The sequence below is a fragment of the Triplophysa rosa genome, linkage group LG4 (genome assembly GCF_024868665.1).
Source record: "Triplophysa rosa linkage group LG4, Trosa_1v2, whole genome shotgun sequence".
Taxonomy (NCBI): domain Eukaryota; kingdom Metazoa; phylum Chordata; class Actinopteri; order Cypriniformes; family Nemacheilidae; genus Triplophysa; species Triplophysa rosa.
In genome coordinates this window covers 7,558,308-7,696,032 of record NC_079893.1, presented here as the reverse complement: position 1 = coordinate 7,696,032, position 137,725 = coordinate 7,558,308, and the positions used below count along the sequence as shown (strand labels likewise).

General features: G+C 38.5%; 6 protein-coding genes across 22 annotated transcripts in view; 3 read left to right on the top strand and 3 right to left on the bottom strand.

Annotated features, from left to right (window-relative positions):
* camk2d2 (calcium/calmodulin-dependent protein kinase (CaM kinase) II delta 2) overlaps positions 1-6,496 on the top strand; it is a 28,187-nt gene extending 21,691 nt beyond the window's left edge. For all 3 annotated transcript variants that reach the window (XM_057331108.1, XM_057331107.1, XM_057331106.1), the window contains 4 exons: positions 2,865-2,879; positions 3,544-3,653; positions 3,944-4,038; positions 6,264-6,496. In XM_057331108.1, the coding sequence (XP_057187091.1) occupies positions 2,865-2,879; positions 3,544-3,653; positions 3,944-4,038; positions 6,264-6,496 (453 nt within the window). The remainder of the gene's footprint in view (positions 1-2,864; positions 2,880-3,543; positions 3,654-3,943; positions 4,039-6,263) is intronic.
* A 10,574-nt stretch (positions 6,497-17,070) lies between these two features.
* ank2a (ankyrin 2a, neuronal) lies at positions 17,071-81,747 on the bottom strand. Of its 12 annotated transcripts, XM_057332767.1 has the most exons (49): positions 80,924-81,742; positions 63,214-63,315; positions 59,964-60,062; positions 58,980-59,078; positions 58,803-58,901; positions 58,434-58,619; positions 57,472-57,495; positions 57,021-57,029; positions 56,402-56,500; positions 55,148-55,246; positions 54,551-54,649; positions 54,224-54,421; positions 54,036-54,134; positions 53,720-53,818; positions 53,405-53,503; positions 52,425-52,622; positions 52,196-52,294; positions 52,006-52,104; positions 51,729-51,926; positions 51,533-51,631; positions 50,700-50,798; positions 50,423-50,521; positions 49,757-49,855; positions 49,588-49,660; positions 49,056-49,179; positions 48,844-48,928; positions 48,637-48,737; positions 48,395-48,430; positions 46,681-46,905; positions 46,345-46,443; positions 45,374-45,528; positions 45,008-45,219; positions 41,301-41,493; positions 41,119-41,215; positions 40,767-40,995; positions 40,514-40,639; positions 40,173-40,295; positions 40,043-40,075; positions 39,676-39,697; positions 31,583-38,398; positions 30,820-30,897; positions 28,612-28,743; positions 28,337-28,477; positions 28,020-28,221; positions 27,762-27,828; positions 22,987-23,070; positions 21,070-21,234; positions 20,437-20,610; positions 17,072-19,309 (listed from the first exon to the last, which is right to left on the bottom strand). In XM_057332767.1, exons 1-49 carry the CDS (start codon positions 81,041-81,043, stop codon positions 19,289-19,291), a joined length of 12,333 nt encoding a protein of 4,110 aa, XP_057188750.1. In that variant the 5' UTR covers positions 81,044-81,742; the 3' UTR covers positions 17,072-19,288. The 12 variants fall into 12 exon arrangements, with proteins under 12 accessions (XP_057188748.1, XP_057188754.1, XP_057188756.1 ...); XM_057332768.1 differs by lacking the exon at positions 57,021-57,029 and having other exon boundaries at positions 80,924-81,741; XM_057332774.1 differs by lacking the exons at positions 46,345-46,443; positions 57,021-57,029 and having other exon boundaries at positions 80,924-81,743.
* Positions 81,748-82,113: 366 nt separating this feature from the next.
* LOC130553670 (histone PARylation factor 1) lies at positions 82,114-86,062 on the bottom strand. The gene is made up of 8 exons (XM_057332778.1): positions 85,971-86,062; positions 85,204-85,372; positions 84,765-84,951; positions 84,325-84,423; positions 84,040-84,190; positions 83,861-83,948; positions 83,518-83,690; positions 82,114-82,979 (listed from the first exon to the last, which is right to left on the bottom strand). Exons 1-8 carry the CDS (start codon positions 86,010-86,012, stop codon positions 82,845-82,847), a joined length of 1,044 nt encoding a protein of 347 aa, XP_057188761.1. The 5' UTR covers positions 86,013-86,062; the 3' UTR covers positions 82,114-82,844.
* Positions 86,063-86,504: 442 nt separating this feature from the next.
* mgarpb (mitochondria localized glutamic acid rich protein b) lies at positions 86,505-93,780 on the top strand. Of its 3 annotated transcripts, XR_008962889.1 has the most exons (6): positions 86,505-86,675; positions 88,073-88,173; positions 88,447-88,519; positions 90,507-90,770; positions 92,504-93,160; positions 93,315-93,777. XR_008962889.1 is itself a non-coding variant. In XM_057332864.1 (5 exons), exons 1-5 carry the CDS (start codon positions 86,600-86,602, stop codon positions 92,809-92,811), a joined length of 807 nt encoding a protein of 268 aa, XP_057188847.1. In that variant the 5' UTR covers positions 86,505-86,599; the 3' UTR covers positions 92,812-93,780. The 3 variants fall into 3 exon arrangements, 2 of the variants coding, with proteins under 2 accessions (XP_057188847.1, XP_057188846.1); XM_057332864.1 differs by having other exon boundaries at positions 92,519-93,780; XM_057332863.1 differs by having other exon boundaries at positions 92,504-93,779.
* A 493-nt stretch (positions 93,781-94,273) lies between these two features.
* On the top strand, positions 94,274-112,072 carry elf2b (E74-like factor 2b (ets domain transcription factor)). Its single transcript, XM_057332449.1, has 9 exons — positions 94,274-94,591; positions 101,234-101,353; positions 102,527-102,731; positions 107,354-107,467; positions 107,558-107,734; positions 107,922-108,002; positions 109,378-109,567; positions 109,701-110,063; positions 110,152-112,072. The coding sequence occupies exons 2-9, from the start codon at positions 101,279-101,281 to the stop codon at positions 110,906-110,908; spliced, it is 1,962 nt and encodes a 653-aa protein (XP_057188432.1). The 5' UTR covers positions 94,274-94,591; positions 101,234-101,278; the 3' UTR covers positions 110,909-112,072.
* Positions 112,073-112,791: 719 nt separating this feature from the next.
* On the bottom strand, positions 112,792-131,629 carry noctb (nocturnin b). Of its 2 annotated transcripts, XM_057332743.1 has the most exons (4): positions 131,411-131,629; positions 129,352-129,562; positions 114,612-114,887; positions 112,792-114,124 (listed from the first exon to the last, which is right to left on the bottom strand). In XM_057332743.1, exons 3-4 carry the CDS (start codon positions 114,877-114,879, stop codon positions 113,268-113,270), a joined length of 1,125 nt encoding a protein of 374 aa, XP_057188726.1. In that variant the 5' UTR covers positions 114,880-114,887; positions 129,352-129,562; positions 131,411-131,629; the 3' UTR covers positions 112,792-113,267. The 2 variants fall into 2 exon arrangements, with proteins under 2 accessions (XP_057188726.1, XP_057188725.1); XM_057332742.1 differs by lacking the exons at positions 129,352-129,562; positions 131,411-131,629 and adding an exon at positions 119,879-120,010.
* Positions 131,630-137,725: the final 6,096 nt, after the last annotated feature.

Below are 137,725 nucleotides of genomic sequence, written 5' to 3'. Positions count from 1 at the left end.
GCATAGTTTCGCCAGGGGAAATGGCGGGAGTGACCAAGGGACAAGCTGTGGTGTTGTGTGATACGGAGCGGCACACCGCGCAAGATATATTTTGTACGCCCAAAAACACCCTGTTGTGGAGCTCAGTGTCCAGAGCTCCCCAGTAGGGGCACTGGTTCCACTGAGCCACCCTTATGGCGCATTTTGCTGAAAACAGCTTGTGATACGTGTAAAAATGTGCCCCCCCGTAGGAAAGCGCGAGCTCCGCAACTATGGCGAGATAGTCGCCGAGCTCACGTCTCCTGTGAGGGAACACCGTGCATACCACGTCAGTGAAGCGGGAAAAAGCCATTGTGAATTCTGGGAAGGACAGAGTGCGGGAGTGACTGTGGGATGCGTTCTTGAAAGTAAACGAAAAGTCGCCGTAAGAAATCTGCCGATCTGCTAACGGGGGTGAAAGTGGTGATAGAAGTTGAAATAAATCTATGTCCGCACCTGCCAAAATCTGCGTCCTGATGCTTGTGGAGACAGGGGGTGGTTCCAAGACCGGGGCGTTGCATGGCACCGGCATGGATGTTGCTGTAGCCAGTGAGAAACTTGGGCGTGCCTGTGGTAGAGAGAGGAGGGAGGGAATAGCAGCCGATGGAGCGTCTAACGGAGGCAGTCTCACGTTAGCAGCGGCATCCATGGCAAGGGCCTGAGGGAAGTAGGACGGGCCGTACCCTTGGGTGAGGGGGGGGAAACCTAAAACCTGGGCCTGGGACGCTAACGGAGGCAGCCTCGCATTAGGTGTTATCTGCGGAGCCGCTGGCCAGGAGCTTGGACTGATGTGGGGGGAGGGGTTGATAAATTGTCGAACCGCCCTTGACGGCCGGCTCGCGTTGTCCTGGTAGCTGTAGAATTTTGGAACCGGAAACGATTCCTCCAAATCACTGAGCTGGAAGGCGGCTGGCGGCAAAAGCTGCTCCTCTGGGGCGCGGCCCAGACTTGCAGACGGCCTGCTGCGGCGGCATGGTGGTTGGGAGTGTTGCCTCGCTGTCGAAGAGGAAGGGCCTGGCTGCGCTCGAGATGATCCGGGATCCTGGTTCGTCTCCTCTGAGGTCGAAGGCGGGGCCTCTGTCTGCAAAGAGGAGTATAAGCTGTACAACTCCGCTTTGCTGTGCCGCTTGCTGGGGATGACGTCCCGCTTGGCCAAAGCTTGACGCAAGCCTGCGACGGTCCACTTCCCGATGGCTGGGATGGCCGTAAGTGCTGAAGCGTATGACGACGCTGGCGAGAGAAGTTGTTGTTCGGTTGAGCGCGGCGAGGCAGAGCATCGGCGCTTTGAAGCGCGTTGTGCGGACCGACGAAGCTGGCGGCCTCGTGGTGTAGCCTCAGGCTCCTTAGATGCATCCGCGCTGGGACAGGAACGCTGAAGAGCGCTCGAAAGCGCAGGAGAATCCTGAGCGGTAAGGCTGTCGTTTGCGACTGAAGTCGGTGTCTCTGACATGTTGCAATGTTGCATTACTGTAGAGAAGGAGCATGTAAGAATTCTGGTCTTATTTATGCGGAGGCTCGCTTGAGCTGATAGGGTGAAAATCGTGATTGCTGGTAGCGAACCAGCCGGGTTTGATTATGAGCTCCGGCTTCACCTGAATTTTGTTAACGAAACTCGTTTGGATAGATGACGTGGTTGCCAATGGTGAACCGGCCGAGGTTGATTATATGCTCCGGCTTCTCCCGAACTTAGTTAATAAAACATCATTTAACCTATTTAGGCGCAATTTGAAATGGTTGTATTGACACGTCCAGTATAGATTGACAGCTTCTGGCTGTGGAACACGGCTCGACGCAACGCGACAGCGGTCCCATCTGGTGTACACATTGCCTTAAGGCTGCTTCAGAATCAGATAGCGCACCAGTATTAACTTCTCTTTCATGCTTGAATGAACAAAAACACACAGGATTATGCCAGAAAGCACATTTTGTCTAGTATTTTCGCAAGCACAGTCTTCAACGAGTTAAATAAAGTCTTAAATGAATGCAAAGAGTAGTGAAAATAGGAAGCGCATTTTAGACCAGCTTAGAGCAGCAGCTCCTAAAGGGGCCGCGTTCTTAAACGTTCTGCTGTGACTCCTGTCACTAATGTTAATCAAAGAACAAAATAAAAGAAGAAATCAATGTGATTTTGAAGCTTCTATGAGAATTCTTCTATATTTCATGCATTTAGCAGTAAAGACAATAAAGTGTTTGAGAACTTTATTTATTTTCTGTATATTTCCTGCCTGTTAGACAGGTAGGAAGGGCACACTTATTATAATGGGTTTGATTAGTAGAAAAAAATAATATATTAAATAAAGACAAATATTAGATCTACATTAATTTGGAGATAAAATGTTAAATTATTAGAGCTGTGTGTGATTAGTTAGTTAATTTTTTCAATCGATTGACAGTACTAAAATAAACATGTTAAACAAAATAAATAGTGTATGTTTAATTTCACTAAACGTGTGCGATTAATCGCAGTTAATCACACAAAAAAGGTGCGATTAATCACAATTAAAATTTTGAATCTATTGACAGCCCTAATAAATACACAAACATACATGTATATATTTGCAAAATATGTGTAACATATTTATATTTAAACATTAGATATTTACTGTATATATATATATATATATATATATGTGTGTGTATGTTACGGTTATTTTACGTGAAACAATTTACACTCAAAAAAAAACGGGTACATTTTAAAGCTGTGAAATCAATGAAATATAGGGGTGGTTTCCCGTACAGGGTTTAAGACTAGTCCTAGACTAAAATAAATGTTAGAGCTGTCTAAACTGAAAGCTGCTTGCACTGACACAACTTAAAAAACAGCAGTGCCATTGTCTCAAGATGAGGAGTCTCAAGAAGATGTCCCAATTTAGCTAAAACCTAGTCCTGGTTTAAACTAATCCCTGTGCGGGAAACCACCCCATACTGTTTAGATTGTGTAAATGTAAGTTAAAAAACAAGTAAATCTGACTAACTCAAACCAAAAATATTAAGTGTATATAAAAAGAATGTCTAAATGTATTAGAAAAATTAACAGTTTTAACAATTTTTCTTTCAGAAATCAATATTTCTGAATGTCCCACTGAAAAAGTTAAAACATTTAAAACATTTTATAAAATTAATATAACTACACACATAAATAAACACAACACACACATATACTGTATTACATAAAAATAAAATTTTGGTAACCGACTATTTGATTTGACAGTCCTAGTTGTTTTATACATTATATATACAGTACATTTTTTACTTCATAGATTTTATTTTGTTTGTTTGTTTGTTACTTTATTGAGTTTTGAACTGACTACAATGAACTTCTTACACATTTTGAGCTGCAATAGGTCACTGCAAAAATATCATAGCTCATATATCGCCCAGCCCTAAAGTCAATTAATAACATTAAAGGCAGAACTGTAAACTTTACATTTGGTCTTGTGCTTCTAAACAGAGGTTTTAAATTTAGACACCTAAAATGTTGGTTTCTGATGATGAATAATTTGGATTCTCATGCTGCAAGGACAGCCCACTCACACCCTAGACTCTCTATGTGTTTCAGCTCGAAAGCAGGACATCATAAAGGTGACCGAGCAGTTGATCGAGTCCATCAACAACGGCGACTTTGAGGCTTACGCGTGAGTGAACGCACCGACCCGTCTCCATGACGACCACAGCCTCTTAGGAACAATGACGCATTGCTTTATTTTTCCTTTGATTACTGAGATTATACCTAATGGTCACCTGTCCTTTTCACAACAGGTGCTCCATCTATAATTAGAAGCAAGGCTCACTTAATTACAGCTTTTGATTGACAGATAGAGGACCAGAGGAAAATTCACACATAGTCTTATGACCATATTACAACCACACATGTCCACACAATGCAGCGCTAGTTTTCTAAAATCTCTTTGTCTTTTTTCCACAGAAAGATTTGTGATCCTGGTTTAACTTCCTTTGAGCCAGAGGCGCTGGGAAATTTGGTGGAGGGACATGATTTCCACAGGTTCTACTTTGATAATGGTATGTAGATCAATACTGTTTTATAGATTTTTAGTGTTAAAAACTAGCCATTGTTCCACAGTCATGGAAAAACTGGTAGTAAATTTCAAGGAAATATATGGCAGTTTTTAATATATGGGAATTTTAAGGAAATATGTGGCAATTTTTTAAATATATGGGGATTTAAATATATGGCAGTGTTTTTTTATTTATGGCAATAAATGTCAGTTTTTTTAAATATATGCCAATTTAATAAAAATAGGCCTATATGTCATTTTTTTATATATGGGAATTTCACAGAAATATATGACAGTTTTTAAATATATGGGAATTTTATGGAAATAAATGGTAGTTTTTTAATTATGGTAATTTCATGAAAATATATGCCAGTTTTTTATATATGGAAATTTTATGGAAATATATAGCCCTATTCGCACGTGATTAGTATTACCTGGGGACCTCGTGTGATTTAGAAATTACCTCGCCACATCTGTATTTCATGTGGGGCATTTGCACGGGATAAGTGAAGCCTGTGATTTTACTCAAATTTACAGAATTATTTCCTGGACATGAAGGCAAGGCTTTGCGTATAGTTTGTATATACACTGAACAAAAATAACTTGTAGAAATTACTTAATAAAATCCTTGTAACAATTTGCACGAATATTTTTTAAGTAAAATGTGCTGCTATAATTCAAGTACAATTTACTAACCAGAATAAAGTCAATTCTACTTATGAAATACATTTAGTATTTGTTAAAATATTAAGTAAATATTTCTTAAAGTAAACAAACAAAAAACAATTACGTTGAACAAAAACAGGTGTCTAACTCAAACTTCACGGTACTTTAATATTAAAATATACTATTTTTTATGACATAGATGGTCAAGTGAGAAGAGACTGGTGGTCTCTGTACTGGCATTGGCAAAGTTACTGCTCAATAAGTGAAATAACACACTTCATGACCAATATTGTGCCTCCCTCACCTCCCTGACCCTAGGTCAAAGCACTTCTCTTCTGAACAACGGTGACCACTTAAAAAACCCAAACATAAAAATAATACCAAAACTCTCCTAAATCTCAAATGTAAATCGACACAAAACACGAACAAGTCTTTCTTTTTACTGAAAAACACTTAAAATTATAGTTAATCTGGAAAATGAATCTCCTAATGCAGTCAGATGCAAAGCATGCTGGGAACTACAGATGAACTGCCAAGGAATTTTATATCTACAAAAATTATTTATGTAGTCTCAATACAAAATAAATAGGTAAACTTAATTTAACTAATTTAAATGGGTTTAACATCAAAAATCAATTTGTTCAATTAAAATTACTCAAACAAAATAATTAAAATCTTAACAACCAAAATTAGTCGATTTTATTCCCAAGATTTTTACGTTATTTTAACAAATATTTTTTTGTTAAAAACAGGAACATAATTCTATGAAGTATATTTTAATAATTTATTTTCATTAAATTTACTAAGGCACATAATAATTTTTTTCAGTGTATAGTTGTGTATAACGATATGACCATACCTGTCAGCATATGAGACCTGCGATCGCATTCCGGGATCTCCCTCTGTACGGGAGTTTCATGGGAGAAATAACAAAACGGGAGACTCCCGGCCAAACGGCAGTGTTGGCAGCTATGGATATGACCCAGCACACGAAATAATATCAAAACACTTTAATACAGCCTCCATTATTCACGAACGGTAGATAAAACCTTGAAAAAGGATATACGAGCCCGCCAAATCAGAGATGCCCATTCGCACGGGACTAATATTATCACAGGACCTCGTGTTCGTCAAAATATGGTAGGTAATTTGTTGGGGAATTTGTACTTTACAAATTACAGACATGGCTGATTCACGTGGGATTAAGATCACAGACAACCTCCACAATTATTACAAATGAATAGAGGTCCCCAGGTAATACTAATCCTTTGCGAATAGGGCTTATTAATGTTTTTCAAATATACTGTATGCCAATATCAGAATATATGGGAGTTTTTTTAATATATGAGAATTTAATGAAAATATACAGCTATTTTTTTATATTTTTAAATATTATATATATTTTTTTAATTTAAATTTTATTATTTTAAAAATAAAAAAATTAAAGGCACAATATACACTGTACAATTTTTGCATTAAAATAAAAAATACTAGAACAATTCTATATTTTGGTGACTTGTGATCTTGACACCCACTAATCATGCATTCTTTATATCCCCTTAGCATTGTCTAAAGGTAATAAACCTGTACACACTATCCTACTGAACCCCCACGTGCACCTGATCGGCGAGGACGCGGCATGCATTGCCTACATCCGTCTGACTCAGTACATGGACGCGAGCGGGATGCCGCGCACCATGCAGTCAGAGGAGACCCGTGTGTGGCACCGCCGAGATGGAAAGTGGCTGAACATTCACTTCCATCGCTCCGGAGCCCCCAGCGTGCCCATCAAGTAAGACTCGTTGCAGTACTGAGATGCAGAGATGAATGATAATTGAATGACATTCCTATTTTAGAGTTGATGTGTGTTTTTCTGTGTGTAGTTAATGGAATATTAAGCTTCATTTCCCCCTGTCGAGGAGTAACTATCACCCAACTGTCTGTCAATCAAGCTGGAGGCGTGTCTCCTAAGCCCACTTACTTCCCTACCACCACGCCATTCTCCCTTTCTCGTCGAGGCGCACATGGACCAGAGTGTTGAAACATTTTGTCAGAGGTCATCACCTACACCGAAACCCGTGGGCCATTCGCATATATGGACATTAATAAAAGGAGTGTATTTTTAACATTTTATTTTCGGTTTCTTTTTTTAAGCCGTTTTGGTATGCATTTTAAATGTATAGATATGTAAAGAGAATCACCTTTCCCCAAGTCTGTACTGTATTTTTATGTCTGTGTGCAATATATCAAATTTTGAAAGATAAGAATGTTGATATTAAGCTTGCTATCGTTCTGGTGATGTACATATGTTGTGATCGTTCAGATAAAAAAACGCTAAAATAAAAAAAATCTTTTAAAAATACGTACTTTAAATTCTGGCTTACAGCAAAATGAAAACATTTTAGTAAACGCTGTAGAAGAGCTTTGTTTATATTCGCTAGCTTAAAATGTTTGGCTCCTTAATGATTCCAATTTATTTGATTTATGAGAATTGCAAAATACTAATATGGACTGTATGTTTACCTTTATGTCATAGAATATGAGAAAAAACAGATATCAAAGAGAATGTAGCATATATGATACATCAAACTGACAAGCATTGGGTAATGCATGGAGGACTATTTTTTTTTAATGATCATGATTTTGTTTTTCTCTTACGTTGTGTAATGGTTTCCTTATCGAATTGTTTGTTTTATTTTTATCAGATCTGTTACGGTAATGATGATAGAGGCTATTATCATTATGACCCGACATATCTAAAACTATCACCCTACCTTCAGATCTACGTAGCTTAATTTTCCTATAATGAGTGGCTGTGAAACTATTATCCTTTGACTTTATATCATGGCTGTATGAGAAAAGAAATATACAATAAGTAGCTTATGAGAAACTACGTGTATCATTTTTCAGGCATATTTGTGCTTTTTATTGATCCTGACGTTTGTTTTGCTAATGGCAAGAAATGCGAAAGCAGGCCAAGGCTGATTTTCAAGCATGTACACTGCCCTCAGTGGTGACATCGTGTCTGTGCGCCACTAAATTGGAAGATGATGTCATAGAGGGTGATGTCAGAACGGTCTTCCTTGAGGAAAAACCTCACCATTACTGGACTATGCCAATGCCATATACTTTCTGTTTTTTTTTTTCTCATTTCATTTCTGTTTTAAAGACATTTCCTCAGAAACCTCAAAGCCAATATGAGGGTGCGAATTACATCATTTGTTGCCATGGTGGCGCTAGCAAATCAACATATTTAATGAAAATTACAATAAAGGTGTCATATGTACTGAATATATGATGTTGTTATCCTATTTTGTGTATTATCGCTGTTTCGCACACGGCTAGGTAATGCTTCTTTAAAGGAATAGTTCATAGAAAAATAAAAAATCTCATCATTTGTCATATGGTTTAAAACCTGTATACGACTCGGTGACTTCGGTGGAACACAAAAGAAAATATTTTTAAAATGTCTGTGTGGTTTTGTGTCTATACAATGGAAGTCAATGGGGGCCCATGTTGTTTGGTTATACTACGTTCTTCAAAATATCTTCTTTTGTGTTATGCAGAAGTAAGCAAGCCATACAGGTTTGCCATGACATATTTGGTTGAACTATCCCACAACATTGTAGTTAACATTGCAACATACAGTATACACCCGAATTCTATTAACTACTATAAGGAAAAATGCATGGGCATCTGAGCTGGCCAGAGACAAGCACCAAAGGACAACCTCTTCTAACGCAGCTGCATTCAGATAAACTACTCAAAACAATGATCACATACAGTAGTAAACTCATTTTCAGCAGTTTCAAATGAAGCCAACTTGTGATTCGCTAAGTCATAAAGTGCATGTGAATAGTAAATGCACAGAATCAATCCTTCTTCGATCATTCGTTTTCACACATTTTGGCCATTTTGGCCAGTCGTGGACAGTACAAAAGCATTGGACATAAGACAAGTGTTGACCAAATACTTAATGTCTCAATAACAACAATCAATACAATCCAACAATCAATGAGGTGGTATTCAAATAAGATGCTCATGCTAGGTGTAGCTACAGAAAGTTTTAAAACTGAACATTTTGACCAAAATTACCACGGTTATCAGTATCATCATGGATAAGTGACCAGTCACTATAGGTGCAGGTCATCTGCTTTTAAAAAAGGAAACCACAGTATCGTGTCAGAAGAGATCTGCTGAAAGATCACATCAAACCGGTGAGAATCTGACAACACTGAATCTGAAACTGATTAGTTAACCAACTCTCATTTACCAGAGTAAATGTGGTCTTGAGAAGTTAATGATACATTCTCAAGCATATGTAACCACACGCACAGCAGGCTGCTTGTCATTTTCAATGTGTTCAATGTCACACAGTTTTATGTCATGGTTCTGCCCCACCTTGTCTTGCTTTTCTTGACCTAGTGGCAGAACCATGATAGAACCTCTTGTTTTATGTGGAGAGAGTCATTTTGACCCTGTCGGCCTTAGATACTCTCTCCGGTCCTTGTCTGTGTTCCCGCCCTTTTGTATCCCTCGTTTTAACTGTTCATTAGATCATGCCCCACACCTGTTCCGCTTTGATTTAGTCCCCTTTATATAGTCCTCTTGTTTCATTGTCCTGTGCTGAATCATTGTACTGTCGTGTGTGTGTCATATGTGGTGAGTTCCTGTCTTGTCAGTGTAGTTTAGTTATTTTGTATTTAATTCGAGTGTTGTCTTAGTCTGGTTAGGTGTAGTTAGTCCTTGTCCTTGGTGTCATGTTTTATACCCTTGTGTTTTGTTACGTTACCCCCCCGTGGGTGTTTGTTTTGTACTTATATTTTATCAAATGTCTTGTTAACTCCTTACCTGCTGTCTGCACCTGGGTCCTCTGTCCTTGTCCTCACCACCCACGTTCGTGACAGTTTTATTAATATGTAATCATGTGACATTTAAGTTACAGACATAAAAGTTGAGTAAAGTGGTCATTTGTGCTTTATAAGTGATTTTATTTGTGTGTGTTTACAATGGGTATATTTATTGGCTTTACAAATACCGTTTTTTTGGTAACCAAGGGTGCTTACAAAAGAGTTTAAAATACGTGTAAAGTGAAATAATTTTGAGTGAATAATTGGAATCCAGTCCAGTGTGTTTCCAGTTAACGCAGCATATTTACAGTAAATGCTGTAGGTATTGCAAAACCTGTCCTGTCCGGTTTCTCCAGTTTAAATGTCTATTTTGAAAAAAATTCCGTAGATTGTTTTCAACATAAAAACCAGTGTGTGTCATAAATCCTAAAACTCTAAAACTCCAGTTACACAGTATTCTTAAAACTGGCAATAAATACTTATGCGTTGTGTAAATAAATGAACGACAGGATTATCATAAACTCATGTTTAAAAAAATATCAAACGCATTGTTTTATGCTGAGTGTGCTCCGTCGCCATTAACTCCTGAAGTGACATTACCTGATTTAACGGTCACCGATTACCCAAACAACACTGTGGTGTTCCATAGGATCTATCAAATTCTGAATCTAGATTCTACCAATACCTGTGGTTCGGAATGATGTCCAACACTTTTATACGCCTTGGATCATAAACACAATCCTCCTCTAGGCCACTGGGTACCATCCCACAATTGGGAGGAACCCATGCTGTGTCATATCAATGCATATGCCAGGTCATTTGCAAAGGATGACCCTGATAAGTAATCTTCTTCACCTTGCCTACTCTTACACAAAGTTTGAGGACAGCTAGCGGCTGACCATATGACTCTGTAGGGTAATGGGATGCTTTCTCAAAGCTTCTGGTAACATAGACTCCAGGTCCCAGCATGCCACCGGTTGAACGCCTGAAACCTTCATTCATGATCCTCATTGCGTTTGTCCATGTGGTGCCATGATACATTATGTAGGAATTTTGGCCTTGATAGCATATTGGTTGAAGGCCAACAAAGTAATATTGAGGGTACATAAAACAAGGATCAAATGGAGCCCCAAACCAGAATGCCATTCTTCTTCTGTACTCAATGTTGGATAAATACACCTTTGGATAAATGTTGAAATATATTTGTTAGTTTTGTCCATGCCTTTAATATGGTGATCTTTTTGTTTTTCCAATAAATAATAAATAAACATATAAATAATTTCATAAATAAATGCGTCTTTTGATTGAAGTATAAAACCTGTATGTGTGTATATGAATCTTTTCAGCATTCAATCAGAAGTTAAATAGACGACTAAAGGCAACTTTCTAAAGTGAAACTAAAAAAAAGAAAATCACATTTGACCTGTTTATTTCAACCAATAGTACTCTTTCTGAAAATAGGGCGAAGCTATTCTTCTCTTTCTTATTCATTCTACAACAGTTGCAATGACAGCTAGACAAATTGTCAGTAATTACAGTTACAATACTGTAACAATACCAAGACACAAGACAACCAACCTACCTCCACAGCAGTGTGGCATCAATTAAACACTGGGTGTTTTAGCAATGGGTTTTAAGTTAGTTCAGGCATAGTTTCACTTTTGTTGTACAACGTCAAGGAGGGGAGGAGGAAGCAGAAAATGAAAATATATTTTATCAACGTTTATTAATTCCTGTTAGTCGAAGTGCGAAGTTCAGAGGGGCTTTCAGAAGTTGGATATTATGGAGGAATTTATAGTGTTAATGCACTAAAAGAGTAACTATAAAAAAGTTTTTGTAACCCCATTTCGTTTTGGGTAGTGTTTTACAGTTTAAAATTCAGACAATCCTGTTACAAAATATGATAATATAAGCACTACACTACAGCAATGTTCAATCTCACATGGTAAGGGTGAAAAAACATTAATACTGATTTTATTGCCATTTGTGCAGTGCAGCACATAAACAGTAAACTCAGTTATGGCTCTGGCACCATTGTGCTTGTTGCTAGCTGTAAATACGCTATGGATCTGTCCAACCATATTATTGGCTTCAATATACATGACAGAGAATTAAACACGACTGCCCTCTATGGGTCATATGTTTTCTGCGCAAAAGAATCACACATAGTTACGCGTGATGTCGTGACGTGCATTGCTGGCCACATCTGTATCCCTGAGATTTTTCCATTTTCCTTTTACCTCATCCACTGCCAAATATATATATAAAACAATTATTATAAATATTAAAGGTTGACAGACTACACCAAACCTAATATACTATATAAAGATATCAAACTCACCATTAATGCCCATTTTCTCTGTGATTCTTTGCCACAAAAGTTCTTCTTTTGTCCTGGTTCTTGTAGTCGCTGTGAATTTTGTCAAAGTTATATGTTCAGATACCAAACAACATGACGTCCATTCTCAGTGACTGCATCTTAATTCAAGGGCTGTGTCCTCAAAAAGTCTCTCACTAAATCCTTGGTGTTTCGAGTCTGATGACATCACATGGCTGTGTTTTTGGCGAGGTCAAGGTAGTTTAGATGGTCAGTGTAGAGTAAAGGTTTCGTAAGACTCGAAACACCAAGGATTTAGTCAGATCCAACAAGCTAAGCCCACGGGTCAGACTCAAAACGCCAAGGATTTAGTGAGAGCCTCCTCCGAAAGGCTGCATTTGAATACCTTATTAGGTATCAAAAAGCTGTAAAGGATGCTAAAGCAACTTATTTCTCAAATATCATATCGTAGCACACACACTCACCAAAAAGTTTGTTTAATACCATAAACAAGTTTTTAAATCCTATGATGTCTTCTATACCAGCATCATCTGAGTATTGTGTGAAGTTTTAAGTGCCTTCTCCGATAAAACTAAAAATATTAGGTTGGGGTTTGGTGAATCTGATGGAAATCAAGTGATCGACTTAGACAGTGTTAACAATGTTGACACCTTTGGTGCTTTCGATCCTTTTGATTTAATCGATCATAAAATTCTTATGGAACGTTTAGAGCATGTTGTGGGTTTGAGAGGAACTGTTTTGAAATGGTTTTCCTCCTATTTGAAGAGTAGGTCCTTTTCAGTGTAGATTGGAGCTGTCTCTTATAGCGTCTATGGAATGTGGGGTTCCTCAAGGCTCCATTTTGGGGCCTGTTTTGTTCTTTTTATTTTTGCTGCCTTTAGGCAAAAGTTTTAAGAAATACAATATGTCATATCACATTTATGCTGATGATATTCAGATTTATCTTCCGATTCAATCAGGAGGACCTTCTCCTCAGTCATCTTTGTTATTTTGTCTTGAGGAGGTGAAATGCTGGCTAAAGCAAAATCGTCTTCAGCTTAATATGACTAAATCTGAGGTAATTTTATTTGGGCCTAATCAGGTTGACATACTAGATAAAAATGCTCTTTTAGGATCTTGGTCAACAAATGTGCGGTCACAGTTAAGGAACTTGGGAGTCATTTTAAACCCAGCTCTTACCTTTAAAAATCAGGTTAATTGTGTGGTTAAGAGTTGCTTTTACCAGTTGAGGACCATTGCTAAAATTAAATCTTTCTTATCACCTACTGATCTAGAGATAGTGATTCATGCTTTTATCTCCTCCCGTCTGGACTACTGTAATGCGCTGTATATGGGAGTATAAATTGCAAGTGGTTCAGAATGCAGCGGCGACGCTTCTCACTAGCACAAAGAAAAGGGAGCATATTACCCCTGTGTTAGAAAAGCTGCATTGGCTCCCGATAAAGTATCGGATTCAGTATAAGGTGTTGCTATTTGTTTTTAAAGCTGTTCATGGTATGACCCCAGAATATATTTCGGAACTGATTCACATGAATTCTTGTAGACCTCAAAGGTTTTTAAATTCTTTATTACTCTCAGTCTCGAGAACTCGCTTAAAAACTAAAGGAGATCATGCATTTTCTGTAGCTGGCCCAAGGTTGTGGAATATGCTTCCGCCTGATATTAGATATGCCCCCTGTATTGGTGTTTTTAAAGCTCGTTTAAAACGTATTTATTCTCTATGGCTTTTACTGACTGACTTGATGTTTTGGTAAGTGTGTTGTTTTGCTTTTTGGTTTTTATGTTTCTTTATTTGGTTGTTTCCTATTTCTATTTTATTATATTATGTGTATTTACTGTGTACAGCCCTTTGGTCTACTGTGTAGTGGAAAGGGCTTTATAAATAAAGTAGACTTGAGACTTTGAAGGCCAATTACATCACTGCACCACGACAGAGCCTGGCCCAATTCCAAGGCTGCTTCGAATGCGGCCTCCATTTCCTGAGAAAAGAAGAATCCATCAGATCCTTCACGGCCTTGGCTATCCCAAGATAAATGCACGCCGTTTACGGCTGACTGTTGCTAGGCAACAGGATCGGTTGGTGGAAACACCAGTGACGCAATCCACTGAAGGCTAGACTGCCCCATTTAGGAATTCAGTTCATCTTCTTCCTGATCTCTAACAAGGATTGACATTACACATGCACACTTTCACACACTAGCAGGCCTCCGTCACGTTTGAAAAGAAGGCTTCAGATTAATTTGTGTGTTGAACTAAAGAAGTCAAACTGAAGCCATTCTTACTGTTTATTGCTAAGAGCTAAAGCTAAACGTATGGGAAGCAGTGAAATCTCCACTGAAGATCTGAGCGCTTGACCAATCACAACAGATTGGGTCAGCTTGATCAATCAGAGCATGTTGGAAGGAGGGACTTCTTTCCTGATTGAAAAAATCAGGTCGTTTTGTGTCGTCACAAAAACACAATAAAGATCTCGAAGTAACATTAAATTTGACACCTTTAAATAATTTAAAGTTTTTTTACACAGTTTTTAAAGTACATTTTACTTTTTTGTGTCAAGTTTTTGCCGCAAGTTTATCCGGCAGATGACGCAGGCGTGTTGTAAGTTCCGGTGTTGAACGCTGCATTTTTCATTTTGTTGTAATAGCGTCTACTCTGGGGGAGCTTTCGTCACCGTCATTTGCCGGAAAAACAAGCCTCTCGTTCATACGCATTCGAGAGATGACGGAAGCTAGACATCAACATTGTTAGCTCTGTCAATATGGATATTTCTCTTAAACAAACGCATCGATTCACTTCAAAAGACCTTTATTAAGACCACAGAGCCGTGTAGAGCAGTTCTTTGATCGATAGATGCACTTTTTGGAGATTCAAAAGGTCAACTCCCATTCTACCACTTGGAAGCAAAATGATGCGTGGTATTATAACTCCGACTGCATTTTTCTTCAAGAAGAAAACCATATTCAATTAGGATGCCTTGAGGGTGAGTAAAACATGGGGAAATTTTGATTTAGAAAATTTTGAACTATTTTTAAATGAATGAGATACAAGGGGAGTAGCTTCACTGTCAGATATACTGTATATGTCACTTTGCTCAGAGCTGATTGGTCCATTTTTGGTTTGCAATCTCTAACCCAGAATAAAACCTGCTCCAGAGCAGGTTAGCGTAGCGTAAATTACGGTGGTGACGAAACCTGCTCCAAACCATTCCACCTTCTTGAGCCCGAAAACTCAACAGTATGCTCAAACTAAATGCGAACGTACCTGGGTAAAAACCGGCTTTGTGCAATAGGCCTCTGAGCAGCCTCAAAGTGGCTACAACCACACTCTGTAAGTTCTGTGTTCGGGTCGGAACAAACAACCCCTCCCATCCCCTGTATGCGGAAGAGTGCAGCACGGTTTCCAAACAACATTGGTTCCATCAGCTTAGTAAACAAATGTATGTGGGAAGCTTATACAGCAACACAGCCGTGAGCAAAAGTTCTAAAGTGTTGCTTTAACATTGACATACATTTTTAACATTGATTCAGTGGTTGCTTTGCTATCTTACTGCATTCACATCATTTCAATTTTTTAAAACAGTCTCAATTTATTTTAATGTGAAAACTGAAATTAGTCTGAAAAGCACCACATTTGAACCAGTCTTTGTACAAAGGTTCCCTGAACATCAATACCAGACGGTCTGAAGATGTCATAAAATACGTAAAAAAAACTTTTCACTTTTGGCCCCTCAAGGGACGTCTTTTCAACATCAACAAAAGCATAGAAAAGATGTCTTTTGGACATACCTTTGCTCAGGGGGTTAAAGCTCAGGGCTTGCAACTCGACTTGGACTCGCCTCTCTTGACTCTTTGCTGTCTTGACTTGAGACTTACTTGTGACTTGAAAACAATGACTTGGTCCCACCTCTGGTGTGTGTTGTCAGTTTATCTGTATTCTGTATATGTTGTTGGAAAACTCAGGGTTTCCCATAGGGATGCACTGATACCATTTTTTAAAGACAGCTACAAGTACCGATATTTTTTCTGGTACTCGCTGATACCGATACCTATAACCGATGCCTGTATAATATACAATTATGTTAATAAACCAGTATCTTACTGGTACATTTTCTTTTTTTCTTTTGTTTTTAGGTCTACTTAAATTTAAGTACTATTTTTTAATTAAGTTCTATTTTTATATGATAAGTAGCACAATTTTACTAGCACATTTACTTCAGTTTACTAAAGTAAACAATATACTCTGTGGTCGAATTATAAAAAATTCAAGGGGGGTGGTGTGGTAAAATGTGAGTGAACAGCATTATCACTTGTTAAAGGAGTCATATTGCACGGCTAAAACTAATATTATTGTTCGTTTTAGATGTAACGCAATGTGTATACACCATTTAAAGTTTAAAAAACTTTGTATTTCCACATACCGTGCATGTTTGTATGTCCTCTTTGCCCCGCCTCTCTGAAACGCGCTGATTTTTTACAAAGCGCATAGCTCTGAAAAGCGAGGTGTGCTATGATTGGCCAGTTCACCAGTGAGTAGTGATTGGTCAAATACTGCAAGCATTTCACGGAAATGTAACGCCTCTTACCATATTTGGAACATCAGGTTCCAAAGCAATTGTACTGACAGACGATACAATGAGATTTACAATTACGCCCACCTTAACTACGTGTAGATTTGGGCGGTCTTAGTCAAATCATGTTACGAAGTTACGTAGATTCGCCGAGGTGTGGTTACACGAGGCGTTTCAGACAAGTCTGGTTGAGCATTCGCTTTTAGATAGAATGCATCTTTTGTTCCCACACTTTCATTTGTGCAATTTTACGTGTCTAATACATGGATGGGAAACTTATAACACACCAAAGACACAGAAAAACACGTACTTCCGCCATATGACCCCTTTAAAGTCAACCTGACTTTTATTTTGACGAGACGCCGCAGAGAGTTTGTTTAAATTAAACAGACTTTTATTTTGACGGATCGCCGGAAATGGTGTTTGTTTATGTTTCCATATTTCAGGAAACGGGAAAAGCCATATGCTTTTTTATTTCTCTTTTAAAAGACATTTCGATACTTACAGAAACCTCAGAGCCAAGGGTGAAATAACACACTTTGTTGCCATGTTGGTGCTAGCAAATCAACATATTTAATGAAAAATATAATAAAGGTGTGATATGTACTGAATGATGTTGCTATTCTATTCTGTGCGTTATCACCCTATCACACGGCTAGGTGATGCTTCTTTAAAGGGATAGTTAGCTCATAGTTAAAAATTCTGTCATCATTTATTCACCCTCATGTCATTTAAAACACGTATATGACACTTTGGTGGAACACAAAAGAAAAGATTTTAAGAAATGTCTCTGTGCTTTTGTGTCCATCCAATGGAAGTCAATGTTGCCTGGTACCAACATTCTTCAAAATATCTTCTTTTGTGTTCTGCAGATGTTTGCAATGACATTTTGGGGTGAACTATCCCACAACATTGCAGTCAAAATTGCACCAAAGCAAACAAGGAAAAACAACCATTACATAAAGGTTATGACACTTATACACTTTTATTCTCGTTCAGCCGTATACACACACTGTAGCCATTGTATAGTGTTTAAATGTCTTTTTTAAAGTTATATAGTAAACTAATACATGCCTTTACGGATAGATAGATGATAGATAGATAGATAGATAGATAGATAGATAGATAGATAGATAGATAGATAGATAGATAGATAGATAGATAGATAGATAGATAGATAGATGTACTATATGCATATTCTTATCTCCACAGACACAGAATGCAGATTCAGTAAATCAAACGTGGGCCAGTCACAGTGAAAGTAGTAGCAGTGTTCAACCTAGTTGGAGGATGACTTTCAATGCTGTTCCAGGGCCAGTTTCCCAAACCCGAATTTTATTAACTATGATAAGGGAAAATGCATGGACATGCATGTGAGCTGGCCTGAGATCAGCACCAAATGACAACCTCTTCTAACACAGCTGCATTCAGAAAAACTAAAAACGATATCACAAACTCATTTTTAGCAGTTTCAAATGAAGCCAACTCGTGATTCGGTGCAGGGCATGTGAATAGTAAATGCACAGATTCAATCTTTCATTCTTTCATTCCGTTTCACACATTTTGCATAACTGTACCAGTCTTTTTAAAAACTCACTTCCAAAACCAACCCAATATGAAAACATTCGCCATCACAAATACCTCAGAGCAAGTTTCCTTAAAACTGACATTGAGCAATATATACACAACAGTGAAACTAATATAAATTTCAAAACAAATCATATCTCAAATTTACCCTTTTCACATTCACACACACACGCAGATAAAGAACAAATAAAATCACAATTTCAGTAAACTCCAAAACCATTCCAAACCAACGTCCTAAATCCCCCTCAAAACTGCCACATTGCCTGAATTTACAACCATAAGCATCTGCTCATGTGACCTACTGTATTATAACAAAAAAGCTGTTGAAATGTCTCCAGTGATGATGATAATGGTGAGGGTTGCTACAGATCACAGACGCAGTGAAGTGAGAGAAAAGATAAAGAGAGAAAATCGACAGTTGTCTAACAATAGAAAGACATTAGTAAGTGAATGCTGCTAGCTAAGCATGCCTGCTAATATCCTTACAGGTGGCTAATGTGCTCTACTGTCATTTTAAAAATGCATATTATATATACTCCCAATGGACAGATTACACAGACGCACGATATCCCAACAGCTGATAAAGAAGGCAAAGAGCTCAACCGTTGAGATCAACAGAGTAAGTCTTGATGTGGCGATATAATGCAATGATATTGAAGTTCAAGAGCTGTGGTAGGCAGTGCAGTAGTTTTTTTTTCAAGATTAAATGTTTTGAGTATGAACAACCAAGATTTCTGAGAGAACTGTTGGATTAAAACCTTTTGTGATTGTTTTTTTTATTTTTGCATTCACTATAGCTACTTATTTTTCAAGAGAAATTAGGGATTTCAAAACTACTACGAAAGGAAAGAACACCCTTTGGTCACAGAGTACAAGGCAGGGAATTGTTGGAAATAAAAAGAGAATACTGTCCATTTACTGAAATAGGGCAAACGTCCGGTGTGACCGGACAGGAAGACTGTAAGTGGTAGGAGCGAAGTGCATTCTGGGATTGCATGAGCATGGTGCATAGGAGAGGTTAGAGGGATAGAATATTGAGAGAGGAAAATGAAGGGGAGGAATCGATCACGTCATCTCTTCTGCGTCCTCCCATTCTTCCTCTCTGTCGTTTTGGGCACAATAGTGGTGAATGAACTGATGGAGGTGATGCTGTAGGTTGTCATGGTGCTCGGAACGATCGCCTATCTGCTCCGCGCACACTTGCTTCTGTCCCCCAGCATCTCTCACTGTTGACCTCCTCCTGGTCCTAGACTTCTTCATCCTCGTCCTGTAGAAAAAAAACAGATTGGAACAGAAATCAAGATCATGTTTTAATGCCCTCACAATATTGAAATTTACCATGGTAATTCTTAATCATATTTACTTTGACTATCATATTTATTTACAATGCTTTTACATGACACTCCAAGGCACTTGGAATACCATGATATTACCACGGTACCAAAAATTACGGTTCTTTTTGGTTAGAAGTTAGAAGACTGAAAGAAGACACACTCCATTGAAATGTACAGTAGGGGCAACGTGAGTCAATTAGAGAGAAATAAAGTGTAAACACATGCTTTGTTAGTACAATGCTAATACAATAGCTATGGAAATTTGCATAAACATGAATTTTCAGGCACTATAAGTAATTTTCACCGCTAGATGTTGTAAAACAACAACAATGGTGTATGTTGTGAATGAGTGTTGAACAGCAATTGATAAAATTAATCGTACACTATTTTTTAAATAAATAGTTATACAGTACATTTAAAAACGTTACATTTAATATAAACATTTAAAGCATTAATTCCTGTTTTTTTCCTACTTGCGCACACAAACAACTATGCACACATGACTTTGCAGACACACACCCACACACGGCATGCCTGTCTCCCAAACCTCCTGATAACAGATCCATCAGGTTGCTGTATTTCCTGCTCTATCACATGGGGGATTGAAACCTTCCTAAAGCCCTCAAAGTAGCCTAGAGCCTGAGGGAATGAGGCAAAGACTGTAACACTGAATGAATCCTACTGGCATGTGTTAGACTGTTTTAGGACAGGGTATCATGGGAAAAGGTCAATTCTGTGTTTATTAACTTAAATTGCAAGGTCATTGGGGAACCGAAGCTAGAAAAAAAGCTTTCCAAAAAAACTAAATCTTTATTATACATGACATGTATCATTATAAAGTGGAAGAATTACATTTTACAGGCGAAGTATGCAATCAACAAATGACTCGAGTTTGGGGGCGTAGCTATCTGTTTTTATCCGAGCATTAGTAAAGGTGTTTAAGAAATTTCAATGTTTGTATGATGGAAATGCAGGGATTTTCTTATCATAATAACAATAATCTTCGCCATTATAATGTTGTAAGGATGTAAAGTGCTGTCTGCTGTGATTGGCTGCCCACCTGGGTGAAGTCATCCCGAGCAGAGGGTAGGTCTGCGGCAAAAACGGAATCACCCTCGTGCTTCTCCAGACGTTCCCCGTGTACCACTTTTGTCTGGACCACCTGTTTGACCTCCGGACCTCCAGCCGATTCCTCCTTTAAAGATGACATGCCAGCCCTCTCGTGGAAAGTCACCTGAAATGATTTAGTAAAAAAAGAAATGATTAAAAAAAAAAAAGAAGTGTTCAAAACTACACCCACATTTTCATTGCGTTCATTTAATTTAAGTCATTAAATTTAGATTAGGTTGATTTAGTGTAATTGACTCTGATTAAATGATAAACTAATTATCTTGTTCATCGTAAGCAGCAGCATTTTACATGGCAACCATAATTTACATTATGGTTCATTTCCATATTATACAGGATACAGGTTTAAACAGTCAACAAGTTCAAACACTAGTCAGCACGTTGGCTCTGCTTCATGAATGACAAAACTGAACAACAGCTTTTAGTTTTTCTAAAACTAAGCAACAGAATTTCATTATTCATCCTTGTTAATGCATCATTTAAACAGCAAAGACTAGACACAGAGACAAACTAAAGAAATCTGTTCTTTTTTTACATAAAGATGTAGATGAACTCAATCACACACCTCTGTCTGATGCCCTTCACTCTTAAGTACTGTCCTCTTCATCACTCTGGAGTATCCGTCCCCCTGTTCCACAATGACAGGCTGTTGTTCAGATCCCTCCACCCTCACCTGCTCTTTCTCAACCCCGTCAGATGAGACACAACGGCGAATCACCTTCCTGGTCACCTGAACAGGTTACAGAGAGGGGAAAACACGTTGTATTGTTTATTTATGTACAGTAGTATCATATGATTCATTGTGTATAGATCTGGTAGTATGTTTCATAATTAGAAAAGCAATATGTAGCGAGGAAGGCAGGACGAGAGCCGTGGGGCAGGAAGGCAGGGCCGGTGGCGTGAGTGATAATGAGTATCAGCTGTACACGCACCGGTCCCGCATGCCTCACGGGGGAGCTCGGGAGCATAAGAGGACGAGCGACGGGACTGCCGACGAGAGAGGACCTGGCCCGGAAATGTTAAGTTTTGTTTATGTTCGTGTGGCCTGTTTTTCTTGCTCTTTATTGTTTATTTATTTTTGATTAAAGTGTTTGATTGTTCGCCGGTTCCCGCCTCCTTCCTACCATTTTATTGAGCTTTGCTACAGTGGTGCAGAAACCCGGGAGGAAGGAGGGACATGCTGTCGAAGAGCCCTCGCCCCGAGGGGTCTCGCGGTTGCTGCGGAGTCGGGCAGCGCGGACGAGGGATGTCCGCCAACGGCTGCCCGAGGTGGTGGTGCTGGAGCGTGTTCCCGGATGGGACAAAGAGCTCGCTGCCGTGTGCCTGGGTCGAGGTGGGGTGGCTGCCATCCGAAAGGGAGCGGAGAGGTTAGCCCCGCTTGCCGTGGGCCGGAGCCTGCTGCCGTCCACCAGAAAGGGGAGGAGCAGGAAGCGGGGGACCTGCTACTGTCTGCCTGCAGTTGGAGGAGCCACCGCCGGCCACCAGGACACTAGGGCCTCGCTGCCGCGCTCCTGGGTCGAGGTGGGATGGTCCGGGAGGGAGCGGAGGAGTCAGCCCCGCTTGCCGTGGGCCGGAGCCTGCTGCCATCCGCCGGAAAGGGGAGGAGCAGGAAGCGGGGGACTCGCTACTGGCTGCCCTCAGCCAGAAGAGCCATCGCCGGCCACCAGGGGGCGGAGGAGGCGCAAGCTGTCCACCGAGCGTCCAGTACCACCGCATTGCACTGCGAGGAAGAGCCTCTCAGCTGGCTGAGGACCGAGCGACAGCGTGTCGGGGAACCGGACCAATTTTTTTTCTGTTTCCTCTCTCCCCTCTCTCGCCCCTGTCGTTCCTGGTGCTTCCATCTCCGTTCTCTCGTCTCGTCTGTCCATACCCCCAGGTGCTGGGGCCGTTGAGACTGGCCCCCGGGGGGAGTAAGCACAGTCTCGTGGGTGCCCCCCGGCCTGTGAGGGGCGATGGGGGTATGTGACGAGGGAGGCGTGACGAGAGCTGTGGGAGGAAGAAGCGAGGCCGGGACGCGATTGATAATGAGTGTCAGCTGGGCGTCATTCCGGCCTCGTATCTCTCACAGAGGAGAGTGGAAGCATAAAAGGACGAACGGCAGGAGAATACGGCGAGAGAGGACCGGGCCCGGACATTAGTTAAGTTTTGTTTAAGTTTGTTTATGTTCGTGTTGCCGGCAGTGGTCCGCGAGGGGCCGCCGGCTTGTTACTTTTGTGTTTATGTTTGTGTGACCGGCAGTCGACCGTGAGGTGGCTGCCAGCCTTTTCTACTGCTGGATTATTGTTTATTTATTTTGATTAAAGTCTTTTGATTGTTCGCCGGTTCCTGCCATCTTCCTTCCGGTATTATTGAACCTAGTTACACAATAAAATTTATAAAATTTATTTTTCAAATGCAAGTGAGATTTTTCCAGAGGAAAGTTAAAAATGTAATTCATGCTCTGTCAGTAGGTATACAATTGGTAAAAGATGGATATATTTACCTTCTTCACTACCAGGTTTCCCTGTGCATCTGTATATTGCTCTTCTGTTACAGATCGTGGAGGAATATCTGGAACATCATCACCCTGTTAGAGAAATTAAATAAACAATCAATCAAAAATGTCAGCTGCTAAAGCAACATTCTCCATATGACAGCTTCCCCTGGACTTGGGTAAAGGTACGGGTTAGCAAAAGAGGAATAAGTAGAAATAATTGTTGAAAAGATTATTACAATAATATGTAGAAATTGTCCATTTTATGACACTCTGCGGTTAAATGTGTCATTAAAACTATAATTGTAATAGCAGATCATATTCTCAGCTCGCTTGTAGTAACTGCTTTGTATTAGTAAAAATGGACAAATTCTACCAACAATTGAAGAGCAGGGAGCTTAAGCCATAGCTGAAAAAATGCAGGATGTTTAAGTTTCAGTGTCAAAAAACTCCAAAAGCCAACTCCGAAAGGGTATGGAACACCTAAATACAGTCATCCAGATGGTCTCTAATTGATCTGTAATACAAAGATTTTTTATAATTTGTTATTTAAAGTAACCTCACCACACATACAAAATGCACATTGTTGCACTCTTAAAAATGCTGGGTTGGTTCAACCCATGGTTGGGTCAAATATTATATGGCCATTTTCTTAATTTAACCCAACGGCTGGGTTTGTCCCTTTTTTGACCCAAGCATGAGTGTGTATAACTAATAAAGAAACTAAAAGAACACTAATGACCATTTGAAGGTACTCCAGATCAACGAGAGACCATCGTGCAAGAGTCTGCGTAAGTAAACAGGCTTTGGGAGCCAAAATTATTGTCATGTGTACTACATATGTTAGAAAAACCCACATTGAACCTCCAACATGGAGCAACCAACGTCTAGACACAATTCTGACATCCCAATTATAAATGTCTGTACCTGAATAATGACTCTCCTTCGCACCACTCTGGTGGTCAGCATATCTTCGTCAGAGCTATTTGACAGCACACCTAATGCCTCATCAATCTCCTAACCAAGCAGTATGTGTGAAAAGTTATGTTTTATATCAGCTGTATAAAACTGAAAACATACAGGGTCTAAGATAAAATATTAACTCATACATTATCAGAACTTGCCAATGAGAGCAGAGAAGGGGCAACAAAACTTTGTAAACTTGAAATCGTGCACTACTTTTCATTTGTATTAAAACTATCTTTATTATGTACATTATGATGCAGTTATTTTTTATCTTCCTCCCTAATTTTGTGCAATTTCAATAAATGATAAACATGCAGCAGCACCCACAAGCCCTTCCAACACACCACGTGAACCAATAACATTGGGGTTAAGCTGTAAATGTGACACGGCCATCTTTTTTATTTTTTGCTTTATTATAGATGAGTTTTCAATGTTAGTTGACAGGAATCCATCTAAATAGTTCAATCAAACACCATTCCTATACTGTAGAGCAAACTCAATCAGCCGGAAATAAAACAGGGTGGCTTAGTGAAGGATGGGGGGAGGGGAGGTCATGCTTACTCTTACCCTCCTCAGACTCTTACCCTCCTCAGACCAATGTCATCATCATCATTATACTCAGCCCCTCCGTGAAGAGGAAGCTCCTGAGGAGTTTGCAAAGAAGAGTCCAGATTTACCCCCTGACTTTTGAAGTAAACATCTTTTTCATGGGCATCATCGTTGGGTTCATGGATGATGGGAGTATCCTCAAAATCTTCACCATCTGAAGACTTGACAGACCAGCGAGGGCTCTTATCAGATGGTACATACGCTGAGGGACTTCTATCATCTAGTTGTTTTAGTTCAAAGACATTAGACTTCATGACTTTGTTACTGAGGGCTATTGTATGTTTCCAAGGCTCGTCTTCCTCTTGTTCAGAATAGTCCGAGACGGTCTGCTTACAGTCGAAGAATGTCTCAAGATCAGAGTCGTCATGTTGATCAACACTTTGTAAGTCTTTGGGTTTTGGTGTTAAATCTTTGCAAGGCTTTGGTATGTCAGTGGTGGAATGTATCTCTGTGCCCACCTCTAGTTCCTTGATGTCAGTCAACTCAAGTTGAAATATAGTATCTTCTGGTGATTCTTTTGATGGGGTTTCAATGACTGATTGTTGTTCCCCTTGAGATACATCAAGATGATGTTTTTCACTTTCAACTCCAAAAACTGGTAAAAGATCCACATTTGAGATATCTGGTTGATCAGATAATGGATTCTCTGCTTGAGCTGTTTCCTGAAGTTCCTCAAACACTAGATTGTTAGGACTGGTGAGACTGGGAACCATGGGTTCAGAAGATTCAGACAGACAACGGCCAGAATGTTTCTCTTCTGATTGTTTGGAGGTTGATGACACAGATGATTCAGACAGTGGTCGATTTGAACTTTTGGATATTGTAACCTTACTGTTGTCAACTTGAGAGAGCGGTGACTCCACTACTACCTCCTGGGAAGGTTCCTTAAGAACTGGTTTCTTGTTTAAAGAGTCTTCCAAGTGTTCAGAGGACCAAGAAAGACAACCAAAATGTTTTTCTTCTAAATGTTGGGGTGACTTGCCAACGTCATCACGAGAAACTGGTTCCTCGAGCACTGAATTTATATTAAGACTGAGTTCCAAGGGTTCTGAAGACTCAGAAAGACTTTGGTCAAAATGTTGTTCATCTGAAAATATTGTCTCCTGAGAAACAGGTTCCTCAAATGCTGGATTCATGTTTACCAAGGGTTGCGATGACTCAGACAGACTACGACAAAAATGCTTCTCTAACTGCTGGAAGGTTGCACAAGACATAAATGACTCTGACTGTGGCCGTTTTGAACTTTGGGAGTCTTCTGAATCTGCTTTTTCAATATTTGCTGATCTGAGTTCAGAAGACTGCTCCCCAAAGTCAAAATGTTGACAAGTTATGACTGTCTCTGGTGTTTGTGGACTGATGTCAGAGCTTAAGAGAGGAGATGTTTCACTCAGCTGTGCATTCTCTGATTGAATCCATGTGTCCAAGTCAGCCTCGGATTGGGACAACAGTTCATTTCTAAAAACTTGAGTGTCTTCTTTAAGAGGTTCATGCGTTAACTCTAATTCTTCATGTTTCTGCTCAGGACAATATTTATCTTCCTGGTCATTACAATATTCGCCTAAGCTTTTTATTTGCTGTCCTGGACAATCCAATAGTTGCAAGTATGAGACCTCAAATTCATGGGACTCAATTTGTTGCTCTATCATAAAATCAACTTCGGTCAAAATGGTCTCTGAGGGTTGCTGTGAAAAGCTGATGGTTTCAGATTGATCTTCATTTAAAGTTGTAATCTCATCATGGGGAGATGACTGCAGTGATCCAGAGTCAATTGTAGGGGAGGTTTCAGCAACATCTTGGTGTTCTACCTCATAGCTTTGCAATGATGCTGCTGTGTCCAAATCACTGAACTTTTCTATGGTGAAAAACACCTGAACAGATTCTGGAGAGGACTTTATTAGGTCTGGAGTCACTCTTGAAACTTCTTGAGTCGTTTCAGTCCTGTGTAAGAAAGTGTCACCAGCCTCCTTTACGGTACTAGCACGACCATGAAGGGAAAATGAACAGTTTGTATCTTGGCCAGACATTTGGCTGCTCTCAGGAACCAATCTGTCACTTTCAGATGGTTTGCTTTCATGGCATGGAGATGGCTCAGGGGTGTCTGAAGTTTCACTGGATTTAAAGAGTTCTGTCTTTTCATTACTTTCTAAATCAGATTTTTCATACACAGGGGACACTTGATCCATACCCACAGAAATTTCATCCAGACGCTCTGGTTCATGAAGTTGAGATTCTTCAACTTCACTGCCTGGTGAAGTGTGTTTTAAGAGGTCGGGTACTATGTGGTCAGGTTCTACCGTTGACAAAACAACAGAATTTTCACCTGACGAATATCTGGCAATAGATACCTGACTGAAATTAAAGACATTTTGAGATGACTCTGTTGACTGTTGGTGTAATTCAGACAAACTGCTCAAACCCAAAGGTGATGGAGAGGGACTACTATTTTCATGGTCTGAAAGTTGACACTGAGCTTGATTTTCTTCCTCAGATGATGAAACCTAGGGCATAAATTATATGAGGCATGGAAAAGTATGAAAAAAGAAAAGATGATATTGGAAGGATATTCACAATGAATGACTGACAGACAACAAACCAAACCAGCATATGCTATAAACTCAGGCAAGTATAGCCAAGTAGGATGTGTTTCTGGATAAACATGTTTTGTAGGTCCTGGATCAACACTGATTTACAAAACACTATTTCCATCCTTAGTATTAACCTTAAAGGAATAGTTCATCCAAAATTGGTCCAGATTGACTTGACCATCGTAATTTTTATTCTTACTATGGAAAATCAAGGGGGACCATTTCTTTGGGTAAACTATTCCTTGGCTCTAAAAAATAAAAGAGAACTGAAGCCACTATTCCAGCCCCAAGCCACTACAGTAACTCTAACCTTCAACTCTAATGTTGTTCAAGGACAAAATATGTTGATCACATCCTGCTTGCCAAAATTACCGGTGACAGTCCTGAGTATTGGTTTGGGATAACGTGTCAGATGTATGAACCTCAAATATGGACGTTCTTAAATTTACCAGATTTTAAATAATTAAACACATCAACAATGACTGGAACATCTTTTGTGCAATCTGGTCTTTGTGGACTAGAAAACTAGTGTCCTTGTACTAGGTTTTTTATCTGTGCTGTGTTTCGCGCACTTAAAACATCAACCTCTAGTTTTGCTTCACTTGCACCAAGTCATAAACTTACTTCTGCAGCCTCATTCGTTGATTCCTTCTTGAGCTCTTGGGATGGCCATTGATTGATGAAGCTATCCCTGGGAAATGCAGATAGGAAAGGGAATTATGGTAATATATACATACTGTAGAAGTGCACTACTATCAGACTGTTAAAATAAGCTTCATAGAATGTATAATTCAGAAGACTGTAAATGATTACCATAGATGGAATTACCCCTAATACCCAAACTTATTGGTAAATACTCAAGGAACTTTATGTATTACTCACTGGTTGATCTCCAATTCCTCCATTAGATCCCCATGAATGCTCTCTGAATGGGCATTTCCCATTGCTTCGGCCCATGACGGAATGTCAAGGAGAGAAGCCACAGATAAGTCTTCTTCTGAAACAGCTGGAGGATGCCTTTGTGAGGTCTCCACTCTCCGGACCACCCGCAGACTTTCAGCATCCTCTTGAACTGAGGAGAGAGCTACAAGAAAAAGTGTCACTGATACTTCAAGACAACGCTTCTATCTGCAAGTACGTGCCAGAAAAGCCCAGCAAACAAAAAGAACATTAAACACTAAAGGTGAACATTGTCCCACCTTCACTGTGGTCCAGGGTTCTCTCGATCTCTGCATATGTTCTTGAAGTTTGCTCCTGGACTGACTTGTTCATTTGAATCTCAATGAGATGGACAATGTCCATGCGGTTGATTTTAGTCAGTCTTTTAATCAAAGTATCTTCTACAGAATTTGAGACACAAACATAATCTGTTTATTAAAATGTTTATGAATACAGTTGTTTAAACATTTATATTATTTTTAAGAATCTATGCAAAGTGGGTAATTGGTTTTATGTAAAGAGAGTATAGACTCACCGGTTGCATGCTTTCCTTCTCTCTCTACCCAGCGCTGTAACAGGGCATGACTCTGCTCTTGTAGCGAGTTTGGGTTTTCAATGCGCACTTGCTGAATTTCATCCTCAATAAACTCCAACTCTTTGGCCAGCTCTGTGAACAGTTTAATAATGTAAATTTGTAGTGTTGACAGAAAACCTGTACCACATTTTTGGCAAAAACACAGGTTGTTTTAAAATGTTGGGACATTGCATATACTAAATTGACAATGAACATCGTAGGGGTGACCCCGAATAGTCGAAGATTCGATGCTTTGATAGGAGGAGCCTGATTCCACTACAAATCTCACAGTCCAATCTTCGCAGAGGTGTTATGCAATGGGGATAATGCCATTTTGGACAGTGGCGTAGCAGACGGGCATGCACTGCACCGCCTAAAATATTATTTATGATGTATTGCAATGGGACATTTGGGACATGGGAAATTGGGAGCATTGTTACGTGATGTTTAAGGAAAATGTCAATTAATTTTACTATTTGTGGCTTGTGTTTTGAATATATGTTCCCCTGCATTTCAGACATTTTGCCTAAACACATTTATTTTGCACATTATTGTGACTTGAATCGGGCTTATTTCTTTTTTTTTATTATTTATTATAAAGGTATATTATGTTCTCAACAAATTCTGTAAATTAATGTTTGATTGTTGTTTGGTGCATCAATGTTGCGCTGCACTTTGAGCTGTACCCTTTTTATAACCACCTGGTGTCGTCCCCACATTCACGCACGCGCACACACACTTTTGACTATCAGTCGACTATAGGAAAGATGTGACAATTCTGATTTGGCTATGTAAATCCTTAGTCAAGGACACCCCTAGTACATAGTAAAGAGCAGAGGTGGGACCAAGTCGTTGTTTTCAAGTCACAAGTAAGTCTCGAGTCCTCAAGTCATCTCAAGTCCTAAGTCAAGAGAGGTGAGTCCAAGTCAAGTTGCAAGTCCCGATTGTTAATGGAATTGAATCAATATCCCTTTTGTACCCACAAAAATCACCATTATTGTGATCAGTGTTTGCTTTAGTTGGGCTCCTGATCCTTGGCTTCAGTTAAGTTACTTGTTTTTCTTTTTCAGTGGTGTAACAGTGTTTTAGAAAGAACACTTGTGCACTAAGACAGAAATGCTCAAAAACAAGTTACATGACAACTAAATATATGACACTTCTCATAAAATGTTGTAATAATATTGAGTAATTGATGACTGGTTAGAGTGCTCTGACTTGAAAATGCACATGTACTTAGACAAAATAAACAGAAAATATTACTGACACACTTAGACATCAACACTCATCATACAAACCTCAACAATGGTGACAATCATCAAAATAATTCAGATAAACAGATCAACCGCAATGCATGCTGAGAGTCATGAATGAATTTTGTACTATGATGTTACCCAGCATGCATTGAGTCATGAGGTTTTCTTTTGTTGATTGTCACCATTAATGAGTTTCATACACTGTGATTATATTTGTTCATTCCTAAATAAATTCACAGCGTAATATAAGCTCATACTCCAGTAGCAGAGAACAAACATTAACTTTGAACAAGAGAAGACCACCTCAAAGTGAGTACATCATTAAACAGAAGTGAGCCTCTGTCTTAGCTTCCTTTGACCCAATGATTGTATTTTTAACTACAACAGCCAAAGAAACCTAATTTAACATTAAAATAAAAGAGTCAAAAGCCCAATTAAAGCAAACACTGATCACAATAATGGTGATCGCAATAAAAAGTGATATTGATTCAATTCTATTAACGTTCATGACTTGCAACTTGACTTGGGACGACCTGAGGACTCGAGACTTGAATGCAAAAACTTGAGACTTATTTGTGACTTGAAAACAATGACTTGGTCCCACCTCTGGTAAAGAGTGTCTACAGTGTAGAATACTCAGCAAGGGTGAATGGTTGCCAGAGTGTTGCTATGTGGTTACCATGGTGTTACAGGTGGCCATTGGCGTGATATTCTTGTCGTTTCAAGTCTATTGGCTTGTTTTATGATACAACAACCAAAAATCTTTACTGAACTTATAGAAGGGTGAAGCCACACCTCTTCATAAAAAGCTGCAAAAATTATGATTTCATTCATGCCTGAAGCAATACTTCATGGTAGGATATGAACAAAGGTATATATTGAGTGATTCAGAGTGTTGCTTTGCTATTCAACTTACCTGTCCAGCTAAAACCTAGAAGGTCAGCAATGATGGCCAATGTCTCTTCTTTCCTATCGATATCATCATGCCAGTCCGCTGTAATCATTATTCAAAATACTCATAAATATTTTAATGTCTAAAATGCATTAAAACCAAAAGGACCTTGGGAAAACAAGACATTCCCTTTAATTTGCTATATTAATTATTTGGATTGCAAACATTTGACTCCAATTATGGAGATGTGCACGAAACTGTATAAAATATCAAACATTTACAATTACAGTTATCCTTTTAAGTTAATTTAATTTTGCATAAGCATGGATAACAAAGTGATATTCACTGTATAGCTTTATATCCACTGTATTAATCAATGGTGTGTTTACCTAATTATTTTGGAACTTTCTATGTTTAGAAAATTAATGACACTTTTTTGTTATTTCTCTGAAGAAAAAAACATGCAGCAGTGGGTATGCATTGCACAGGAATTACAGTTAGCCAACAAATGCAGAGACAGTCAATCTTGAGATTTTAGTTCATGTATACATGTATATGTAAATGACTAAAATATGACACTTAAAGTTACAAAACACATGACGCACACACAAACACAAATATATCAGCATGAGACAATGTACAGCACAAAAAACACCACAAAAAATCAAGAGACACCACAAAAGACAACACAGCACGGTAAAGAAAATAGAAATACAACAAAAACTAAATAAAAACTTAGGTATATTTTGGAGTAAAGACTAGGGGGCCAAGAGCCAAGTTGAGATACCTTTACATTGGTCTGGGGAAGAGCTGTCTGAGATTCTCTGCATCTGTGTCTCCACACTATCTTCCCAGTTGGGTCTTGTCTCAAAGACATCCTCACCTATAGATGGAGGTCGAACTGTTTTCAAACTACTTTCTAAGTCAATAGAAGCTTTTGCTCCTTTCTCAAACTCTGTCAAAAGTTCCACTTCCTGAGGGCATTTAGAGGGGGATTCAGGTTGTTTGTGGGGTTGGTGTAAATCATCATCATGTTCCTGTGAATAAGGCAGCTGGGATGATATAATCTTTGGTTTGAGTTTGTCTATATTACTCTGACCTTCTGCAACATACATGGACCATTCTGCATTGTCAATATCAGCCTCAGATTTAGGCCTTTGGTTCTGCTCAGTGGAGTCCCCTTGCCCTAAAATGTGGTCAAAGCTGGCTGCTTTTACTTCTAATTTTGGTTTGGGTGTTGCCTCCACTATTTCAGTGACAATTTCCTTGGATGTAGCAGAAAATGTCTCTGAGACACAAACAACATATTCTTGGGTGGATATGGGCATTTCAACAACAGAATGCTGTTCATCTTCCACTGAAGAGTCAGAGGATTCTGGGTCTTGCTCAGAATGCACGGTGCGTGATACTGTGGAAGTGGCAGTGTTTATGTTTGGTATTAGCGTGCCCTCGTATAAATTATTCTCTCTGGGGCTTTCTGGTTCACTCTGGAATTCGGACTGCACTAAACAGACCTGAACATCCTCAGTTCTGGTTTCAGATTCAAAGGCTTCAGAATCATCAGCAATTCTGTCCTGGTGCAATAAACCATCTACAGGTCCCTCAAAAGAAGCTACTGAATCACATTCACTAGTGTTAAATGTGACTTGCTCAAATCCATCTTCAGTCAGATCTTCATTTATTGGGAAAAAAACGGCTTCGTCCTCCATGGTCCTTTTGGTCATGTCAATGGCTCCACCTCTAGTCATTTCAAACAATTTTCCTTCTTGAAAAAGGAATGGATTCGGTGTCCCTTCTTCAGTTGGAGTACGTCCTGGAGTTGTGTCAGACGTGGATCGTCTGTCTGAACAAAGAGCAAGTATTTTCTTCTCCTCTGCTTCAATTTTTGCATCAAACGCCTCATCATCATCTACTTGGGCACTCCAGGGTACCAAGTCTCTTAGAACAGATTCTGGGATTTCTTCTGGTATTTCTATCTGGTCCTCTTCGTAAAGACATGCATCTGGTTGGGTTTCATCCTGCACTTTTATTGCAGCACTGGTAAACACAGTATCAGTTGGGGAAACTGGTTCAAGGATTTTTTCGGATGTTTTGCTCTCACTAGGAGAATCGGTATCAACATCACTGATCTCGATGTCCACTTTGCTCTGTAGTTGTGATGTAACTACATCCTGCTCTGTTCTATCAGCAGTGTAGGTCTCACTAATTACTATACTATGGTACACTGAACGGACTTGATCATAGTCTTCCTCCTCATCCTCTATGTCTGCTTGTACAAATGGTATATCTTTGAATGGCTGTAAATCGACAGTCTCCAATTGGCTATGATCCTGAACACCTTTGTCCATGGTCTCTAAAACCTGATCAGTTTCTACAGAGACCTTGTATGGCGACTCATCTAAATTTGGGCTATCATTATCATCATCTGATAATGAAGAAAATGAGGGTAATACTGCGCCATGTGAGTCAGATTCAGTCAGGCTCTCTAACCGCTGCTCTTGTGATTCGTTCATTACAACTGTGTTAAAGTCCAGTGGACTTTTGTGCGGTGACAGCTCTTCTGGTTGTATAAAAGTACAATCAAAATCAAATTTTACTTTTTTCTTTTTTGCATCTTTTTCCATTTCATCAAATGTTTTGATCTTTGCAGCCATCTTAAACATCTCTTCTTCTGGAGTGAATTGTCTTTGTAAAGCACTGGTGTCATCAAGATCCTCATGGTCTCTTATTTCTTTTGGATACATGGAAAGGCACTGCACATCTGGGCTCTCTAAAATTTGGAATGATTCACTTTCTTTAAAAAATACTTCCTTTTCTGCATTTACTTGGGAATCAGAAATGGACATTGGACATGTTGAGAAGACCCTTTCAATATACCCTTGCCCAGTGGGACTTCCTTCTAAAGAATCTGGACATGGAGATTCCTTGGTTGGGCTTGGCTCAATAGAGTCTGGGCTTTTATGGGATGACTCATCTTCTTTGACGGGACTAGTTTCAAGTGAGTCTGTCTGATAGAGAGTTGTAGAGCCACTTATGGTTTTAGGCTGTAGTGAATCCAAATTAAAAGGTCTGTTTGGTGCATCTTCACTGTGAAGACTATACTGAAGTACCTCCTCATACTTCTTAGTGATTGTATCAGAATCTATAGGCTTCTTACTTTCCCTACAGGCTGAAGCACTTTCCATATGTTGTGTTGTTGTTTCATTAGACTTTACGTGGCTGTATTGCATAACTTGAATTGTCTCTTGAATTATTATCTTAGAATCATCAGGGGATGATAACTCAGTTCTGGTGAATGGGCCAGGTGAGTCGATCTTGGAATCATCAGGGGATGATAACTCAGTTCTGGTGAATGGGCCAGGTGAGTCGATCTTGGAATCATCAGGGGATTGTAACTCAGTTCTGTTGGATGGGACAAGTGAATCGATCTTGGAATCCTCAGGGGATGGTAACTCGGTTCTGGTGGATGGGACAAGTGAATCGATCTTGGAATGATCAGTGGATGGTAACTCAGTTCTGTTGGATGGGACAAGTGAATCGCTTTTGGAATCCTCAGGGGATGGAAACTCAGTTCTGGTGGATGGGACAAGTGATTCGATCTTGGAATGTTCAGGGGATGGTAACTCAGTTCTGGTGGATGTGACAAGTGAAACGATCTTGGAATCCTCAGGGGATGGTAACTCAGTACGGTTGGATGGGACAAGTGAATCGATCTTGGAATCATCAGGGGATGGTAACTCGGTTCTGGTGGATGGGACAAGTGAATTGATCTTGGAATTCTCAGGGGATGGTAACTCAGTTCTGGTAGATGGGACAAGTGAATCGATCTTGGAATCATCAGGGGATGGTAACTCAGTTCTAGTGGATGGGACAAGTGATTCCATCTTGGAATGTTCAGGGGATGGTAACACAGTTCTGGTGGATGAGACAAGTGAATCGATCTTGGAATCCTCAGGGCATGGTAACTCAGTACGGGTGGATGGGACAAGTGAATCAATCTTGGAATGTTCAGGTGATGGTAACTCAGTTCTGGTGGATGAGACAAGTGAATCGATCTTGGAATCATCAGGGCATGGTAAGTCAGTACGGGTGGATGGGACAAGTGAATCGATCTTGGAATCATCAGGGGATGGTAACCCGGTTCTGGTGGATGAGACAAGTGAATCGATTTTGGAATCATCAGGGGATGGAAACTCAGTTCTGGTGGATGGGACAAGTGAATCGATCTTGGAATCATCAGGGGATGGTAACTCAGTTCTGGGGGATGAGACAAGTGAATCGATCTTGGAATCCTCAGGGCATGGTAAGTCAGTTCTGGGGGATGAGACAAGTGAATCGATCTTGGAATCCTCAGGGCATGGTAAGTCAGTTCTGGTGGATGGGACAACTGAATCGATCTTGGAATCATCAGGGGATGGTAACCCGGTTCTGGTGGATGGGACAAGTGAATCGATTTTGGAATCATCAGGGGATGGAAACTCAGTTCTGGTGGATGGGACAAGTGAATCGATCTTGGAATCATCAGGGGATGGTAACTCAGTTCTGGGGGATGAGACAAGTGAATCGATCTTGGAATCCTCAGGGCATGGTAAGTCAGTTCTGGGGGATGAGACAAGTGAATCGATCTTGGAATCCTCAGGGCATGGTAAGTCAGTTCTGGTGGATGGGACAACTGAATCGATCTTGGAATCATCAGGGGATGGTAACCCGGTTCTGGTGGATGGGACAAGTGAATCGATTTTGGAATCATCAGGGGATGGAAACTCAGTTCTGGTGGATGGGACAAGTGAATCGATCTTGGAATCATCAGAGGATGGTAAACCGGTTCTGGTGGATGGGACAAGCAAATCAATCTTGGAATCATCAGGGGATGGTAAATCGGTTCGGGTGGATGTGACAAGCGAATCGATCTTGGAATCACCAGGGGATGGTAACTCAGTTCTGGTGGATGTGACAAGCGAATCGATCTTGGAATCATCAGGGGATGGTAACTCAGTTCTGGTGGAAAGGACAAGTGAATCGATCTTGGAATCATCAGGGGATGGTAACTCAGTTCTGGTGGATGGGACAAGTGAATCGATCTTGGAATCATCAGGGGATGGTAACTCAGTACGGGTGGATGGGAAAAGTGAATCGATCTTGGAATCATCAGGGGATGGTAACTCAGTTCTGGTGGATGGGACAAGTGAATAGATCTTGGAATCATCAGGGGATGGTAACACAGTTCTGGTGGATGGGACAAGTGAATTGATCTTGGAATCATCAGGGGTTGGCAATTCAGTTCTGGTAGATGGGACAAGTGAATCGATCTTGGAATCCTCCGGGGGTGGTAACACAGTTCTGGTGGATGTAACAAGTGAATCAATCTTGGAATCATCAGGGGATGGCAATTCAGTTCTGGTGGATGGGACAAATGAATCAATCTTGGAATCATCCAGGGATGTCGACTCAGTCTTGGTGTATGGGCGTGGTGAATCAATCCGTGAGTCATCAAGATATGTTGATTCAAACTTGCTTTCTGGTGAGGTTACTGCAAATATTTGTTCACTCATGTCACTCTCTGCTTTTTCGCAAGATGTCACCCGGATTTTTTGGTGAGTTATACTCTCTGCCTCGTCAGTCCCTTGAAATATGTCTGCTACTATTGTTGTACGTGAAGATAAAACATGGATTTTAGGACTATCTTGAGGAGTTTCAGCAAATCCCTCATGTTTGTCACTGTCCCCTGTGCTGGAGTGTGCTGTCCTGATCCCTATACTATTGCCAGGAGAGTCTGCCAAAGCCTCATGTTTGTCACTATCAGGACTTTCATCCAATTCGTCATCATGTTTTTCACTTTGAAGTAAGGGCTCCCCTTGCACCACAGCAGTGGATAATTCAGTGATTGTTTCTAGATTATATGAATAAGATTCCATAGCAACCTGGTGCATTTGATCTCCATCCTCTAAAGATTTACCATCACTACATATTAAATAATGGTTATCTGCTTCACCAGTGGTTTGCCTAAAGAGCTGGTATTCTGCATTGTCTTCTAGCTCTTCCTTAATGTCTGCACTGAAGTCCTCTGATGGTTTTCTGTCTGGGCTAATCTGGGGTTCTACAGACAATCTCCTGTCTTGGCAGATGCTATATTCGTAATGTAATTTCTCAGGTATCAATCCCGGATCTTCATCTTCAACTATGTTTGAGGTTATTAGTTGTTCCTCACTCTCTTCACACTGGTCTATCGTTTTCTTCTCAGACAGGTTTTCTGAAGGACTTTCATCTTCAAAATTGAAAATAATGTTTGAATTTACAGCTGGATCACTTGCTTTATTTTGGGTGGACCAAGTGCTATCTACGGTCATCAATGGTGTTAAACGATTCATGATCGTTGGTTCATGCTGAATTGTGTCTGGGTCCATACAATGCGATTCTTTAAGAATTTTGTCTTGCGAATCTTGGGTTGTTACTGTCATTTGATTGTCGTTTGCCTGAATTACAACTGAACTTACAGTTTCAGTGGTTACAGTTGTTATTGCTTTATGCTCAAAAAGTCCAGAAATGCTTTTTGATGGATCCTGCCCAGTTTGAAATGCTTTCATAAGCTCCTTAACAGACATGGTTTCCTCTAGCCTTTCTGTCTGTGATTTTGGAGACTTAGGGGATTTCGGAGGTTTATTTGATTTTTCGGTTTCTGCAACATATAACTTGCTTTGAGAAGTATTCACTTTTTGGGGTTTCCACTTTTCCACCTCCTCCTCCTCTTCAACCTTCTTTTGCAGTGCCTTAACCCTGTCTTTAATAGATCCAATTGGGGTTTCTACAATTTTAGGGGACACAGGAAGTGATCCAAAAACAGGTGCAGATTCACCAATAACTGCATCTTCATCTAAAGATTCCTCAGACTGACTCCTGCTCATCCTTTCCAAATCATCTTCTGAACTGCCACTTGCAAACTCTCTGTCTTTGCGCTTTTTTCTTGCCGGCTTTTTGATTTTTGCTGGATAATTTTTACTACCATGGGTCAAAATAACCTCTTTAAAACTTTCTTGAACAATATTTAACTCTTGTGGTTGTCTAACTGGCACTGGTGTTTCTTGGAGGCAATATTCTAGGTCTCTGCTGAGATGTGAAACCATAGCTGACATATCCCTCTTAGGAGGAGAACCGTGTATAATGTCTTGTTTGATTCGAACTTCATGAAAGAGTGTCTCTTGAACTTTTGTGATGTTTTTGCTTTTGTAATCCTCAACATCTGTGTCGCTGAGAAGTACCCACTCCTCATCCTCAATGATTGTGGATTTTCCAGCAGCACCCCCCTTCTTTGTTTCTTCCATCGGTCCTTCACGCAGGATCTCTTCAACCTTCTCCAAGTCCTCTTTAACTTTTTCAACAATCACAAAAGGCTCATCCACTTCCTCATTCCCTGCCTTCTCTGATCGCTGTCCTGCAGCTGTGGAAAATGATTGTTCTGACTTTTCAGATGTTAAAAGGACTGACATTTTAATCAAGTCCTGCTTCATATCAGACACCTCTGAAAGCAGATCTGGACTTGCAAGTGTTGCAGGATCATGGATGATGTGCAGCATGGAAATTTCTGTTGACTCAGATCCGTCATAGTCTTCCATTTTAACAAAACAAGAGGTTCGTAAGAAAAGGGAGGAAATAAGGAGGACAGAAGACATTGGAAAAGTAGTCAGGGCAGGAGCAATACAAACTGTCTTCAGTTCAGATGTTTAGGAAACTATTTGACAGTATGAAGAACATTGAAAGGTTTAACTAGATTTGGATCCGAAGAATTCAGGGAGGCATGGGAGCAGTTAAGCAAAGCAAAAGGGAATCACAGAGTGAGGGGACAAAATGGGCAGGAAATAACTTGCTTAAACTTGTCATTTCGATTCAAGTATCCACTCATACACTTACAGGAGAGGAAAAGTATATATACGAAAAGAAAAAGATAAGAAAACCTGCACACAAAAGAACAAATGGTAAAAGTAATCATAACACATAGTGGAGCTGCACAAATGAGGCATCTCAAGATTGTTCTCATCACAAAGACCTCATGTCAAAAACACAAACACAGATACATTGAAAGCATGTCCAAAACAATACGTCCTTAACAAGCTGCACTGAGATACGATCAGGAGCTTAAAGCTTTTAAATTATGAAATGCTATGGCTTATTTCATCATGTAGATCTTTAAATCTATCATGGAGTTGTTCAATATGGGAATCTGTTATAAGACTGAAGTAAATGAAAGTAAGAAAAACAAAAATGAACACAAAAGTGAACCATATTAAAAAGTGAGCGATAGGGGTAAATCAAGATATCCACACACCCAGGCAAAGCAGACACATTCATACACACATATACATATATAATATGTGTAAGTCAAGTTATTTCCATGCAAAGGAAATAAATTCCATGCAAATGTGAATTTTGTGACAAGCAAATTAAGTCATTTCATTACAGGCAAAAATAAGTTGCCTGATCAGTTTGACTTTGTTATCAGGGAAAATGGTTGTTTTCCAGTATCTCTTTTGGCATGTTTCAGATTTTACTCCGAACCTCATTAAACATATTACATTTTTTTAAAAACATAGCCGGAAGTAGATACTGTTGTAGAACTGATATGATATTGAATGTAATGTTTTATAAAAACAGCAGACCGTTGAAATTAAAACTGAAGAATGAAAGGGATGTTTACAGGATTAGCCATAGCACAGCATTCAAGGATCCACAAATACAATTTCTGTTCATCTTACAAAGACATCTTCAACATTATTATACCATTGTGCTAACACTGTGGAGACTAACAGCTTACACGTACAAGAGGTGTAATGGTAAAAAAGAACGAAAAAGCAGTGTATATACTTTATGCACTGCAATATTGCTTACATTTCTCATGTGTCTTCTCACTCTGCAAAGAAATAAGTTTGAAACAAAAGCGTTAATAGTGTGAAAATATGACTAACATTGCTAGCATTTAAAAAAAAACACATACACATACATTTATACATACACATACATGTAATTATTTATATTTAACAATAATTTAAATCATATATAAATGTTTATAAATTTTATATTTTTCATAAATATACATGTATGTGTATGTTTTTATAAATACAAAATTAATATGTACAGTACACAGACATATTATGTAAACACAAACTTTTACTCTAGATGCCATTAATCGCGATTAATCGCTTGACAGCCCTAATTTGCTTTATAACACGCAAAACTGTTTAAAATGGGGTTTTACCTCTTCATCTGCATCTTGGTCAGAATCGGAATCCTTAAAAAGAGTAAAGTAAATGTTCAAAAAAAGTGATCTTAAATATTCTCAAGTAAATTAAACTTGAAAAAGGTTGATCATTGTGGGAAGTATTTACCTTTGAGTACACAGGGAGGCAGATGTTCAGATTGCATATTGCGTTGTGGTTTAGGGTACGATATGTCCGTGGGTCTTTTGTAAAAGATAATCTGCCACATGTTTCTTGAGTGCTGTCACGGATCTGTTGACAAAAAAAGAGGCACCATAATGTTTCCACCAATACCTTGTTATCTTTTATTTGGAACCGAGCTGAATGCCAGGTTACAAGTGTTGCACCAGACTGTTCCACTTCAGCAAAGGAAATCCCTTTTTATGCTTTATTTCACTTTATAAAATTGGTACCACTAGTAGCTTTAAACAAAACTGCAAATGTGTGATAACTGGAAAATGAGAGCTTACTTTGATAAAGAGAGAAAGACGGTTTTCTTTAAAGGCATAGAAACTGAAGACATGGTGCTGTCCGCTTTTGGTAAGTGGGACTAGATTCCCAAAGCAGTCAGCAAAGATGGGCTTTCCCTCCAATACCTGCAGAGATTTAAAAAAATAGAGAAATAGTTCTTTTCAATTGCACTTGCCATGAGGCTCAGACAATATAGTCAGACAATGATATTGAATTTTAGGTTTCCTCAGTTCAAGCGGCTTGTGGCCGTACCTCAACATCTCGGCTTCGGGCCACCTCAGTAAAGTTCTCCTGCTGTTCCAGAGTTTTGTCCATCTTATCATCGGTCATACAGAAGCAGCGAAGTCGTGCTTCAATGGGGTCCAATGTTTTGGCAAAGATGACAAACTTGGCCATGTAGGGAACACAGATGATCTCATGATACAACTGGCTGGAGAAGTTGACAGACTCCTGGATCTGACGGCAGTCTATGAGCCAGAACCTGGGAGGACAAACATCGGTTTAATAATGTACATTTATATTTTGTTAGTGCATCGTCTACCTGCTGAACTACAAGAAGAAGAATTCTCAGTCAGGAAATAATTTTCAATCTAACAGAACTGACCTTGCTGAGACATTGGTGGTGAATGAAACACACTGGTTGATGAATGTTAGAGGTGTGGATCCGGTTATGTCTTCCCATTGTGCTGGAGTAGTCCCACCTAGAAATACCATATCATTTAAAATAGTCACACTTTCTAAAGCAAAGTGAGCTTTTTGTTTAAATCTTATTTAATTCATACATACCAGTAATGCTACATAGCAGTCGCAGAGTGGGTGTATTGTTGGTCCCATCACTGGTTTGACTTTTGGGGACAGGAATTGTCATCGTGATAGGCTTGTGAAATTTGCGCCTTCTGGGCTCCAGGGTAACAATAGGACTAAATGTGGCCTTGTTGCCCAAGATCTTCCTTACCAGATCTTCACTGATTGGTTGGGCCTATGAGAGGATGAGATTAGGATTACTAGGACAGGATGAACACCTCACTGTCCTTTTCATATGCCATTCAGTATTCCTTATTCATTTATCCAATTTGGAGAGCAAACCGATTCAACTCTTAAGGTCTTTGCACATACAATCCGAAATTTTCGTATACGTTATTTCGTATTCGTCATCCTAAAAATTCGTCACGGACAGAAACGTTGCACACTGAGTCCGATGCGTATTTATTAATCCGTTGCGAAAAAAATCGCAAAACAATACTAAATGGAGTCTTCAAGCAGTGATGATGATTTTGTTGTCCTCTCTCTTCTTAAAAAGAGAAAAATAAAGAGGAAATATTGAGTCCATCCAGTCCGGGTTGCGTAACGAGGAAGGAGAGTTCCATCTCCTTATCATGGAACTGCGGGATTATCCTGACCAATTTCAAATTTACTTCAGGATGTCAGTTGCTCAGTTTGACGCTTTGCTAGCGATACTGAAGCCACATATTATAAAGAAGACCACCAATTTCCGTGAACCAATTGATCCTGAACAGAGACTGGCAGTATGTCTAAGGTGTGGACACACGCGCGCACACACTCGCACCAAACTGTGGCATCGGACGAGTTTTACATTAGGGACAATAGCCAAAACACCTTTGAAAACGATTCCTACGGATGCGAAAAACGCAGAAAATCGAACCCAGTCCGAATTTTTTTATGACGGAAGAAAATATCGGAGGCAGTGTGTAAACGTGATTGACACAATGTGAGGTCGTATTTATTTTTTAACGTCCGAAATTTTCGGACGCAAATTTTGGACTCAATGTGCAATGGCCTTTACTCCATAGCATGGTTTAAGAATGAGCTGTGCTCTGAAATATACATTTGTGTGTTTTACTGTAACAAAACATTGCTGCCCTAGGGAGCCATACTATATCGATACACAATTTGAATTTAAATGCCACCACAAAGCTATATTTTCTGTTTCTCACATTGATGTAGAGAATTTAGCATAAGCCAAATGGTTGGAGTCGTTGAAAGAAGAGCCATCAACCCCCTTCACTCCCCTTTCTCCTGGTTTCTTGATACCATCATCAAAAGACCAGAGTCAAAACCTCTCACTGAGAGTTTTGATAACCTTTTGTTTCTCTGTTGGATATTTTACGACTCCTAAACTTCAAAGCAGAGGGGAGAAGTCTCTGTCTAATCTGAAATTTAACATCTGAGGCTAACCAGAGAAACTTCTCTGACAAATAGGAACTTGTGTGATTCAACTGTCCTTTTCTATAAATATATCTAAATATCTAGGTTATATGTTGTCGCTCTTGCCATTTTTAAATAATCTGTAATTGTTAAATAGGCAAGTTAATTCAGGCTTTGTTTGTATTCGTACCTCCGAATGAATCATGACTTGATGCAATTCAAACCTTAGCATATTTGATATATAAATGTTTGTCTTTACAATTCCTCCTTGTTTATATATATTGTGTGACCATAGAACACTTTCTTTTCATTATGTTATAATTTGGAATGGTATTTTGTAAAGTTGCCAGGAGGTCATAAAGATGCAAATTAGCTGTTGAGTGGACAAAGAACCTCTTCCCTGCTCAACTCTGATTGGTCGATTCAAACTCAGGTGGGCATGCCCTCTCATGAAGTTAAATATCGAGCCTGCTCTGAAAAGACTCTCTTCCTCTCTTCCTCTCTTCTCTTCTTCTATACCTGCCTCCAAAACTTGGTTCGTGGCGTCTCTTCGGAGACTGCCCTTTTCCCCCCCACTGAGGGAAAAAAAGGAACAATGGACTTCTGCTGCCACGTGGTTAAGCCATGCGGCCGATCACGAGGCCCACAACTTTCTGCAGGACTGCCTTCTGAAATCTTTTGAACAATTCCATCTCTACACGCGCATACGGATATCGGTCCAGCACAGAGCTTGCAAGTATCCATTTCTATTTATAGAATAGCTGCGTTAAGTCTGTGCCTCTTTGTTAAAGATGATTTTTATTGGTGTTCAGATATCGCTGCCATGCCCTCTCTCTCTCTCTCTCTCTCTCTCTCTTTCTCTCTCCGCGCTTCCTAGCGCATTTGTGTTTCATGTATTTGTTTGTTTTATGCGATCGTCATTGTTTTTTTACCATGTAGAGTAGAGTTTAATAAACAACCATATATAATCATTTGTGATGGGTTTTCTGTATTCACGCTCACAAGCTTGGTCCCTTCTACTGTGTTTCGATTCACTACCTTTGCTCTAAATCTTGTTTGGTAAAGTCACGTTACTTATGGCCATGAGATAATGTAAAGTATATAATATCATTGAGGCATTCGCTAGATGAATGCATACAAGTATTGTTATGCTTTATATTACTAATCAGAGACCGTAAAATATGTATATTTGATCACGATTATTATACGTATTTTCCTTTGAGCTAAACTAATTCCTTGACTGAAATTGATGTTTTAAATAACTAATTTCATGGATGTGATCTTGAAAGATCTGGTGGAGAACCATAAACCTTTATGGTTTATAAACCATAAACCATAAACCTTATTATACAGATGAGCTTTGCTCATCAATATAATAACGTTAGCTTGATCTAAAGTAATAAAAACAGTGTGTACTGCTGCATTTAAACGGGTCATATGGTGTGTTTTTCTGTGTCTTTGGTGTTTTATAAGTTGCCCATGCATGTATTAGACACGTAAAATTGCAAAAATTAAAATGTCGAAACAAAAGATGCATTACATCTAAAAGCGACTGCTCACCCAGACCTGCCTGAAACGCCTAGTGTAACCACACCCCCACAAATCTACATCAGTTTGTGGTATGATTTGACTAAGACTGCCTAAATGTATACGCAAGTAAGGTGGGCGTACCTGTCAGTACAATTGCTTTGGTACCTGATGTTCCAAATATGGTAAGAGGCGTTACATTTCCGTCACACACTTGCAGTATTTGACCAATCTCTATGCACTGGTTAACTGGCCAATCATAGCACACCTCGCTTTTCAGAGCGATGAGCTTTGTTAAAAATCTGCACGTTTCAGAGAGGCGGGGCAAAGAGGAGATACAAACATGCACGGTATGTGGAAAATACAGCATTTTTTAACCTTAAATCATGTATACACATTGCATTACATCTAAATCAAACGAAAATATTCGTTTTAGCCGTGTCATATGACCCCTTTAAAAATAACTTAAAGGTCCAGTGTATGAAATTTAGCGGCATTTAGCGGTGAGGTTGCGAACTGCAACCAACGGCTCACTCCACCCCTCCCTTTCGAAGAGCTATGGAGGCTGACACAGAACTACTGGGCTACTGTAGAAACAACATGGCGAATTCCATGCAAGCAGACCCGCATTGTATGTAAATATAAGTAATAAAAGGTCTTCATACACATCTGAAGATGTAGTTATGGATATTATATTGCATTTCTTTTACTAGATCCTCATTGGAGTTTTCAAAAATAAAACATAGCAAGCAAGGCACATTATAAGACCAGTAAAATGTTTGCATGGCAGGGCCGAATACCTGTAGTCCCACCCGTATCCGTTTGGTCAACGCTCCTTCTGGGAACACAGCCTGGACCTGTGGTACAAGCGTGCTGCTTAGTACCCCACCCTCTGGACCAATCAGATGACTATCCTGCTTGATTCGGGACACCACTGCAAAGTATTGTGGGAAATCTCGCGTGATGATGCGGCAGATCCGTTTTTTCTCCAGCTCCTCTGGCGTGTCCAGTTCTGGTGTAAATGCGATAAAAACCAATGAGTTCCAATAAAAACACTTTTCATCATCATATTATTAAGACCTAAATGTAAATGTAGCTGAATTTGATTTGAGTGTAGGTATTTAATGAGTCAAATACAATGCAGATCACGTTCGGCACACACTCACCCTCGTCCATTCCATTGAGGATCTGGTTGAGTTCCTCTTCTGTGTGCTCACAGTGATGTTCCCTCCAGCTCTCGCCCGTCTCACTCCGCAGAATCACCAGCTCTCTCTCTGTTCCTCGCAATGCGGCAAAGTGGGGGATCTCCACTATTACAGGCCTGAAAAACATGGGACAGTACTTTAGAACAGACTGTGAAGACAAACGTATGGGTTTAAAACGCTTAACGAGAGATTTGCAGAGTCACTTAATTTTACACCATTCAGAAAACATTGTGCATTTGTGAGTATTGTGTGTGTGAGTATTATGTGTGCATTTAAAAGGTAAAAAACAAGTACGGTAGTGACACTTTGCAATGAAGTTGTGTTTGTTAACTTTAGTTAATGCATTAGCTAACATGAACTTACAATTAACAATACTTCTACAGCATTTATTAATCTTAGTTCACGTTCATTTCTGCACTTGCTAGTAAGTTTTTGAAATCAAAATCTGTATCTGTTAACATTGGTTTATGGACTAACATGAGTTATTAGCATCAACACACATTAACAAAGATGAATAAATGTTGAAAAACTATATTGCTCATTGTTAGTTCATGTTAGCTAATGCATTTACTAATGTTAACACAAACAACCTTATTGTAAAATGTCACCAATAAGGTAAACATGCAGTAAGGTACAGTAGCTAAAGGGAGTAAACAAAATCAATGAAAAGTATAATGCCATCTACACAGTGCATGACTAACACTTTCAACACAATAAACATTCAATAAATAACAAAACTGAAGTCCAGTGATGTCTAAAATCAACAAGGGAGAAAAGGGTAATTTCACAAAACACTTAAACTTATGAACAACAAAACCGAAATGATAAAAAGGACAAAATAAATGTCATACTAACATAGGATAGATGGATATACAATAACTAGGGGAGATGTGTGACTGGTATCCAGTATGTGGCATTACGATCTCTCCTACCCGAGGAATTTGGTGCCGGGTGGACCCAGCTGTAGAATTCTGCTGACAAGACTCTCGCCCTCATTTAGAGGAGGAGGAGCTGTAGGGAGGTGGAGTTTACTGTTCCGATCGCAGCGATTAAAAAAAAAACCCGGAACATTGTTGTTATTCCTGAACTAGTGATGACTTAAACATGACGACATACAGCGCTGCTTTTACAGCCAAGACAACAAGATAGAGAACATACACCATTCTGGTCCAAAAACAGATATACACACGCATAAGCAGACAAAAACGTTGATACTGGTGATACTGAACATGTTGTCGTTGTGCTCAGACTTTCTGTCACAGACTTACCCAAGGAACTGGGCTCCTGTAGGTCCAACTTCAATGAGCTTTCCTGCGAGGCCCTCTCCCTCCACCATAGGGGGCATGGAGGCCAACCTGTGCCTCTTTACCAGACGACAAGTTACCCGTGTAGGTGCCGAGCAATTTCTAGGTGGCACGATAATGCGAAGTCCGTTGTGACGACAGCCACGCATGGCTCCGCCACGGGCATCCACCATGAAACTAACCAGGAAGCTGATTTAAAAAAAAAGGAAGACATTAAGAAATCTGACAATACAAACAATATAGATGATGCATGCTATCTGCTGAAACCAGTTATTAGGGATGCACATTATTTTTAAATGTTATTTAAAAAGTTATACCATTTTTAATTGGTTCAAAGCAGGAAACATTTGGTAAATGATTTTGGGAAAAGAAATGTCAAAATGTTTCTTTCCAGCTTCAATAGAGTGAACGTTTTTTTTGTTTCATTCTCAAAAAAATCAGTCAATACTTATTGGCTAACACTCTATGGGCCAGATTTACTAAGCAGGGCAAAATAGCCCCGTTTAATTTTTTTTATTTTAAAAAAGTGCAGATGGGAATGGAAATTTCTTCGGGTGATTTACTAATAAGGCGCACATTAAAAAACACAGGCGCAATATCTGATTCCAATAATAACCAACGAAATATACCAAGAGCAGCGCAAATAAAAAACATCCTTTTTTGGGTGTTAAATAAAGCCGCAAATACAATGACGAGCGCAAACCTTAGTAAATCATGTTGCATGATTTATTTAAATACTCTCCTCCCATTGCATATGCAATAACTCGCAAAAATAGCTGTGTCCACGCCTTTTCAGCGCTAATTTTCACTGCGTGTCTAGCAAATAGCGACAGTAGTTTTTTTACGCCAAAAGAGACGTTTGCGCTGCTGCAAGCTGTTAGTAAATCCGTCCCTATTTTGTTTATCAGCTTCCAAATGTAAAAAATGATCAGCTACGACTTACTGTAATAAAAACAATACATTAACTACACAAGATAAATTATTTACAATAAATAATTGAAACAGTCCTTCCAAAAGCGAAAATTCTGTCCCATGTGTCATCCCAAACCCAAAAAAACATTTTTTCATCTTAGTTAGAATCCTAATTATTTGCATCATGGTTAGCATTAATCAAAGGTAAAATCACTGAAAATCTATCAACATTTAAATATGTAGAAAAAGAAAGCCATGCGAGTTTGGAATGACTTAAGAACTTTTTTAAGATGGTGTGCAAACTTACGGAAGACCACCCAGGCATTGGTTTTGCAAAACCACTTATCAAGCAAATAGGGCTCCCATATGTTTGGAAATCATCATTATAGTTAGTGGCTAATGCTGCAGAAAATAAACCAGTAATTGCATGATTTTCATAATAAATATATTTTGTAAATTTACTGGCTAAATGTTTTGTATTGTACATGAAGCAGTGATAAGCCTCTGCAGAAAGAAAGGTAAAAGGTGAAAGACTTATGGAACATACTGTGTCCAGTCATACCAAATCTTTGTGAGAAATATTATTAATAAGGTCCTCTATGAACACTAAAACATGTCAATTCAAACATGCTTATAACAATTTCAATAGACACAAGGGCCTACTTGAAAAATGCGTAATATTTGTTGAAATGCATGCAATATAATAAAGAAAGATGAAGAGAAAGAGAAAGCAAAAAGGGCAAAAGGGATAGAAATGAAGAATCACCTGCTGTTGTCATGGTCAAGGCATGGGGTTGATCGACTACAAGCAGAACACAAGACACACGTCACAAATAGCAGAGAGAGACAAAGAGGATGAGTGATCAAGGGAGATGAAAGAATAGAAGAAAAGAATGAAGGTAATAAAAAAGGAAGCAAGGATTTGAAAGAAAGAAAGAAAGAAAGAAAGAAAGAAAGAAAGAAAGAAAGAAAGAAAGAAAGAAAGAAAGAAAGAAGAGATGTACTAACCCCGACTGCAGTAGAGTACCGGTCAGCACAACATTATCCAGATGTTCAGCACCCCAGCTCAGTCGATACGAGTCTTTCTCATGCTCACGAAAAGCAGACACCTGACAAACACATTAGACTACATCATGAAATATAAAAACAAAACACTGAAATGTTACATGAGCTACAAGCTCCCTTTGTCTGTACATGAGGAGTGTGATGTTTCACCCTGTTAAGTTGGTGGCTGGTGATCATGTCCTCTATCAACATTCCTTCACCTCTATAACCAAGATGACTGGGGGTCTCGTGTGATCTGATGTGGGACAATACAAAGAACGAGCAAGATGAAACATTGGGTGTGCGTGTGTACTTGTTTATCAAAACTAAATTAGTGAATATGTCATCACAAATATAATAAAACTGTGCATGCATGTGTATACCGGTCTAGGTTGTGTGTGTAGCTCATGCCGTCCAGGTAGTGTCCAGGCAGGGAGTCATCACCCAGTTCTCTCAGATCTTCTGCTCGGAGATACTCTCCTCCATCACCTGTCATTGTGTCCTCACCTGCACATCACATGCACATTGACTGAATGATTGACAGATGACAGACTAAGTGACTGTCTGACACTTGCCTGTAGCTTCATTGTTTGACAGATTTTTGAGACCAACATATTAGTTCAAGAGTGCAAATTTAGTTCTCCACACGATATTCATGCCTTGTTCGATTAGCACACAAAGTCCAAAGCACTCATCTGAATAGAGACAGAATGAACTGAAAAGATTTTTGTCAAATGTGATGTTAGTAAAGGCATCGGTTCATTCTGTATCTACACCCTATATACCTTCACACTCCATAGAGACTTCAGTTAGAGCTTCTTCCTCCATCTGTTGCATGGCTATAGAGTCACAGGAGGTTTAACATAGATCCATAATGAATTCTGAAAATACTGATCAAAATACTGTACACCTTACCTTCCTCATCCGACACATCCAGAACTTCGGTCATCGTTTCCGGAACGTTCAGTTTGTGTTTCTCTGTCACCGTCTACAATAGTGCAAGTTGCCATCAAACCAACATTCAACGAATAAACAGTATGATTTAAAGATACATTAAAAGTTCTTAATCTGCATGTGTACGTACAGTTGTGGTTTTGATTATTTCCTCAGTGACAACTTTCAGAGTGTCCACCACTGAGATGTACCCCAGACGCTTAGCGATAGAAAGTGCAGTGTTTCCATTCTGACAGAGAGAGAGAGAGAGAGAGAGAGAGAGAGAGAGAGAGAGAGAGACGAAATAATATTACTGAATACAGCTGTGAAAACATCTCTAGATGTATTGTGGACATTTCAGTCAAAATCAAACCATCGGAGTGACATGAAGTCACCCAACAGCAATGTGAAAGACTGACAGCATGACAAGACACACGAAAACTGTAATAAAATTAAGGTTATCACATAAAAAAATATTTTTGAACTTTTACTAAATACATGTACAAATATTACTGTTGTATTGCTTAGGAATTAATATGAACTTGTTTTGCAGTATTTGAGGTCTTAAATAAATACAGAGCATCTTTTCTGTTGTTTTGACCTGTTTCTCCAGTTTTCCTTTTCTGCCAATAAATGCAAATAGAAACAATATTTTTTATTCAAAATCTGGGAGAAATATTGTTAGTAGTTCACAGAATGAAACAAAAATGTTAATTTTACCTAAACACATACCTATAAATAATAAATCCAGATTTAAATTCAATAATTCAAAATAATTTTGAAATGGTCTCTTAATAATTTTAAGTTTGTCTCTCACCATGGTGACAGCATTAGGTTTGGCTCCATACTGCAGTAGGACATTGATAATGTGCGTGTTTCCCTGTTGAGCAGCCTGATGAAGTGGTGTGTAACCGTTCTGAAATATTATAAAAAAATAGCATTTAAAATATGCAACATATGTCCATTTCTCATTTGGGTGACCAAATCATTTAGATTATGAAATCATGAAATGATTATTTAATTATGGGATTTTAAATAACTATTGAATTATGACTTCACTGAACAACATAATACATTTTTAAGAAACTTCTTACCTTTGTTTTCGCATTGACATTAGCACCGTTTTGCAAAAGGAAGTTAACCATTTTGACATTTCCGTAGTGACAAGCCACAATAAGAGGAGTGTAGCCCAGCTACAAGAAACAACAAATATTCAGTTTACCTGAAGTGCACAGACCACATGCAAATTATACATAGACATGTAAAGGTAGTTATTCAATAATACAATATCGCGATAATAAACACACACAATATTGTTTTTGTGCACACTTCAAAATACCATGAATAACTAGAAGTAACTTTATTAATAACTTTATTATTTGAATTGTTTGGATTTCAAGAATGCACATTAGTTTCTTTTCCATCAAATGAACAAACAACGTGTCTGTTGTGGCTGAAATAAAATGCCTCTGGATTCGAGTATAAATGAAACAGACATTACAAGACGGTGACTAAAGCATAATAAAAACACTGATTCTGTTATAGTAAAAAAGAGGTCATTTTTTTCTTGACTAAAACATGCCAGCCGAGATAATATTGGTTAAAAATGTTCTAATTCTTTATTATTGTTCTTGACAGTTTTGATCCTTGCCTTTAAAACTGTTTGAAACAGTTGGTTACTTTATACAGTTAATGTATATATAACTGTAAATGTATAATTTTTAAAAAGTGATATGATATGAAATGAAAATGGTATGAAAAATTGATACTGTCACATAACTAATTTTCGAAAATATATTTATTGTCAAATTATTCAAAATGAATCAATAATATTTCAAATTGCAATTTGATATATTACATGTCTAATTTAATTGCTTTCCATTCTTCTAAAGCTTAATTTCACCCTTGCCTACAAATGTACGCTTACTTTGGTCTGTTGGTCTATGTTTGCATTGTGCTTGACCAGTATTTCAGCCGCCTGGACTCTGTCCTCCTGAGCAGTTAGATGAAGTGACGTGAGGCCACTCTGAAAAAAAAAACATTTACATTAGCACATATTTTATCCAAAACATTCACGGTGTTAATAATGCATATAAAGTGTTTTTACATTAAACAGTGTCTACCTTAGTGGCGGCAATGACATGTGCACCTCTCTCCAGCAGCAGGGATGCCATCTCCGTGTGGCCCTCCTGAGAGGCCAGATGTAAAGGACTCACACCCTGCTTGGTCAACGAGTTGGTCTCCGCTCCATACTGCAGCAGGGCAGTGGCGATCTGTGTTTGGTTCTTCTTCGCCGCAATGTGGAGTGGTGTATAGCCATTCTGCAAAGAGATGTTTAAGAAACCTTTAGGATACATGTTCAGTGAATGATGTCATTTTGAATTTACATAAGATTGGCACCTTGGCGGTAGCCTGAGATGAAGCCCCTTTGTCTAAGAGTAGCATCGCCACCTGCTGGTTATCATAGTGAGCGGCTACATGCAGGGGTGTGAGACCGTACTGTTTGAGAAACACAAAGATAATGAATGTCAATAGTGAATATTCAAATTTTTACGAAAAAACCATGGCGCCGTATATTTTTAGTTTTCACCTTTCCAGCATCATCCAGAAGTGCCCTGCGCTGTAAGAGGAGTTTTGCCACATCCAGGCTTCCATACTTAGCTGCAACATGTAGAGGAGTGAAACCTTTCTATAAAGAAAAGAGAGAAATATGTATCTGTAGTCATCTATACAAATACACAGTCTCTATGCAAAATAATTGTAGCAATGTCACATACAGTATCTGTGTTTAACTGTGTGTATCTCAGATTTAGTCTGACCTTTGTGGCAAGAGAGTGAGATGCTCCTGCCTCCAGCAGCACGGCTGCCGTGTCCAGCTGCCCTTCACGGGCAGAGATGTGCAAAGGCGTGTATCCGTTTGTGGTGGAGGCATCAGGGTGAGCCATGTGTTGCAGTAACAGCTGCACGATTTCGGTCTGACCCAGACGGGACGCAATGTGTAGGGGGGTTTGGTCCTCCTGGAGGGTGAAAAATACAGACAGAGTGAGAGTGAGAAAGAGAGAGAGTAAGCAAGAAAGAAGACGATTCAAATATTCAAAGCCTGTCTGCTTTTTAAATGAATTTATGAATACTGTTAAGATTATTTGTATGTTTCAGGGTCAGAAAAGAAGCCAAACAAATCACCCAGTCATCCTGTGTGATTTTATGTGGTTAAAACATGAAGGTAAAAAAGTTCTAAGGTTCTAAGTTCTGGAACATTTTGTTTATACACTGTCAAAGGTTTTTGGACACTTACTCACTTACTGTGTGTTCATATTTTTTCCATATTTTAGAATAATAATGAACTCATCAAAATTATGAAATAAAACAAAGGGAACTATGGGAATAATGTAAAGAAAAAAAAATTAAATGTGTTATATTTTAAGTGTAGTCACTTTTTGACAAGAATTGGCCAAAATGTTTTCTTATCATTTTATCAAGCAGCTTCTTGAGGTCTCACCCTGAGATGCTTTTTAAACAATATTAAATGAGTTACCATCTATTCTGTGCTCTTATTGGCTGCTCTTTCTTCCTTATTCAGTCAAAGTCACATTTTTTTAATAAATAGAATGTTCGTTTTGTCATGAAAAAAACATGTTTGTTTGCAAAATTATATTTTTGTCTACTAAACTAATTTCAGACATTTAAGCATACACTTTCAGATTAAAAGTTTTTTAAAAGAACGAGAAACATTTCACTCAAGTGTCCAAAAACGTTTGACTGGTAGTGTGGGTATTGTGGTTACTGTATAATGACTGACTCTGGCCATGGCATCCACTACAGCGCCGTTCCTTAGCAAACATCGCACCACTTCCGTCTGTCCTGCCCTCGCAGCCATATGCAACGCCGTCTCTCCACGCTTGAGGACACAACACACAAACAGCATACCATCACAACTACAAGAAAAATACAACTTTGTGTAAACTGAGGAGTTTTAAATATCTCTTTTTTGGCTAGGGAGATGTCAAATGAGAACAAAAAATGATGTGATGAAAGGATGTGTAAAAAAGGCTGCAACATGAGAGGAAATAAACCACGTCTATAATAATAATAATAATAATAATGATGTACTCACAATATTGCAAATATCAGGTGAGGCTCCATTCTGTAGCAACAGGAGGACAATGTTGAGATGCCCCATAAATGCTGAAACATGAATTGGCGTCAGACCAGACTAAAAGGGAAGAGAGAGATATGAGAGCTTTAATACTTCAATGAGTAAAAACAATTGAAATCCGTAACACACTTTTATCACTGTAAAACGAAATTGTAAAATTCATGTCATCCACTTTTTGGTAAAATAATTCATTACATGGAAAAACATTAAAGTTGTCTGGACATTTTCCAATCCCTTTTGCCACACAGACTATTACCATACACTACATTCTTACCTCAGTGATGGCTTGGATTGATGCTCCATATTTAACCAGCAGTTCCATCACTTTCACTCTGTTCTTTTTGCAGGCAATATGCAGAGGAGTGAAGCCATTCTGATAAGGAATGACAATACAACAGTCAGATTTATCAACTGGTCTACACACACATTCACAGCTCTCAATCGTCTTTAGAAAAGAGTTACCAGCGCTCTGGCATTGGGGTTTGCTTTTTTGTCCAGCAGTAATTTGGTGACTCTGTAGTGACCACAGTGGGCGGCGACATGAAGGGCGGTCAGGTAATCCAGCGTGACATCATCAACAGGTGCTTTGTGTTGCAGAAGGTGCTTAACACACTCGACGTGATCTCCCTGGGCTGACATGTGCAGCGGGGACAAGCCGTTCTGAGTGTGAGTGTGTGTTGAGAGAAACAAACACAGATTAACACATAAAATTGTGACACACAAAAAAATGTACAGTGGTTTAACCACATTTTATGTTATGGTAGTTTTTGAAAGATTTTTGTTTAGTACTTTGGTCCTGGCCAGTATGGGAGCTCCTCTCTCCAGCAGTATCTCAACAGCTGGGTCATGTCCACTCCTGGCTGCACAGTGCAGAGGTGTCAGTCCATCCTGTTAATCCAACAAAAGAGGCAAATATTTGTGCAAACGGCACATTTAAAAAAACACAACTGAGATCCAGATGCACAACATCTTATCATAAGCACTACTGATGCAAAAACTCATACAGTGTGAATAAACCTGATGGAGGGAACGAGACGTTGTGTCTTCTTAAATCGTGAATAACGTGATTGCATTACATCTTAAACAAACGATAATATTTGTTTTAGCCGTGTCGTATGGCCCTTTAAAAGCAGAGTAAACAATTACAGTCAACAGTCGGAATTCAAGGTTTACATATATTTATCTCAGTGGTAAATACTTTTAAGTAAAAAGCGAAAATCTAGTCATAATAATCACAGAATTTTTTTTAAATGTATCTAAGCATTTGCATCTTCTGGGCGGATCGTTTCACTCTGATTTGAATTGCTGTAGAAAGTACAGACAGTAGGGGTCGCTGTGGCACAGACTTATTTTATAGTCTATGGATGGCACTGATGAAATACTCACTCTAGTTTTGGCATCAATCTGCGCTCCTCTATCCAGCAGCAGGGCAATCATGTTGATATTACCCCGTTTGGAGGCCACGTGAAGAGGGGTTATACCATTCTGTATGAAATTGCAAATTTAAATGAATAATTTTTGCCACATATACAAATATAGACCACTTCGTAAGATGTTAACACTGGTCCACAAGCACTTCTTGTTCATTTATTTTTTAAGTCTTACATATATAATAAAATCTTAAAGATATTTGTTTAACATTTTGATTCTGTATTCTGCGCAAACAAGCAGTGTAAAAACTGAAACGGGAAGTTTTTCTGGAACAGCGTCAGACCAGTGTTGTTTACGCTTTCCGAAGTGGTCTGTATGGAAATACTGATAAAAGTATACATACAAATAAATAAAACACACCTTTAAACTAAAGACATTATCTGCTTAAAGAGACAAGAAAAGTCTTACAAACATTCATATAATCTGCAATGTTAGCTATTAAGCAAACTCATGCTTCACCGCTTTGCTGTAGTTTTGCAGCAGGTTTGCCAGTAACTTACTGTAGATTTAATTACTACTAAAAACGACTTTCCTATTAGTACTGTTTTCAGTTTGATTAAACTTAAATCAAAATGAAAACACTTTGACTTTTGAGATTCAAAATGAGCAAAAAGAGACTGGTCTCATTACTGGCATTAGCACAGCAACACTGCAAAAAAATGACATTCTTCCCAAGCATTTTTATCTTGTTTTTTTGTCAAAATATTTAAAACTTCTTAAATTACAATACATTTACATAACAAGTGACCTAAGATATTTAGTCTAATTAGTAAAAAGAAAATATAAGAAATAGGTAAGATTATGTTAAAAAAATTGTAAATTAAATCTACAGTAAGTTACTGGCAAACCTGCTGTAAAACTACAGGAAAGTTTTACAGTCTATGTTTTTATAAGATGTGTCTTTACATTTTCTAGGTCTACCATTATTTTACAAGTGCTTCTCATTTTCTTCTCAGTGATTTTGATCATGTTTTCATTTTATAAATGCACACCTATCGCCAGTGTTGTATATTTGAGGTTAAAATGACTGTATCCATTACACTAAGATAATGGTCCATCATGACAGGGACAAAAAAAGTCTAGAACAGATTTGACAGGTGCAAGTTATTAAGATACATCTATAAAGATTAGGTTATTAGTAAAAAATCGTGTTATTTTACTAACACAAGACAATTTTATAAAGGTGACATTAGTAGCAGGTGATCCTACCCTGGCTGTGAAGTCGACAGCAGCCCCTCTGTTAAGCAGCAGAGTCGCCACATTAACATTGCCGTAGTGAGCAGCAATGTGCAGCGGAGTGAATCCACTCTGTTATAAAACGACAAGGGAAGAAAAGAAGGAATAAAAAAGGATACAAAAAGCAGAAAAAGAGAATGAAGGGAACTCATTTAAGTTTCGTCTTCTGTGATCTACCATGCAGCATTCCAATGATTCATCACATTTGTGCAAAAACTAAAGGAAAGAATGAAAAAGTGTATCAATGTCTGGATTCTCAGCTGCTACAGATGGATCCAACCACACCATGCACTATAGTAAAAAGAAAGACATTGATAAAATAGGAGACAGAGAGATTACATCCGTAATCAAAGGATTCAGATATGAACACAGTCCCAGTGTCATATGAGTTTTTGAGAAAGATGAGAAGTTTCTCAGTGACAGTGAAATAAAGAGAAGATAACAAAACAAAACAAAACATCTAAACAAAATAATGTTCGTCAGGAACTACTCACTACATGTCAAAGGTTGCTATAGATGAACGTATATGGGGGAATTTACATATAGATGTCTGTCTTACTGAGTTGGTTTGATGATGCCATTTTCGTCTTACCTTTCCATTCTGACAGACATGGTGCAATTTAAAAAAACACAATTAACAAAAAGGTGCAGCACAATGTGACCGAGAGACTTCTATGCACAGATGGTGACAACACTAGTTAGGATGAGTAAACATGCACTGCTAATTCATTTCTAAAAGTCTTGTTAGTAAAATCATAAGTTTGTGTAAATAAACCCATAATTCCTGTTCAAAATGTTCATTGAAAGAAAGCAGCATTAAAAATGTGTATTGATGAACCGGAATTTCCCATAAAAAGGAACGTTTTCCACAGAAGCAAAGAGATCCGCTAAAACAAAAACAACAATGTGTCATGCACTACACCGATTAAAAGGGAAAAGACTTCTCTCCATGCATTTTACGAGAAAGATTTAACGTTAAGCAATACAGTAGCTGTCATAAGAGCTGTGACAGATGCAGGATTCTGCTGAGCGAGTCTTAATACCTCTGTAGTCCTGTTGACCATCATCTGAAGGTGTCACACGTGGTAGGAGGAAGAAAATATGGAATAATATTTTTATCTTAGAGCATTAAAAATGTCTATAATACAGGGATAATGAAAAAAGTCATTTAAGTGGTTTAAAAAGGCAAAAAGAACATTTCATCCAATTAATTAATTTGCCCTCCATCTTAAAGGGATGGTTCACCTTAAAATAAATCTGTCATTATCTTGTCATTTCAAACTTGTATGACTTTCTTTCTTCTGCAGAACAAAAAATAAGATATTAAAAAAAATGTTGGTAGAAAACCGTCTGTCCCCATTGACTTGCAATGGTTTTGTGTCCATACAATAGAAGTCAATGGGGACCAACGGTTTTTGATTACCAACCATTTTCAAAATATCTTCTTTTGTGTTTTGCAGAAGAAAGAAAATCATTTGAGTAAATGAAGACAGAATTTTCATTTTGAAGGTGAACTATTCCTTTAAATTAAGTACAGATATTTGAAAATGTGCTTGAGAGTAAAAATATTCAAGTACTATCCACATCTGATTTTTATAAGAATATTACTTAAAAGAACACCATGGTATTTTCCTACTGCAATGTCATGGCAACAATCATGGTTTAACCATGGTACCATAACCAGCAGTGTATTCTATCCAATATTTACCAAGCAAAAACAACCCAGCACCCAGAGTGTTAAATCATCGTATTACCATACAGTAGGTATTTTTTAAATGCATCATTTTAAAGTTTCCTTTAACTGAATTTAACTTCAATAGTATTGTGTTCTATTTCGATATGAATACAGACAGTTGTGAGTATAGACACTAGGGGGAGCTGTTGTACAGATTTGTTTTCTCGCAAATTAATTGCAGTTAAATGAATTAAGCCCATGCATGACCCCAAATCCTTATAAAACTTTATAAAGTCCTATATAAAGAAACCCATATCTGTCCTCTCTCACCTTGGACTGGACATCAGCATTATGGTCGTTCTGGAGCAGCAAAGCAGCAGACTTGGTGTCGTCCTTGCGGGCCGCGATGTGAAGCGCAGGGAGGCGAACTTTACCTTTGGTGTCATGTTCCAGGAGAAGAGAGACCACCTGATTATGACCCTGCTGCAGAGCAATGGCCAGAGGAGTGAACCCATCCTACAATAAGAAAGAACATGTATGAGTACCAAACATATATTGACCTGATTTGTGGTTGCTGGTGTTTTACTAATACTGGCCAAGATGCTTGGCCGTCATTCAAGATAAGATCAAGATAAAATCTCATGTTTGTCAAAACAGAAGCACAAAACAGGTCATCTGCACAGACACGAGATTACAGACCTCTGTAGCCGTGCTCTGGTTGCCACCATTCTCCAGAAGGTATCGCACAACGTCCAGGTGATTCTCTTGAGCGGCCATGTAAAGTGGTGTGAAGCCATTCTGTAGTAACAAACATACAGCATTTGGTTTAAGGCCATAGACTGAAATATCTAAGTTATAGAACAGTATTTTTCTCACCTGGGATTGGGCATTTAAGTCTGCTGTTCTTTTCACCAACAATTTTGCAACTTCCTTTTGCCCAGCCAGACAGGCGATGTGCAATGCAGTGTTTCCTTTCTGAATAAAACAATAAAAGAAACTGTGCCTTTAAATGTGTCAAAAGAATACACAGAGGAACAATTAACAATAAGTCATTTAAATCAATTGATGGAATTATGGATTATGTTTGTATGTATATAACATTTGGGTCAAGTGAAGAAAAAAGATAACTTTTCTAGACTAAAAAGCTCAGATTGAATGATACTATCGGGAATACTGAGCTGATTTAGTCATTGCTTGCATTACTAAAATTGCAAAAATGTTGTCAGGTCAAAAAGTCTATCACATTTTTGACCGACACGAAATCTACAAAACTTTAGAATGTGTCATTGAGGTTATATCACATGTTGGATGTGCTTAAAGGGATAGTTCACCCAAAAATGAAAATTCTGTCATCATTCACTCACCCTCAGGTTCTTTTAAACCTGTATAAATGTCTTTGTTCTGCTAAACAAAAAGGAAGATATTTGGAAGAATGTCAGTAACCAAACAGATCTCATCCCCCATTTACTATCATAGTAGGGAAAAGAAATACCATGGGAGTCAATGGGGGATGAGTTCTGTTTGGTTACTTGGTTACTGACACTCTTCCAAATATCTTCCTTTGTGTTTCAAGTTGAGTAAATGATGACAGAATTTTCATTTTTGGGTGAACTATCCTTTTAATGCAGTAGATTGCAGGTCAGTTGTGTATATGTCCCCGTTTTTGTCCCTCTCTCTCTCTCTCTCTCTCTCTCTCTCTCTTCTTGTGTGACAGATGACAGGAGTGGCCAAAGTCACTAGACTCCAGCCGTACTTATCATACCATAGTGGTAGATGACTGGCATACCTCCCAACTTGTTTTCTTTCACCATTTGGGCTCACATGCCCCTCCCTCAAAACTTGTTGATGTGCATTTAGTACCTTGGTTGAAGAATCCACGACCGCACCCCTGTCCAGAAGTTCCTCTACTAGCTCCACATGGCCTTCTTTGGCTGCTAGATGTAGAGCATTGAGTCCATTCTACAATGAGAGAGAGACTAGATCAATACAGTTTAAATTAGTTCATATGTGCATGAATTCCCTTAAAGGGATAGTTCACCCAAAAATGAAAACTCTGTCATTATGTATTCACCCTCAAGTCATTCAAACCTGTATATGATTCTTTCTTCTATGCAAAGAAGATATTTTGATGTCTCAGTGGTTTTGTGTCCATACAATGAAAATCAATGGGAGTTTATTAGAAGTTTATTAGATGTTTAACAGGGAGATTCCCTATTTAATCTCTTTATTTCCAACTGTGAACTGAACGCGCAATCCCCCTTGTTTCAACATCACCACCTGTCTCACTAATTTACTAATTCTCTGTTCGATGAGCAAATCTTGACACGCGGTGTAACGCGGTGCGGCCAGCAGTCAGAATCGGCAAGAGCGGAGAGAATTAACCGGACAAATTCTAATCTCATTTATTTGGATAATGAAAGCTGGAGGAGTTTTTTGCATCAGGCGAGAGGTATTCCAGCGAAAGGGCGAAACGAGACAACTGATAAAACTGTGCAGATTATATTTTCAATATCACTCAGAGAGGATTAGAACAGCGGGTATTCAGAGAGAACAGGACAGAAAGCACGAGAGAGGAAGAGAGAGAGCTCTGTCACTGCATGTCCATTGTTGTACTGGCAGGCCCCTTACTGGTGACTCCTGATGACATCATATGGGACAATGTTACAGTTAAAACTATTATACATCAGAACTGTCATGATTCTGCCTCATCATGTCATGTCTTTCTTGGTCTTCTGGCAGGATCATGACAGAGCCTCATGTTTTGTGTGGAGAGAGGTTGGTTCTGACATAACATGCGCACTCTCTGGTCTCGTCTTTGGCCCCGCCCCTCTCGTTTCCTCATTTAGCCTGCCATTAGTGTTTCATTCCCGACACCTGTCCCTTGTTAATTATCCTTTGTTAGTCTCCCTGTTTAATGCCCTTGTGTTTGCTGTCCTGTGCTCGTTCGTTTTGCTATGTTACTATGTCGCCTTGTCTCTTGCCTTGTTCCTGTTTGCTGTGATCTGTCAAGTTTGTGAACTTATTATTTATATTTCTTGGACCTTGTTTATCTTGCCCCCTCGTGGGAAGTTTTTGTTTGAATTCTTGTTTTGTTATAGTTTTTCCCATTGTGGGTTTTTGTTTTGTGTTTGTTATTAAAGTCATTGTGTTCTCACCACCAAAGCTGCCTGCACTTGGGTTCATTTTCACCACGATCCCCGACAAGAACAAGGACAAATTCAGACATTATGTAATTATAGGCAAAGGGTAAACGGTACAATAATCCTTTTAACAAATCACAAATTATGGATATTCTATATATGTGACCCAATCGGTGAAAAGTAATTTCTTTGCGATTTACTGTTTTCTACATAAAACCACCCTACAAAATGTCACGAAAATTCTGTAAAAATATATATTATTGAAAAGATACATGCTTCCTAGGGCTTAATTCATGATATTGGGAAAGCTAGCACAGTGCACCAAACCAGTTAAGCTACAGAAGCAACCCCATTGAATCCCGTTTTTCATGTGGTATCACTGTATTTTGTGTTATAAATGCATTTTGATGTTACACTGGGGACAATTTGTAAGGACAAGGAAGGGTTAAAATCAGCAATGTGGTGTATGAAAGAGAGTTTGGCAGTGCAGACGTTACAGAAGGTCGGGGGTGTGAACAGCTGCCGGACACATACGAGAGAAACGCTTTGAAATCCTGGAAAGAATTCCCTGGCATTGTGCTGGGTGATGATGTCAAAAGAGCAATACAGATTCTTTCAAATGAATCAGTGTGAGTAGTAAATAAATCTCTCTGCGACATGATAAGAATGTTATTTGTATGTGCAAAACGTTGTAAAAACATTTTGTAGTAATCAGGATTATGTTCCACACAGAGTCGACAGAACATACCGTTTTCAACTAAAAACGGAAAACTTTTTATGCGTTTTGGCTGTTCATTTACTCGAAAACGGCGTTTTGGGGGACTGAAAACGCAAACTTTTGAAAATGGGTCTCAAAGTGAAAGTTTTTGAAAACGACGGCATTATCGTTTCCGTGTAAACTCTGAAGGTGGCGTTTTCCAAAAACGATGACGTCATACGCATGGGTATTACGCGTTCAGTCTCTGTAGGCATGAGTGAGTATTCCCCTAACAACAATGGGAGCATCCATGCTGCATGTTTGTGCCGCATGACATACTTATCATTTCACCAGCAAAAAGTAGATTTACTGCACCACTACAACCAGACGAGACATAGTATTTATGTGCACACTACTATAAACACACATACACGCCGACAAAGTGTATTGAAAGCGCTTTTATAAAACGGTCAGTTCTGGTCAGTATATGTTTTCCCGGCTCCATGTAAATGCAGATCGTTTAGATAACGCTGTCGTGTGAACGTGAAACTTTTCAAAAACACAAAGGAAAAACTTTTCAAATTTTTATCATGTAAACATACTCTAAAGAGTTTAATGCCATTCGCTTTTTATAAAGCAACAAAACTGCAACACAGCTCAGTGCGTTGTCTTTAAATAAGACAACGCACAATTTTAATTATATAAACAAACTAAACACTGCACTTGCACTTGAGCTATTTCGATCTACATAATACAGCACGGGTCCCCCTGCATGGAATTCACAATGTTGTGTCTACAGTAGCCCTAAATGGACAAACTGCTTTACAGAACGAGTTTCGTAAATACGTTATCTCCTTTGGCAAAAAAGCGAAAACGCGACGACATCTTAGTCCTGTGTCAGCCACTGTAGTGTTTCGAAATAGAGGGCTGGACTGAGCCATTGGTTGCAATTTGCAACCTCACCGCTAGATGGCACTAAAACCTCCCATTGCTCCTTTAACATTAGTTAAAGTTAAATTAATTAAATGAAAATCTAATGGATGTCTATTTCACCACCCAGTAAATGTAGGTGAAAAGGAAGCCAGGGAGAAAATACACTTACACATAAACTATACAACACTGTCAGAAAGGATGTTAATGAAATTGAATTTTAACAATATGGCTCGGTTTCACAGACATGGCTTATCTTAAACCAGGACTATGCCTTAGTGGAATTAAGATATTATGTCACTTTTATAAAAATTTTGTGTGAATTATGCATGAGAAAAAATACCTGGTTGCAGGTGGAAATATCCTGTCCGCCCTTAAGGAACTCCAGAACCTTGCCAACATTACCTGCCCGGGCTGCTCTCAGGAAGCTGGTGTTACTGTCCGACTGCAGAAACAAACAGGAAACACATTAGAAAACACATATTATGTCACATTATACACTGATGGATTAAACAGCACAAACATATTGCAGTGTTTGATGTGACAGATGCACCATTAATCTCAAAAAAACCCTTGACAATAGTTGACTAAAGAGCACATTTTTGTTCTCTTTTTTATACAGTTATGTAACTATGGTCATAATACAGTTGTCCTGTTCTACAGAAGAACTGCGGCCACATCCATTTTTTAAGCCTAATCAAAGGCTTAAATGATTCTAAACAAGTTATTCAGATGTCAGTGTGTGTCTTTGTGTAGTGAAACATGTGCTAACTACGTACTATATAGGCTCATAAATTGGTCATATCCCTTTATTTTAATCTAATAATGTCATCAGATTTGTGTGAAGGTTACTATAGGTTTAAAGGCTTTGTAAAACCAAATGTCCCCACAAGTACAGTAAAATATGAGATCCATCTAGATTGTGGAGACCAGTCAACGCAAAATTGATTAATAAACATACAAAATTATGCTTTTATGGGGGGATAGAAAATACTATTGGATCAGTATAAAAACAATAGAAGTCTATGGCAAGTCCCCACAAGGATATACCAAAACAAAGCTGCGTGACTAAAGTTTTGCCAACAAGGGGGTGTATTTTATCACTAACGCGTGTTTGACTGCTAAGTATAGACAGAAAACAAAAAGAAGACAGCTGACATCAAAACAAACACATAAAGAGCAGAGAGAGGGAGGAAACCTATTGCAGTTATTTGCATGCACCAAATCTTTTCTGACAAACCATGTGAAAATCAATCTTGTTTTCAATATTTCAAATTTCATCAAACTAACCTTTTTATTAGACCGGTGATAACCGATGACATTATCACAGTAAAAATTTCAATAATCAAATGCAATATGTTAACCAATGTACCGGTTAATAACAAATACAAGAGAACAGCTGTACTTGTCATGCATTATTATGAATAAAATAAAAACGTGTAAATGAATAAAAAATGACGTTTTAATAAAACTTAAAAGCCAACCTTTATTAATCTAACCATAGATTTTGGCAAAATTGCAATACAAAGATCTGGTTGCTGTATTTAAGATTAAAGGTTACTAAAGGAAAATAAGCACCTCTCAGGTCGCGTGGAGAGTGACACATAAATGTGTCAGTGTCACCAGATGCTTTTAACCGGAATGTTTGAGGTATGATCCTTACCCCCTTTGAGGTAGAGAGGTCAGAACCCAACACGTGAGGCACCTGTATAACAAACGTCCCACACCAAGACCAAAACAGTGACAACAGATGCTACAAAACTGCCGATGAAGTCATGCAGTCCAGCATTGAGCCCTGGTGCTCATGTGGTTGACATAAGTTTGAATCATGCTTGCTACATACACCACTAGAGAATTTTGGCCTTACCACAGTATCTTCCACAGAGCAGTAGTGACGGTCCAGGTATGGTTCGCTTCCAATGGTCCGCAGGCCTTTATCTGAACCGCATGCCTTACACATTGCTGCATTGCCCATGGTAAAAATTTACCCTAAAGCTTTTGCATCAAAACCCACGCTGCTCTTTACAGAAACGCCCGGCACCCTCTGTGAGTTTCCACGCTTGCTTTTCCGGCGTTAACCAACCACTCAACATCAAATTGCCCGTCTGGAGATTGATTCCGACGTTCTCACATGCACTTAGCTTTATGGCTTTGCATTATCCTCAGTCTTCAGCTGGAACCCAAACCCCATTCAATTATCACCTTCAGAGCATCCATCCAACTAATGCAAAATCCTCCAAACTTTCATGTCTTCCTATTTCTCCCCAGGTTCCTAACATTATCTCTTATTTGCTCCTTTAAGTCCCTGTCCTGTTCCAATGTGAAAAAGAGTGGGCTGTAGTGCAGAAGACCCCCGGACTCCTCTTCTTTTGTCCCTCTCTTGTCTTCCCGCCTGTCTGCGCCTCTGACAACTGCAGCCGTAAACATGTCTCCCATTGCTATATCAGGTCGAACGTGCACCCCGTTTGGGATCCAGTGCTGGGTTATTTTTAACCCATTCAGGACCAGGCGGCTATGTGAGGGAGCCCGGCTCAGCAAGACGAAGCCCTGCCGGAGAAGAGCCAACTGGCAACCCGTCCTTTCCCTTTTGAAGTCCAGGGATACAGAATGACCCGGACAACTTAAAGTCATCAAAATTCTGTATATCACAATACTATGTGAATAATGATATAGTTGTCATCAGCGTTGAGGAATGGAACACAGTTTATATGAATGAAGTAAAGCCTTCAGTGAATCAGACAGAATCAGAATCATCTTCTGTGGGTCATCTCTGTCCTAAGGCTGAACACATTGACAAGACAATGATGCAAAATCCAAGCTTTTCTGACTTCCACTATAGACATCTGACATATTGAACTTGCATTGACTGGCTTGCTCAATGACATGGCGCTGTTAAAATACTATAGATTTTACTGCCATTAATGGGAAAATAATGATTAGTAAATCAGCAGGGCAGAGGTCACAATGGGTCACAAAAGCGAACAAGTACTGTACTATAGAAAGAAAAGTCACGATGAAATCTTTTTAACATTTCAATTTTAGCTCATTTTAAAAGTAGAGCACATGGAAACTTTTGCATAAGTCACCCGTGTGTCAGATATTTCTCCAGAGAAAAATACCCCTAAATCCTGCATTAGAAGAGATATTAGCAAACTGAGCTCAGATTTGCCAAGTCTGCAATCCAACGTCAAAATTGTTGAAGATTTCAATATGAATGCAAACATTTCTCATCAAATTTACACAGTTTCAGATTAGTTTGACTAGGCCTATACAATCTCCATACTCTTCAAGGGATAGTTCACCCAAAAATGAAAATTCTGTCATCATTTACTCGCCCTCTTGTCATTTCAAAGTTGTTTCTTTCTTCCACAAAAGAAGATATTTTGAAGAAAGCGACGGTACCATTCACTATCGTTTGGACACAAAACCAATGGGTACCGTCGCTGTTGGGTTTCACAACATTCTTTAAAATATCTTCTTTTGTGTTCTGCAAAAAAAAGTCAGTCATATAGGTGAGTAAATGATAACAGAATTTTCATTTTTGGGTGAACTGTATTTAAAAAAGGTCTTATTTGCTATTTTTATTTCTCCTAGCAATTTTGTCCAGAGCTAGGAAATCAACCTCTGAGCAATATTTTTTTTCAGTTGATACTTGGTATCTTAAACTTGGCATCTCGGACGGGACTGCTGTATTTACTGTACCATCTATTACCGACTGCCCTACGCTGATGTAAACAGGTCACTTTCAGGAAACAGTCGTTTGTAGATCAATTATGTCCTTATGATTTACTAATGATTTTACTACTGAATTATAAGTCACATTGATAAACATCTCAGTTTATTGCGTAATGTCAATGAAATTTTCCAATATTTTAAAGTTATTTAAAATAACAAAAAGTGATGTCATCACTTCAAATTAAGTCAATGAAATTCTGCTCTAGAGACAAATCTACATATATAGTAGGATGATCCTTTTTCATAAGCCCCTTCCAGTATCTGTGCTCTGAAACAGGTGGGGAACAGCTGACAGGACCCAGAGCTCTTCTGCAATACAATAAATACTAAAAACCGCAACCATATAGTGTCATATGAATCATTAGGTAGGCCTATTATTGAGGTTGTGTTTTAATGCAAAATGCTACTTTTGTTATAAAGATTGGATAATGAAAAATAAAATAATGTGTGATAGACATTAGAAATTAAAGGGATACTTCACCCAAAAACGAAAATTCGATCATCATTTACTCACCTTCGAGTTAATCCAAAAGTGTATAAATTTCTTTATTCTGATGAACACAGAGAAAGATATTTGGAAGAACGCTTGTAACCAAACAGATCTCAACACCCATTGACTACCATAGTAGGAAAAAAACAATGGTAGTCAAAAGTGCCCCAGAACGCTTTGCTGTCCTACATTCTTCGAAATGTCTTTTTTTGCGTTCAAGAGAACAAAAAAAAAATGATAAAGTCATTTTTCCTACTATGGGAGTCAATGGGTGTTGAGATCTGTTTGGTTATAAGCATTATTCCAAATATCTTTCTCTGTTCATCAGAACAAAGAAATTTAAGCAAGGTGAGTAAATGATGACAGAATTTTCATTTTTGGTTGAAGTATCACTTTAATCATAAAGATTGGTGGTTAATAAAGAAGCATTAAAGTATCAAAAATATTTAACAGAGTAAATTCAAGGTAACGTTTTTTTAAAGGACATCCTCGTTCCCACTGAACTCCATGGACCTCTCTCACATAACGTGCATGCAAGTGAGCGTTAGAGAGATTAACTTTGCAGGTTAACTCTACATCTGTTACACCCAATGCTCCAGAACTAACAATTTACAACAAACACATACCGATTAATATGGAGAACTACTACACAAATGAATTACTAAAGATACATTTGCATCCACATTAAGGATACATTTGCACGAAGTCCACTGCAAATTTCCTTCCTAAAGGACAATAAAGTATATTTCATTTCCTCCTTTCATCCTATGATAGATATCGTCTACAGAACGGGGTCTAAAAATCTAAAAGCACATTGAACACCTGGGGTTTGTTTAAAAAAAAAAGCTTTGTGAAAAGGTTAATGGAACAAGATGCTTTACTTTCTCTATATCTAATGCCAGCAAATATGTGAGCATGTTAACACTTTTGAGCAAAGGTGCATTTTGTAATTAAAAGTTAAGATGGACAACCCAAATATTAATCAAATCTGATATTCATGTTTAATTTTTACTGAAATTATGCTGATCACCCCACTGTATATTTCAAACACAAACGTTATATTTTAAAGACTTTTTTAAAGATGTTCTGCTCTTTGTTCCATTAAATGATGACAAACTGAAAAACAGGTCAAATGAATCCGAGCTTAGAACAATGTTTGTAAGTGTTGGTACCTTGCGTTTGCACTCTGCTCTCTCTCTATGTCGCTTGCGTCTCTCTCTGGCTTTGGCAAGAGCTTTCAGCTCAGGGGGCTGTTCCAGTTCCCGAGCCTTTTTCAGGTGTGCCGCTGCATGGGCCATAATGCTGAACCGATGCCGAATCTCAAACGTCACGTTAACCACGAGCGGTACGATCCCATGCAGTTTGTCACATTAATAAAAAGCAGGTCCCCTTGAGATGATTTAAGCCCTTGTGGTGTATCCCCAAAGGTTCATCTTGTTCATTTATCTCTGCTAAAAGTTTGCTAAATGGACACAGAATTGCCTCTGAATTATACTCTTTTTTTTACATAATCTACTTTGTTTCTCTGCATAATCTCTCTATATTGGATATGTCTGCCTCCACTCAGGGGTTCCTGAAGTCTGGTGGTTGTCTAAAGGAAAGCCACGCTCGCATAATTTGAATTTAAATAGCCATGTGTGAACAGGGGACAGAGAGCGAGTGAGAGAGATAAAGAGAGAGGGGATGGGAGGTGACCATGACTGTCCAGATGTAGAAACATCAGGCCATGTGTGTGGTTAAGATTTGAGTGTGTGTTTCATGAATGCACGTGTAGAAAAATAAATAAACAGAAAGAACCGAAAAGCTTTTGTGAAAAAAAAAAAATTGACCCAAGGGGGGAGCATGACAAACATCTAGTCTACAGGGAGACCTGTGGCACACTGTGTGCTCCTCAGAGCTGTAAGGAGTGTGGGGAAGACCACAGTGAAGAACTCAGAAGAGAGCAAAAACAATGCAAAAGATATGATTCATAACTACACTTAAAATACCACTTCAATTCAAATCCCTTATTGCTAGTGTTGTATAAAATTACATACACGATTTTTTACATGCAGATCAATGTATTGATTGTTTAATTTGCATTTCAAACTGGCTGTGATTTGTGTGGATTCATGTGTAAATGTTTAGAGACTCTTCTGACAGATTCACCAATAATTTGTCCTAAACTGTATATCAAGACTCCCCAACCCCCATTCACAACAATAAATATTCTACAGCTTGGCATGACTATAAAGATGTAGACTTTCAAACAGGATGTTTTAATTAATAAAACACATTATACGTCATTTTGCATTTTGTGTCATTTGAGTTGATTGTGTGTTCAAATTTGTTTCATTAAAGTAACACAAATGTGTTGCACCAGAGCTCTAACAACCCATGCATTTGTGAGAGGTCTCAATTAAAATGCTTCTACTCCACCTTTTGGCCTCCTTGGCTAACTACATCTCAGTGAAAAGACATCAGTACACTGACACCTGGTGGTTTAGTAGACACCTTGCACACATTTGGACATGCCATAGTAGAAAAAAACTAGTTTGTTTTGAAAACAGATAACAAGTTCCTTTTTAAAATCTGTGACCTCTAGTTAGTTTATTAAAGCAAGTTAAAGCAAAATAAGGATTTTGGTGTTTTTCTCGATTGTCCAGAAAGTGAAATTATACAATATCTATTTCTGTGTTTTCAGAGTTTAATTGTCTTCTCCAGCAAAAAATTGCAATTCACTTTTTACTGAACGTTGTAACTTTTCACCCATTTTTACTGAGGGTTGTAACTTTAATTTTACCCAAAAATGCCGCGACTAAACTTTTACCTTTGAACAATATTTTTGATGTTTATCCAAATCATTGGCATTTCCTAATCCTAATCCTAACCCTTACAGATCTTTTCTTATGACTCGACATATACATTAATGATTATCCTAAACTTCAGTTGGTGTTACTATTGTGAATATACAGCCAAAGCCAAAAGTGAATTCCAACTTTGGAAAATGAACAATAGAAAATTTAAAACTAGTGTATATTAGTACATAGTGTAAACTGAGGAATTTAAAGAAACAGTTTTCCCATAAATTTAAATTCTGTCTTCATTTACTCACCCTTAAATTGTTCCAAATCTGTATACATTTCTTTGTTCTCATGAACACATAGAAAGATATTTGGAAGAATGCTTGTAACCAAACAGTTCTTGGCCACCATTGACTACCATATTAGGGAAAATTTCTTTGTTCTGTTGAACACAAAAGAAGATATTTTGAAGAATGTAGGAAAGCATCCTGGGGCACTTTTGACAACCATTGTCATTTTTCCTACTATGGTAGTCAGTGGTGACCAAGAACTGTTTGGTTACAAGCATTCTTCCAAATATCTTTCTCTGTATTCAAAATAAATGTATACAGATTTGGAACAACTCGAAGGTGAGTAAATGATGACAGAATTTTTATTTTTGGGTAAACTGTTCCTTTAAGGAGGCGTGGCCAAACATTACACCCAACAAATGCACAATGGCTTAGGTAGGAGAATGACAACGAAATATTACTACACGAGAGGATCAACAAATATTTAATAACAGATCAAATAAAAAAAATATCTATTCATTTTTATATATTTAAATAAAACCCATACACACTGATACAGTGTACTGTAGTTTGCCTTTTTGCCAAGTAATTTTGTCCAATCTGTTTAGTTTTGTACTCTACTAATACTCCCCATACATCCATTTACCCTATATACATTGCAAACTGCAAATACCATAATGCATTCCTATAAGGGATTCTCAGTATCTCGTGTTATTTATTCACGTATAAAGAGACCGAACTGAAACAGAACAGAAAAAAATCTATAGAACATTGATCCCATATGACAACTGATTCTCTCCAGAGCAAAGTAAGAGCTAAGTAACTAGCACAAAGAAACAGTAGAGTAGGACAAGTAGAGAGAAGATCAATCAAGTCCTCCAATCTGCTCATTGATCTTTAGCTTTCATAGCTAGAAGCAGTCATATCCAACCTGAACACAATAAACCATGTCAGAATATGACGTGTTCCAGATAATCAACAAGTCTGCAGTACAAATCAAATACTGTTGCATAAAATTCATCTTGATTTAAATAATGTCACAATAGGTCACAATACTGAATACTTTAATTCAAATATGTGCAATAGTATATGATACTTCACTTATAATTCATTTCTGTAATGAAGGAATTGAGATAATTATAAATATGACATCAGTACTGTGACCTCACAAGTATGATGTCATGATGCAGCAAATAACCTCAGGTTAAAAGAACTGCTGTAAATATAATAAAGGGGATGTGAAATGATGTTTCATGCATTCTGACTTCTTTACAATGTAAAACATGTTGTCTTCTTGTGCTTGACATGGTCAAGTTGTCAAAAAAACGAGTTGGACACATTACGTAGTATTTCTGTGCTCGATACACTCCCCTAAGGTTCGTATAGGTTTCGGGAAGTTTTTTTTAACATGAAAAACCGTTACGTAACAACTTTTCTTGGTCCCTTATTGAGCAATTCTCCCGGAAAAGCACGTCTATGGCAAGGCGAAAGAAATAGCCCGCCCACGCATCAACCGACGAGCGATAGGAAGACTCGCTTACCATCAAGATTGGCTGAGCTGTGTGCCTGCAGCTGCAGCTCGTTACTCTTGCAATAGTGAGAGAAGTTGAGGTGTGTTTGTTTGTTCACAGCATTTTAGTGATGGACGTTATATAAACTGTGGATATAACGCTGGATATGGAGATTGATAGATGGAGCGGTCCAAGCACTAAAAGATGCCGGACATGAACCGCACGAGGTAAGTGAAACTGAGTCATATGTCTGTGTTTTGTTGGCAATGGGTGCGCAAGTGCTTTAGTTCCACCCTCCCCCTCCTCGTATGTTTTCGGAAATAATCGTACAGCTGTATCTGTCTTTTATAAATGTGATGAAACTAAAGACTCTACGGATATTTGAAGGGTACGATACTATTCTGTAAATACTCAGGATTAACATGAGATATGCAGAAACTTTCTGAGTTACGCCCACTTTAAAAACAGCCGAGAGAAAGATTATATTTGACATATGGTCTGTTTGAGCTTAAACAGGCCTTGTAAGATCTGTTGTGCTGATAAATGGACAAGCACAGGACATAATCAATAAAGTGATAAACATGAGCAGTTTGTGTGCAGGCGCCAAGTATCGCATATCAGGGCTGAGCGGGCGGAGCTCCCAAGGGGCTACAATGTATTATCATCCCTACACTTACTGAACATCATTACCCAGGATGCTTAGGTCTCGCCCATCATACAATAGCTCTATTATGCTAACGCTGGTAAATTGTGCTGCGTCAGCACAAAAAAAGCTTTTGCGTGCATGGGTACTGAAGTACTAAGTAGTTACATAGTGGATTACTTTTATCCAAAGTGACTTACAGGAACAATCCCTTTGGAGTAACCTTCAGTTAGGTGCCTTACTCAAAAACACAATAGTTGTAGTTTATAGATGAACCCTTGTCGGGTTTTAATCCCACAACCTTTTGCTAACTGCATCTTCACACAATAATATCATGTATGTACGCAGTGTTAAATATCTAAACAATAAAATTTTGAATGCAATTTGAATCTAAAATAAAACCAGAGTTTATGGTGTGTTTTTATGCAGGCAGTGTATAATCTCATAGCCGAGTCTGCACTTTTCAACAGCTGTCATCTATAACCTATTTGGTCTTGGACCTCTTACAGTGTTTGACATTAAGCCATTAGTTAACAAATCGATCTTTCATAAGTGTACATTGACAATTGCTTTTGTCTTTCTACTAACTCAAAAGCACAACATTTACACTGCTCTTATGGGCTACAGAAAATAGACATATAGCCAAACACAAATAGTAACTAATGTCATTTAATATTAGTCCCCTATATTATATATCAATCCTATATTTTTATAGAAAGACTAAAGCACCCAGACCTAATCACAACAATATCCTGGTGTCAAATCTTAGAAAGATACATGACAGCATTTTTAGCATCACTGGCACACCCCCAATGTCTCAGAGATATCCAAAGATATCTTATTTCGGCTAAAATTAGAGCTAGTAAAGAAGTAAAACAATCCCACAATGCTCTGCAACAAGCTCAAAAATGTTATCCTATACATTTCTGTTTATAATTCTTTTTATTGTGTGCTCACAGTGATGTAATGCCTGAAGGTTTACAGCAGAGTGAACAAGTTCAACTGATGAAAATTTGTGAAATGATGGGCAACCCATTAGTACAGACGGTTTAAAAGCAACAACATAAACAAACGTTACTGAGCATGCAGGCGATCGTGGACTGCCCTTAAAGGGATAGTTCACCCAAAAATACTCAAAAAATAAGTTGGCAATACTCAAATGAAAATGATGTCATCGTTTACTCACCATCATGTCATTTCATACCTGTGTAAATTACTTTGTTCTGATGAACACAGAGAAAGATATTTGGAAAAATGTTAGCAATTTTCAGTTCTGGAACATCATTGACTACCATAGTAGGAAAAAATTAAATGGTAGTCAAAGTTTGTTTTGTTAAATTCTTCAAAATATCTAATTTTGTGTTCAACAGAACAAAAAATAAACAATATTTTTTTCTACTATGGTAGTGGATGATGTCCAAGAAAGGACTGAAAATTGCTAACATTCTTGCAAATATCTTTCTTTATGTCCAACAGAACAAAGAAATTTATACAGGTTTAAAACAACCCCAGAGTGAGTAAATGAAGAGAGAATTTTCATAAATTTTCATATCCTTTTAACTTCCGATACACATTCGCAAATAATAGAGTGCCTGTAGATTATTTCTAAAAACAAGCAAAAGAAACCAAAAAGAACTGTTACTGTTGCCTCTCCAATATTTTGAATTCAGACTGCGATACCAATCTCAACCGCTAGGTGTCAATGTCCCATACGATTTCTTTAAATGCGACAAAACTACAGAACCCATTCAACAAATCGTTAATTTAGAAAAATTAACATACAACAAAACGTTTACTTAATAAAATTATTACGCAATAAAACAATATAAATTGATATTAACATAAATTCAACTAAATATAAATAGTTATATTATTAGACACTAGCCAGACCAATAACAAACACGTTAAACTGCAGTCCAGGCGCGTGCGTCCGATGAAATGGTTCATTTAAAAAAAATGTAATTCGTTTTTTTTTTAGATATCTGTCAATAAACCTTATGAGCTATAACTTTGCCTTTGTCAATCAACATAGGTTTTGTTTTCACCTGGCTGTGTAATATGATTTTTTTCTGCAGTTGTCAATGCAATTAAATTTTAAGGCCTGTATCAGGACTGCTCACGAAATTGGATAATTGGCGTCTAACCCCTTGATGATGTTATGTAGATGGCTGCCTCTCTCTCTCTTTTTCGCTCTTTGAAGTGCAAATGTCATGAAGCTGGCCATGGAACAGACCCACCGCTTCTCACCATGCTCATCCACACACAAACACAGACCTAAAAAGTCCTAAATCTAGAAAAAAAAACAAACAGCCTCATATTTCATTATTAAATTGTCATGACATTGGGCGGAAACCTTTCTGTGCCTTTTCAAATGTCACTAGACATAAATAGATCAATTATCATGGACTTCAACTTGGTTCATATCTGTAGAGACCGCACCCAAACACACACTGACAGAAGCAAGTGAGGGCGAGAGACAACAGTGAGGAAGAGCAAACGAAATGACCACACCCTTTACCACACCAACATTCACAAATGTTCTAATACACTTCATTGATACTATTTCTATCATACCACTAACAAAACAAAACCATTTGGGACACTGATAATACCATGTTTTCTATGCATTTCCATAGGAACCATACAAGTACATGTATATGATCATTTTCTACTATGCATGTATTAAAGTGCTGGGTATTACCATCACACATTTCTGTAGGAGTTGACCAACAATAAGTCTGTGGTATGCAGACCACACTAACACTATAATATATGATCATGCATTCTTTTCTGTATTAAACAGACACCGGCACCACTGAATCAGGCCTGAATGATAATACATAAGTCAGAGCAATGCAAGACATTCATTTACGGGAAGCCAATAACAGTAAAGCAGGTGACTCCGCAGCTCATTTCATTCTCTGTGTACTCTGGTGGTAAGGCCATATGTGAGTGCGTGCTATTAAGTAGACTCTGTGAAACTACTATGCCTGCTAATTTGTTTTGAAGTCTGGTTGCCAGATCCCAACTAATGCCACACTAATGTCTCACTATTTCCTTTTTTCTAAAATGTGTGTTCAAAATAAACAGTAATTATCATCTATGGAAAGACTTCTTCTGACAAACTCAACACACATTTCAACATTTGATCAAGCAAAATTACGGGCTGTTCATAAACCACAGTTGTTCTTCTATTGTACTGAATTGTGAATAGAGACTTCTCAACTATTGTATCGTAAAATATGTATCAAGTCATTTTTCAAAAGAGCTATTTTTAAATTAACTAATATTAAAGCGCTATTACTACTGTCATAATGTGACTTGGATGCTAATGAAACGTTACACAAAGATCTGAGCAGGGCAAGGTCTGGGGGCACTAGGGGGGCATTGCCCCCTGATATTCCCTAGGGCCCCTCCAATTCCCTAGGGCCCCTCCAAAAATGTCCAGCTGACAATAAAAAAAAATACTTTTACATATTTCTTTATGTATGGTCTATTAAACAATGATCTGACAAATTAATAATAGAAAATGTCAAAATTATGCATGCAGTAAACTATGAGATATTATTAGAAAAATTTCCCCCCAAGTCCAGCCAGCCAGGTACCAGGACTGGATCTGTTTACTAAAACATCAAAATGTTTAAGTGATCCATTGTTTGGTTGAGAGAGCTGCTCCCTAAAACAGCTGATAAATAATAAATCACATGACCTTAAATTACATGCATTGTCAGCAAAAAAGGGCTTAAAAATAATAAAACAACTTTAGCAGCATGCATATACCTGACAGTTTTAAGTGGCAAAATGGACAATGTGGAGGACATTATTGAAGGCTAGAGAGAAAGAGAGAGACAAGGGAAGGATGGATCAATAAAAGTTTGCAGACGGGACAGCAATCACATCAGAGCATCAGGAAGCCTTCGTAAACACACTCAACTCAATTAGCTCACTGGGAAGGGCAGGCTATTGTATGCGTGTGCAGTGAGCCATGCTGTCTGACCTCTCCTTACAAATAAGTACCATGCATCACAGTGGATCATCTTGGTAGACATATAAGTCATGGGGGGAGTGGGGAGGGGGATGTTAGTAGACCCTATATTTGGCTAAATATGCATAAGGAGGTCCTATCATCTTTACTTTTATCTCGAATGTATAAAACTGACCTAAAGCATGTTGGGTTTTGTGTGTCATAGCACCCATTTAAAAATCTATTCATCCCCTCGATTTTTCAGCATTATCCATTAATATTTAAGGGGGTGTCAACAAGGAACATTGTCTTGGGCCCTGTGATGAATAGGGGCCGGCCCAGCCTGTGAAATTTAGCGTTGGACCTGGTTCAAGGACCATTTATGCGTCCACCACAGCAAACTGTTCATACCCCCGATCCACCCATCTGTTATCCCTGTCCTCAAGCCGTCATTGATCTCATCCATTTTCCACTCTTGCAGGAAGCCCTGATTGGTGTTTCATAAATATTTAAAAGTATGAAATACATTTCCAAGCCCTCCCCCAACTCAAACAAAAAAAGCCAATCACTGGGGTTCTATTAGCTAATAAACACTACCCAGACTTTATTCTGTATGCTGCACAAGATACTACAGAAAACGTTAGATTTAAATGCAACTTCTCATGCTTGACTTTTTTCAGTACATTAACAATAAAAACACTTCCTATAAATACAACTGAAATCACTTTTCATGGCAATTGTATAAAAAATACAATTGTTATCTCTCTGGTCTTATATAGTTAGGATAGTATAGTTCCCTGTATAGTGAAATGGTAATATGGAAAAATTATACTGTATATACAGCCATGGAAAAAAAATAGACCACTTGCCTTTCTGCATATGTATTGTGGCAATTCCAATCCAGTGTCTGTTGAATTTCAATAGAAACAAACCTCAGGAATGACATAAATTCACCCAACAGCAATGTGAAATACTGAGAGAAAGCAAAAGAGGCATAAAAAATCACATTTTCCTTTTTTACTGATCCTGTAAAAACATTAGGATTGTGTTGTTTAAACATAAATATGACCTTATTTTGCAGTATTCAAGATCTACATTCATTGATTTTTTTATTTTGACCAGTTTGTCCCAATTTTCTGCAAATAAATGCAAATTAAAATGTATGTTTATTTTCTAACATAAACTTGCTTTTTTCAAACTTTTTGTGTGCTGTAGATTCAAAATACAATGAAGATCATCATTAAACAATGATCATCATTAAAGTTTAGTCGTGTTTGGACAGTTATGGGCAGCGCGGTTGCCATGGAAACAGTCCTCAGAGGGCAGGCCTGGCCTGGCACCCACTACCCACAACTGTGTGCAGCTGTGTAATGCAATAGAACCCCACTGCTCCATCACAGGCTCGTTCCTGTACATCACATCAGACCATCCCATAGGGAGGAGAGAGAGACTGTTCGACAGTCAGCAAAGACGAGAAGATGAGCGAAAAACAGCATTGACTGTAAGACAAATACTATATAGTAGTGTAACCTGGCAGGTTAAAATAAGTCACAATTGAACAGAGTGTCAGCAATAATTGGGCATAATACATAGATTCACATGATTTTTATCTACATCTTGCAGCATAAACGGACAAATAAACAAACAACAAACGGACACATAGATTGCGATATGTCTGCTCCATTAGCAATGAAATAACATTCTCTGCATTCTCTGCACTTCTCAATAGTCCACACAGAATTACACCTTATTATAGTTCCAAGTCAGAATTCAAAGTTTTTGTATCTTTTGAAAGTTTTTAAGTACTTATAACACGTTATTTTCCTGAAAATGTATGGTTCCTATACAGCAGGGTGCAGACTGATAATTTTTTGATGACTTGTTGCTATTAACTGATTTGACTAGATTGTTTCATGAATGGTTTCAAATAACACAGCCCCTAAATGACATGCAAAAACATTTTCCAGCCTAAGTGGGGAGTTCCAATACAATCTCACGGCAAAAACGTAACTATTTTACGATGGTGGCTTATTTTTGGCTAAATCATATCAATTTGTGCGATCTCGTTCGACATTTTAGTACGATTTGCTTTCGCGACAGTGACGTTAGGTTTAGGGGCAGGGTTAGGGGTGGGGCTTCAGTATTGTTTTTTTCGTACATTTTTGTATGAACGTATGAATTCATACGAATTAGTCACCTCGAGAAATAGTTATAAATTCCCCTGAGATCAGGTTGGCAGGTCTTGTCAAAAACAAGAAACAAACTTTGCTGACAATTAAAACTCTGGTTACAAGCATAGCCTGGAATGGTTTATTTATGAGTACATTTTGCTTTAAAGGGGTCATATGACACGGCTAAAACGAATAATATAGATTATTTTAGATGGAATGCAATGTGTATACACGATTTAAGTATGCTGTATTTTCCACATACCGTGCATGTTTGTATCACCTCTTTGCCCCGCCTCTCTGATTTTTTACAAAGCTCATCCCTCTGAAAAGCGAGGTGTGCTATGATTGGCCAGTTAACCAGTGCGTTGTGATTGGTCGAATACTGCAAGCGTGTGATGGAAATGTAATGCCTCTTACCATATTTGGAACATCAGGTTCCAAAGTTCCATTGACTTGCGTATACATTTGGGCGGTCTTAGTCAACCCATACCACGAACTGACGTAGAATTGTGGGGGTGTGGTTACACGAGGCGTTTCAGGCAGGTCTGGGTGAGCATTCGCTTTTAGATAGAATGCATCTTTTGTTCCGACACTTTAATTTTTGCAATTTTACGTATCTAATACATGCATGGGCAACTTATAACACACCAAAGACACAGAAAAACACGTGTTCGTGCCATATGACCCCTTTAAAAATCTAATAACTTGATTTACTTTGCGGATAATCTTAAAGTAAACAATGTGTCATTTTTGTGCCAGTCTTCCATCACCTATAGACTACAAATGTATTCCATATAGTGTAGACAAGTACCGCTTAACCAGCTCTGAAGGTACAAATACCCTACCCACTCATGAGGGGAACCAGAGAATGGCAGAAGACTAAACTGATGGCAGCCTATTTTTAGACCTGCAAAACAAGCACCATAACATAGTAAGCCTCTTGTTCTTAGTATCTATCTACCACTGTACCTCCTTCAAACTGAGTTTTAAAAACAACCCAAAGGTTAGTACACCGATTTAGGAGCAGATTGCTTCCGAAATAAAATCAGACTGTACAATATTACTTCCAATATTGAGTACAGGACTATGTTGTAATTACACACAGAGACGTACTGTAAATAAAGACTGTTTCGCATTTATTATACATCATCTTCTCACAAGAGCATTGTCAGGTACTGGATATACTGTATGTATCTTGGCTGTTAACCACATATACGAAGGAATCTCTTGGTCAAAATACAAAGATTTCAGGAGAGCTAAAATGGTATTCGTGCAATAAGGTGACGCCTGTGTGCATGCGTGTGTGCGCTTGCAGTGCTTGGTCCATTACTGGAATCTAATTATCCCGAGAGAGCCTGACAGCACTCCCTCATATCATAACTCAGGACCCAATAGGAAACTGCATTAATGTGTATGAGTGAGTGTGTATAGAGAGAGAGGGTTCGTTTTTTCTCATAACAAACAGGAAATAGCACGAAAAAGTTCTGTCTGCATTACAGAGAAAGCATTTGTATTTAAGATGCACACGTTCATATAATCTAAGAACAATATTAGATTTCAAGTCTATATCGGGCAAGAGTGCACAACATTGTTGAGGCCAAATGTTATACCTGACACTTTCTGAATCTTACATCAGCGTTTGGCACAGAACCAAAGCATGATGTCAGAGATCAAGGATCGAGAAGTCTTATAGGGAGATCTGGTGTGTAAATGTAGCTAAAAAACCATGAAGGAAAAACTAGGCAAAACCACTTTAGGCCCAAAGCTCTGGCAGCTCTGAAATAAAACGGCAGAAACAACCTTCACGGTGGCTCAGAGCAACAAATCACACCAACTACACATCATCTCACGTCTGAGTGACACGTCGGGGCATCTATCCACACAAACTAATGTCCTATATGACACAGCCAGGCCATTATTTATTTATGGCTGTTTTTATAGACAATTGGCCGATAAGATAGCACAGACATACACATGCAAGCTGAATAACAAGAGGGTAATCTTATTGTACAGTAATGTAAAGAGATCTCGGCAGAAAAAGGCAAGTGCTTGGACATTCTTAAGCATTGCTGTGACTTCATGAATGACAACACATTGGTAAATAAATTGAATCTCAAGCAGTGGCACTTGGGCAACATTCCAGAATGCCAACAAACAGCATCTTCTCAAACTGTGCAGTTTGTCAGGTGTTAAACCTCACTGGCAGTGTACACATGGACACAGCATTTTGTGGCCTGGCCTAAGAAGGAAAGTGTCAACATTATGGGATAGATATTAGCCCTATTCGAATAAAAAAACAACCAGGCTACATTGCGATAGTCAAACGATGCATTAGAAGGATTCGGTAACCAGGACAACGCCTCTCATCCTCCGCATCATGGACCACAAGACCGCGAGCCGCCGGTGTCAAGCTCACCCACACATATTTAACATCAAAAGGACGTTTCGTCCGATTCACACACTGACCTGACGGATCCGGTTCTGGTGGGGCGGAGAACCTCCTTCGGACGAAGTGTTTGAAGATGCCATCCTCACGTCTAGGACGGAGCCGCCCCTGCTCTGACTTTCTATCGAGCTTCTTGACATTACGTCTCAGCGCGTGACGACGTCCACAAAACGGTATCGTGCAAAATCGTTGGCTAGGTTATCGACACCCGTGCTCAGTTATCGTGGCTGAAGCTCCGACGCATGTTTTGACTGTAAACCAGAGTGGGCTCGAAACAGACAAGTGTCCGGTGGCGTGACCGCGCGGTGCGGGTCTGCGCAGGAGATGCGACACTCCCGCTGTTCACGTGCAACGACGCTGCAGCGTTTCGGGTTTAAACACTGGCTGAAAATGAAGAATGAATCTCTCTGACTATAAGGCTAATGTAAACATGAAGATATGTGCAGTGTGAGCGATGTTCTCATCGGACTGTTGAGCAACCTCCTTCTGTGGTCCACCTCTCACGCGCGCGCTCGCTCTCCCTCCCTCTCATCCCCTCCTCCATAAGCCAAGCTTCACTTGCGGATGACGAGGCAAAATCAAGATGGGTTGAACTTCTGAAACACGAAGTAGCCTGAACAAGAATTGGAACATTTCCGGAATTTCGTGAATTAGATAAAAATGCCAGAATATAAGGGCCATATGATGCTATATCTTTTTCAAGAACTATATCTGATAGTTCATCCAAAAATAAAAATGCTGTCTTTATTTACTCACCCATTTGTCATTTCAAACAGAACACAACAGAAGATACTGTATGTTGAAAAAAGTTGGTAACCGAACTGCACTGGACCCCATTCACTTCTATTGTATGGACACTAAACTGTTCTGCGGAAGTCATACAGGTTTGAAATGACAAAAGGGTGAGTAAATGATGACAGAATGTTTATTTTTGGGTGAACTATCCCTTTAACTTTGCTTTCAATTCGTCTATGCTGAACAAAGGAAACAAATAAAAGTAATTCCGTTGGATATTGGTTTTAATGGGAACCTCTTCACTGGTAATGTGTAAAAATAATATTTGTCCTCTGGCTGTATTGAACACTCAGTTATTATTCAATAAGCTTATTGAATATACTCTTAAATCCAAAATATGAATCAGATTTAGTATAACAAAATTCAATACAATTATCACACAAAAGGCAACACATAAAAAATAAACACTTTATTAAACATGTACTTTAAAACAAGGAATGATATAAGTACTAGGCAACAATAAGAGAATTATCATAACAATAGCGAACAAAGACACACTTTAACAAAAAACTCCAAACACACTCATACTTTGGGTACCTTAACAATCATAAGCAATAATTACTACAGGGCCAAGAATCAAAAAGATATTTAATACATGAACCATACATTCTTCATTTTGTATGCCTATTTATTAACCCTGAACCAAACCGATATGACACTGAATGAATTTAAACCACAGCCAAGATGCCAATGACTCCAGATATCTGGACCTCACAGATAAACCTTTAGGCGTAACACCCTTTTTCTTGAAGCAACTGGGTTACGCTAAATGTTAATGGAAATGCAGAAAGCGGACTCTTAAATAAATCATGTAACAACTGAACACCCATGAGTCGTAATTCATTTCTCTATGGTGAAATGGTTTAACAGTAGAAATAAATATTTCCCACTTAATTTAAACAAAATTTAACTTGACGCTTGTATTGAATACCTAACCAGCTGTCACATCTTTTATAGAACTAAAAATAATTTGTAGGTTTAAGAAAATAAGGCTTCTACACATAGTCTTGGGTTTTAAAGCATTTTCAACAAAAGATAACAGCGTAACGACAGAAGAATTTAGAAGTGTAATCTGTCCCAGTCGCCATCCCACCATGTTTTACCGCAAGTCATTCTGAGCACAGCCTATCATCTTCTCGCAATACATCAGACAGAGGCGAGCTGGTCAAGGTTGTCGTGGGAACGACTGGTGAGATGTGCCTCCAGTATCTCACCGAACAGACCTCTCTTCAACAGATTGTAAGCCATGGGGAGCAGCTGACGTACCACTTTATAGAAATACTATCAAAATGAAGAAAGAGAACTGCATATCATTAAAAAAATTAAAAAATGCTTTTTAATGTATTTTTGTAACAGAAAAAAACCCTGGTAGATGGCGGCATCATGGTATTGAGGTATACACAGAAAAACAACAGAAATAAATCATTTACTGTTAATAATAATTTGACCGGATTATCGAGTCAACGAGTTGAACTCATTAACAAATCAGTTTTGTAAACTAGATTCAGTTTAGCAGCAAATGATTCATTGATAAAAGGCTGACTTATGACTCCTACATGAATCAAACATTGCTACTTTTACTATTAAAGCACATACAGCTAAGAAAATTAATAAAATTAATAATAATCATTAATTAAAGCTATAAAAATAAATCTTCTGTTTGTCACATCTATCCTGATTTACGGAATAGCCAGTACATTTAAACTACATTCATATAACATGTTTTGAAGTCATAACCTGAATACTGCATAATAATGGACTATTCTTGTAAATATAACAACTTTGTGCAAGGATTTTGATGAATTGTTTGAAATCTTACATGAGAGCCGTAGCAAAACAGGTCGATGCCAAGCTCATAGCCCATGCCGTAGTCACATTCATCATTGGCAAACTGAACAAATGTAATCATTTCCTGAATGGGTGCGAAAGCTTTCATCCTCTCCTCATCATTTTTGGCCTCTGCTATTGCTTTGCAAATCTTTTTCAGACTCGCTAAAACCAAAGCAAACAAAATAAAATGATAAAATGTTTACGAGGTGTGAACAAGTGTTGAAGTGATTGTTTTCCATTTCAAAATGTTACATTTTAGTACTAAAGTGCAGAATATTATTTCTACACACTAGTTAATGGTTAACAAAAACAAACCAGTTTTTCAGGTTTACCATCAGTTTCTGGTAATTCTCTGTATCCGACGTCATTTTTATCTATTGGAACCACAATTCCTGCTCCATGAAATGTCTTTGTGACCACCTGCAGAAAAAAAGATTAGAGATCATCAAATGTTGGCAAAAAGGCATGTGATTTTTAGAAAGCTCAAACCATGCGTGCTACTTTCACAAACCTTTTTCTCTCTTTGCTTCATCGCTTTAGTTTTTTGGTCCAGAGGCAAACCCAGCCTCTCTGCCTCTCGTTTCAAATCTTTTCCTAACCTGTCCAAAGCAGCCTCATCCTTCTGGTATCCCCTCTCCTTTCTTTTCTTCTGCAAAAACAGCCTGGGTAATGTAGAGAGTAAAAAAAGAACATTCGCAACATGTTTTACTAGGAGACTTGCATTCTAAAACATATTAATTATCTTATTTACAAATTTTACTCTGTGTATACTTCAAATATCTTCCTAGTTGCTTACAGAACTGCGGAAAATATGTTGTCACCCATCTGTGTGATCGTATAGCCCTTCTTGGCTTCATTCTCTCCAATGAACACAGGCAAAGCATCATGCAAATCTCTGAACAAGAAAATAAAAGGACACCAGTAGATTTAATAACTTTAATGAAATAGCACATTGGAAACATCAATTATAATACACACAGTCAAAACTGTGTAACTCTACACCTAACTTTATAACCTCAAGAAACTAGAAATTGGAAGAACCATAAATCTGTCAATAAATAAAAAAATGAAATAATTAAAAATAAAAAACCTTTTTACACCTAAATACAGCTATAAACATGAAATGGAAATCATGCAAATAATGTTAAACGTGATAAGACATAAAACTGATCTAAAATCTTTGCAAATGTTCTGAGCTGTCTGCTTGTTCCGTTCCATTTACAGGTAAATACTCACCGGAAGTAGCCCATGTGGTGCTGTGTATCTGCGTTTCCCTTTATGATTGTCTGGAATTCTGGGGGATCATAAAAATAACGGCAATGCAGATGGAAATTGGGCTGAGAGGGAGATGAGCTTTTGTGCTTCTTGGCCAGGATATCAAATGGGCCGACTAACTGGAGCCCAAGCGCTTCCTTTAGAGCATCTGTTAAGTACAGAAACAAGACATGTTTAAAGACTATACAACGTGAAAATTTACATTAGCCAAATTTCAGATAAAAATATAAAAATTTAAGGTGTACAAAGCCACCCATTTTATTAGCATATTAATTTTCTGGAGATCAAATCATGACCTTGGTGTAACTAGCTTTAAGTTACATTAAAGTGTGACACAAGGTTCCACTATATAGACAAAACAGTGAAAATAGTGATGTTAACAACAATGTACAGTACATACCTTGTGGACACTCTGCACGAAGCCCTTTGCAAAATTCCCAAAACTGGTAGAAATCCTCAGGCATACGTAGTTTGTACAACCTCTCCACTTCCTCTCTCATCTCTTCTTCTATCTTTCCATCCATCTGGTCTTCTTTTGCCTTTTTTACATCTCCATTTAGTGTTTCTGTCTAAAGCAGGCATTAATTGAAGTTAAAACATATGTAGCAATAATAGGGTAGTTCACAGTAATAGTCTGAATCAAATTATATAGCCTGTATAATATTCATTTATGCATTATGTAAATTTAAGGTATCTGTCACTATGAAGCAACCTTCCCTAGATTACAGGGTCTGATAGTCTTTGAACAGTATAAAGAACAAACATGCCAAATTCATCCTTCAAACATAAACTGATTAGATACATATTTTAATATTCTGGTAATGACATAAGCGCCTCTGGGTCTTTGTGGTTGCCTGTCACTATAGTGCAGGCAATGAGAGCGCAAAAAAGCCAACCAAGGCAGATTTGCATGGCATTTATTTAAATAATGTTCAAAGCCACATAAGTTCTTGAGTTAGATTCCTACTTAATGATGCGAAAACATTATTATTTAAAGTGCACCGACTTCACAAGGTAACAAGGCAAAGGTAACGTTACTGACTAAGGAGACACCACCTTAACGAGAACCTCATAAACGCTTAGTAAAATGTAACAACAATAAAAAAATGGCAAAGCTAAACACCGTTCTTTGTCTATCCATTCACTGTAGAGGATTTTGTGATGTACCTGCGGCAAAGATTTGGGTTTTCTTTTCCCGCGTCCAGCCATCCTGATTTTTTTCACGCCGAGTTTCCGAGATCCGACTGATGCAGCCAGTAGAAAAGTTCTGGATTTCCGGTAGAATTTTCACCGATTTCAAAATAAGAGTCACACGCGTAAGTTTGTTTTTCATTGAGAGTTTGGTCATTTAAAAAATATAAACCTTGCACTAAGGACAATGCCCATTTTAGGTTTAAAAAATAATGGGATTTGTAACACAATAAAAATTTGAGATTTGTACAAATGTTCTTTAAAAACATTTTGAAGTTATCTTCGTTATTTTAAGCAATAAAAAATAATTAATTAAAATATTTTTAATAAAAACATTCGGATAGTGTCCAAAAATGTGATAACATTTCTGAATAAAACAAAACTATTTGGTTTAAAAGTTATGCATGTATGAATTACCAGTCACAACATTATTACAGTATGTTTAGATTTTTTCAGACCACGTGTACAAAATGCATGACGCGAAAAGAGGGAGGTGACAGTAGGAATTTATAAGGATCAGGCTCATAGAGAAACACAAGTTTGAGTTCAGTCAGGCTGTCATTGAGACTGTTCAGTCATTTACTGATTGTGGATCCTCAAGGGTAATGATGTTCTGCAGAACGGCTTGGCAAAGACTCGCGCCTCTGGCACGCAAAACACTCTTTCCTTTGACTAATAATGGTAAGAAACACCCATTTACAATCGCTCAGAACAGTGTCTTGTTTGAAAATAAAATGCACCAGCCTAAAATATAAAAGGGAGTGGTGTTGGTGCATAAACTATGGAAAGAAATTATAAATTAGAAAAATGTAAGATTTTAATTGAAGTCCAGTGATACAGGAGGTGTGTCAGTGGTTTGACTATTTACTTCAATTCAGGACATTGAGTTCTCATGTTTGTGTTATGTAACAGTTGAGATATACAAACCTCAAATCTGTCCGGAAGTATGCATAAAATATTGTTCAATATATACATTTTACAAATATTAAAATAGTGCAAAATTATGTAACTAGTTGTAGTTGTTTTTTACATTTTTTTAGTTACACATTTGATTTGCTTTGTACAATAATACATTTATTTTTAACAATGTTGATGATTTTGTAAAAAATGGTGTTTTTAACTGGGATATGATGATTGTTTTCATTTTGATTACTTTGATTTATTTATGTATTATGTGTAATGTATTGAGTATGTGTGCACCCTGGATTCCAAAACATAATTGCCTTTGAGAGTAAAATATTTTAATTTATTTATTGTCAGCAATGTTTTGTCAGTGCTGTCTGGACTTTGATTTTGTTGGAGTTTGTTTTTAAAGCTGAGTTTTCCATTACAGACGGCTGGGGTGTGCACACTAAATATCGCCTGCTCCAGTGCATCTGTGGGAAATAGCTGGATTTGGTCTTGTTTAAAGTTAATTTCCTGTAAAAGGATTCACTCAGTTTGAACTGGGTGCATTTTTTTCTTTCAGTGTGCCCGTCACTGGTACTTCAAAATATGAAGATGTCTAAAATCTTTTCAACTTTAAGGTCTAATGGGTTGTTTGCTGACTCAGCACTGTATGCATGACTGAACTGATGTATTCACAAAACCTAAAATTACCCAAATAGTTGAAGAAGGCCTCAGGGTTTACTGCCAGCATGAGTTTGACCAGGATTGTGCAGAAAGCCATTACTACTCCACTGGATTTAGACTAAAATAAGAGTCAGTGTTTGTCTGTGCTTGTGTATATTTTTGTCATTGTGGGGACAGCAGGACTTTGCACATGTTGTCCTGAACTCCTGCAGGGATGCCTTCACCTTAATGATCTGTTGACGCAGACATAAATGAGATTAAGTGTATAAATGAAGCGAAGACTACCTTGCTGCAGTCACCTTGTTTTTGCAATCGCCTCAGCTTCTCTATACACATTTGGAAGGATGTCCTGATATTCATGCTCAGTTTTGCCTTCCCTTCAATATAAAATAATACACTTCATACAGTACGTATTATTTAGATAAACATGTGTACTTTTTTAATGCAATCTTCTTTTCTCAGTCCTGGTTGTCAGTGATGTATGTCTGTATCTTTCTCTTCAATAGCTGTCCCAATACGACAGATGTCCTTCGGACTGCCTGCGTCAGGCACAAACATTGCATACATGGTACTTGGTGGAGGCTCACTAACTGCTGCTCTTGTTTATGTAAGTATTTTTATTTCCTCAGTATTTTAGAAAGCTTTGGAAACTGGGGGTCTTGGCATCCAACTAACTTGAAAACATTGTTCAAATTTCTATAGTTGGTGGGATCTACTGTAATGTAGTTTGTTTAGTTAAATCATATTCAACAATAGTTTTGACTCAACTACAATCAATAAATATTGATATTATCACACAATAACCACCATAAGCTATTACAGTACAATAAAATGTAATTAACATCTTCAACATTCTCTCCATCCCCCTCATTTTCTTCAGGCTTATAAAACAATAAACTCTGACAGTGCAAGATATAATGACAGGATTGCTCAAATTGAGGCCAGATCCAAAAGTAAGTGCAGAATTTTAAATCTATTTATTTAGGCAGTTAAATGGATAGTTGCCCGAAAATAAAAATTCTGTCATCATTTATTTGCCCTCATGTCATTCAAAACCTGTGTATGACTGTGGAACATAAAAGAAGATATTTTGAGAAATGTCTCAGTGGTTTTGTGTCCTTACAGTGGAAGTCATTGGGGTCCCAAATGTTGTTTGGTTACCAACATTTTCAAAATATGAAGAGTTTGGTTACAAAATGAGATCCAATGTTTTTATTGTGTTAGTTAGCTGTATTTTTGTTTATTTTTGTTATTTTGGCAAATCAAAAGAAACCAACTGCAGTTTGATTGATATTAATTGGAATGCACAATAAAAAAACAGGATTTTTGAAAGTTTCGAGTTATCTCATTTTGGAACCAAACTCTTCATATGTTCTTTTGTGTTCCACAGAATAAAGAAAATCAAATGGGTTTGCCATGACATAAAAATGATGAACAAATATTCCTTTATGGGTGAACTATAATGTCAATATGAATATCGGGTTGGGTTTTGACTTTTACTGGTCTTCAGTTTGTTAAATTCAAACCCTGTACACTTTCGACATCGGTAAACGTGAATAATTTATACTGACAGCTGAGATTAAGTTCCCTTTCAGAGTTATTTTACTACAGGATTAATTAAATTTACGGGTGCATGCCTCTGTTTTGTCTGCTGTTGTTTTGTCTGGTTCCCGGATTCTTTCTCTCTCTCCGAGTTACTTAGCAGCCTCTAAGCCAGCTAGATTTAGAGTAGATTTGACCTCTATTTCCTTTAATTACATGCCATTAACCACTTATTTTTTGTTCTTCAGATGATGAGGGTGAGTATAAACTTTATATCTGTCAGCATGTCTGTCTTTGAGCGTTTCACACCCATAACCAGTAGAATTTCGGATCAAATGAATGTTTTTGTGTAGCGTGCAGTTTCTGGTCTGTCATCTTGTTTTGCCTGCGGCAATATTCATCAATCAATTCTTTGCATTCATCATCACTGCAATTATACTTTTTCTTTCTTTAGAACATGAAATATCAAAAACCTGGTTTGGCCAATGTCTTGCTTATAATTTGAGAGAATTTAAACCAATCATCTTGCATGTTTTGTTAATTATTTTATGTTTGGTTGGTGAATAATGAGGGTAAAGTGGAAAATGGTGGCAGGGAATTAATGAGCACGACATCTTGAAAAAGAGTTTTTTTGATAATCTATATTGATTTCCTCTTTTCATTCGCTGTCTATTTGTATATTTTCTTGTAAGATTTGAAGATATTTGCTGATGTCAGAATACTAACAACTTAAAGGGATTCTTCATCCAAAAATGTTCTATCATCATTTACTCACCTTCGAGTTGTTCCAAATCTGTATAAATTTCTTTGCTCTGATGAATACAGAGAAAAATATTTGGAAGAATGCTTATAAGTTATAACCAAACAGATCTTGCCCCCCATTGAAAAATTACTTGATCTTTTTTTTGTTTTGTTCTGTTGAACACAAAATAAGACATTTTGAAGAATGTTCTGGGGCACTTTTGACTACCATTGTATTTTTTTCTACTATGGGAGTCAATGGGGGGCAAGATCTGTTAGGTTATAAGCATTCTTCCAAATATCTTTCTCTGTCTTAATCAGAACAAAGAAATGTATACAGATTTGGAACAACTCGAAGGTGAGTAAATGATGACAGAATTTTCATTTTTGGGGGAAGTATTCCTTTAACTGATGGCAAAACTGCTAGATGACACTGTATCCATATTCATTCCTTTGTTACATCAGTGAACTTATGCACTAACAAAGCAAAAAATCTGATTCCAAACCATGTACAACGCCCCCCAAAAAAACGATGCATTGTGACCAGGTTTATTCTTAGTCATCTCTTAATTATTAACAATTGAATTCCCATATTTCATACATCACATGCTGACATTGGTTAGCCATTGCTTAGCCATTTTTCTGTAATCTGTATAGGAGCAGTGGCTGCATTCACAGCAGCAGCAGCTGTGGAAACTGCGGTGGCCGAACTCACCGTTACTGAAATAGAACCCATCTCTGGGGTGCTTGCTACTGAACCCACCAATGCTGCTGCAGATTCTCCTGCAGAGCTTGTGGCCGATATGACAGTAGAGGCTGAAGAAGCCGTGGCAACACCTGCTGTCGTTGAGGCAGTGACACCTGATGCTGAGGAACCTGCCGAAGATGTTGCTGCTGCAGCTCCACTTGCCGTGACGACGGGTGAGACATCTTCTGTTGAGGAAGCAGCCTAGATGCCCAGCAGCTTAGATGTGAACCCAATGAACCATCCCTGACCGACCTTCAGAACATGTGTGGAGTCTTTGTCCTGTGAGCAGAAAGTAGTGTCATTTTTCCTTCCCAGGGTGCTGATCTCAATGTGAAAGTGAGATGGAGAGATTATAGGTTTCCAGTAATAGAATCTGAAGGGAGACTAGGGAGACTTTATCATTTCTAATGTAATGCTGTAACCCTAACTCTTATTATTTTAACTAACAGTTTTTGACACTTTAGTGAATCTCTCCTTCTTCATTCACTGGTTGTGCCATCTACAAAACAAATAATACCATATCTACAGCATCAGAACATGGTAGATACCTTGTGCCTTTTTTTCTCAAATAACCTTTTTTGGGGTAATTTTCTAGTCTTAACTTTTCTTCACATGCTTTCCAAACCTCTTTGCCATAATGCCAGTGTCAGTTGCGTATCATTGCTTGACACTGGAGACATTTTTCCATGCTGTCATTTGATCATTGGAATGTATGTTGATTGTGTTTTTTTTTTTCACAACTATTTTTATTGTTTTTTTCCAACATCAAGACAAAAACACCATACAGGGTATTAATTAACATAACATGATACATAAAATATAACTAAAATACCCGGTAGTAACTAAAATAAATAAATAATAATAATAACAATAATAATAATAATAATAAAAATAATAATAAATAAATAAAAAACGCAGCAATTCAATGTTTAACCTTAATTGTTTCAAACAGTCCCAAGTTATTCTACTATCAGGTCCACTTGATCGCAGAAGTGTAAAGGGAGTCCAGATGTTATAAAAGTCTTTTATCTTTAAGAGCAAATATTGTGGGGATTTTTAAAGGAAATGTTTGTATACATTAAATAAAGTCTTATGAAATGTGATTTTTTCACACCTTTTAATTCCCCTTATTGAACAGATAAAAAATAATCCAAAACAATCCTCACACTTTCCTTTTCTATGCTGTTTATGTATGTGCCGCCTGGCCCAAAGTTAACTTCCGGTCTGTGTTTGTTTATCAGTCTATATAACAATTTATATAATATAGTTAATTTATGCTAATATTTAAGTTTATCTATGTTGTGTTCATTTTATTAAGTAATCTACTGTACAGGGACTCTGTTGTCATTGATTCTTAGCAGAGGTCTACTGGAAGTTAAATTTGTTGCCGTTGAAACCGTTTATATTGTATTGTTTCTAGAAGAGCTCCTGCACAGTGTTAGTTTTGTAGTTCATTTGCTATAAATATTTAACTTCCTCTTGCCAAGCTTTTAATTCAACTTTAATTGTTATTCGTAAAAGGCCCACTGCATCTTAATGTATCTTAAGCTGTCTTGATTGTTTTACTAGAAGAGGCTTTAGCATCATTCTGTGTAAATCTCTTGAATGTGTGTTGATTATTTCAGCACTAATCTTAGAGGCTTATGCCATAGTGCGCTTAAGATACTTTACCCACGAATGCCTAAATCAAGGTTTCCTGAAAATATTCAATAAATCACAACATAGATGCTTAAACAGATCCCTGTTACTATTGATCTTACAAAGGGATTTTGATAAAACCTCTAACCCAATGTATTAAACTATGCACCATTTACTATTATTCCATTGGAAGTATATTCATTCCAGTAAAGAAATTCTGAGAAACTGCTAAAAGAAGATCTGTTTTAACAAACTAATCGTGTGTCAGCTATCCCTGTGTCAGACCTACTAAGCACCGTGAGAATGATTGCTGGATCTACAGCAGAGATCGCTGCAGCTTCAATTGGAGACCAGCATCTGGTGGCTGCAGTGCGGTTAGCTGAGGTGAAACATTCAGGAGACACCTTCAATGGAGTGGAGCTTCCAGATGTTAAAGTGTTGGTCCCAGAAGTAGAGGGATCTATAACTGTGAAAGAAGTGGATGTGGAGACTGACATGAGAAGGTCCGATGGTGAAGTAGAAGAACTGGAAGAACTTCCTGCAGCACTAGAAGAAGAAGCACTATGGTGGGACTGAGACAAACAACCCCGTCAAGACGGAAGTCGCAGATGAACATCCTGCTTTATTCGAAGTTGCACCTGAGGAGCTTTCTGGAGAGATGGAGAATGATTTGACATTGGAAAAGGCTGTGAGCTCTTTTGTGACGCTGTCAGATGATGATTCCATTTTTGGAGTAGCAGATGTGACTTCAGCAACAGTAGAGAAAGACAAAGCATCATGTCACGAGACAGCTGGTTTAGAAGATTTCATAGCACCACCCGCCCTTGAAAAAGATCTGCAGGCCACAGCAGGGGCTGCAGAAGATGATGTTTCTGAAACAATGGTGGATGCTGTGGAGGAAGTTGAACCCACGCTACAGAGAATGGTAATAGGATATAAATGCTGTTAAAATGTGTCAATACAATATACTATGTGAAATCTCTGTTCCATTGTGTTTTTAAAAGCAGAAATGTGCAGCCTTTTAACATAATTGTTAGGCAAGAATTAGTTGCTGTTCACAAACGTTTATTTTTTCACAGCTGCTGAAAGTAGAAATGGTGTGATGGAACAGGAATGAACTGAATATATCACAGAATACGACTCATAGACAACGAGACTGAAATCATTTCAACCAAAGGATGAATAGTTTTTTTTAGATTGTCGATGCTGTCACATCCAGACCCGTTGTTCATCAAGTTTACCACCAGAGGTCACTATTAACACTGTGTCTTGAAGCGCACATAGCGCAGTCCATCGCAACGAGAGCATTTGAATAATTGACAAAAAGTGACCGCAGTGCGCTGTATCAATTTTAATTGATTAAAACAACTTTCTAACTAACTAAAAGCAAGTAAACATAAATAAATAAATAAGAAAATAAACAAATAAAAGGTGAAAACAGTTTAATAGTCTACTTTACATAGTCTTGCCTGTTCTATTGTATGTTCTTTCATATTTTACAGCTTTCGTTGATTTCTGTTTTCTTTTTTAAATCAAATTTGGATTTCTTTATTGAAATTTTAGTCATTAATAAAATAAAGTCTTTAATGTGCAATTACTAAATATGTATTTCATTTCTTTTATTTTTTTATTGTAATAATTGGAAATTCTGGGCAGCTTTGCTCTTTTAACAATTCAGAGGCATTATTATTCCCTAATATTCAGCGATCAAGATAAAAAGCAAATTCAGATATTTAAGTACTTATCAGAGACAATGATTAAATTGTTGTAAAACTGATGCTGCAAAGATAATTAGTGACCATATGTTTATAATATTCGTGGATTAAATAAACGTGTTAGCCTGTATATGACTTTTTTACATAATGCGAAAAAGCAACTTTACCAATTTATATGGATAGGGAATGGACGGATTCTTTCAAAGTAAATACAAATACATTACAATTGTTATAAGAAATATATATAAAACAATAGTGAGTTTGTGTAAAGAGAAAGAGGGAGAGAGCTACTTCTACATCATGACTCTGATCTGAATCTGCTGCCAACACACTCTTCTTGTTTCCCGGCTGTCCCGTCATCGCAGGGAATGAGAATTGTACTGCGATCGGTGTTTTTGTTTTTGAGGTTCATCAGTCAGTGTGGTTCAGTGTGCGCTTAGTGGTGTGTGTGTGTGTGTGTCGTTCTGTGTGTGATTGTTTGTGTGTATCAGGTGTGTTAGCGCTTAGCAGCTAGCAGCCACAGTCCGACGAGCTCACCCTCGCCACAGCAGCAACACAGTCAGTACCCCCAGCTCATTTTATATGCGTGCAAACTGAGGAAAACATACTGTGGATTTCATTTAAAGAAACAGCTTTGTAAGGTAAATAATTTACTTGGAAGTTTCCATATTTTAATGAACGAGCAGCAACTGTGCGGTTATATTAGCGTAGCTTATTTGGTCTGAAGCTATGAGGATACCTACGCTATACTGGGCTTTTCCTTTAGTTTTACGTTATTACTAAAATAGTTATTTGGTCACATTGACATGCGTGAAAGTGTTAATCGTTTGTCTGTTTAAAGGTGTCATATTTTTACGTTGAATAACTCACCAGGCTCCTATTTGCTAGCTGGCTAAGCTAAATGCTAGTAGAGAGTTGATAAGCAGGCATATACGACAGACTTCTCTGTTGAAAGTTGTTGTTGTTAGATTTGAATGAAATTCAAGTAACCTAAAAATCTATTCTTTTATTATCTAAATAGTTTAGGTATCTTATTGAATTTTTTTAATAGTAGTGCAGTGTGTAAAACGTGTATTAACTCAAGAGATTTGTGACACATTTGTGTACTACATACTGAATAGAACCAGACTTTCTGCTTGCTGTTTTGCACCTTTAAAGAACACATGAATGCTTAAATTGTGGTTTTCCTCTTAACTAAGAGCTGAGATGATGTTGCTGTGTCGTTTTTCCTCCAATGTTTATATTGTAACGCCCACTTAATTGGACAGAGTACAACAGGATCAGCTTTGCTTTAGCCACTGCTTTACATGCACACATATGATGACGCTTATAGATTTGTATTTGCTGGCATGTAACATAGTAGACAAGTTAAACCCACGACTTTGATCATAATTTGACATGAAAGACACCAGTACTTAATGTAAAAATAGCACTGGCTTGCCCTAAGCCTGGGTTAGATTTATTCACTTGTGAAGGAATGGCATTTAACTTTCTATGATCCATATGTTTACACTGCTGAAAGTGAAGTGAACAGTGTAGACTTGCAGAGGACTTTGATCTGTTGAAATCAGCAGTTGCTGATTTCAGAAGATAAGGTATGAAAAGTGCCGGGCCCTGAAAGTACCTTGAATGGATATCTTTGCTGTGTTATTAAATGTCTCTAACTTGACTGGGTTTAATATGGTGATAAAGTTTCTTTAGCATGGGCAACAATGTGGGCATAGGTCAAAAGCCTAGACAGATTAACACCGTGTCTACACCGGGTGCGACGCGACACGACAAAAAATATTAGAAACGCATAACCCATTATAATTTTACATTTTATCCACACTGGATGCGGTGCGTCACACCTGTTGCGTCCGGTGTAGACATGGCGTAAGTAAATTAGGCTTGCGTGCTATGGATGTCTAGTATGCAAACATTGTGGCTGCCCTCAAGAGTCGGATGAGTTCGTATTTAACTCACTGCAAAACTGAATTTACTGGATTAGCAATCACTTGTTATTGTTTTACTGTAAACCTCGATGACACATCAGTGTTGTCATGGAAGCACAGACTGTTTGACATACTTGCCCATGAAATATTACCATATTTACTTTGCTGTTTAAGACCGGATATGTTTGGATATCCCTGCTCTTCCAAATGTTTAGAAAGAAGTATTTGGTACTTGAGCTAATAATACTAAACACAACGCCAATCTGCTCATAGTAGATTCACATGTGTGCCATGCTTCTATTTCTTACTGACTCAGCTGAGCTACTCCAATAGATATTTAATAACTAGAAATCTTGCTTGTGTTTTTTAATTATGTACAATTTATTATAAAGTTGCTTGGTGCTGTTTGTTTCCTAATGAATTTGTTGGGATGTGAGGTTACAATGCCCTGTAAGTCTTCAAGTCATCGGATAGCAGGTTTTGAATGCAGGAATATTCGTTCTGCTTCGTAAACCAATTTGCACAAGGTCAGTTAACATTTGGTATGTTTGGCTCAAATATTTGACCCCCCATCCGATTCCCACACATTGTTTTTATGTGCCATCTGCACTAGTGTGTATTGGTGGTGATAGGGATGCACCGAATCTAACATTCTTGGCCGAAGCCGAAGCCGAACATGATGTGAAACACTTGGCCGAAGGCCGAATAATACCGAACACCGAATATGGTTTTTGCATTTCTTCTATTTATTAAGCTATTTTTTCACTATTGCACAAACTGAATAGTCAAAATTTGCTTTTAAAAATTTGTCTTGCTTTTCAATAAAATACAATACAACTTAATATAAAATTGAGCAAAACAAAATACATTAAAACAAAAAATTTAATAGCCTATATTAATTAGGCCTATAACTGACTGGTAAAAGAATGTAATGTAAGTTACTCTGTACCCCTACAACAAAACATTCATTAAAAAGTGTCATTCCACATTAGGCCTATAAACTAAAAATACGAATAAACTAAAACTGTTGGATTATTATAGGCTACGTTGCAAAATGATTGTAAGAAAAAAAAACATCGAACGCAAGCTATTCTGACTGATGCTGACTGACAACCATATCAGTTCACGTCTCTCCTGCAAACTCCGCCCACAAAAGCTGACTGTTCTCTGGTGCACTCGTGGCCGGGATGCACAGAACATACTTTGACAAGTTGTTTAGTACAGGGAACTGTGTGCGCGCGACCACTGTATGATGTCAAAGGATGTCGCGAGCGGCGGGGCTACTGTCAGACAGCCCGCTCCCGTCTGAAATAGCCACAAGTTACCGACCGGTAAAGACGCTTTCATTCGGAAATTTACTTCCGTGCGGCAAGTCCCGTGCTTGTCTTTCTCTGACACCTTAAAATGCTCCACACACACACTGCCAAAATGTTTGCGGCATTAATAAAGCGCACGTCCTCTCTCTCTCTCTCTCTCTGCGCTGGTTGCTAGTTGATCGTTTCTCGAGTCATGTTCGGTAAAATTATTCGGCCATTTCACATATTCGGCCGAATACCGAACATGCGTTTTTTGCTATTTTCGGCCGAATATATTCGGTGGCCGAACATTCGGTGCATCCCTACTAGTGTGTCATTCCATGTTCTTTACATAAAATAGGAAGGACCACAGACCGTAATGGAACAGTTCACCCCAAAATGAAATCCATTTAGCCGCTGTTGTGTTGTTCCAAGCTTGTACGATTTTCTTCTGTGAAATACAAAAAATGTTTATATTTTCCATGCATCGATCAACCCCTTCTCGAAGTACCACAGAAGTCCCAACTTCTGTGTTTCACTGTAGGGGTATTACAGATTTGAAACATATGGGTGAGAAAATTTATTTAAAAGCAAGAATTGAATCTTGTGAAAGCAGAAGTGGTTTTGGTCGGTTTTGATGGAAAGATGATGCAAGCTGACTCTCATTGAGGAATAATATGTTGCATCTGAAGGGCGGTTGGGTGGAGGCTGGATTTTGGCATTGGCTGTGTGTGTGTGTATTTAAAGGTGGGACGTTGCATTACTGGAGAGTCTGTTCAGGACACAAAAGCAGCGTTGTGCGTTGGTCATGTGATGCCTGTTCGGAAAGCTCAGACCATGTGATCCTGCCTCACAGAATGCAGAGTCGAACTTACAGATGCTGCCGTACCCTTTAGACATGAGAAGAGACTAGACTTATTCTTAGAAGAGAAATACATGCGGAACATAGGAATAAAGAAAAAAAAACAGGAAGCGAAAGCAACGTAGTTTGCGTCAGTCAGCCTCTTTATGATTTTTACATTAGCCATTATTTCCCTGATGATGTTTTTCGGCAAAGCGACTGGATTCTGCGGAGTCAGGTTGTTGGAATGTCGAGATCTTGGAAGAAAAGGAAGCCATGGTTGAAGTGGACTGGATACCTTTTTGTAAGGAAATGTCTTGGGAGTGTTTCCTGGGAATTGGTATGCATCTTGGAGGGAGAACGCTGTGGGATTTTTACAGCTGCACCAGGAACAAAAGGTTGGAAAAGGATGAGTTACTTGAGTTTTCCTGATAACATCTGATAGAGCAACTTTTGTGGAATTGACTCATTGCCCTTCAAGTAACAGTATACCCAACAGATCACAATGTGCTGTTGTGTGCTAAAACAGTTGAATTTGCAAAAGGGAAGATCTACATTTGTTTTGCTGCATCATATTTGCTAAATTAATGCAGTTGTGAATTTAGCTATGTATCTGTGTTTAGCTAAGAACTAAAATGACATTTGGGAAAGGCTGTTATGTGGAAATACTGTGAAATACTTGTAATTTTGTCATTCGCAGATAACATGATCCAGACACATCTGTGAGGAAGTGTGCATGTCACATTTAGCTGTCACACCCCTTCGTCCCTGCACAGACCTTGTGACTGTGTTTCTACGGTAGTAGGGTAGGGCACTTTAAAGGAGTAGTTCACTTCAAAATTTGACCCCATGGACTTGCCATATAGGAATTAAAATTACTATGGAAAGTGAATGGGGGGCAAATTCTAAAGTGAACTGCTCCTTTAACAATGTAACAGACTGATCTTAAGTGCAGGGCTCGACATTAACGCTTGCCCGGTACAAGTGAATGTTTTGTATGGGCAAGTGAGAGAGAATTATACTTGCCAGACCGGACAAGCAACTTGAAAAAAAAAAAAAAAAAACTTCCATTGCCAAAGATCTGTCTGTGCTAAGGCTAAGAATAACAAGAATAGGTGCATTAGATAGAGCTGCGTGTTTATGTGAATTGCGTTTGTCGTTGTGCTTGTTTGTTCGTAACACCGGACCAATAATCAATGGAGACCACTAGATGCGGACATAGTAACTAGATGCGGATGCAGAATCCTGTTATTTAAATATGTCATCTGGCTGCTCTGCGTGTCTGAGTGAATGAGGTGCACAGATTAACATACTACACGAGTGATGGTCAAGGATTTGTATGCGTCTGCACTGTATGAGGATATAAACACATAAACTCTCATAGCAACTCTGGAGATTAAGTTTATTTTACGAGCATTTACTGCTTGAGTGAAGCTATCGTCAAACACACTAAAACTCAAGCGTGTTCCTGACTACTCGTCAAAATAAAAGTCCCTTTAACTTGAACACTCAGAAGAAAAAATATTGTAGTGTTTGCTAAAGGAAATTTTAGTACCCTTGTAGTAAATTGATAAACTGTAGTAAACACTGTAGTATAGTACAGTAAGGTTCAAAAACACTATAGTATCTAGGAATTTTACAGCAGTTTACTATTGTAAATAACTATAGTACTACAGTATACCTCTATTGTATAGTAAAAAAATGAAATACACAGAACTTAGAAAAATAAAACAAATTTAGGTAAACTAAAAATTATATCCATCTGTATGTAACATTAATGTAATTTGTCAGTTACCTGCCTATTCATGTGATGAACTGCACTTGCATATTTTTTTAATGACAACAGACGTTTTATACTTGTTTTATACTGTTTGGCCTGTGCTACAAAACTTTAAATCTCTGTATCACCTGTGCTATGTACAGCCCTGACACTAATAAATAATTACTGCTTGATGTTGTTCTATAGCAATCATGGAGAGTATTAACAAATTTAGGCGGCCACAGCAGACACTAGGTAAAACGCTTATAAGCAAACTAGACCAATCAGAATCCGAAACAGTTATATTTCCAGAATGTGCCACCATACACACGTTTTGAAATGTGAAAGGTTTGACACACCAGACTGTGTTTTTTATTGTTTTGATGTGAACTTGAAATCAAAATGTTCCTATGCTGTGATTCATCAGTTGAGGTTATTCCAGAAAAATTTGTCCTTGTAATCTTTCATCAGAATGTAATAACGTGCTCCAAGTTTGAAATTACTTTGTCTTTGTTCTCCCAGCACGCAGTATCTGGCCTTATGTACTGACACAAAGATTCACATTTTACTAGTGAACTAAAATAGTGTTCTTGTACAAAAATCTACTTTTCAAAGTAGCCAAGTTTGCCTGTTGAAAACATGGGTGGATACTTTATGAAAGTGGTTAAAGCTGCAGTCTGTAAGTTTGGCCTCTGTATAGCCATCTTCTGTTGGCAATTTACTTTAATCTTTATGTGGATTGAAGGTCTATAATTTATTTCTGTTTATTTTTAACAAAAAAAGTTGCAGTTGTTGGACAAGGCTAAGCATGTTCATAGCTGTATTCTATATAAAGGTACTGCAGAATCAAATATATAACCGTTTTGATAATTGATGCATATTTTCCAGGATCCTGTTTGTATTATTTTCATTATATATTATTTTACTATATTATAATATATTAGATATATTTTCAATAGTTTGAGAGCATTAACATTTCACCACTGAATTGCATTGCTCTGTCACTTTGGCTATCTGAAGCAGTAAAGTTACTTAATAATTTAGCCACTAGGGTGTCACACTGACTCTGATTGTCTCTCGTCCTTTCTCTCTTTAATGAAAGTGTAATGAGGAAGACTCACAATTTGGGAGTGCCATGCTGCTTTAATAGTGACAGCGCTTAACATGCCACAAACCAAAGAATGTTGGTTGTTGCCATGGCGTCAGTGTTCCACTGACAGGCTTCCTGTTTTGGTGTTCTGTTCCTTAGCAAGACTGAGTTTCCTGTTTGACCCAGACAAGCAGACAAGAGAGAGGGAGAGTAGGTTAAAAAGCCTAGAATCTGCTTGTAACATTTAGTAATGTTTGTTTGAAATATGTTGTGTGAATTGTATCTTGGCTTCACAAAAAGCAATTAATTATACAATTATTTATTATTTAAATGTATTTTAATTATTTTTGTGCTCTGTCTGCAGTTCTGGACGTTGCCACTGGGGTCAGCAGAGCGCTGGGTATGAGTCATGACGTCTGTTGTGCTCATAGACAGTGGAGGAGCCGTGGTGGAGTATGTCACTGCAGTGGACGACCATTTACCGGTAAGAATTTTTCATCTACAAAGGTCCACTTCCTGCATATCTGCTTTATGTGCAGTTGGCGCTAGTCTTTGGCACAGACGGCACGCCCACAAACTATTCACAGACATTTGATGCACGTTCCATGAATCATGGTTCCCAAGTTTTTGTCAGTTAAAAAAGTTACGTTAACATGACACCAAACTGCCACAATTTGCACCTCAGAGGAAGATCTGGTCACTGGATTTGGATCTGTTGAAACCATCAGATCTTTAAAAGAGTTTTAAGGTTCCTGAGATATTCCTGAGGAAACTTAATATGTAACTATAACCAGTTTCTGTATCAGAATTGGCCAGAATGGCTATGCAAGACTAAACTGCAGTCGTAGACTTTTAAAGCGTTTTACTAACTAGAAATAGTTCATGAAAGTTCTCATAATTTACTCTCATGCCATTACAGATGCTTATGACTTTATTACTTCAGCTAAACGCAACCAAGTTTTTTTAATAACATGTACAGGTACCAAAATGTTGAAAAGGTTTTAAAATATTATTTTCTTAAACAAATTCATTGTTACACTTGTTTCACAAATGTAACATTTTGGTTACTATTATATAACAAATTATCAGGCATATTACAACTACAAAGGAGTATGAAATAGCATATCATGTTTCTTTAGGGAGTTGTCACATATCACATTTTTCTTCAATATCATACAGCCCCTCTGTACACCAAAAAATGTGCTGATTTTTTACTTACCCTCATGTCATCCAAGATCATGATGTTTGTCTATCTTCAGTCGAAAGGAAATTTAGTTTTTTAGGGAAAACATATTAGGGTTTCCCTTGCAATTCAACGGCGATCATTGTGTTGAAGGTTTCAAATACAGTTTCAGTGCAGTGCATTGCTCAACACAATCCTAACACATAAAATTTCTATACAAAAAAAGTTTGCCATTTTCAATTAGAAATGCTAATTTAGTCAAAGCTGATAGCCTCGTGGACACGAGCTCTGACGTGTGTCGCAGTTGCGCTTCGTGTGACCAAGTTCGAATCCTGACTTGTGGTCCGATCCCGCCCCCCTTCTCTCTCTCCCACTGTCCTAAATTAAGTAAAAAAACCCACCAAAAACAAATCAGAAACGCCAATTTAGAAATTGTTCTAAAACTATTTAACACAGCCTCTGTTTCTCTTTCAGGAGGAAGGAGTGTGTGAGATGGAGGGAGAAATGGAAGGAGAAGTGGAAGGGGAAGCGGAGTATCCTGCAGTGATCGTGGAGCAGGTTCCCAGCGCTCGGATGGAGCAGGGCTTCGCTGCTCAGGTGCTGGTGTATGATGATGAGACCTACCTGATGCAGGGTGTGGCCGAGGAGCAGGAGGTGGAGACCGAAGTCATGGAGACAGGTAAGAATCACACCGTTCAAACTACTGCATTTAAACTACTCATAGGTCATTTTTGTCATTTAAACGACCCTCATGTTGTTCGAGACCTTTTTTATTTGTTAGGGGATTATTTTTAATGTTATGTTAAATCGAATCAAAACAAAGACAGCACTTTGTCATTCTCTTTAATGCTTGAAACCTAATAGTACCCTAACAATGTCAGCAAGAAACAATGTGAGGCTAGCTGATCATTTTATAAGTAATGCATTTGGTTTTGGTGAAAAAAAAACATTTTAATGATAGAGACGTTTTCTATATTGATTGACCTGCTTATACCATACATCCATCTGTAACACTGATGGACTTTTGTGATGGGTAAATAAAGAATTGATATAAACAACACAAAATGAATAGACTACAGGACCTGACAAGTTTTACAGAAATATCCCAGCTTTGAAACGCATGTCAGTGATGTTTTCATGCCCACTTTGGATGTTGCTGCCATTCAGACAGAAAACCCTTCTTCACAGAAGCCAGACTTAGAAAATGTAGCAGTGCTGGTTATTTTGCATATCCATACCCATATTATCCATAAACAGTATAAGGATTTCAAGTTAAATGCAGAGAACTCAGAAACCCACTGTCCATGTCCATGAATTATTACTTTTCTGTCTTGTGTGATCTTGAATGTTATCTGGAGAATTATTTTCTTAGTTTTTCATGTAAATGTAACAGAAATGTATGGACAGCATTTGTTAATAATATTGTTTTGTAAACTCACTTTGACTGCGCTTCAGCATGTTTTTTTTTTGTATCCTGTGCAGTATTTAGTCTTGGCAGTGAGATTTTGTGAAGCCAAAATTGAAATGAATTGTATATCCAGAATGTATATCATTATCCCTTATTTAAAAAAATATAAATCAACAAAATAATCAACTGAGTCAAGTAGTTCTTGGGTACTCTATGCAGAGTCTTCTGTAAAGTATTCTGACAAAAAGTAACCTTCTGTTGCTGTAATGTCAGAGATTTGTTTTATTTTTGCCATATTACATTCTTATTGTATTTAGAAAAGCACCCCCATGGGATGCTCACACAAGAGATACATGTGGGTTGTAAAATAATTTACAAGATTATCAAATGATCGTGATTAAATATCTGAGGACGACTACATTCTCTAATCTAGACTTCTAATGGAAAGGTTTGGTGCCAAAGTGCTGTTTGGTGGTAAATCGCCACTGCCCTCTTGCGGACATTTCATAAAATGTAGTACAAAACGGGTCATTGGACAGCTTATAATTATTGTTTTAACAAACTATTCGTTTAGAGGAATTTCAGATGATTGGATCATAATCAAAGGATCTTAGAAAGGAACAGGAGTATGTTTATTTAATTGAATGGGCAACATCTAAATTAAAATAATTTCCACAATATCTCAAACACACAAAAAGACAATAGGAAAATGACAAATGTTAATCGCTCAGTGTAGTCATATGTGCGACTGTCCATACTTTAGCTGATGAATTGCTGAATGTTTGTTTTTAGTATGTATATGTAGCACACGTGTGCGCAGTTTTTTAATCGCCCTATATTGTATATAGTATGCTAATAATATTAAAGTGGGGATAAAATAGAATCCACCGGTTGAGTGAATTCTCTCTCCACTGTTGACGTAAATTAAACGTAAAAGCCGAGAGCGCGGAGGATTTCCTGTGTATGGCGCGGAAGGATCTGTGCCCGCCTGGGGCGTGCTGCTGAATTTGTGGAGATTTCCTGTGGAGGCGGAGTGATATTCGAGTCGTGCGTCTCTATACGCGCTCAATGCGAGTCAATGTGAATCTGCACCTCTGGACGAAACATGGCGACGTCGCTGCATGAGGGACCCGCTAACCAGCTCGATCTGCTTATACGAGCAGGTAAAAGATAAAGGGGCTTTTTAAACCTTGTAGGTGTGGGCTTTTTTGAGGTGCAGCGGAGCGGCGCTCGAGCCGCAGCGCTGATATCCTTGAAGTTGTGCTAGAAAGTAATGGAGGGCATTTCAGGAAGTGATCACCTTGGTTGGCAACCTGCATGGCGTTGCCTGCTTTTCTTCTCCGCTTGCTTTAGAAAGTTGAAAAGTAGTGTGAATGTAAGTTACGCACGTTTTGTTTTGTGTGCTCACTGCGCACAGTGTTGAGTTTGCACGGCGCGCGAGGGTTTTAAAATGCGGAGTGTGTTCAGATAACGGGTTTCTCTGGAGGTAGTGCGCTGCTCTGAAACCAGGAAGTGGGAGAGATGTTGTCTTTCCTACGTCTTTGCCACGCTGTCTGGAGTCGGAAGGACATTTGAGTTTTATTTTTAACTGATAAATACGGCTTAATAAAACGTAATATTTATTTTACCCTTCAGTAAATTGAGTTCCCAATAAAATTGTATTCGAGAGCTTTATTTTTTGATTGTTCGATGTTAACTCCTCGTGCTCTAAGGAAATGTGATACATGTTAGACAAAATGCACGCAAAGCAACAAGCGTATTGTGCATTTAAAAACTATAATTTGATTTATTTGCGGTGTTAAACTGTATGGCGAAAACATTGTTTTTGTAATTAAATGCACGTTGATTTATTCTAGCTGATGTCCCGTTATCTAACGTAAGCGTGGTAGCTGTTTTTTGCACTTACGTTTTGGCGTGCTTTCATCGCTAAAGTCACAACACCTAAGAACAACATTCAGTTTTATTTCTTTTCTTTAAACACGCCTTTATTCTTTATCAGATTAAGCAGGCGGTGTCGTAAAGCTGTCGAATGGGTATTTAGATTTTTTCTAGTGAATATTAAGATTTCATGGCGGAAGCATTGTTATTCCGCTGGCCTGTCTTAGCGTTGAATGACAGCCCTCGTCGTCCAATAGAATTCGCGCCCTGTTCGAAATCTTACACGGGACCAATCGTCTTGTCTTTTTCTTGGGGCGTTTGTTAGAGCGGCGTCCAATCAGAGTCGGGGCGGGTATTGAGTGGCAGGAAACTCGGAGAGCGTCTTCAGAAAGAACTGGAGGGAAAGCTCTGACGACTGTAAACACGGAAGTGAAGAGGGACTGCACTACTTTCCTCTGGACCGCTATTTTAGTAGCGGTAAAATAGTGCCACAATACTCAATCTTTAGCGTGGGTTTATTAGATTGTATACGTTGAGTAAATTCGACATATTTGTTTAATGCTTTCATTTAGCATTTGATAGATCGTTATTTGTAGTCCAATTTGTGTTCTGCTTAGGTTAAAGAGTTTAGTATTGTTTTTGACGTAACGTTACACTTGTTAGATTTGGTTTTGCAGAATGAATTTGCTAAATTACCTCAGAATTTTATTTTCATTATTTTGTGTTAATCTAGTTTAACTGAATATCTAATAGTCCGAAATACAAACGTCTTCACAGTAGTAACATTTATTGCATTCTTGAATCCATACAGCAACTCTCTCTTATTCTCTTAGAATTGCAGAGAAGCAAAATACAACTTCAATATTTTTTCATAATAGCTTAATTTGTACATTGTCTCCAGGGCTGATTTGTTTGAGTCCAAAAAGCAAATGAATGCTGGGTCACCTATTTTAAAGGACACCGCGTGTGTGTGGTTATGACTGGCATTGCCTAAAGATAGCCCCTGTGTGTGGCAACAAACACACATACCCAAACATGGACAGGGTCGGGTTGTAATGAGAGTTCAGAGAAGGCTTGGATAGACATGCACAGGTGTTAGCGACCATGGACGTCAACGTCAAACAGTCAGGGCTGCAGGTTCTGCCTATGTATGCCTGATTTCGCAGGTCCCGGATCAGCTTCTCAGCACCTGTTGCTAACACAGACCCACAAGGAAGTGACTTGTCATTTAGCAGATGCTTTCATCCCAACTGTTTTAGTGGGCGCTAATTGGGCTAAGTAGACTTGTTACAGGTACAGTCCTCCTGGCCTGGATTCTCTTGGGATATAACTGTAAGCATCTGTCAAATGCGTAAATGTAAATCTGCCACTGGCTGTTAAATCGTTTGTTGTTTATGAAGAATACAAAATGTTGCTTCAGCACTGTTTCTTTGTTAGAAAGTGAGCTGCTTCATGAATTTACACTTGCATAGGAAATTGATAAGGCGGCGGGATCATTAGTGTTGTCCTTTTCTCTGTCAAAACGAACTGATCTGCACGTTTTGATCACTGTGATATCATTTTGACTGACAGCTTTAGCTGAAGCAGTTTTTTCTTTCCAAAACATGTTTCTTACTCTGGGATTCAACCTAGTGGGATTGGATCATGGTTTTGGGAAGTCCAAAATGTACAGGTTTTTCACCCAATGGCACCCTCTGTTGGCCATTCAGTATATTTACCATTGCATTAAAAACAGCAACCTGTAGATACCAAGGCATTTCAAAATCGCTTAGATATCACAATTAAAAGGTACTTAAAAAGTAAGGTTAGAACGTTAAACAGGACAGACTTGAATTGAGTATTGAATGAAGTTAAGCTGTATATGTTATATAGATACAATGATATTGCGTTAAAGTTGTTGTTAACAAATAATGCTTTAGAAGGCGTATAAAACAATCCTGTCTGATACTATGCAAACGCAGTACATACAGTTTTTAAGAATATTAATCAGCTTGTGTGTTTTTCCTCTATGGCAGTGGAAGCATCGGTTCATGGCTCAACTGTTTATTGCTCCGATAAAACCATCGAGGCCGCAGAAGCTCTTCTGCACATGGATTCTCCCTCCAGCTTACGTGGAGACCGGAGCCCAGGTAAAAAGTGTGCCCCATCACATAACACACTGTACATACCTATACATCTTGATTCTTTACTAAGATTATTTATGTCTTTCTGGTGTGTAGACGTTTTTGTGCCCCCGTGTGTTAACACTTCTGAGTTCCTGCACGCTGCCATGCGGCCCGACGTGCTGACCGAGACGGTGGTGGAGGTCAGCACAGAAGACTCTGAGCCCATGGAGATGGTTACTGTTATACAGGAACCAGAAGTGCTGGAGATGGAACCCACTAAGAGAAGAAAATGTGAGTCTGCAAGAACATTAAGGTTGTAGACATTTAAAGTTCAGGAGTGAAAAAAAAATGGGGCTGCTTTTTTAAAATTGTTTTATTGACTTTCACCTTTATATATAAACACATCTTATGACCAACAAGACAAAACATGAAAAGTAAAATGGGGCCGCTTCTAAACTGTTGTTGTTATTTATTTTAGCTGGGCGCAGACCTAAACCCCATCACATTTCAAATGGATCTCCGGATCTGGGCATCAAAAAGAAGTCTAGAGAAGGAAAAGGTTTGTATTTTAGGAAATAAGGGAATAGATGTACTTAAAATTTAGATTTTTTTTATTTACAGTGCCGAAAATGAAAAATGTGGTCATAATTTACTCACCCTGTTGTCATTTTAAACCTGTGACTTTCTTTCTTCTGCAGAACATGGAAGATATTTTGAAAAATGTTGGTAACCAAAAACCGTTGGTCCCCATTGACTTGTAATGTGTGGACACGAAACCAATGCAAGTCAATGGGGTCCAGCGTTTTTCTGTTACCAACATTTTTCAATATATCTTCTTTTGTGTTCTGCAGAAGAAAGTAAGTCACACAGGTCTGAAATGACAACAGGCTGAGTAAATGATGACAGAAATTTCATTTTGAATGTGTTCTATTCCTTTAAAGGGGTCATATGACAAGGCTAAAATGAATATTATCATTTGTTTAAGATGCAATGCAATGTGTATACAGGATTTAAGGTTAAAAAACGCTGTATTTTCCACATACCGTGCATGTTTGTATGTCCTCTTTGCCCCGCATCTCTGAAACGCGAGGATTTTTTACAAAGATCATTGCTCTGAAAAGAGAGGTGTGCTATGATTGGCCAGTTAACCAGTGCGTAGTGATTGGTCGAATACTGCAAGCGTGTGACGGAAATGTAACGCCTCTTACCATATTTGGAACATCAGGTTACAAAGCAATTGTACTGACAGGTAAGCCCACCTTACTTGCGTATACATTTGGGCGGTCTTAGTCAAATCATACCACGAACTGACGTAGATTTGTGGGGGTGTGGTTACACGAGGCGTTTCAGGCAGGTCTGGGTGAGCATTCGCTTTTAGATAGAATGCATATTTTGCTCCGACACTTTAGTTTTTGCAATTTTACGTGTCTTAATACATGCATGGGCAACTTATAACAGACCAAAGACACAGAAAAACATGTGTTCGCGCCATATAACCCCTTTAAGTTGTGCTATCTGTATTCAGCCTTAAAATCCTTTATCTGTGTGATATGTATTTTGCTAGATTGTCAATGGCTATTAGTTGTGAATTATTGCTTAGATTTTGCACTGGTGCTGTTTCCCTACAGGAAGCACATACCTTTGGGAGTTTCTTTTAGACCTTCTGCAGGATAAGAACACCTGTCCCAAATACATCAAGTGGACCCAGAGGGAGAAAGGCATCTTTAAACTGGTGATAATACATGCATGGGCAACTTATAACAGACCAAAGACACAGAAAAACATGTGTTCGCGCCATATAACCCCTTTAAGTTGTGCTATCTGTATTCAGCCTTAAAATCCTTTATCTGTGTGATATGTATTTTGCTAGATTGTCAATGGCTATTAGTTGTGAATTATTGCTTAGATTTTGCACTGGTGCTGTTTCCCTACAGGAAGCACATACCTTTGGGAGTTTCTTTTAGACCTTCTGCAGGATAAGAACACCTGTCCCAAATACATCAAGTGGACCCAGAGGGAGAAAGGCATCTTTAAACTGGTGGACTCTAAAGCGGTGTCAAAGCTGTGGGGCAAACACAAGAATAAACCTGATATGAACTATGAAACCATGGGCAGAGCACTCAGGTAAAAGTTTTGTGTGAACGAATTTGTTTTTTTGCATGGCTTGAATGCCATATTGAGGAATTAGCATCCAGGACAGCACATGTTTTTATATTTGTGTTTCCTTGTTTGTTAATTTTGTGTCGTTCTCTCATAGGTATTACTATCAGAGAGGTATCTTGGCTAAAGTAGAAGGTCAGAGGTTGGTGTACCAGTTTAAGGAAATGCCTAAAGACATTGTCGTCATAGATGACGATAAGTGTGACCCAGGTGATGACATATGCGAAGAGAAAACTTATGAGCGCGTACCTCCTTCATCTGACACACTGTTGAATACTGAATTCTCCAAAATCCCTGCCATATTAAGAGGGGGTGGTAGGACTCTGCTTCACCCAGGCTCTCCAAAAGCCAAAGCTGCGCTGGCGGCAACTCCCTTTCAGCGCATAGTAACAGTCTCCACGGCGACCGATGCATTACAGCACACCCATGCCACCATCGTTTCCAATGCCAGTGCACCCAGGTAACCAAAGTTGAATTTAAAATTGGTGCAAGTTAGATCAGATGAGTGGTTTTGAATAACAATGTCTAATAATATATCTTGTGTCCAGGACTGTGCGGGTTGCTATGCAAGTGCCGGTTGTCATGACGAATTCTTTGGGTCAGAAAATCTCCACCATGGCCGTGCAATCAGCAAATCCATCGATCTTCACCACGGCGCCAACCAATACCGGCACAGGGACCGGCGGGAATGCACCCAAAGTCTTGATCCAGACCATACCGACGATAGTGCCCGCCACGGCGGAAAACGGTGACAAGATCACAGTCCAGCTCGCAAAGATAATCACCATACCCGCCTCCCAGCTAACGCAGTGCCAGCTTCAAACCAAACCTGGTATCCCTACGGGCATCAATTTGATGGGCGCGCCCCTCGCCGTCCGAGCCCTCACACCCGTGTCTGTGGCACCAGGGACGCAGGTGGTCAGACTGGCAGTGCCTGCTCAGCGGACTCCAGCTCAGACGCAGACACAGGTCCCCATTTCAATCCAGACACAAGCTCGACTCCCAATCTCCGTTCAGACAGTGTCTAGTCCGGTCTCAATCCAGAGCCCCACACAGGTCACTGTACCTGCTTCGATTTCTGTGCAGAATCCAATGTCAGTCCCATTTCAGATCCAGATTCAACAGAGCCAGCTTTCTCCGAGAGCAAAGAGCACCGCACCGAACTCCGAGTCTAAAGCAGACAGCACTTTTGGAGAACGGGTGATCGTGGTCCAGACAGGACCTGAGCAGGACAATACCACACAGGAAATGGTAGAAGTGGTGGTAGAAAGTGCAAAACCACAGTCTGAAACAGCCGAGAGCTGAGGAGCGAAGCATTTTTTTCTGTCATGAATGATAATAGATGAATAGACACATTTACCCCAGTTACTATTCAATCACACGCTGGGTGTTTTTTTTTGTACCACATACCAAATTAACTGGAGATTACTGTTGACTTGTACAGTTTTTGTAGAGTTCAAGTGTGGTTTCATTGTATAAAAAAATGACCAGGCGAAAAAACGCAACAAGCATTGTGACTCACCTGCATCAACACCGCACGGTTCACCCATCATGTGGATAAAATCTACATACAAGGCAAAGGTTTATTGGATGTCTGTCATTTCAATTATGGATTGGTGTAGGGACCAGTGTAAAGATCACTACAGTTCTCCAACCTTTTTATTTTTAATTAAACGTAGACACTAACAGCTTAACAGAACACTAATGAGTGAATAGTCGAATAGTAAAGTTGAAATGTGAATGAGGGAGTGTAAATCTGACTTTTTATAACTTGTATAAAAAGTTTTTTTTTTACGCTCGAATTGCAACGCAAAACCAGCAGTTTCTTTTGACGATCACTGTGAGCACGCGCTTGTGCCCGTGTGTTCCCATATGACAGGAACTTTTGAGTCGATTCTCCCTCCACTTCTAATAAGGGAAGAAATTAAGGACTTTGTATATATGAATTATACAGTTTACTGAATTTATAAACAGTGCAGCTTTAGAACAGTTAAATTTTTCTTATTTTGTTGTAAGTCACACTTATTAGGCTTTTGTTGTGTTAATCTCTTTTTTTCGACACATTGTACCAAGCACAGTATTACTGGCAAACAAACTGCAATGCATTCTTGTAGTCCATTTTCAAAGCTCTTGGAGTACAACAGTCCGTACCATTTGAGTCTTTCATGTGATCGAGTCCACTATCAAGAGACTTGACAGCTGAAATTATGACGGTTTTGTTGTCACTGAAGTACAGAATGAGGTCAATAGGCAGCATGCATCCAAATGTTTCTTGCGCCTTTTCTTTTGCAATTTGCTTTTTATTAGTTCTGAAAGGGAGAACAAGATGTTTGTGTTCAGAATAATCTAGTTTGTATATTCAACATTTGAAGTATATTCTATTTTGTTGTACTCTTGTTCCAAAGTGTACTCAAGTAGATTTTACTCGAATATAAAAAACTTCATGAATTTTGAGCCCTGGTGTTTTTTTCTTATGATACATATCTGTGCTATGTTGCATTCCCACTAAAAATAAACAGAAGGCCAAACATTTCCATTTCTATATAAATTAAGGCAATTATCGAAACCTATAAGCAATAATAATGTGGGTTAGATCCGGGACCCAGTTGTGTAAGAAACAAGGTATAGTTTATTATTTACGTGTACTATTAATTTTAAAAAGTCTAGATACTTTAACATGTATGTTGCTTTAAAAAGTAAAACCTAACACATTTACTTTCATGAATTAACTTGTATAACATAACTCCCACTTTAATAGTTTATTTAATTTAGTGACATTCTTACATTTGGCTACAGTGTCCAAATACTTCGAGCTAATTAAGTTATTTAACACGGCAGAAGTGTTAAATTTATATCAGCAAAACAGTTCTCATTGCATAATATGGCTGCTTTAGTGAACTGAAGAAATGCATCATCATAGTATGATTTTTGTGCATGCAGTAATATGTTCCGCCACTATGGAGCAGTGAGGTTACCTGAAAAAATGTCCTTTGCAAAAATGTTAATCTTGATAGGAGGTGATAAGCATAAAACTACATCTCTGATGAAACACTCAGGTGAAGGACAATTAACGGATTGTTGCTAAATGGTCAACGACTTGCAGTTTGGGCATATTACTCAAAGACAGTGATTCATTAATGGTGCATGACATTGTTATTTTAGTGACAAAAAATTCTATTGCTTGAATGAACAAGACGTATTACTTTTGATCAAACTATTTGGTTTTATTTATTACTTTAAGTCTGCAACAGGAATACAACAACGCATTTGTTGGACGCACATAAGCTTCATCAAGTTCAATCATATCTGAAGATGAATTGAATCAAGTTTTACCTGAAAAAGTTTTTTTTGTATTTAAACCTACATTCTCAATGTCAGGTGCATACAAAAAAGGAATATGTCACCCAAAATAAAAACAGTCATCATTTACTTTGTGTTTGTGGAACAACAAAGTATTTAGCAAAATTTGACAAAAAGTTGGATTTAATATGAGAAATCAATAATGACAGAACGTTTATTTTGTGTGAACCGTCCCTTTAAGAATGCACTTACTGCATCAAGTATTATTTATAAAACAACACAGAACATGTAGAAACATTGCCAAGTTGCGCGCAACTTGTTAAACATCTTGCGAAACAACTATTAAGTCTGAACTGTTGATTTATTAGTAAACAGGCGTCAAATCCTTAAAGCTTAAGTCACAGACGAGCGAGAGGTGATCTGATGGGTAGTTATAAGAAGGCAGCCTGTTTGGTCCGATTTGTTCTGCTGTAGGAAAGTCCAAAACTGCGTGAACATGAAACGCTCTGTGTGAATACCACACGTAATCCAGCGTGTGGCAGCTCTCCCCGCTTGGGCGGATCTTCCACGTTGTGTAAAGTGGCTCTGTTTTTCCGTCCGTGCTCAGATGCTTGTATGCACTGTCCAATCCGAGACTAGATGTTGCAAAATTCCTGTAGACGTCCTCTGTTGGCTCTGCATTAAAATCACCACATACTATCAGAGGAACGTCAGAGTTTGCGTTTTCTTCAGTGCCCACACTCTGTGCAATGTTCCTCAGGTTCAGCAGGAGATCCGACCCTTGCGCGCTACGTAGGACCTCCCACCCGCTCCGTGCCTTCAGATGCGTTACGGCGACACAGAAAGCCCGTCCCGTTGCTTGGCAACGCAGCGTAGCGACGATCGCTACCTGATTAGTCTTAAGCATCATGGCAGACAGTCGTAGGTTCGTCGTGTTTATCAACTGGAAGCGTTTGTGGTTGAAGAACAGAGCACAGCCATCAGGGCCATTGTTGTTCTCGACATCCAGACACGGGGACCACGGTTTGGGGCAGAAACTGCTCTGGTAGCCTAAACTAGCCAGAATGGGCTGAAACATGTCAAAGTAGTGATCCACTTCCTGTAGACACAGGATGTCAGGTTTGTAGGTCAGGATCTCCTCCTGGATCAAATACTTTCGTTCAGGCCAGTTCAGAGCATCCAGGGGGCACTTCACAAAACTGTCCATGCCTTCACCGAGAGCTGCAAAGAGAGAGAGTGTTTATTAAAGGGACAGATCACCCCAAAATAAAAATTCTCGCATCATTTATTTACCCTCATGCCATTCAAAACCTGTATAAGACTGTATCTGTGGAACACAAAAGAAGATATTTTGAGAAATGTCTCTGTGGTTTTGTGACCATACAATGGAAGTCAATGTTGTTTGGTTACCAACGTTCTTCAGAATATCTTCGTTTGTGTTCAGCTGAAGAAAGAAACGCATACAGGTTTGCAATGACATGAGGGCGAATAAATGATGACAGAATTATCATTTTTGGTCGAACTATCCCTTTAAAGAAGACAATAAGTGCATTATCTGATAAGAGGATATTACACTTTTTCAAATACTTTCTAGCATAAAAATGATCCAATTACATGTCATTTGTACACTTGGATATGATGTGAAATATGAATCATACGGTGTTTTTATCGTTCTTTATAAATGTGAATGTACAGTCAAGCTTTACACCTTGTGCAAGTACATTCCACTGCATAACTCTGATCTGCATCTGCCTCGAGTCCCAATGCCCGGTCTGAACGAAGGTTCTATGCAGTCGCGCTGGCCGGTTTCTCAGAACCTCTTTACATTCTCGCAGCAGCTCCAAAGGGTCCACCGGGTCCTGATGCAAATCCAGGTCGCTATTTGGATTGTACCCAGAGCCACACGGCTGAGAGAGAGCAGGGCTGCTGATGGTCTTCGCCAGCGCACTATACAAACTACTAGTGCTGCTGCCCATGGAACACACTACAAGAAATAAAACAATTGGCATATTAGCATCGTTCCACAATCTACCAGGAATATAGCCACAAAGGTCAAAATGTGAAAAGAATATAAGTAAGTGTAGATGGTAACATCAATTATATACATTTTGGACTATACTGTATAAATCAAAACCAGGCACATCCCCAAGTATTGCCATTTAGAGAAAACGTTCAACCAAAAATGACATTTCTTTCATTTTTGACACAATCTCCTGTCATTCCAAACCTGTCTGAGTTTATTCTGCAGAACACAAAAGAAGATATTTTGAAGAACGTTGGTAACCAAACAACAATGGTCCCCTTTGACTTTCATTGCATGGACACAAAACCACTGATCATTTCTCAAAATATCTTAATTTGTATTCCACAGAACAAAGAGTCACAGACAGGTTTGAAAGACGCTAGGGTGAATAACTACCTTATTCAATTGTGTCCTGTAGGAAAAACGTCTACTAGCAGCCAACAGTACAGCAACCATGGCAACATTTCTACTAGAAGCCACGCCCACTGTGTCACACCTGTCGTCTTAGGGCAGCAGACATATGGTTACACCGAGCAGCATGCAGCATCGGTCAAACACGAGCTGACAGCCAGACACCCTGCACTCTGAGCCGAAAGGCGTTCATGCATGTAATAGCTCCATTGATCTCAGTCTCAGTACCATACATATTCACAGGTGTAGACTTTTTCCATTCAAAAGAATGTGCCGGTTGGTTACACAAGAACTCTACTGTGGGTCTGTAGGTCACTGGTAAGGTCATGTTGGCCTTAATCAACTGAACATCCATGATTAACTCTTCATTAGGTGCTAACTCAGTTGCTTCTCGGCTCTGTAGATCAATGGAGATTTCTGTTGCTCACTGTTGAGAGATGCTACTGAGACGATGAAATTAAACATATTCAAGGAGAAAAGGCAAACTGAATTCAGATAAGCACTAGTAATGGCTTTTACTGTATATACATAATGCATTTCGCTGAGTGAATAAACACTAAACAGGGTTACATTGTTTTCAATTTTGAAGTAAAATATTGATAATATGTGTAATGAATGGACACTCAGACCACTGAAACATTTTTACTGCTTGTAATAAATATAGCATCCTGTCAAATTTGAAGGTGATTCCCCAGTCACAATCTGCAATAAGTATAATATCTTGGTTGTAAAGACCCAGAAAATATTCTTCCACTGGGAATTGTGTACAGTACACTTTTATCATCCACGTATCCACCACTTTAACTACTTTTCATCACAATATAATGTCTAAATAACTATTTGACATCTTTAGTACAAATAAAAATGTCACCGGGCTTGATTTCCAAACAGACTTTGTTTGCTTCTTTGCTTCTAGGAACATGAATACAGCAAAACACTACAAACTAAAATAAAATAAAGTTAAAGCATGTGAACGTATTGTACTTCTTTAAAATGGAGAACAATGTAAATAATACTCTGCATGGCTTGGGTTTTGCAAATATTACCGATGTAGAGTAATCCAAAGATCTTGTTAAAGGGGTCATATGGTGCGAACACGTGTTTTTCTGTGTCGTTGGTGTGTTATAAGTTGCCAATGCATGTATTAGACACAGAAAATTGCCAAAACTAAAGTGTCGGAACAAAAGATGCATTCTATCTAAAAGCGAATGCTCACCCAGACCTGCCTGAAACATCTCGTGTAACCACACCCCCACAAATCTACGTCAGTTCGTGGTATGATTTGACGAAGACCGCCCAAATGTATACGCAAGTAAGGTGGGCGTACCTGTCAGTACAATTGCTTTGGAACCTGATGTTCCAAATATGGTAAGAGGCGTTACATTCCCGTCACACGCTTGCAGTATTCGACCAATCACTACACACTGATTTTAACTGGCCAATCATAGCACACCTCGCTTTTCAGAGCGATGAGCTTTGTAAAAAATCTGCGCGTTTCAGAGAGGCGGGGCGAAGAGGAGATACAAACATGCACGGTATGTGGAAAATACAGCGTTTTTGAACCTTAAATCCTGTATACACATTGCATTACATTTCTAACAAAGGATTATATTCGTTTTTGGCCGTGTCATATGACCCCTTTAACTACAGTATGTATGTAATAGTATTTATTATACTGTATTTCATTATTCTAAAAAAACTTGTTGTTTCGGAGATACAAAGTGACTACGACAGTGACTATAAGTGACTATCTGTTACCATCTTGTACCAGGGTCCTACTAATAATGTGTCTTTGCAAGAATTATGACATAACCATAAACCCAAAATAGACTTTATGCAGTTTTTATCTTAAGACCTAAGAAAAAGGTCTATACATGTGACATCGGATTTGTAACACATAATAAGTCACTTTACAAATTCATTAGTGTAAACCCAAGTTGCACAGGTGAATAGCAGATCACGAAATAGTAGAAAGTAAACACCAACGTAACCAACTATAATTCCACACATTTCATTAATAGGAAAATAATATCGCTTATCTTACCAACAACCTCCATTCTTGAAGTTGTGCAGAAATGCACCACTGGCTGTGTGTTAAACAGCTTCTGTCGGACTGAGATTATAGGCTTGAGACGCCAGGAGACCATATAGACTCGCACACAAGTGAGTGCACAGATTGTTACAAGATTGAGCAAGTTGTTAGAGGGTACACACACAATATAACCATGTTACCACATGTGATTTTATGCACGTAATGTAGACAAACTATACACATGCAACTTCATAGGAAGGAAGTAGTAACAATGGAAACAACACAGATGTGCATACACAAACACAAGCATGCGCGTGCCACGCACGCACACACTTAGCCAACAAACCACATCTTCAAGTTCTGGTGAAGTGTGACAAATGCCAATTTCAGCACATATGGTGTAATTTGTTTAACTGAGAACGACTCTGTGTAACTTGTCATAAAAGGAAATTCTGCAAGGGTACACCAGCACCAGTCAAAAGAGTCACTTGCTGATTTTAAATGAATCCCCCTCCACACACAATTTTCCCTTTTGATTTTTACAGTAAAGTTGTATTGTTTTAACAGATATATTTTTGCATCTTCAATGTAGCCACCCTTTGCACAGATTGTTTTTAAATAAAAGAAATGAAATGAATGAAGAAAGAAATCAACATGTTGTCACAATTGTATTTTTGTCTACTTATATCGTCTGAAATAAAATCAAACATTTCAGCATACAACTTTAGATTTAAAGATTCTTAATATACATGTTTGTCAACTTCTGATTGGTAGAGTAATTGGTTTATAGGTCACAATAACACAACTTACTATGTTTATGTCACGTGAATGTCTTACGTTAGCCATGTTAATACGAAACCTCTATACAATCCTCTACTAAAAAGAGCTACCCAATATTACCGTGTGTTTAGGCATTTGCTATGGTAGAGCAACTGTAAAGTATTTTTTAAAAGATTTCATCAGTCATGGAAACAAAAATATCATGGAATTTTAAAACTGTGATTTCTAGGAATAGAAACGTCAAAGATATGAGTAAAACCATGGAACATGTCTACAGACAATTTCGCAAAATGTAAACAACGCCAGTGCAGAAGCACTTCCTGTTTCAGTTTTTTAACGCTACACAAACGTAACAACAAAATACAACCGACAGAAGATTTAGAACTGAATCAAAATGTTAAACAAACATATTTAAGATTAATTATAGAAGCGAAATGAAAATAAATAAATAAAACAGGAAGTGGTTCTGGACTAGGGTTGTTTACGCCTTGTGAAGTGATCTATAGTATATTTAATTTTTGTCAGTGCAATTTTAAGAAATTATTTTTCAGTAGCCACAAACAACTTCAAATTTAGTTAATCGAATGTTTGGCAACCTTCAACCTGGAGCATCATGTACCATACAGTGGTACCTTACCATTGTTATCACTCTGTACCACAGTATATATAAAATGACTATGGCACTGCCATCTGACACCACAAGAGTACCACAGTGCCACCATGTTTAATTTTGTAAACAATGTTTGTTTACTCTTTTGTGTAAGAGCTTTGCAGATGGGTCCAACAGAAACTGTTGACCTAAGCATTTACAATATTCAGATACAGATGGGAACATCTTGTACTGATATCACAGCAATGCCAATGATAATCACTCCATTCCTTTCTGCTTTGTGTGGCCTTCAATTTAAAACTTGAGGTCACTTTTAAAAGTCACAGATCAAAAATAGCTTCATTAACAACACAAACAGAATGAGCAAGTGCACAGCACTCTCCTGGGATTACAGCACCACTACTACAATGATAAATCAAAATGTATCTCAAGGGGGATTCAACTTTATGTGATACTCTATGCGTGAGATCAAGGGTGTGTAAATCAAGACATTGGGTCTTCATTCATGAGATCCATCAGATCCCTGCTGTCTGACCCCTAAGTGACCTAATGCTATCTGTGTCATGAAACCTAGGACAGCTGGGGAGAGGTCGTGGGAAAAACTATGATAAAATAGGATGGGCTAGATTACTGATTTATTAGAGATATAATATTATAATAATCGCCATAGGCAAACATATCTATTGGCACATCCCCAATTTTTACGTTTAATTATTTGTAGTAGCATCTGACATGTACAGTATTTTATTATAGTTACAGTTAAAGATCTTATCTTTACCGATAAACTAATGATAAGTTCAACAAGTAAGCACATTTAACACGTTGCGTAAAGTATCGCTATTATAGCACGAGCTGCTGTTATGCATTTGTAAGTCACATAATTCCCTGGGATCGAACCCACGAACTCTGCTTCGCTAACGCAATGTGAGCCTATTGATCTACAGAAACCTTATGATTCATTACATTATGATACATCACGTTTGAGTTGGCTACTTTGGTGAACAGACTGCGTCTACTAACTTGCGCTACCACGGACATACGGTAGAAACAGAAAGCACACGATACAGTACAGTTCTATCAAAGCTAAGCGTGGCTAAACGTAGCCTTTTTATCACTCACCAAATTGGCGTCAAATACTGTTCCTCTGGTCGGTCAGTTACTGTAAGTATCGATACAATCAGCCTGCGTGTGATCTCAGGCGTACGCTCGCTACAAAACACAGCTGTGAACCAAAAGCAAGGTCATAGGATGAACTGATCTCTGATCGGCGGAGTTAGACTGCCACCTACCGGGTCGATACAGCGTTGCATAGACATTCAATAATCTTCATCAAGGGGGAACGAGGCGAATCCATCCCCAATAGTATCCTTCTGTGTGTGCATCATGGAAATCTCTTTGCTAAAAAGTTTATATTTTTAAATTATATTTATATTAATTAATTAAATATTTCGTTATAATTAGATTTAATAAATGGAGACCCCCAACAATTTTTAAATATAAAACAAGGGTTATCTTGTAATCACAGTTATCACACACGGCTATAATTGGTCCATCCTCCGCAGCGCTGTAAAAAGTAACACGCACCACGTGTCAACGACGCAATCCGGGCAGCAATTTAGTCATTTAAAACATGGGACAGTCTTGCACACTTTCTTCCTGTCATCTGCAAGCAGTCTCGAGTGGCCAAGACCGCAAGTGTGAGTATCCTCGGTCTCTGCAGAGCACAGAAGGGGCGTTTCTTCATTTTTCATTCATCCAAACAGACGACGACTTCGAATCTGCTGAAGTGTTTCCAGTTAAATGTTCATCATGCATCAGATGTCTGAAAACGTGACTTCTCAGACTGAGACTATACGTTTCTTTTAGTTTGGCACCTGTACCCGACTTTCATTAAATTCATATATTTCAGCAATTTCTGTAGTGTTTTACTCAGACTTGAGTTCAAGAAGTTGATTCGTTTCATGCTTGAATTAGGGCATGAAAACACTTGTTTGTGCTTAAAAACAACTTTCATTATATCTCAAAATCGTAAAATAAGCCCTGTTTTAGAGACACTGAAGAGATGTATTAATCATAAGGTCATGTCCTGCCTTCATATACACTTTGAAGGTCTTTCAGAATCAGAATCAGAAAGAGCTTTATTGCCAAGTGTGCTTGGACACACAAGGAATTTGTCTTAATGACAGAAGCTTCCAGTGCACATACAGGTTAAAAAAGTGACAAGGCACAGGTAACAAAACGTAAACAATAAATACACATTTTACAGAAAGGACAATATTATACAAAAGGACAATAGGCAGTATATTGGATGTACAGATGTGCTATATACAAATTATACTGTTATATACAAGTTATGCAGAGATATGTGGATAGCTGAATATTATATCAACAACATACGTATAATAAATATGAGTATACAGTTGTGTATTGCACGTGTTTTTATTGCACAGTAGAACATTTAACTGTTCAAGAGGTAGATGGCCTGAGGGAAGAAACTTTTCCTATGTCTGACTGTTTTGGTGCTCATTGCTTTGTAGCGCCGACCAGTCGGCAGCAGTTCAGATAAAAGTGTGCGGGGTGTGAGGGGTCCAGAGTGATTTTACGAGTTCTTTTACTCACTCTGGATGAGTACAGTGCTTGTAGATTGGGGAGGGTTGTGCCAGTGATTCGCTAAGCAGTCCGGACTATCCGTTGTAGTCTTCGGAGGTCAGTTTTTGCAGCTGAGCCAAACCAGACAGTTATGGAAGTACAGAGGACGGATTCAATGACAGCTGAGTACAACTGTAAGAGCAGCTCCTGTGGCAGGTTGAACTTCCTCAGCTGGAGAAGGAAGTACAGCCTTTGCTGGGCCTTTTTGACAATAAAGTCAATGTGAATGTCCCACTTTAGGTCCTGTGAGATGGTGGTGCCCAGGAACCTGAATGACTCTACTGCGGCCACAGTGCTGTTCATGATGGTGAGTAGGGGGAGTGGCGGGGTGTTTCCACTATCATCTCCACTGTTTTTAAGGTGTTAAGCTCCAGGTTGTTATGACTGCACCAGACAGCCAGCTGCTCAACCTCACTTCTGTAAGCAGACTCGTCAACGTCCTGGATGAGGTCAATAACTGTAGTGTCGTCTGCGAACTTCAGGAGCTTGTCAGAGGGGTCAGTAGAGGTGCAGTCGTTGGTGTACAGGGAGAAGAGCAGTGGGGAAAGCACACATCCCTGGGGGGCACCGGTGCTGATGGTACGGCTGTTGGATGTGAATTTACCAATTCTAACTAGCTGTTGCCTGTCTGTCAGAAAGCTGGTGATCCATTGACAGGCAGAACTAGGAACAGAGAGGTGGTTTAGTTTGGTCTGGAGGAGTGTTGGGACGATGGTGTTAAAGGCTGAACTGAAGTCCACAAACAGGATCCTTGCATAATTCCCTGGTCTGTCCAGATGTTGTAGGGTAATACGGCAGTCCCATGTTGACTGCATCATCCACAGACCTGTTTGGTCGGTAAGCAAACTGAAGGGGGGTACAGTAAAGGTCCCGTGATGTCTTTCAGGTTAGCCAACACCAGTCTTTCAAATGACTTCATGGCCACAGATGTTAAGGCAACGTGATTTTGAATTTCTTTGGGATGGGAATAATGGTGGAGCGTTTGAAGCAGGAAGGGACTTTGCACAGCTCCAGTTGAAGATCTGTGAAAAAATAGGGGCCAGCTGGTAAGCACAGGATTTCAGACAGGCTGGTGAAACACCGTCTAGGCCTGGTGCTTTCCTTCTCTTTTGTTTCCTAAAGACCAGACGCACATTATCTTCACTAATCTGAAGTGCAGAAGGGGATGAGAGGGGGGTAGCTGGAGGTGTTGATGGTTGTGTAGAGAGGTGGTCAGTGTGGGGTGTGAGACCGGGGGTTTCAAATCTACAGTAAAACTCATTGAGGTCATCAGCAAGCTGTTGATTTGCCTCAGTGCTGGGGGGTGGTGTCTTGTAGTTTGTAATGTCTTTCAGGCCTTTCCACACCGAGACAGGGTCGTTTGCTGAAAACTGGTTTTCCAGCGTTTTAGAGTAGCTCTTCTTAGCCACTCTAATTTCCTTTGTCAGTGTGTTCTTGGCCTGATTGTACAAGATTCTGTCCCCACTCCTGTAGGCATCCTCTTTGGCCTGGCGAAGCTGTCTGAGTTTTGGTGTGAACCATGGTTTGTCGTTGTTATATGTTACATATGTCCTGGTAGGAATGCACATGTCCTCACAGAAACTCATGTGTGACGTTACAGTCTCTGTGAGCTTGTCCAGATCGGGAAGCAGCAGCTTCAAAAATACTCCAATCACAGTGCAGTCGAAGCAGGCTTTCAGCCCTTCTGGTGGTTTTGTGACTTTTTATCTTCTATTTAGAAACCAATTACTATCCTTCCCATACAGACAATTATTTTCTTGCAGTTAGTATCATTAATATACAAACACTGGATAATATTTTGCTTAATAACACTATAAATATAATAGTCTACACATTACAAACTGTATTACAACCTTCATACAACAATCAAGCAATCATATTGAAAATACTGATAATGTACCATAAATAATTGGGGATTGACATTTTGTTTTAAAACTAAACACTATCCCAGCAAACACAGAATGTTCCCCTACCGTTAGTTTTTGGTTCCCTTTTGGTTATTTTTTGGGAACCAAAAAATAACGTTCTAAGAACGTTCTTTTCAGGTTTTATTTTTTTTCTGTTTTCTTTGCAGGTCGCCATCAAGTTCTTGTCCAAGTATGAAGACGACTCTCATCTTGTTATTGTGAGTTGACAAAATTTTTGAATATTTATTTATTAAACATGCATAAGCTCAACTATATACAATGTAAGAAACCTCAGAGCTTTGAGCAGGCATGACTCTTTTGATCGTATCTGCATGGATGAAAGCATGAAAGTTAATCCAAATATATCAATATAAATATAATATGCATGTGTAAGATAATACATAAATTCAAAGTTTTTTTTAATGGAAAAAGTTACGCATATCCAAGTAACCTTCTCTTGATCTCTTGTCTCTAGCCTGGCCATTTCAAACCTCTGCTGACAGAAGTAGCGCTGATGCTTATGATGAGACGAGATCCTGTAAGCCGCTGTGTGATAAAGATGCTCGAGTGGTTTGAAGACCCCTACAACATAACCATCATTATAGAGTACCCTCATCCCAGCAAGACGTTGGAGGATTACATCTTGGATCAGGAGATACTAATTGAATCGATGGCATGTCATCTGATGGTTCAGGCGGTACAGGCGTTGCAAGACTGCATTGAGCACGGCGTCTTTCACACGGACATTCATCCAGCCAACATCCTGATCAACACCAACACATTAGACCTCAAGCTAATTGACTTCAGCTGCGGTCAGCTCTTCACCACTGCTGGCTACCAGAAGAATGACTATAGAGGTGAGCCGGCAGTGACGGTGTGCAAAGGTGTATCTCATGCGATTGTTTCACAGATTCGCTCTGACACTCTGAAATGTCTTTCCTACAGGCGCACCTTCTTATTGCCCACCCGAGATCTTAAGCAAGCCCACGTTTCATGCCATCCCTGCAAACGTCTGGCATTTAGGATTGATCCTTTACGAGATGGTGAATGGGTGTTTGCCATTTACAGATTCAGCGGAGATCCTGTTTAAGAATCCTTACGTATCCAGAGGTGGGTGAAAAGCACTACTGACAAGAAAAGGAAGCATTGATAAGCATGACAGAAACATTGGGGACTGACCCTAAATGTTTACCACTGACATTTTACAATTATATCCTCAGAGATTTGATATACTCCAGTTTAGGTCATGAGAATGGATATAAGGTAAAGCCGCGTGATCGACAATAACTAACCAGCTCTCTTTCTTAATCTTCTACAGAATGCCGTAGTGTTGTTGAGATGTGTCTAGCCCGTGATCCAGCCGAACGACCAACACTAGAGCAGATCCTGCAACACAGATGGTTTTCAGGGGCCAGGAGCTCCAGATGTGAGTTCAGTTCAGTTTGTCGTAGTTCAGGTAAATGACAGATCAGAACATAAATATGATAATTGTTTCTCTTTTTTAAGGATGTTAGAAAAGAGCTGGACACATCACTGCAGGAAGAGGACCAGGGGCCGGATTCATAAAACATTCTTAAGAAGAAAATTCTTCTTAACTGCCATCTTTCTTAAATTCTAATACCAGATTAACCAATCAAAAAGTGGGCAGAATCTAAAATCAGCCTGCTTAACCAGCCAAAATGAGGCTGGGAAACCAGCTTGAACCAGCTTAGGCTTTTTTTCAGTAGGAATGCGACTCGAAACAGAGAGGGTCACAAATATTATGACAAACAACACATATTACAATGAAGAGAATATTATACGCTAGCTAACATTTTAGCTAATGTGAGATCATTAATGCCTTTAACCAAAGTCAGTTTACGGAAGTCGTGCCACTCGGTGCCTCTGGGCAGCTATTTACATCATTGCAAGTCAACAGTCCTAACTCCTTGAATGGTGGAAGGCAGATATTTCTAAAATATAAATAAAATAGCATATTTCTTATCAATAATTAAACCTGACATGTACTGTACCATAACTTTGGTTTGCTAAAAATCACCTTTTTTTAAAGTCGCTTCAGACCATATTGAGTGTTACATTCCTCCCCATTCATTGTAATGGCAGTGGCGCATCTTGTAAATATATATTATCTTTGGTTTAACACATCGCATGCTAATATATATATGTATAATATATATATAATTATAATTATATATATATATATATATACGAGAATGTGAGGTGCTTGTTACACAAATAAAAGTTTATTGCAAATTAAAGTTTATTGGATAGATAAATATACTTTTTCCTCACAAGCAGGCGAGTGTAATCATTGACAAAGCATGTCATTTTATTTTCATGAACAAAATAAATATGTTCTTTAGAGAACCTTTGAAAATTGTTTGAGAATCGCACTTCAATCGCAGGAACATTCTTACGAACCTCCTATAATTTATTTCAAGAAGAACAGTCTTATATTTTGTATTAACAACAGTTTCAAAAATCCGCATCCGGAACTCGAATAAAAAACTGCACAGAAACGTGAAAACAGTGAACTTATTCTTGCTTCACAGTGTCTACCTCTTCTGTGCTATTTAAAATAGTACATTCAAATAGCTGTCCTGACTTTACTCAGTATCACTACTTACTAGTTTTTGATGTGTTACAGTTTTACTCATCCTACAACTGCTGCAACCAATCACCTGCAACTGCCTGTTGAGCGACAGCAGCATGCAGATACCTCACAGTGTTTACAGTGATCGCTGGAGGGGTACGTTTATTCATTTATGATTGCCAAACTTAAAAGTTTGCTTGAATTAAATGAGTTTGTTTCAAGAAAGACAGCTTTTCTACCACAATGTCATGAATATAAACTATGTGTTTATATTCGGTGCTAGTTAGGAAGCTACCAACTTCTATTAACTTTGTTAAAATAAACTTGACAGAAATCTAAACTATTGATTCATATTGTTTGACTCAGATAATCTTGCCTGACAAAGCAGAGTCTAGAAGATAAACGTGCATTTCTAACCCTGTATTTTTGCCTGGCTCTCAACATGGCAGGTAAGAAGCCATAACATTTCAAAAGAAGATATTTTGAAGAATGTAGGTAACCGAACAACAACCTGTAAAGGAATCAGGTTATGGACACATTTACCTTAAATAATCGATTCATTAAATCGGATGATTTCTATGATTCTTCAATGTTTCTAAAGTCTCTTGATTTATATCCAGAACATGATGCATGATGGGGTATGCTTAGCCGTGAATACCGCTCAGAAGCAGAAGAGTGTGGGTTTAGTGTGTGTTAAGGGCACTGCACTTTGGCATTTTTAAAGTCACCATGCAATCAAACAGGAAAATTCTAAGTGTTTGTGTTGCTGTGATTATTATAAATGATTTATCCATGCACACCATTATTTTTTTAAATTCATTTGCACTTGTAATTTTTAATCAAAAACGTTAAGCTCCTCTCCCCCTCTCAACAACAACTCTTCACCACATGACATCAGCAACAAAAAAGAGGTAGGACTATACTGACTGTCCAATGGCCAGGTATTTTTAGCACTCCCCTCCAGGGCCAAACCAATCAAAAAGGGAAGGGCAAAATAAAGCCCCGCCCTACATTTTTTTCTAATTTCAGAAGCCGTTTCACTCGGATATACGTCACGATACGGAAAAGAAGGCAATCGCAACTTGAATTACACAGAGAAACGTTTACAGCCTTTTTCAATTCTATTAAAATTAACACACAGGCAAGAAAAAACTACTGAAAATACTTTGTAGCCCCACCCTAACTTTCATCTGATTCATTTAAAACAACATCCTCATTTAGAGTTTAAGCACATTGGGCCTCATCCATGAAACACGAGCAGAACGATTTTTTGTGTAAATCGTTCATGAAGTCGTTTTGACGCAAATTTTCGTATTCATGAAAATGTTCGTATTTTCAAAATGTTAGTTGTTACGAAAGAAATGTACACGCTCAATACCACGTGTAAATAGTGCGTAAAACCGCACGTAACTTTCTGTATTCTTTTAGACAAACTGATGACACTGCATTTTGATGCACTATGTATCATAATGATATTTCACGAGTTCTTTGGCCCTGTCTTTTATGATTTATTTACTTTTTAAATTTGAGGAAAACGCAGAGCTCGTCACTGTCCTTTTTTACACAGCCGTCGAATCACAGTGGAGAAGAGGCGGGACAAACGCTAAATTGACCAACCATTATACACAACAATGCAGAAGTTAATATGAATGGTTACTGCATTTTCATATTAAGTAATATTCTTTAAAATAAGATACTAGTTACAAGTAGGCTAACTGTTTTCCGATATTCTAAATCACATCAACCAACGCATCTCCGGAATAAAGCGCAGTGCCCCCAAAGAGTTCTCAGGCGCCACCAGCTGGTCGTTTTCAGAAGAGCACCAGGTATTATTATTTTAGCTGGCTAAAAACGCTTTGGTGGACACAGTTTAATTGATTAATTTATTGGTAAGCATGTAGCCTATTAGTATCTTATGCATTTATGCAATATAATGTAGCCAAACTAGATAATGAAGTCCAGAGGATTCCGGCATACCTAGATACGTAATTTGCGTAGCTGTAATTCATAGGCGGGGATTATGCTAATTGTGAATGAGCGTGCATGCGCGCCCTGTTGTTTACGAGTGATTGGAATTCATTAACATACACACATTTTACTATCAAATCTGACGTTTACGAAGTATTTGTAAATCCGGAGGAAAGTGTTCGGGAAGATCTGAATTCACTCATATATTTACGAATGTTTCATGAATGAGGCCCAAATTTGTTTAATTCGTAATAAAACTGGGTGAATAATTTTAATTACAGTTAAAACCCTTTTCGGTTGTGTTGTTTTAATAACATCTTGCTTATAAATAACAAGTGCTGGAGGCCATAACAAAAGAAGCCTGTTATAACATTTCAAAAACATAAAGAAGAAGACAGCAACTGAAGGTGAGGTAAAGCGATTTATCGTCATTGTTAAATGTCTGTTGCCTTACATATCTGAAATTGTGTAGGTTCAACAAGGTTGCGATTTATTTAGCAAAATTGTACCCTAATTTTGCTTTATGTCATTGGAGTTCAAGTCCCTGCCTGGGCATATATAAACACTATAGATCAGCAGCAAACGATACGTGCTTTGTTTTGATTAACAAAGAAAAGATGAACAGATAAATATGTATGGTTGGTTGTGCAAATGTATTGCATTCAGACATGCTTGTTCAGGTAGGCCATAATCTCTAAAACTAATTTCTCTTTGGATTCCACTGAGCGTGTAGTTTATGAGGTTTAATGAAGCATGTAGGCAAGATGGAGGCAGATTTATAAGAACAGTGAGGGGGATGATGAATTATACCACATTAGGTTACCTAAAGCATAATTTGTTATAGCAAGACAAGGGAATAGGAAAATAAATCTATAAATTAACAGAGAAAAGAAAGGGTGAAAACAAGAAAAATAAACTGGTGGAGTGTCGGTGGAGTTTGGATTGAGATATTTCATGTATTGTAAAGGTGAAGTGTAATTTCTGTGCCGATGGCAGCAGCATGAGTTGAATTTGTGAAAGTCATGACTTTTTCCAAACAAGTTTCCAAATATCCAGACAAACTAACATTTCAGACCATTCAAGAAAGCAAGAACAATTTTTAGATGTTTGTTTTCTTTGAAGAGTCAATTCCACAAACTGTTTAGCTATTGTTGTATTTGTTGTTGCTCTCATAAAGTATTAAGTTATTAATAATTTTGCAAGTGGCTCATTTGTGTTTTGAAGTACTGTGTAAAACGGACTGTACTGTAGTTTTTCCCGTCAGCCGACTTTGCCATCACAGCTCGGGACAGTCAGCGGAGAACGTCTCTGGACTGCGTGCGTTCTCGTGGTGCCATCAGCTGAACGGTGACGTTTCAGTAAAACAGATTCCGATTTTTGTCATGTTCTCACTTTAATTACCTCATTTTTAACCTATAGGATACCCCAAGGTTGAAATAATTCATGGTGAAGATTATGGTGAAACTCATACTCACAGTGAATCTGTCCTCACAATCGATCCCCCTGAGGTCTTCACTGTCACTGCTACGCTAATGACTAACGCCAGAGCCAGGATAATAGTTGGGACATGACCTGTTTGTCGACCCCTCCATTCTTTCTTTCCTTTCTCAGTCCCTCCGTTCCTGTTCTCTTTCATCTCTAATCCCGTTCTTCTGACACGGTTGACAGGAAAACTGTCAGATTATGCTGAGAAGAGAAAGGAGAGGTTGTTAGTTAACTGTGAATGTCAGAGAGACTCTAAAGGACAGATACAGGGCACAAATGTATGTTATTTTTAACCTTAAAAACTAATTGAATCTCTGCCATAGCACTGTACTTACAATGTTGTTGTTTTTTTGCAAATGGTATCATTCTAATGCATTAACAATAACTTGATGTTATTGTTACTACAATATCATAGTAAAACTTAAATGTAGCATATTAATATAGTGATCGATCTGTACCGTGGTATTAATATCTGTTACTGGCTTTTTACAGTACCAAGGTAGCCTTGTGTTCCTGCGAAGAGTCATATCATGAACATTTTTTTGTCTGAAGTCGAGTTATTATGTGAAGTGTTTTATCGCTAACAGCAAATATGCTTTGTTTTTCATTTCTCTTCGCCTTTCGTAATTAAGCAACATGTTTATCGCAGTTGTGTGTTCAAGACTCTTATGGAAATATTCTCTTTTCGTGGGAAATGAGTAACAGCGCTGCATTTTTACTCACCTGCTGTAAGTTTGCTGTCGATTATTAAGATATTAAGGTTTTTTTGCCATTGCTGTAAACAGCCAGAAGTTTTTCACTTTTCCACTTTTGGTGTATTCGGGAGTATTAATAACTTTTTACCTTATTGTGACTGCATGAAGTTCTAGGTCACCGAATATTCATTTGGGGTCACATGATAATGTTTTCTATAGATTATGAAGTTAAAACCATTCACACCAAGAACGATATATTATGTTCTAATAGGGCTGTTCAACGATTAATCGCATCAAGAATAAAAGTTTTTTTATTAAAAAAATAATATGTGTACTGTGCATATAAATTCTGTATTTATACAAAAACACATACTCATGTATATATTTAAGAAAAAAAATAAAACGAATAATGTTTAAATACAATAATATTTACTTTAAACGTATGAATTATTTTAAAATATTTGATTTAAAATGTTAATATATACGTGCAAAAATATTCTAAATATATACATGTATGTGTTCATAAATACAAACATAAACATGCATAGTGCACAGACATTTATTATGTAAACGCAGTTATTTTGGATGCAATTAATCGTTGAACATCCATATGTACTAAAAGCAAAAGACAGAGGCAGAACGTTAACAATACGAGTAATTTTTTGTTCTAGCTGATGAGACGAAACATTAACAGCCAATGAAAATTTATTTAAATTTAAGCTTGCCCTTCACAAGCTTTCAATAAGAAATATGATTGTCTATTGTTTTAGTTCTAGTTTTTTTTTGTGCAAGCAGCCCTTAAGGCATTTTTATAGCTTCATTTCACTGGCTTTTTTGATCTGGAGAGCAATTTTTGAAGTTATGAAAATATCAGTAAGTTTTCATAGTACACTGAAGCCTTTAATCTAAAAAAATCAAGGAAAATTAGATTCCTCAAGATATGAGCTATACTGTGTCTCCATTTAGACTCTTAAAAATGTTCTGTTGGCAGGGTAAAGAAGAGAGGGAATGAAAAAAGGAGAGATGTACTCCAGCATGTACAATTCTTAAGTCTTATGTGACGCACTCAACAAATCTGCATTCAGCTCCATTTCTATTAGCTGAATCTGTATTCGGTTTCTAAGGGCACCCTGTTTTGATCTCGGAGTGGTTCCTGTCTGAAATGCTTCTGATCATTTTTACTAAACCAAGATAGTATAAGATCACATCTGGAAGCTAAGCAGACTGTGTGGAGAGTAAGTTCACCTGCAGTTCGATGTTTTGTCTGTTCCTTACTACTAAAAATGTGTCTATGCTCTGTGTCTAGAGCTGTGTCTATCCACCAGATAAAGGAAGATGTCTTTCATCCGCTTACCTTCCTTTTGCAGTCTCCCTTTCTGTCCTTGTCGTTCCCAGAGTCGGATGAAAGAGAGCACAGGGGCCATCTGGTCATCCGGATAAAACGACAGTGGATCACGAAGGGCAAGACTGAAAGATTACAGATTACCTCCATCTTCAACCTACTGGGCACACACTTAATAACTCTTAATAATCTCGCTCTCTCTCGCTCTCTCTCTCTCGCTCTCTCTCTCTCTCTCTCTCTCTCAGCTCACTTTATCCTTTGCATGCCAATCAAAAGTTTCTCGCGCTCGCGTTTTCTCCTTCTCCCCATGTCACTGCCACAGATTCCTCTCGGTGGAAATCAATATATGATGCTGTTGCTGCTGGCAATAACAGCCAAGCTTCTACATGAGACTGCCGTGAATGTGTTTGAATGTGTGCGCAGTTCCGTCTTCCATGCGTCACTATTTCAGTCCTTGTCCTTTTTTCAAGGATGTTGTAATTGACTGATGTGTGAGGACACACGCGCGTGCACACTTCATTATTTTTTACACTGTGAAGCTGGAGCATCGATCTATGAATGACAAGCCTTTTATTGGCAAAATCAGACATTTATGTTTTTAGCACTTCCTTGCCCAAGGCCAACTGCCATTTGGAAACTGATGCGGGTACGTCTGCCGACAGGCCCTCAGGCCGGATTAGAGTTTTTGATAAAACCGGATGTTTAATTTGTTTGACATTTGTTTGACGATCTCGAGCTTAACTAACTTGTATACCGGCTGACATTTAATTTCTTTCGTTCTTTTGATCTGTTAAACGAGCTCAGTGTAAACTGCGCAAAAATAACCGCGTCGTCATCACACGTCGTGTAATTAGTTTTGTATTGTTCACAGTTGATTCAAAAAACCTTTTGTGTGATGCTGTCCACAGAAATCAGTCGATGCTAAAGTCGCTTTGGAATCAGTGTGAAATGAAACCGCAGGGTGGTGAAATCTGTCAGGGATTGTTTTCTTTTAAACTCTTCATTAAAATAAGCCTTCCTGTAAAGTAGAAAACGCCTTAGATCTGTTATTTTATTATTTTTGGATAGAGGGGCACCCAGCTGCTGGATTCTTTTGGGAAGGCATTTTTATTTTTACCTGTAGAGGGCACTGCAGGCTTACGAAGAGTCCAAACCTGTTCACTTCTTACCTGTTCTCTCTCTCTTCTTTCTCCTCCTCCTCGTCCATTTCTCCTCTCTTTCTTTCTCATTAGCGCACTCTTTCTCTGTAATTTATGCAGTTCGGTAATCCTTATTGCAATGTCTCAATGACCCTTATATCTTTCATCTCCCTTTTTGCTGTCTTATCGGCTGCCTCGCCTTCTCTTCCACTCTTTCGCCCGTCATTAAAACTTAACACTGTGTCTTTCGCCCTGTGTCATCTCCTGCTTCCACCTTCAAAGCAGCCGTCTGTGTCATTCTCTCTTTTTCTGCCCAATTTTTCCCTTGTTCTTCTCCCTCTCCCCATTTTAACCTCCATGACCTCTCTCTCTCGTGGAAGCTTTTTGATGTTGTTCTCTGCCACTGTTTTTTTGTCATTTCCTCCTTGTTTATTTCTCATGTGACTTTCATTCATACGGGGTCTATCTGGTTTGAATAAAGGCTTTTTAAATTCTTAGTTAGTACCCAGAAGAAAATGTTGTTGCTCAGTCTCCTTTACAGAAAGTATGTACTTTCAGGTGTTTTTCCTAAAACTTCATGGTAGGAATTAGGGTGTAACAATTTTAACATACTGTATATATCATAGAGCAACTTTTGACTTGAATTAGGTCTGTCAAGATATTAGATTTTCACTACATGGTTATTGTAACGGAGTAGAAACCAGGCAGAAAGAGGATCCAAGTGCAGTAGAGGATTTAATTAACACAAAACAAAGTACAACAAAATAAAAGAACAAAGAAACACAGGGCAAAAGTAATCCGAAACATATATGAACCAAAGCACAGAAACAACGACTGACAAATGACAAGTGAAACACAAGGGCTTATATAGACTGACCCAAACAGGGTAACAAGACACACCTGGAAGCAAATCAATAGGGAACCAATGAAAGAAAGAACTTCAACGGACTACACAGGAAACAGGAAGTGACAGAATAACTTCAAGTCCACATCAGACAGGAGAAAACACAGATCGGATCGTGACAGAGCCCCCCCCCTCAAGCGTGGCTTACAGATGCTCCCAACAGTACAAATCAGAAGGGTGGTGGAGCAGAGGTGGAACAGGGCGGGATGGGGGGCCAGGCCCATGAAGGGGAATATGGCCTTGGCTGTGGTGCAGAGGCGAACCTAGGCCGTGGTGCAGAGGTGGACCTGGTGGATTCCAGGGCGGAGCCAGCAGAGCAGGAAGCCTGGTTGTGGCAGGCAGGGCTGGACGCCATGGAGGTGCAGGCAGGGCTGGACGCCATGGAGGTGCAGGCAGAGCTGGAAGCCTGGATGTGGGAGAAGAAGTGTGGCCATCTTAGCTGAGGCACTTGGCATGGAAGAGTCCAGGGCGTTCATCTTGTCAGCGGCAGAGCTGACTCCAGGAACAGGACCTCAGTAAGGGATGCCTCCAGGACCACCAGACTTGAGATCTTCGAGACACCAGCCACCCACACAGCTGCCAAAGGAGTATCATCCAGGCTAGAAATCAGACACCTGTGCCTTGAAATCACCATCCTGTCAGCTAACTCAAGACTGGCGGCTATTTTGAGAGCGGGCTCTGGGCTGGTGGCCATCTTGTGAACTGGATTAGGGCTGGCGGCCATCTTGTAAACGGCCTCAGGGCTGGCGGCCATCTTGTAAACGGGCTCTGGACTGGCGGCCATCTTGCGAGCGGGCTCTTGACTGTCAGTAACCTGACGTCACATTGATTGAGCACTCCCTATGACTGCTGATGGACTCTGCTGACTCCGCACTCGTCGAGGTGTACACTGTCCGCCATTGTTTTCACGCTGGACTACTTACAGTGAGATACAAAAATGTATTGTAAACAAACAAGTTTTTTTGTTGTTGGATGCAAGACTGAACACAAGTCTTCATTTACTCCCAAATCTGAGCCTCTGAAGACACTGTGGATTCTTTTTATTTCTCAACAGAATGTGCAGAAGACATCAAGTGAAGTCACTTTACACCGGGATGCTTCACAAACGAATGTTAGTAAAATGCTGGATTCATAATGGGTCATGTTTTCAGTTTTGAAACATGATGCGTTTGTCCCGTGTATTATCACTTAAAAACAATGTGCACGTTGTAAAGACAAGAACGCGTTTGTGCATTCACTCATAGAGAGCATGTTTTCAGTTTTTATAGATGTGATGCGTTTGTCCCGTTTACGTTTTTCCACGTGTATTGTCATGTATAAAAACAATGTGCACGTTGTAAAGACATGACGCATTTGTGCATTCACTCAAAGAGAGCATGTTTTCGGTTTTTATAGATATGATGCCTTTATCATGTTAACTGTCACTTATAAGAGCAATGTGCCGGATTTAAAGATGTAACATGTTTGTGCATTCAGAAAACATTGTGCTCAGTTTTTAAGTAAAAAACGCGTTTGTCTTTGTCACGGTCACCAGCTGGAGTGCCCTCTCAAATCCACTAGAGGGCACTCCCCTCATCACTTGGACTGTCATATCACACTACATTACCCATAAACCATTGATATTTTGTCACACTGTAATTCTAAGCGTTCTCTGTCTGGATTTCTAGTTTTGTCTTGCCTTGTCGTGTTTTGGATTACTCTTAGCCTTTGCCCTGTGGATATGTTTGTTTGTGTTTGGACTGACCACCTGTGTTTGGATTTATGCCTGTCGTTTGGGTTTTGTTTTTGGATTACCCCCTAATAAACTGCATTTGGATCTTAATCCGTGTGTCTTCGTGCAGTCTTATGTACTCTCACTTATATAAAACAATGTATTTGTTTTTTTAAAGATGAGACAGTGTTTCTCATTTGCTTAATGGCCATATTCTTCAGTTTTGCTGTCGGAAGCACTGGCTCGCACAGCCCTGTGCTTTCTGCTGGAAAGGGGGTGGAAACCAGCAGCTCATTTGCATTTAAAGAGACACACACCAAAACAGCCTGTTTTTCCTCACAGGCAAAAATAGACTTGTAGTGCACAGTATAATAAAAGATCTGTGGTGTATTTTAAGATGAAACTTCACAGACACATTCTGTGGACTCCTAAGATTTATATTACATGTTGTGAAAGGGCTGCATTAGAGGGCCTTTAAAAACTTAAAGTCCACATCAGACAGGGGAAAACAAAGACCGGATCGTGAAAGTTATCGTGGCATTCTCAACAATATCTCAATATTACTGGGATATCGGGATATCTAGACTTTTGAGACTGGAGCAAAAACAGGGGTTTTCCATGTAAGATTACTTTCTGTTTTTCTCAATAAAGTATTAACATGGCCAAAGATTGTTCTCCTAAGTTTTAGGAGAAAAAAACCCCCAGATGTAAAGTACTACAGTAAAAGCTATAAATGTATGTGGATGGCATAACTCAGATCCAGTCTTTTATAAAGATACTACTGAGTAATGTTCATATCGAAATCTCAGACCTTACATTGCAAATTTAAGTAATCAGAATCAGAATCAGAAGAGCTTTATTGCCAAGTGTGCTTGCACACACAAGGAATTTTCTTTGGTGTTGGAAGCTTCTAGTACAGACATTCAACACAATGACAATACAATATAATACCATTTACAGTCTAAAAGATTCTAAATTGTGCATATATAAAATAAAGACTATTTTACAGAAAATTAATTGAAGACGCATGACTGAAGACTTTCATTTAAAAAAATCTGAAAAGCAGTCTGACCATTTTAAGATTGTCCTCTAGTTGTGTTGTCCTATAGTGTTACATGATCAACATTCATCATATTTTGGCTGTTAAAACCATTCACAGACGATGATCAATTTGAAATTCTACATTTATTTAATCCACTCTGACCAGTGCAGACGGCAAAACATCACACACTCGCCTCACGTTTCTGAAAGGCCGTTTAGTTTCAAACATGCAGGATTGGGTTTTTAGGTTGTGTTGCTTTTCATTGAACAGTCAGCGCTATGATATCCAGGGCATTAGAGTATTTTTGGCCAAGTCAATATTCATTTTCAAATTGAAACGTAAACAATCTTTTCCCAAGAATATCAGGGTTAATGGGACTTTATCAGGTGTACTTAGATTTTTTGAGATTTGCGCGTGTGTGTGGCAGTAGTATTGTGTGTGGTATTTTTTGCCTATTTTTCATCATGCAGCGCAGGTTATATAAGTGATTACATTTTAATCTTTTCTGTGTGTTTGTTCACTCGTAGGAAAGTTAGATGGATGTGGCAAGAGTAGAGCAGAAGGCAGTATAGATTAAGAATTTTCCTGCCTGAGATTTAATCTCTTACTTTTTGATGTTTGGATCCAAAGTGTTCTAAGAGAGAGGGGGCGGAGCCAACCTGGCCATTTCTCTTTCTCTTTGTCCTTTCTGTCAAATGTGTATTGTGTCTCACATATTTATTTTTTACGTTTTGTTACCTGTTGCTTGTCAATTTTTTAACCTGTATGTGCACTGGAAGACAAATTCCTTGTGTGTCCAAGCACACTTGTACGAAAGCCGCTAGGTGTCACCGCGCTGCAACGGAAGAAAACACATGCAAACCGAAAAAACACCAGCAAATTCAGAAAGCATCTTCATTAGTTTGGCGACGCATGCCCTGCAAATTCTCGCAACACAAACAAATACAGAAACGCGCTGCTAATTCTCGCAACACAAACAAATACAGAAACGCGCTGCAAGTACCACAAACGACAACGGAAGTGTTTCTGGGGGATTCAGAAAACTGTGCCCAGGGGCCTCTGAGTTCTTAATCCGGGCCTTCCCATAGGTTTGTGAAGAACAATTTTGAAGTCAAGTAGGCGGAGCCGGTAGTCGCCATCGTGGCAGCGCGTCACTCCCGGATAATAAAAAATGCAGGACGTGGGTGGAGCTGAGGTGCCTGGTTGGTGAGACTACTTGTCACTGAAGTGGCCACACCCTTAATTATGCAGAATTTTAAGGCGTGATATTATAAAAATACTGTATTCACCCCCCTCCCAGTTGTCATGTAGGGCAAAATTAGCTATACAGACCAAAATCTTTTTTTACCAGGCTGTAAACATGTATTTCTCTGCTATAAAATTGGGCATTTTAACATGGGGCTCAATGAGATTCTGCTCTGTTGTGGAGCCAGTCTCTAGCGGCAAGTCAATTAATTGCAGTTTAATGCTGGTTTCACACGAGCGGTGGAATTGCCACGTGGCAGCCGCCTTTAAGCCGATGTGGCTGCCG

What these genes read in the sequence shown, in the direction of transcription:
- ank2a (XM_057332765.1), bottom strand. Translation starts at nt 81,043, where the DNA reads ATGTCAAGAAGCTCGATAGAAAGTCAGAGCAGGGGCGGCTCCGTCCTA. An exon ending in ACAGGAGCCCAGTTCCTTGG is followed by an intron (nt 46,444 to 46,680) that starts GTAAGTCTGTGA and finishes CGATCGGAACAG; the next exon opens with TAAACTCCACCTCCCTACAG. An exon ending in CAACGAATGAGGCTGCAGAA is followed by an intron (nt 23,071 to 27,761) that starts GTAAGTTTATGA and finishes TTTCTCTAACAG; the next exon opens with GGTGATGATGTTCCAGATAT.
- LOC130553670 (XM_057332778.1), bottom strand. Translation starts at nt 86,012, where the DNA reads ATGGCTGGACGCGGGAAAAGAAAACCCAAATCTTTGCCGCAG. An exon ending in TCGTGCAGAGTGTCCACAAG is followed by an intron (nt 84,952 to 85,203) that starts GTATGTACTGTA and finishes TGTACTTAACAG; the next exon opens with ATGCTCTAAAGGAAGCGCTT. An exon ending in AACATATTTTCCGCAGTTCT is followed by an intron (nt 84,191 to 84,324) that starts GTAAGCAACTAG and finishes TACATTACCCAG; the next exon opens with GCTGTTTTTGCAGAAGAAAA.
- mgarpb (XM_057332863.1), top strand. Translation starts at nt 86,600, where the DNA reads ATGATGTTCTGCAGAACGGCTTGGCAAAGACTCGCGCCTCTGGCACGC. An exon ending in CTTTCCTTTGACTAATAATG is followed by an intron (nt 86,676 to 88,072) that starts GTAAGAAACACC and finishes TCTCTTCAATAG; the next exon opens with CTGTCCCAATACGACAGATG. An exon ending in TAACTGCTGCTCTTGTTTAT is followed by an intron (nt 88,174 to 88,446) that starts GTAAGTATTTTT and finishes CATTTTCTTCAG; the next exon opens with GCTTATAAAACAATAAACTC.
- elf2b (XM_057332449.1), top strand. Translation starts at nt 101,279, where the DNA reads ATGACGTCTGTTGTGCTCATAGACAGTGGAGGAGCCGTGGTGGAGTAT. An exon ending in CAGTGGACGACCATTTACCG is followed by an intron (nt 101,354 to 102,526) that starts GTAAGAATTTTT and finishes TTTCTCTTTCAG; the next exon opens with GAGGAAGGAGTGTGTGAGAT. An exon ending in ACCATGGGCAGAGCACTCAG is followed by an intron (nt 109,568 to 109,700) that starts GTAAAAGTTTTG and finishes GTTCTCTCATAG; the next exon opens with GTATTACTATCAGAGAGGTA.
- noctb (XM_057332743.1), bottom strand. Translation starts at nt 114,879, where the DNA reads ATGGGCAGCAGCACTAGTAGTTTGTATAGTGCGCTGGCGAAGACCATC. An exon ending in GTGGAATGTACTTGCACAAG is followed by an intron (nt 114,125 to 114,611) that starts GTGTAAAGCTTG and finishes CTCTCTTTGCAG; the next exon opens with CTCTCGGTGAAGGCATGGAC.